Below are 144,179 nucleotides of genomic sequence, written 5' to 3'. Positions count from 1 at the left end.
GAGCAATATTTTTTAATGGTATTACCTTACTATAGATCGACCAGTATAAGTTGTCTGCTGAGTGAAGGCGCCACATGCTAACGTTTGACATATAATTATTCAATTATTTTTAGACTGTGATGAGTTTAATTATTCTAAATTCGAATACCTGCCGATATATGATGGTACCTATATCTATACGTTACTAAAAATAGACAGTTATTATTTCATATTTTGTCTCTTATAAAATTACAAATTGTTAGTTACACCCTTTAGACTAAGAAAATTTTGATAATATTTAAAGTTTAAAAATATTTATTTTTATAATAAGTCAGTGATATTTAAGCTAAGACAAAAAAATACCTTCACAAAGCATGATATTTAAAAGTCATTTTACTCGCATCAAAAAAAAAGAACACAAAAGGGTAATCTACGTTAAATGACAACCCTAAATGAAAAGTGACATAGCTTTTTAGCTTGAGTATCAAAAATGGTTTTGCTACAAAATCTACAATGCTTATGTATTGACTCTCGTAAAATTAAAGCAAACACCGAGGGCTAACTAACTGCATGTTTTCATACTATTTGTTCAAAAAGTAAGTTACACAGTTATATACTAACTTGCGTTAGGTACTGATGTATTTACCACTAGAAGTGAAATGACCACAGTTAAGTATTTTGTAAATTATAAATGAACTACGTAAGAGGAATAGGTCCGTTTGTACTTATGTTTAAGTTTAAGTTATACACAACATGACGTAGCATATTAAAATTATTACTGTTGACGGTTCACAAAAATCTATATTATCAGTATCAGGTAAAAGAATAATAATAACAAGATAAAAATTTGTTAATCTTGAAATCTTTTTTATTTATATTGAAACAATTTTAGATAGGTATTGTGACTAATTTAATTTGGTTATTATCCAGGTTTAATACGTAGGTAAGCACATACTTTACAAGTGTTTTGTAAAGGTCTTGTATCGGTGAGATTATCAGAAGTGTCGACTATTATTCTTGTTGCTAAAAAACTACGTTCTTACGTTTTCTACAAATTTTTTTCAGTCACTCTTCACGTGATATTAATTACGTATATTCTATTTTTATAATAATGTTCCAACACAACATCAACGAAACCGTGACAGCGAACTTCAGAAAGCTACTCATTATAATTTATTATTCAAAAGTTAAGGACGCTCTCCATTCAAAATCTCTTCAATATCCTTGTTAGAGAGAGGACGGTTCATTTAATTTTCTACTGGGTATTAATAAATAGTTTCCTCATCCATACGGCGTAAATATATTGTAAATTGTTTACGTGAAAATATCAATTAGATTCTTTTCCACCATAAACCCATGTTAACTTAAATAGCTGAACGAAATTGGTTTACAATAAATATTCTCTTCAGAAAAGCAATTTAGCTATCACAAGATAATTTGTTTATAAAATAAACTCTTTTCTATCACTCTCAGTGATTTATTTATGAATTAAAAAAAAACAACTATTCATAAAACTCACTTTATAATAAAACGATTAAAAAACAGACCATTTATAATATTTTGACGCTAATAGAGATTCAATAATACGAATAGAGATTCCTAAAGAACAGTTTCAAATCACTTTTCTCTTTAAATCGATTGGTGCATGTACTTTTTTTTAATATGTCCGATCCTAAATCATATGGGCCTGGGTAGTGAAGGTTTTGTATTTACAGATGTTTTGTTTTTACGAGAAATGGATGTTAGCCACTTTCTCAACTTATTGGGTACACTTTTAATACACTTTTATTTAAAAAATAATAATATGTATATTTTTCCAGACACAGGATTGAAACCTGGGACCCACGATATTATAAGCCGATGTGTAAGCTTCTGGGCCATCGTGGGCGTAAATGTTATTACGACATTTTAATAATTCAAATCAAAATGTAAATGCAAATTCGGTTATTAATATTTATATTCCAGAGTAAAAGTATTCACTGACAGTTGTACAGTCATTTTAACAAGACTCCTGATTGAAATCAATGGCAATCTTTATGGAGGTTCCCTTAGAGGTGGGGATCTACACTGACAAGATCGCATCATGGCCCTATGAAATGAAGAGAGCCCACTGAAATTGAATGACAAGAACTCTGCAATATTTTTGAGCAATATTATGATAAGTAAGTAAAGTAAATAAGTGACATAGAATTTTAATATAAATCAACCAGTCAATGATTTTTATTTCTAATTATGTAATAATATATGTTTTACATGTTTATTTAGTAACCTATTTATTAAAATAATTACAAGATAAGAACTTTTTATATACAACGTTTTTAAATTCTGTTGAACCATATAAACTTGACTTGACTAGCTTAAACGATCAAAAAAATTGTACTTGACATGTCATATTGATTTCCATAGTAACATACGTAATGTATATTATTAATAATTTAGTTACTAGGACCCCAGACCCAATAGCAACCAATAATGGTGTCGAAATAACTTTTCATACAAAACAGAATTAACTGAAAATGAATTCAATTCTACTTAAAGATGACTAAAAGTATTAAAAAAATGCATTGGCATCGTGTTCTGATATATTCTAAGAGCTAGTCGGGAAATTAGTTAAAAATCGATTGCAAGATTTGTACCAGACAAATAAGAATACGAGCTAAGAAAAATGTTGTAATATGACTGTACTAAAGTTTTGGTTCGATAGTATCAATATCAAAAGAGTTGGGTACTAACTTTTTCATTTCAGAAATTCCTTCTATAAGTACATTAGGTACCCATGCACCATTGTATTGTACCGCTGTATTAAGATTTCTGGATACACAATTAAGAGGTTGGTTTTTTTATTGTAGTATATTTGTACAAACTAGTTAATAATAGAGAACATTTCATCGCAGTCGCATGACAAGCTAACTCTTAAATAATGTTATGTAGTTCCAACTGAGATATAAACATCTGCGCAAGCTTTACATCATTTCTGCACCAAAAAATATGCCAAATTAAAATCGGGTGTGATACGGAGCCATTTTGTTGGTGGGTATTGTGTAATTGGTTTTTTAATGATAGTTTTAAGTTATCTATTACTAAGTCAAAAATTCTCACCACTCTTTTAAGTAAGTATTTTTTAAATACATTAAATACCTACCTACCAACAACAACATTACAGAATAATGTTGTTATATTTTCATTTGAAACTAAAATTATTATAACCTTGGGTAAGGAATAATCATGTTTTCCTAATTATATATTATATCCACTGAACGTTAATATTTTACAATATTATAATATAGACTAAAACATTCTTATTCTAACGGTTGCGGCAATTAATCCTGGACTGAGTTGGTTTGAAAATCAACGCAAAGAAAACCAACGTCTTGTGCAATAGCACCTGTCCTGATCCAGATTTCCCTCTGATTAGCGATGGACAGAGCATCGAGAGCGTCGACAGCTTCAAGTACCTGGGGGTACACATCACGGGAGATGGCATTTTGCAGAAAGAGCTCGCTATCCGAATGGGAATGGCTGGAGCAACATTCAACTCGATGCGAAATGTCTGGGACTCACGATTGTACTCGGTCAAAACCAAATGCCGCCTATTCGACGCTTGCATTCTGACAGTGCTGCTTTACGGTAGCGAATCATGGCACCTTACGAAGGCTCAGAGCAACCGTATACTGAGCTTCGAAAACAGATGTTTGCGACGAATACTGGGTGTGCGGTGGTATGACTTTAGGAGCAACGAGGAGATAAGAGAACGTACCAAGCAGCCTCTCATCACGCTGAAAGTGAAGAGGCGACGTTGGACCTGGCTCGGCCACGTGCTGCGGATGCCAGAAGAGAACTTTAACCTGGCTTGCCTGTTCTTCAAGCCGACCGGATTCCGGCGTCCTGGAAGGCCGCTAAATACAATCTACAGAGTGTATACGGCGGAGCTACGGGATGCTGGTTTGACCTGGAACGAAGCAAGAAGACTGGCGAGCGACAGGGATTCTTGGAGGCGCCGCGTGGTGTCCATATGCTCCAGTTAAGGGGCGGATATGGGCAAAGAAGAAGAAGAGTCAATTACACATAATATTTTTTTCAATTCTACATAATACTTTTGCACAAGTAGACTAAACATGGTACATCCAATATTTTATATTCTTCTATAATAACAAACTGAGCCTAACAGCACTATTATCTTTGTTTAAATTTTTTACCCGGTTGATACCTACATTCAGCCAGGGAAATATTTTTATTATTATCTGACAGCGATGTTATCTATGTAGCTTTATGTTTATTCAGCCACTGACTGTAGTAATTGCCACGCGCCATATGGCTGGCAGAGTGCGCAAAAATATACACACACTTTATCGCACCCAAATAAAAAATACGTTTAAGTACTCGTATATGTATGCATATTATTTTACAATTTACATATAAACCGACCTATGGTGACCGACATGAAATCAAGAGCGTACAAATCTAACATTCAATACAAAACATGTTGGGCTTTTTTATGTTATGTTAGACTTTGTACCCACCTGATTTCATACCGCTCACCACATTATCTTAATATTTTAAGGGAAAATATATTCAATAATAATTATTGTAGTATTTTTTTACGTGCATGGAGTCGTAGTTGATAGAGCGATCGCCTGTGTATCGGTGAGTCGCTGGTTCAACTGGGTGGCAAAACTACGATTTTAATGCGTGTTTCAGAGCAATTACCCAATAGGTTGTCCAAATGGCTAACAATTAACTGTTCATCATTTAATTTAAACCTCTATATGAAGCGTTGCAAGTAAAAATAGAAAATAATTCAAAACTACAGTGGTCAGCTTGCTCTGTACCTATTTTTTATTTTTTCTAACAATTACAAGATAACTTTAAGTAATCAAATTTGATAAAAACTCTTTATAGAGTTAATATTAAATAATTGTTAAATGCAGAATTTTTATAAATGTTATATTATTATACAAACAAAACAAGCAATACAAGGATGCAGCTCGTAGAAGAAGACAGGATCTTCCAAAAGTCAATAAGTGATATTCTTTTTTAATAAATTGATAAATTTGTTCGTAAACAGTTCACCGCAGGACACTTATTCGTGCGCCGCAGTACGTGAAACATGAGTTCGTGTAACATTTAATCAAATGACGAGTTCTTCGTTGAAAATTTCACCGTGGAGTATATTTTTTGTACGTATGCTACAACATGTGGCGAATTTTATGAGATGTCTTTACTAGGTTAGATTAGGGTTAATCAAATTGGAACAGTACTATTTGCAAACTATCCCAGCATTTTGTAAGATGTATTCCACGGTGAAATGTTCAACGAAGAACTCGTCATTTGATAAAATGTTATACAAACTTTCACGTACTGCGGCGCACGAATAAGTGTCCCACGATGAACTGCATACGCACAACTTACATGTAACCTTCTTTTCACGTACCTACCAAACATCACGTTTATTTTAAAGAAAATTAATAGTGACACAATAGTGAGGCTTTAAAAGTAAACTTTTTGGCAAACGATATATTGTATTGGTTGATATTTTGATACGGTGAATTTAACCCTTTCGTATACCGATAAAAAAGAAATGTGACAAGTTACATTATAATATAATTGTTTTATATGATTGATAGGGCACGTATTGCTCATTAAATATTATTTAGTATCCAGTTATTATGTAAATCAAAATAGCATACCAGCTAATGTTTTCTTCCGAGTGCAATAATTATAAAATGTTATTTTGTACAATAGCTAATAATTTTTTTTGTTGTTATATTTTCTTGTAAGTATATTATTTTATATGACTGAGGTTTGTTCAGTTCATATGAAAAAATAAAACAAACAAATTATTATGTAGTTTTGGTTGTAAAGATATTATGATGAGAAAATTATTATTTTTGATTCAATATGTACTGAATAGAAGAATGTTTTAAATATTTAGGAAAATATATCATTTAAAAATACTCTTTTTTTTTAATTACACATTATTTTTAAAAATTATCTATTTTCGTAAAGATATGTGTATCAGAAATGCCAAATAATTATCGAATATTATAAATCGATATTCACATACTTCATATAGTATAAAGCCAGTCGAGTACGGTGAGCAAAGAATTTCATAGTAAGTAAGTAGTAAGTTTCAGATAATTTAATGAATCTTTGCAACAATTTGTCGATGTGATAATAATTAAAATTACAAGGCACTTTATAACCGAGAGAAGTATTTGCGTGACTAAGTTTTCAAACACACGTTCAAAAGTTTTGTTTTGAACTTGCTGGAAAATTGTGTCGGCAGGGCGACGCGGATTTTAATAAGCTAATTAAAATGTACTTTAAAAAAATATTTTTAATACAAATTGAATGAATGTAAACATTTTTATATATTATTTTTCTTTAATTTATTTTTTACATGAAGTATAAGTAGATAATAAAAAAATATAGTTTGCGCAACATTTTTGTTTTCATATATGTGAGCTGTAACTTATAGGTTAATACAGTCGTCTGGAAAACTTACTTGTTTTTTCAATGTGTGTTTCAGTCCAGAGTATGGACCATTTATACACGTAGTTTGAGCAATTGACTAATATCATTAAAAACCAAAAAGCTCATTTTATATGCCCCACTTACGAACGAATAAATAAATCTGATCGATACTTTTTCTTGAAAACATAATGTATCAATAGTGAATATAATTAATAAAATGAAATAAAATAACAGAATCTTTAATTCTAATTATTTAATTCTTTTTATGTCCATCTTCTGTAGGAGATTAGTTAAATGTGTAAAGATCTTTATAATGGTCGAAGAAAAGATTCATACGGCAATTTATCTTTACTTGGTTAATGAGCTGTAGAATATTAATATATTTTCTACTCACATAATGTTGCTGATGTATTGTATTTTTCCAGTTGTGATGCTATGCAAAACTTCTAAGCCCTTTTATATTAATATTATATCTGATCTAAAATTTTCAATACAATAGTTTTTTTATTGACGGATCATTATTTAATATTTCCGTATTGCCAACAATAATTTTTAGTAGGAACGGATTAACTTGTCCATGCCTATGATATTTCAGGAAAAATACCGTTATTAAAGTATTTATAAGTTTATTTTTGTACACACAGCTGAACTTTTAATGTCGAGACCTATTCTTGAACACGTAATGGGTATTATTATTACTTACGCGGAATTATTGATTTTCAAAAGCCCTTAATTTAATGGTACGAAACTAATTTACGATAATTCCATAATAAGACAAAATTCTTGTTATTGTTGGCTACAAACCAATGACTATTAAAAAGTCTTAATTCTTAAATACCAGTGACGAAATCTTCCTGAAAATAAATACATGACCAAAACAAACTAAAAGGATAAAAATAAATACTTTCATCGTAATTAGTATATTATAATGTAAATACAATAAATTAGGTAACTCGTGAAATTTAGTTAAGTATATCATAATCGAAACATTATTCTTGAAAAGGAAACTTAACATAAAAATTATTTACAATTACAGATCAAATAATTTCGTAGTATTTAAATATTGCGCTAGTTTTTTACAGTGTAATTTCAGTATTTATGTGTGAATTAGTAAATAAATATAGGTTTTACATTTATAAAAATCCTTTATTAAAATTCATTTTATTTTATTTTAATGTATTTTTTTTTTAAATAAATGCTTATAATCTCGTATTGGGCACTGAACGAGTACGATATATCCACAAGTATAGTACTTTCAACACAATACTAACTAACACAATTATTGTTTGCCCACATATAATATTTCAATTACATTTTTTAAATTTGACAAAACGACAAAATTCACGAGGAATTTCGTAAACCTATGACATCTCTAAGTAGCATTTTCCAACTAATATGAGATGGTCATATCCACTGGATGGAGTTTTCTTAATCAGCCTGGAAAGTTTTTGGTGTGAAACCGTCTGGCCTGCGGAGTATTGAGAGACCCATATTTTCGTATGACACTTACCCAGAATGCACAGGCAATCGACATCTCAGATTGGTGAAAGGTACTAGAAGAAATACCGGAATGAGAACAACAACTAGAGAAACCATTGCCGACCCCAAGCTCACGAATCACGAATTATGATAATGATGATTCAAACTCATATTCGAGTTTGAATTAAATTTTGTAAAAAATATTTTAAATACTTAGGTCATCGAATCATTTTTTAATCTATTTATCGATATCGATTTATATCTAATTATAATTAATAAATTGCCTAACAATCTGTTAAATTATTATTTTGTTTATAGCCATTATTTTAGAAAAACATTGTCAGATGAGTGTCGTAACGAAATAATATTAAATTAGTTTACATTTGTATAAATACTATTGATAATGATAGTATAACCGAAATAGCTATCGACTAATAAATAAAATTTATGGAATTTATACTTATAAATATTAATTAAATTATTTTTTATTCGGATGAAAACAGACAATATTTAAAATGTAACATTTTTATTGAACATGATTTTTTTTGATATTTGCAGATAATTAATTTATCAAAAATGATTTTAATAACAGTATCGTTCCTTTATATTACATACCTCCTATGTAGTAATTTTGTCAAAGTAGATACCACTTGATGAACGTTTTTTTATACCATCTATATTATATTATTATTTTCTCTTGTAGAAAGACCAAATACAAAAATAAAATCACCAAATAAAATCAATATTAAATTAATAATATGTAAAAGCATTCAAAATTATGCATCGTAATTCATACTATGTAAGTGTTTGCCACAATTTAGGTATTGAAATATTCTTATGTGAACACGGCGTGTAGAATAAAATTAATTCTATGTGATAAAAACATGGGAAATTCGAAATAATAAATATATTATAAAAAATATGATTATCAAATTTTAATATAATATGATTAACGGCCCACGTGCTCGTCGTAGGTCAAAATTGAGTTTTTATCGTATTTTCAAACCATGATCCTGGACACTCTTTAAACGTTGTAGATAATCTATTTATATAATTTTAGGCCTTATTATCCTTTATAGTTATTTTAAACATTTGATGACTGCATAAAGTATTTTTGTTACATAAAATAGTATTCTTTTAAACCTCTCGCTCTAATGTTTTTGAATATAGTCATATTTCAGTACATAACTGTGCAGTGGTGTTAAGATTTTTTACATTTATTAATTTTTAAACGCACTTATAAAACCATTAGTATAATTTATTACGAGATATTTTTTGTAAAATATTCACGATAAAAAATTATATTGATAATCTCTGTGATCCCAAATTTGACAAGAATTAGGCATTTTATTATTAAAAAAATCGGCAAGATTAACACATTTGAAGATGATTTTAAAGATACTAATTATAAGCTATATCTTTGACTATTCAAGTGTGATAAACATTTTATGAATAATGATTGCTTTATAATAATTATTGACCTAAGAATAAGGTAGTGTTTTTTTGAAATACGTTACGAAACAGTTTTTTTCGATTATCTCAAAATATGACTCAAACCACACATGAGGTATTTAATATACTATGACAATATACTATTGTTAAACCCAAATGTCGCCTATTTGATTTTTACATTGCAATGTTACTGCTTTACGGTAGCGAGTCATGGCATCATGCAAAGACTCAATTGAGCAACTTTATACTTGCATTTGTGTGTACCTGCGAGTAGTATGAATATTAACTAAGAGATATTATAAGAAAGGACCAAACAGCCTACCGTCACATTGATCATTGGACCTGACTCAGTCACATTCTACGAATATCTTATATTCAAGCCAATTTCCAGGTACCGGCAACCTGGAACCTTGCTAAATACTATATACAGGGGATAAATGATGGAGCTACGAGATGCTGTAATGACGTGGAAAGATGCAAGAATACTGTCGATCGATAAGTACTTTTGAAGAAACCGTATGTTTTCCATATACTTCAACTAAGGAGTGTATATTTACTACGTAGAAGAATTTTTAAATAAAATCCAATCAAGGAAATGCTATCTCAATTAATTAATAAATAAGTCAAAGTCAAATATTTTTGTAAAAGTAAGAAATAAGAAAGAAACATAATCACATACACTAATAATATAATATATAAGTAATGTATATTATTAACTAAATAGATAGGTACAGCTCTGAACTCTTTTTTATATTTCCATCTGGGGAACGTGACAAGCTTGAGATACACTAATTCAATTAGTCATGGCTTTAGAACAAAGCTTTGTTTTTGTCTTTTATTTTTTCCATTTTAATTCGTTTTGTTTCAGATTATTTTCTTATTTTTTCACATTGAAGGCATGGTGATTCAAGTTCCGGACTGTTTCTACGGGATATGTGCTACAAGGGATTCTAATTAATTTTGATTCATGAAGCCTTACGAATACACTCTAATAATACCAGCACGTAATAATGTAGAAGTGAGTTGACAAATTATAATTATTGTGTTTTATATTATTAATTGTATTAACGTTTACGTAGTAGAACTATATTATAATGGGTTTTGAACAAATAAGTTTACGAAAATGCAGGGCAAGATTGGACAATAGTAAAATACATCTACGTTATTTATGGCACTAATACTGGATATGATGTAATTAAAATAAATATACAGTATAACTATTCGTGAAAACTACATTTACACTGTATGCTTCTCAAACAACTCCCGAACAACCTTTATTTATATAAACAATGCTTAATTATTATTAAATCAATCTCTTCATCATTCTTCCTACGTTTACCCATAAATATGGTTCAAAACGTGCTAGTGTAAAAAATGCACGTGACTTTTTTGGTGATTCATAATATTATACTTTGTATACAAATAATAAGATTACCATAGTTAACACCAGTGCCAAAGTATGTTGTATTTATTTAAAGAATCGTCCTTACGGAGATAATGGTAGGAATATTAATTTATTGTTTTGAATATCGAAACTTCACTGACAATGATATCTTTAAAATAATTACATAATTAAGTAAAATTCTTTCTTAAATAAGGCAAGATTAAATTAAATTTATAAGGGTCATATTTTGTTTGACTGGTGAGTCCTATATATTTGTACTTTTTATTATTATTATTATTATTATTAAGGTGTATAAGTACATTATTATTAATACCCTTGGCTTCTTTTTTCTCACGATTGTGGTGATATTAAATAGCAATTATATCCCGGAGGACCAGTGCTCGAAATGGAAAATTTGACAAACCGGAGTGCTCAATGATTTCCCATTCTTTCATTTATCTACCACCCGCTAGCATTGCATAGTCTGCGTAGCCAAGCGAGAATAATTTATAATCGTTTAATTATATTATTTAGCAACAACGTTCAATACAAGTACTCAATATGTAATATCTCAAGAAATCTAAAGTGAAATAATTTAATCATTTTCGTAATAATTCACAAACCGGAACGCAATTTTAACGAAATGGATCGGTAGTCCTTAAGATTTTATAAACCGGAACTGAGCTCTGGTCCGCTCCAGTTCACTTCTAGCCCTGAAGAGGACCGTTTTTTTTTTAATTTTCCCGTTGCTTCTTCCATGTACTTATGATTACTTTTTCCGGTAACAGAAGTTACCAGTCGTTTATGTTATACAATTCTTATAATTTAATATTATACATTACCATGTAATATGTGGAATTTTCCGTTATCTTTTAGTACACTCACGTACAGTTTTGATAAATATTCAATAGATGGTACCGAATATATTCTATAGTTTTTTTAATTTAATTACACTACCAACAATTTGATCAATAATCAACAGAAAACATACTTCAATTAGCAACACCTATACTAGTATTATTATTATATCGCTATTGATCGCTTCATATTAATAAAATTATACCTCATATTAATAAATGATTAATTTTATTTTATTTGTATTGTTGTAATCTCTTTTATTTTGTTAACTGTCAATAATTCATGGTGGAACTGCATTGTATTATTGTTTAATTTAATAAAATGCATTTTTTTGTAGTACTTATTCTACTTTTAATCAATAAATTAGGACCGGTTTCATCCGCCTCGGAGGGACATAATTGTATTGTTGTATTAAATACTATTTTTCAAGGAAACTGTAAATAATTATGATAATGATGAGACATCAATATTAGTTAAACCAGGCTAATAATATTCAAATCTTCGTTTGATCTTGCAATTTAATAAACAAAATCTTATAAAATGTTGCAATAATATTAAAATGCTATCTTTTCATTGTCATGTTGTTTTAAAATATGTCATTTTTCAATGCGTGGATGTAATAATTTGTATTTATTTGCATTCATATCATTAAAATTGCGTTTTTTTCGTTTGACACATTTCGTGATATTTTTGAAATGAAATTCACTTGTTTATTCAATAAACGTATTCATCTTAGCTCTCGGTCTTTTTCATCAATTCAATTATAACGCTCTCGTCCACTCGTTTTTTCATCACCACTTTAACAGATTTGCAATATTTAAATTTAAAATTTTAATAAATTATCCAATTTTTAACATTATTATTGCAACTAAAAATAGAATAGGTAACCGTTTATTCAAATTATATAATCTTTTGTGATTTATGATATAAATGAGAAAAATGGTCAATATTATTCTATTGACGCTTTAATTTAGAATAATATTATAATTTACCAAACATAAGTAGGTAAGTACGAAAATATATATTTTAATTCGAGAAAACTGTATTTATAATAGGTAAATAAATGAAAAATAAAAGAGATGAGTTATCAGAAAATCAAGAGGAAATTTTGATCAAATGTACGTAAGGGTGAATATAATATCTTTTCTGTCACAAGGATGAGTCGTCATAAGTACAATATGGATTAATAATTATTTTATGTCGTCAAGATTGAGACAGTTTTAAAAAAATGTACTTACTTACTTTGATACAATTTTATCACGTTTTTATTAACTCGTATTCTCGTTTGTCCGGTACAGATTTTTTCTTGATTGTGCAGTATAAATTTTTTCTTGTTTGTCCAAGATTTGTATTGGACGATTGAAGATTTTTAACTTACTTCCCGACTAGCTAGACATTTGAAACTTCTCAAAAATATCATAACACGACGACAATGAATTCTATTAATACTTTTAGCCATTTTTAAGCAGAATTGAATTCATTTTCAGTTAATTCTGTTTTGTATGGAAAGTTATTATTGTTGGTTGCTAAGGGGGTCCTAGCAACTAAATTAATAATATATACGTGCGTTACTATGGAAATCAATATGAAATGTCAAAATTACATTTCTGTATTCTGTATGTATTCAGTATTTCTGTCAAGTACAATAAAAAGTTTTTATTAATACATAGATTTGTCAAGTTTATATGATTCAACCGAAAGTTTAAAAACGTGGTAAAAACTTTCTTTTTATCTTGTAATTATTTGTTAATCAACTTATTGTTATTTAAAATCTTTGAACATTTCCGTCTATATTCAGTTACGGTTAATAAATAAGGTTTTTTGTTCCAAAAAAGTCATAAAGACAAATAAACTATCCTATATTACTTATAAAAATAGTAATTAACTATAATTTAAAAAGAATAATAGATTATGACATTGTTTCCATTTTTTTTTAATTTTTAGGGTAATAATAAATCGGTTTTAAAAGAAAAAGTAATAATTATAATAGGTATTTCCTTCTCTCGTTCTCTCTCTTTCTCTCTCTCTATCTCTCTCATTCATAATAAATTCTATATAACATGGAACACACAGGTTGCAAAAAAATGAGAAGTTACGTTTTACTACTATAAGGAAAGGATCGATGAATTTCAATTGCCATGAATATTATACCTTAGTATTTTCCATATATTGTACGGTACCGAGTCATGAACCCTGAGGGCAAGGAAGCGAAAGGCAATAATAACTGATGCTTTCAAAAATGTACTATAGGCGCACAGGAATAACTTGTCAATCATCCAGAGACAAGATAAAGGAACAGATCTCGACCATATGTCTGAAACGCATTCTGATTTTTTTTGTCATATTGTTCATCGCGGACTAGATAATATGAAAATACTGGTAGTTTTGAGTAGCATTCGGCAAAGGTGAAGCAGAGGAAAAGCGTCGGTGCGCTAGAGCGACCAAGCGAGAAACTTACTGGTGGCTGATAGTCACTTAGGTGGTTATGGTCCTCAGAAATGAGAAAACTAATATTTTTTTATAAATAATAAACGTTTAAATGTATATTATAATATCATATAATTTACGTGGATATTAATTATTAATTGTATTAAGTATGTAAGTGTGTCATCAAATAACACCTGGCAGAAATACAGGCGCTTCGCATGTCTAGCATGCCCTTGTACCACTGACTTAAGGATACCATCATCATAGATGACACTCACACATTCAGCATTGATACTACAAGAGTGATTTACGCATAGCAGTGGTGACGTGGCACTGAACCATGGCAAATGCCGCGACCTTATATTTGCTCAATGTACCGAAGCTAAAGCTTTGACAAAGTATGATAACTAAATATTTAAGTATGGAAATAAGCACTTTCGTGTGAGTTAATAATATAAAAGAATTATGATGGTTTGATGAAACAAGAAGAATTATTTTTTTATAGCGCATGCTCAGTTTCCACCGTATAAAACTAAATGTTAAACGCCATCTACCTATATTATTTTTAAACACTTTTTTGATTTATTAAAAAGGAAACCTTTTTTTTTCAAGAAAATAATTTTGCAAAATATTTAATAAAAATAAAGACAATTGTACTTCTACAAATATACTAGTACAAAAAATTGGATAACAAATATTTTTTTAAATGGATTTTCTGAACATTTTTCGGGTGATTGACGAACGCACGATTTTGTAATAAATACGATAGTATGTAATTACTTATTTATAAGATATCCGCTATTCTTACTAATATGGTATATAATAGACAAGGAAAATTTATTGATGTCATGTTTGTGTGTAAATAATATATAAAATACATTATAATTATATTAAATAACAACAAATATATTAAAAAATAATTGAGTAAGTTAAAATACATTTCCTACAAATATTATGTGAACAGGCCATAATATAATTAATATGCACATTATGATTGTATACTAAAGAATTAATGTAAAAAAAAGATTAAACAGGAATTCGTTTAATAATTTGAATTTTAATGTTGTTAAATTGACCAAAATAAAAAACACAAATTAATGACGGATTGTAAAATTTAATTACTAGCTGAAAAATAATGATTTAGTTTGTATTGATTAATTAAAATAGTTTTCAATCAAAAGTTTATGAATAATGTATGTTTAACTTACAAAATTGTTATAATGAAACTGTAGAAACAATACCTGGTGTCGCGCTTTAAAACACTTTAAACAAATCGTAAAACAGATGCTTAACAAATAAACTTTCCGCGGGAAACGTGCACGAGTGGTGATTAGGACCGGTTCATGCCGGCGAAAAAAGATAAAACACAGCGAGTGACTTGAAGTTGGCTGTATCTGGATGGAATGTGTGGTATGCCAACCGCACCGGCCGCCGCGACGCTACAGCCAGTACTGGGCGGCAGCGTCTCGGCGCCTGTTTTCACCGTCACTTTGGCCAGCTTCGAATGCATCGCGCGCACTCACGCACTTTTTACCTCCCTCGCACTACAACCTCATATAACTTACAATCTTTGGTTTTCTTCGGAGAAAATCTCCAAGCTTTTGTAACACTTTAGAACTTTAATATTCATGGAAAGCTCTTGGTCTACGCCGACATTTTCCAAACTATATTCAACAGAACACTGATATTCCATATGATGTGAATATATGTGAAAAAATATTACATTTTAAAATATCATAATTTTTCATATAAATATTGATATTTCTTATCAAATAATTCTATTCTCTATACCAGGGTTTCCTAAACTTTTTCTGCAATGGAATGGAATGGAATTCGCAAACCCGGAAATGTTAGCTGAATACTTAGTTTATTTTGTAGGTTATTTATTAGTGCAGCTAACCGTTCTGCCAATTTTGGCAACTGTCGCTTAACTGACAAGACTTTTCAGCCGGTCAGTTAAAAACAATATACCCCAATTTTTTCATGTGCACAGTGTGAAAAAAGATGGTCCTCCGTCTGTACCTAGATCATAGCCCCCACTTCCCGAAGCGGACCCCTAGGCTAGGATCTTTGGCGGACCCCCTACTTATCGCTAAGGGTAAAGGCAATGTAACGATCTACAGTTGCATATTCCAAATGGTGTTGAGGTAAAATCAAAGGCATTTTTAGTGATTTTTTGTATTTTTAATACACCCACTTTTATGTTGATATGCACAATAATTATGAACATGTCAAATATCAACAATAATTTTATTTTATTAATAAAATTGTAAGTATAGCAAAACCACATATTAGTAAATGTTAGCATGGTTGAAGTGAAGCAGCGCCGCAGGCGACATTTTTTTACTATTAGTGCATGTTTATGATGTGTGTTTATCTCACTTGGCTGGTCGATCTCTCACGCCGGCCCCCAGTAAGCCCAGGCCCCCAGGCTAGAGACCTGCCAGCACAACCTCTTGTGGGAGCCATGACCTATCTAGATACTTGACGTCATAAACAACAGCGGAGATTGATCATCACTCGCCTTTCAAAATGAAGTAGATTCTTTAATTATTTTAGTTTTACTTATTTTACTTCTACTTTAGTAGAATATCTTTAAATGTGTTGCAGTGTATAAAACCTTTCCAAATGGTCGCGGAACACCTATTCAGGTGTTCCGCGGAATATAGTTTGGGAAACCCTGCTCTATACTATCGATATGAAAAATCTATAGTTCCGATTTTAATGATTTTCAGTCACGAATAATTAATTATTTTTGGCAAAAAAAACTCTTATCCGAGTAATTAATAAATTCTTAATATTAATTCAAAGTTTTAATAATATATGACATTAAAAACTTAATTATATGTAACTAATAAAATCGTAGTAATAATAATAAGCTAGCGCATTTTAAAAACTTTAAAAAAATATATATTTTAATTGCGATTATATCAGCAGCAAATTTTTTTTACACCGGTGTCTATAATAAACGTATTAAATATTTATTACTTATTATCTTAAATTCGTCGGTGTTTTGTAAAAAGGGCGAATCAACCATTTTGGCGAAATCGAGATTTTAATGAAAATACAATATGTACTCCACTAGCTTTGTTGTGTAAAAACGGCGAATTTTTATCACCACAGGAAAGTACTTAAAAACGATAATCGACTATAATTAAATTAAATTAAATTACGAAATGCAAAGCAAATGTGACATATTAGGCCTTTTAAAATATTATATAATAACACCTATTATAATGACAGTATTCTTTCTAAGCTTTATTATAAACTTGTTCGATATTTATAATCATCTACAGGTAAAAAACAAATAAATGTCAAAAGTTAAAAATCCTCCTCCTGTAAAGTAGCATTTTGGTTAATTCGCCCTTTTTACAAAACACCGACGATATTATAAAAAAGATCTATATTAGTTTTATTCATATCAAATATCATGTACAAAAGAAAAAATATGCTGTATTTATGTTACCAAACAAAAGATTTTACTTTGCTTAGAACCTTGAGGAATATTGGGGTTTACAATAGAGTTGAAGTATACACTATTGTGTTGAGGCTTACTACTACCACTCAAATTTTAAAAGATTTATTGGAATTTAAGACGGTAAAAATATTTTGGTGACTATTGCAAAATTTATATATTTATCACCATAAATTAATAATAACTAAAAGGGAGACAATGAAGGCAGCTTGAATTTAAAATACAATTGAATTATAATTATTGCTATTCGTCCTGAAAATTTTTGTACAATAGAAGAGATGACAAATTTCTCGTTAATTGCAAAACTTAATTTCACTCTCTTATACTACAAAGTACCTTATAAGTATGTATTAAAAATTACCTTTTTCATTCCCTGCATTTTCGGCTAGTCGTAACTTATAACATTTTTATAAGATTCATCGTTTACTTGTTAGTAATTCAAATACCTCACGAAATTGATGAAATTTACCAGCTGTCTCTTTTCTCACATTATATAATTAATTTCCTCTCCTCTTCTTTCGTTGACAGTGATTATAATATTAATATGTAACTCTAACGTATAATGCTGGTACAGAATGAAATGATATGTGTTTTAATAAATAAAAAAAAACATCATATGTGATGAATACCAACGCATAAGGATATCCAACAAACATAATTTGAAAAAAATCCCACTAAATAAAATCTTTCGCCCGACGACACAAGAACCTGTAACCACTGGATTAGCGCCAATATGCTTTTCGAATTAAGCTACGGGCATTCTACGTAATTAAGATGAATTTGACTTGTAGTTCTTCCATGAAATGCTTTTCAAATTGCGTTAAATTATTCATTTTCAATAGTATGTAAATTTTTATATTCTGAATTGTAAATTATTCGTTCAATTTAAGAAACAGTTTATTAATATAGATATACTAAAATTCATGGGAAAATGTGAAAAAAATAATACCCTCATTGGTTTCGTCTTAAGAAATTTCACTTCTATCGAGTTTGCTCGCCAAATAAAATCTTTTAAAAAACAATATTTACAGTTTTATACACGTTAGCAGAATAGGACAACGTTTTTATAAATAGTTGGACCTAGATTTCAGAATAAATAATGATATCTATTGAAATGTAGATACAGACAATCTGAAAATACACAGATATCTGTAGGTAGGATCGTTCATTAGGGTAAGTTTATTTTTAACAAGCCTTAATATATCAGTAAGTCAGTGTGTATTATTAATCCATCCATTCTATGAGACAAATTCGTTCCTTCACCATGATAGCTTCTCGGTGTAGACCTGCTCGCACACAAACCAAACATTTTATACGGCATATTAGACCACATTGTATAGCTATGGATCCTCTCGTTTTATTCCTCTATTTCAAAGTTATGCCAAGCATAACGCCCTTTGTGACTTTTGGTTTATGAGAAGGATCTTTAGTAAGAGACATTGTTTTCATACCGTGTGTAGGGATAGTCCTTACAACAAGTAGACTCATTAAATTAAATAAAAAAACTCCCCCAAAACAGACATATTTAAAAAATTATATATTACCGAGGTGTAGTAACAAAATATTTTATTATATTATAGTGATAAAATAAATTATGTATAATTATTAATTTATGGCATCATCATCATCACCGGGACTACCTCCAAAAAAAGTCTCAACTCCATCCTACAAAATATTCTTCCACTGTGTCAGCATTAGTTATACGACGTCTTATCCTACATACTCCAACAATATCAGTCTAGGTTTCCAATAATTGTCCCTTTCTGGAGAAGCTTCTTCGGTGTATTTTATCATTGCGTAATAGCTTGTCCAATGTCGTTTCTTAATTTTCATATGTGAGACTATGGATTGTAATGGTACTGCTTTCTCTTCACGTGATATCTTCCTTATATAGGGCTCAAAATCTTTCTCAAATCGTCATTTTAAAGATATTCAGAATCACCTTATCTTTTTTACTCTGATCCGTGTTTCTTTTCATCACCGTTTGAAATCGTATATATTAAAAATCCATATATTCCATCATTACAATATAAATAAACATGTTGTTGATAATACAAACATTGTAAAGGCTCAAAGAAACCGTATATTGAAATTCAGGAATAGATGTTTGCGACGGATACCTACTGGGTCTGAAGACATCTTCAACCTGGCTTGCCTGTTTTTAAACTCCAATCTGATTTCGGTGTCTTGAAAGGCCGGTAAATACTATTTACAGAGTATATACGCGGATCTACGGAATGCTGACAAGATATAAAATGGCACAAGATATAGATTATTCAAGGCGTCGTATTGTATCCATATACTCCAGTTAAGGGGCGGACATGGCCGAAGAAGGAGAAAATCATATACAATATAATAAAATTATAGTTTTATACCATAATAATACTATTACAAGTAATATTATATTCAATGTATCCATTCTAAATTTGAGAATAAAGTCATTGTTTGCTTCATAAGATGTCTGTATAGATAACATTTTTTTAATTGTTATTTTTTGAACAACAATATTGTGCAATTTATTAATTTAATATTCGCTTTATATTATTATATATTTGTAGTAAAATATATTTGATAACACTTTCTTTTAGAGTTTGCATTATTTTTTGTCAGATAACTTTGGAGAAAATACTATATTTACAATCTCTATTTGCCATGATATAATATAATATATAGGAAAAAAATAACAATTCAAAATTATAAACTAAGATTTTTAGTAGCACGTGTTCTTGCTTACTTATTACTGAAATATTGCCGATGTAAGACTTTTTATTTGGGACAGCGAAATATTTATATTAACAATCCAAAAACTATAGAAAACCCCACAATGTATATCCCAATACTACATTTAATAAACCAAAAATACTTTATTTATATAAAAAAATCTACAGCTAAAATTTGATCACCTTTTAGTTTCCCTGAGTGATCAGTTTATAGCACTTGATAGCTATCGTTTCTCAAGATATTCTCGGGTAACTAAGTTTTCAATATTAATTTAATAATATTCCAATACCTCCGGCTACTTTCTTGTATCGTTCATAACATTCTGGTGGGTGACGTTTTATTTCTACGAGATTCTAAACATTTTGCTGTATATTATCATTATTTATCATATCATTATCATAATACTTCAAAAGTTATTCTAATCAAGTAAGTACGTATTTATATCCCTTTCAGGCTACATAATTATATTCATAACTGATGTTATTATTAAATCATAGCTTAGACAGTTGATACTCATACTACCTGCGTCATATTCGTCTTAATAATTCATAATATCAATATATAATAATAGTTATGAGAATTTATAAATTTGAAATTGAATTGATTGGTTTCCGGAAAAGTTTCTGTTATTAGCTGATACTCTTAATACGTATATAGATATACCTTACCCTTAATCCACAACTAATTTATATTATGTTAAACTAATATGTAAAAATAATACGGCTACTTGACAAAATTATATTAAAATGTATATAAAATCTTGTAATTAATATGAAAGTGAACAATTTGAAGAATATTAAAAATCTTCTCTAATATGCATTAATTATGTAAATAGTATGAAAAAGAAAAAGATTGTAAAATCAAAGTTTATATTAATACTTTGAAAATGTAATATCTGCCATCTTTCTTTTCTTATCAACCATCTTTCCAAACTTTGAATCAATATATATAATTAAATTGATTTCAGAGAAGCCATCTCATGGCCTCGAGAATCCTTCAAAGTTCACCATACTTTGTCTGATTCTCTTAACTTTATAATATAAACAATATTCAAGTAAAAAAGTGAAAAGACATCGAATTGAAGGAAAAACTTTTCAAATAAAAACGTTTATAATAATAATTATTATAATATCGTAAAAAAATTCAATCTTAAATAATATAATATAATATAATATAAAATGACTGCTATTACGATTGCGATTAACTACAAGCAGTATCTATATAACAAAATTATAACAACACAAAAGAATAATTACCAATACGTAATAATAATGTATTATAATATAAAAAAAATCTCCAATAGATGGTAACATCAGGTAATTCGCGGCCAATTTTTTTCAAATTATATATGTAAACTTCTATAATATAATTTTTATAATCTCTTATTAGTAGTATTTGGATACAAATATTAATTACGATTCCTGGCCAATAATTCCATTTTAAAATCGCATTATAATATTATTCTTACGCTGGTAATAATAAAACAACTCATACTATCCGTAATAATTGAACTATAGGTACCTACTATATTTTTAGAATTTTCGTTATTATTTTATACAAGTTAAGGTAAATATAAATATAAAAATACTAAATATTTTTTATGTGTCTAGTTTTCGCCATTTATTTATAATATACTAGTAAAGTAAGGCCCCGATCCCTTAGCCAACTTCGGCCCCCGTTCCCTGATCCACGACCTCAAACGCGACGACCAATTTAAATTGCATCACTAAAATCTTCAAAACAGAATTTAATTCAACCATATCAATACTCTATTACTTCAATAGAGAAACAACTCAAAAAACCTTGTTCCAAGATAATCGCGTTTGATATTTTTGCAGAAATTCTCATTTTAATTTTAAAGTTTTGATTTTCTGGAAAATTTTTGAAAGTTTTTTATATTTATTTAGTTTAGTGAAATTCACAATGGTATTTTACAATTTAATAAGGAATTAACCCAATAATTTCAGTATAATATAACTGAATTAATGATAAATCTCAGAAAGAGATTTTCGATTTTATGACATATTGAAGAATTTGTTTACTCTTTTTTTGCTGAATTGTAGAAGACCTTTCTACGTCGAATGGCATTACTCAAAACTTTGAAATTTTGAGTTGTTTCCTTATTGAAATGGGGTGTCGGTTTGTTGACAATGAAAAAAAATTAAGAATAATATATTTGACAAGAGTGGATTTTTACCAAACCGAAACAGTGAAATTTTTAAATTTTACTTTGATTTTATTAACCATGTTACCAATGTTATTTATTCATATTAAAACGAATATAAAAGTTTCGCACTCCCGGAAATAATTTGTATTGGTATCACCAATAAAATTTTCTCAGCTCTCACTAAAGCCAACATCATAATAATACTCATAAAGTAGTATTGCTTCTGAATACAATATTTATTATTATATGTATGTATGCAGTTTATAAATTTAATATAAAACAGAATATAATGAAATTGCTTTTTATAGTTGGTACATAATATGTTTATATCACTGGATTGATAGCATTTTTAATATAAATCTATTCTCACTACCTTTTACTCATTCTTATTTTTAATAAAAGATCGTATGTTCAGTGATATCATTATTTCATTTAACAATCATGCCATAATTAAAAATATACCTTCATATATTATTAAATTGGTTTGTAATTCCATTTATCGTACATTATATTATTATTAATTGTATGAATTTAGAAAACGGTTCAATAAAAAATGAATGGAAATGAAATAATTGAAAAAGGGTTACAAATATTGGGGTAAAGTGACATAAAAATAATGAAATATGTTTTGAAGTCTATAAATAAAAGCTATAAATACAAAAACGTTGATAGCCATTGTTTATGATTTAAAGTGTTCTATAAAATAAATTACCCAAACTCATTTATTCATCCAATTTATCATTAGAGAATTTGTTAATAATATATTATAATATGTAATTATGTAAGTTTGTATTTTCACCTTGATCAAAAGTAATATTTTTTCTCTCTTTTATATGGAGTGGTTTAGATGCAATCGGTGATTTACAGTGAAACTTTTTCTGCCGCAATAAAAGAAAGTTTTACAATGTAACACAAAAAGTCTGTCTCAATTGGATTGTATTTTTAATTTGTAGGTACATATTAATTGTGACCGTGAATAAATTGTTGTCCTATGGTGGTTTGCTTTATTAATAATAAAATTTCAAAACCATTACAAGAGTTAGAAAACTGGCGAGTTCAAATACATTATATTTTATGTTATATAGATATGTATTTAATTTTACAACAAAAAAAAGAAGCTGGATTTGATGGTTAATGAAATAGCATTATGGTTGAATAATACATAAATCACAACATTATTATAAAATAAAAATAAAAATAAATGTGCATAGTCAGTTTTGGATCTAATACTCTGATTTAACTTTGAGAATAAATTGTATCTAATACTTTTTATGTAATTATTTTTCCGATTAATTTCCAGTAGGTACATGTATATAATATATTTCGTTGTCTATTATTGTCTAGAAGTATGCGTAGATTTATTATATTATTATTTATGTCCAATAAGACGCAATGCCGTGATAATGAGATACTTTCCCGGCCTAACTTTTGGAAGATACTCTCGTACGTGCTTGCGTTCAGCAAATGGTCAATTTTGAAATATCACCACTCCAAGGATAGAAATATGTTTTTTTCTTTAAAGATGATATTTATGTTTTTATTAAAATCTCATCCGCAGTTTTGAACAAACTTTCATAAATAATACCATATATCACCCAAAACTATTACAAACTCTCCAGTAGGCAAGAATAATTTAAAAGTTATTCGTGAAAAATAACAATATAATTCTTTATCCCTACTTTAAAATAAAACAATAGAATATGAATGAGTTTTAAAAGGAAAATAAGAAAACGTAAGTACTCATGTATTAGTAGGAAATATACACTTACACATATGTTATTAAAAAGAATCCCTCTTAATTACTTCATCGGAATATTGAATTAGCTGAATAAAATGAGAAAATGTATACTAATAAGCAGGCAGTTTAGGATGAAAACGTAGTCACACCGGACAAAACCACGACATTTTTTTTACATGTTACTAAACTTGTGACATCATTACAATTTTTGACAGCAACCATCTCTTCTTGAAGCAATCTTGAGTTTTATAGTGGCCGTTTCTAAATTTTACCAATATCTCCGCTTTTAAAACGCAATAATCGCAATAATGTTGGTATGTAGATATTTGTTTTCAAAGCTAGTATATACAAATAGACGATTGTTAAATGCTGTACGTAATTAATGCCTTCTTAAAATTAGTCACATTAAAAAATCCATATAAGGTTGTTGGAAAATAAGTAAATTTGCCTTAAAATTTTAGATATAAAATATTCAAATATGCAAAAAATGCCTTGCAATTGTCGTGGGTTCCAGGTTTAAGCCCTGGGTCTGGAAAATACACATATTATTTTTCATTGTATGTTTGGAGTCTAGACTATAGACCTACTAGGTTAAACAAGTAGCTAACATCAATTTCTCATAAAAATAAATATCTGTTAATACAAACCTTCACTCTACGGAGGCTCATACAATAATTAAAATATGATCTTAATATTGCTTCTACTGATATGTATCTATACTACTATTTTCATATGATGATTATCAGAAGTGGTTTTATCTGCTAAATATGACATTGATAATCGCTATTCATACAAATACTATTTTATTAATACCATCGACCAAAGGTACTTGATAGAATTGTAATTTAAATTATAATGAACTCAAATGGAATCAAATCAAATACAAATCTTTAATCCATTAGAGTTTAAATACTATTTTATTTTCAATAAATTTATGCATTATATTTATTATTTTTATATTAAGAAGTATTGTAAATATATAGAACCCAAACAACTTGCCAATCGTAGTTCTTTTTTGAGACAAATGTGAATTAACGTTATTTATTATATGAAGACAGAATTATACATGGTGGTTAATTAATGGCACGAAAAGAACCCAGACGGCTTTTAACTCGCTGAAGTATTAGAGCGAAGGACCTCACCAGCTCACAATAATGGCCCTTAAACTAGTCTAGTGCAAACAGAAATGATAAGAGTGCAGTTTGATTCGATTGAGGTTAAAACCCTTAATAATGGAGAGAAACGAACAAATATTAAGTAAATTAGTATAATATCACTTATTATTAAGTAATTATAAAATTAATATTTAAACAAAGATTTCAAAGAAATAAGTGTTATATCATAAAAAAAAATATTATTATGATAACATATTAAATATATTCAATGGTTTCATATTTAACTCATAACAGTAAATTCTATCTATGTCTTATAATTTTTCATGATCTAGAAATACTGCACTGATGTTAAGTGATAGATTTAATATCAATGGAAGAGGTGGAATCCTTGGAATACGACGCCTGGTGACGGTTTATAGCACTCTTAATACTATGACATAATAAAGTACTAACATTGGAAAACTATAAAATTGTAACAAGAATAAAATATTTTTTAATTTATCATCTTCTATACTGTGATAAAAATTAATCTTCTTTGCTTGTGTGTGTTTTAATCCACTTAATATTATTAGTTTTTATGATGCAGTCTTTTGTGAGAACATTTTAAAGAATTTCCTTCGTATATTGTAGCAAAATGTGATTTTGATTTAAATTTAAGACCTTCTGAGAAGATTTCAGTGCAGATAGTAAGGTCAGACATCGTCAACCATTATTTTTGCCCAAAGCATCTAAAATCTTGCAAAACTTTCTAAGAAATTTAAAAATGCTTTGATTATACAGCTCTTGCTAAAACAAGTAAATGTCATGGAAAGTCTTACTAGCTGAAAATAAAATGAAATCATTCGTATTATTTCAGTGCGTTCAAAAATATATTCAAAATAGATTGTTTGCGAATAAATTAACATTTACTGTTTTTGTGTTAACCAGTTTTAATAAAAAAAAATGTTTTTACAGATATTTAACTTATAATTTTATATAAATAATAATATTACTATAATAATAAATATTTTTATATCATATAAACTAGATGCATGTATTTAATCCTAATTATTAATTAAAATCAGTTTACTACAGCAAAATATCTACAAAACTCGGAAAATCAAAAACAATGTGAGAATTTGTCGCGGCCAAATCTATTTATGTCGTGTATAAATCTGGAAATTATTGAGTGGAAAGTTCAACTTGAATCGTTATGTGGGTTTTAATAAATAATCGAAATATAATACAACGAATATTTTCCACATCATATTTTCATACATTATCAATGTTCAAATATTTCCATGACTACACTTGAATATTATGCATCTTTATTATTAATGCTCATAATTCATCTACTTCTCTGGTACTACATCCCTGAATAGACCTCGGCTACCTCAAGCATATTCCCCGACTATGCGCGATCTTCTATTATTGTTATAACTAATATAAATGCCTTTGTATTCAACATGCATATTCACCAGGTATTTAGTGAATACGCATGTTCTGCATGGAGCTCTTCACATCATGTGAGAAAGGTGGATACATCCCTGAAACGAGGTATTTGAAACCGACTTCTTTAAGAAACGTGAACATTCTGGCTAGATTCACAATAAAGGTTATTTGTTGTAGACAAGTAGCCACCAATTTACATCTAAAAACATCACATTTACCAGCAGAATCATGTCTAAAATCTATAAAAAGCTTCCTTATGGCATCGAAGGAGATTTCAGAGCCCGTTCAATGGTCCCTGATGAGAAGATGCTACCTGGGAGCAAGGGTTCGCTGTTTCTAGAACGAAGAATCGAATACGAACTGAAGTAACTAGTAACAACAATTATAGTAATGGCATATCAACTTGTTGCAACTAGCTGCACTATAGATGATATGTTTGAAACCAATGAGGTGGCTATCACGGTGCCCGAGACACGGCACAAGAGAGTCAAGGCGGGTCTCTCGCATAGACACTACAGAAGAAGAAGAAGAATTCAACTGATATGAGCAATGATTTTCAACCACTTTTATTATTCCATGATATTCATAAAGCATAGATGGTACCGTGAGTGAATAATTAAATAATTTTTCCTTCAGGATTATATTAGAAAACATTTTCAGATTTTCAGAGTAAACAGAGTTACCAATTAAATATCCAATCTTCAGAATCACATGTGACTTATTTTTCCTGAAAGATATCGATCAGTGATTTTCCATTTATAAATAAATTCAAATCCGTATATAATATCTGTGATAAAAGAAGAACAGTTAAAATACACAGACGTAAGTAGCCATAATATGAATCAATCATTGTGACCGTGCGTCAAATTATCGAATTAAGATTTCTGTATTTATTTTCGTTTTATCAAATACTCTGCAGTATCTTTGGAATACAGTTCAACAGCATTATAATACACTTAATTATTAAATAAGAAAATATTCGTTAACACTACATATTACTAATATGACGTATTATTTTTTATCAAAATTTTATTTTATTTATACTAGATAGTTTTCCATGTCTGCGGTAGCTTATCATTATGTCGACCACATTCTCTATGGAATCTATGGTGTTGGTGGTAGTATTTGCTGGAGCGTCGTTTGTAGTTCAGTGTCCCTCGAGCCAAATAATAATTGTATCGCACAATATTGCTTCAGTGGACGAGCCTTGTGAGTATCCTACTACCCAGCAGAGTTTATACTTTACCTACACATTTTTTTGTGTTTTTTTATTATTTTGTTTTCTGCAGGCACTCACTTATTGTACCAGAATATACAAAAGCCATCAGCGTACCTTGAAATGATAAAATATTTAAATATGTATTAACAAAATTATACATTATTTTGTTATGATTACATTTATTTTTATTTTTTTAAACCCATGTCCGACCATAATAGGATCATATGGGCGTCCACAGAGTAGAAGTTTGTATTAACAGATTTTGTTTTTACGAGAAATGGACGTCAGCCACTTGCTCAACCTATTAGGTCCATACCCTGACTTACACACAAGTTGAAAAACAATATGTATACTTGTCAGACCCAGGATTCGAACCTGAGACCCGCGGCGTGATAGTCCAACGCTTAAGCCACGCGGCCACCATGGGTGTCAAGGTACTTTTTAGTGTGACCAAATATGGCATTATCATATCGATTAAACCAAATATAATGTATAGAAAAGCAAAAAGTAGATATTCCATTCATCGAAGGGTTTTTTTAGCAATTGATTGAAAACTATTTAATTTTACTCAAAATAAACCACTGTGAGAATCAATAACACATGGTACTGTTCAGTGAGACCAAATATGGCATTATCATATCGACTAAACCGAATACAATGACGAAGTAGATTATTTAGAAAAAAGTATAGTTACAAATTAATGTAACTACTTATTTACATTTGAATACTGAATAAACTCACTAAAGAAAACCACAGTGACTCAATTAACAATGCAACAACCAAGTATGATTGCTTCAAATCAAAGAAAATATTGTTGGAAATGCCTGTTATTTCAGTGAAAATCGACTAACGAAACTTTTTTTTTTCTTCAAATTTTTTTACATAAATTTCTATTATATAATACAATGGCTGTAGTGGATATAAAATACTACAAAAGTGTGTAAACTGATTGATATTTGTATTACAAAATATTTGTTTTCACATTGAGTAGGTACCTACCTAATTATTTTAATAGATTATTTTATTAAAGAATATTCAAAATAATGTTTAAGAATAAGAAACGTAAAAATTATTACCAAGACCATCATTTTAATTAGCTACATTTCATTTAGAATTTTTAATCAAGTAAAATGCACACTTTTCATACGGAGATTTATTTTCTGGGACTGCAATGACATACAATGTTTTAAATCAACGATAATCATTTTTTGTATTCTGATACCCAATCGCAAAACCCTTTAACTAAAGCAAAATGTGAAAGCAGTTCGGCATTATAATTATTTCAAAAAAAAACTTAATTTTGATGACGTATTGAAACTATTTTTTTTTCAATAATAATTGATACTAATTCAGCCACATGTCATATAATCCCCATAAATCCTCACTCACTTTAAGTGACAGTCATTATAATATTATATTAGGCACATAAAATGTACGTATATCTTGATTTAGTTTATTAATCGTAAATTATTGATATATAATATAGAAAGGTTTCTTTAATAATAAAAACTGTTAAGGGCGGACGTGCTTAGCGTGGGTCAAAATGGAGCTTTTTCTATTTTCAAAGCATGATCCTGGACATAACTTAAACGTTGTAGATAATCTATTTTTATAATTTTGAAGCCTTATTATCCTTTATATTTATTTTAAACATTTGAAGATTGCATTAAGTATTTTTATTACATAAAATAGTATTCTTTTAAACCTCTCGCTCTAATGTTTTAGAATATAGTCATATTTCGGTACATAACTGTGCAGTGGTGTTAAGATTTTTAACATTTATTAATTTTTAAACGCATTTATAAAACCATTAGTATAATTTATGATGAGATAATTTTAGTAAAATATTTACGATAAAAAATTATATTGATAATATCTGTGATCCCAAATTTGACAAGAATTAGGCATTTTATTATTAAAAAAATGGGCAAGATTAACACATTTGAAGATAATTCTAAATATATTCATGATAAGCTATGTCTTTTACCATTTAAGTGTCATAAACATTTTACGAATAATGATTGCTTTATAATAATTATTGACCTAAGAATAAGGAAGTGATTTTTTGAAATACGCCATTTCTTTTGGCATTCCCCAGTGGTTAAGCTACAACATACGGCCGTAGCCATAAATTGACAAACTATAATTGAAGTAGGGAGTAAAATGGTGTTAACGCGCGTGTTTGAACATGTACCATTTAAAAAAAAAAGATTTTTTATTCATTGTTTATAATACTGGAAACAAATTTAATGTTCATATATACTAAAATAATAATATCATATTAAGCGTTATCATGGCATGTATTTTTTGATAGTAACCTATATTATCTATTGAAAGTAATTCATTTTTTCGAAAAATCCCACAAAGAAAATTTAACTACACGCGTATTACTCAATATTACGTAATAGTTATGTAAGGACCTCCCTATTTTAAATGAATGTGAGAAGGCGTGTTCAAATGAAAGTCATCAAAAATGTCGACCACACTCCACTTATTACCAAAGCTACTATATTATTATATTTAGAATCGAGCCAGAACGGTGCCTACTTTAATTAATGTTTCACACTGATAAGCCAACACGAAAATATTTCGTGTTCTAAAATATACGTCGCTTAAACAACACATCTCCAATAAAACTCGTCTCCAGGGAATACGTTTCAGCTCGATTCTCCACTATGGTACCTGAAGAATGGGTATATATATATTTAGACTTACCATATATTCTGTTTTTAACAGTTTCCCATTTTAAAAGACGTCACATCGATTTAACAAAATAGTAAATTATGTTTAGATTAATATTAACTTCAGTATTTTTTTATAAGTACATAATTATGAAGTAATTGTATATAATTAAATATTAAATAAACTTTTTAGAATCAGAAAAGCGTTCAATGTGTATGCCATATAAAAAAAACAATCATAATAAATTTTAATTTGCTTCAGATATTTTGTTAGAGAAATGATATAAGTCTGCAACATGATAGGAGAAAGATTTTTGAATTATTCCATATCTTAGAAAGTTTGCTAAAAGATGGTTTTAAATTTTAAATAATTTAAAATAAATTTTCTTTATTATGATACCTCTTCTCGATGGTGGGTGACTGTTATATTGAGTCGGTCAATTTTTTCGACACGTATCGGTTGAAGCTATCATCACTGTAGTGAAAAAAGTTTAAAATTGTAGGTAATAATTATTCTGTCTTAATAAGACTGTGTGACTACTATCCATGACTTTACCCCGACAGACGATTTAAATATCCTTATTATACTATAGTTTGAAAGATTGAAGAGAATTTTATTTTTCTGTGTTTTTATTTTTATTTTATGCGTATTCTAAAATATTCTATATTCTTTTATTTTAGCTAGTATTTATCTGCGTGTAGCTGATCACAAAAATTACTTTTGAGTGCACACCTGTCCCGCTTTTTCTATATGTACTTATATACATATATCCATAATTTTCAACTGTTATGAAAATCGTACCCATACTTCAGATTTGCTCTATTAATATGGCTGGTTTAAAATAATACACGTTCAATTTTTATTTTTATTGTAATTGTGATTTGTTGTTATACAGCTATAAAATTAGTGAATTTATTTATTACTAACATGAAACCAAATCGCTATTCAATATTATTGCGTATAAGATAAGCTGTGCTAGCAACTAGGGTTGAGAGATGGAATACACTTTCTAATTGCACTTACTGGATGTATATGGATAACATATATTCAGTATAATATTATATATACCGTATATCCAGAGTATGCTTAATCGTAAAGGTTTTCCTTTTCTACTCTCTTTTTCTACCTTCTAGTTTTATGTGAATAGATAATAAATACTCTTTTAAAAAAGTCTACGAAGTCAAACTTTAACTGTGGGTATTTATTTTAGTTACTTCTACAGAACTTGCGAGTCTAACAGTAGATGTCATAAAATGATTATAAATAAAGTGGTCATTTTACATAAACCACGTATTGTCATTAAAAATTATATTATCGGGAAACTATGTTAATATTGTATTGTACATATTAATATTATGAAACAAATAGGTATATTCATAAAAATTAAAATGGCATCAGCCGCTTGGCAGTAGTTAAAATAATAGGAACCTTTAAGCCAAATTATATTATCTGATATGTTAGATCAGATTAGGTTTTTTTAACATATCAAATTTAAATACGTAAGCAAAGGTTACTCATTGCTTTTGCATTACAACGGATTTTTTTAACTAAGATTTATCGTATTCCAATCGCCGATCTAATAAAAGATATTGATTAAAAAACGCGTATACTATACTCGGCCAGTATTATACAAACTCAAGACCCACCTAACAGAATCACAGCGCTCTAACCTTTATTGGATGGAATGAAATAAACTCATTTTATTACATTTATTATTATATAATATAGATATTATATTTCGACTTCCTCAGATAGGGTTTATTATTATGAATGCCTGCGATTCGGTCGATTAATTTTTATAATCTACCCTTAATAAGGGCTGGAACTATACCTTTATGTGTTTCATTAATATACACATGCTCCAGGAAGTAAAACCAAGTTAAATAAATGACCCAAAGGCATAAATCGAAGACGAATGGCGTTGGAGGACGTTCAGTTGATGCGGCAATCTGTAAGTGAATTCCTTTTTATTGATTAGCTATCTATTTTAGGGCATGCCCTATCATAAGGGAAGTATACGCAAGTATCGGAGTACGACTCCGAGGCATAAATCAAAATAGCCTTGGAGTTGACTGAAAATTTTACGCGTGTTGGGCGGAAAACATCTTGTCCTTAGATGTGCAGGTGGAAAGAAAACGTGATATTTTATTCAACTATTCAATTCGTCCTTTTTGACGAAACATAATCAATAAAATATGAGATGTGTCGCTACTGTACCTAACAACTCAAGAGTTTACCATTTAAACAACCTGTCACAAGAATTTTCAGATAACATTATTCCAACAGAGAAATATTTAGAGTTCTCTTACTCCTTACTTCAATGCTCCATACATAATGATTAACTAATTTCTTATTATATAATACTCGTACATAACATCAAATAAAATTAAATAAAAAATCGGATCATTGTCAGACTAATTATATAATAATATAACGAAATACTGTGTCCACCGTTGCCAACTTAGCGTCTTTCTTACAAATCTAGCATTTTTTTAACATGAATATAGATTGCAAAATACAGATTTAGCATATGGCATTAAATCCAGCGTTTATTGATGCAACAAACAGCTTCATTTTTTCCATAGACAAACCAGAATATTTTACCAATTTTTTTTTTGAAAACCAATGTGGTCGCCTTTTGTACATACAATGATGTTGATTAACTTAATGTAGATAACAAATTTCATATCCGTTATATATCCATTATATATTAGTTTTTAGTTGTATGATTTTTTGTTACTTAATCCTTAAATAATTTTTAATGTCTTCAACATTTTATTACAAACTACTTGATTTGCCTCATGTAGATAAAACTTTAAGGTACTATACTTTAATATTATATTTTGAAAACGTGTGGACTTCTTCTCGGTTATTGTATCATTACTAAAAATAATGGTCTTCATGAGTAGTTCCAATTCTGTATATAATTATTCTCTATTTGTTTTTTCACTTTTAGAAATTATAGCCAGTTCTTCTATCTGTCGCCTTTCGCAAATGTAAAAATATATAATATTTCTAATGGATTCAAGCTCTGTATTATTCCATTTAAGTCATTTTTCGTGACCCGGGTTTTACCTTTCGGCATGTTCAGGCGTCGTGTACACTCACCAAAGGTAAACAAACACTTTTACCTTTAATTACTTTACGTTACTTTACCTTTTTACCTATGGTGAGTGTACACGACGTCTGAAGATGTAAAAAAGCGAAACCAGGGTCGCAAAAAACGACTTAAATGGAATAGTATACAGCTTGAATCCATTAGAATTTAAATTCAAATTCCATCAAGTACCTTCGATCGATAGTATTAATATAATATAATATTTCACTTATAATTGCTTAAATTTCAATTATTTTTTTTCAAATTAGGTCGATACAATATTAATACAAGCTACTCTTGTATAAATAGAAAATTATTACGCGATTCATATGTCTGGTTCTTTTGTGTAAAAAAAATTGACTAGGCCAATGTCCACTTTATGTTAATAATGATTTACCCCAAATTATTTTTAATAAAGACAATAATTTCTATTGAAAGATTAACTACTGTATTTACATCTAAGTCATTCTTTATTATGTAAATATTATCGCATCTCGTATGAGGTATTGTATTGTATTCATAGATTTTGAAAAGCGGTCAATTAATGAACAAAGTTCGACGTCTGCTGCTAAATGAAAATGAAATTGGGAGACTAATTTATCATATTCAAATCAGTTCATTAGCAAATATACAACATACGAAGATCTTTCGCAGTTATACAATTTCTACGTCTTTGAGTATATGTATTATGATTTTCAATTCATTCTATTCATTAAAATTAATGTAATATGAATATTTATAGCATTAACAGGTAAGGGCCCAATTAGTCTTTTGTCAATGTTTGGGAATCAATTTGTATTTTTTGCTGGATACTTAAGCAGTAATCTCAAAATACAATTTTGATTTGATAAGATTTACAGCTATTTAATTGTTGTTTCATAGTTTAAATCAATGTTGGAAAACTCTTTTTTGAAAGAGATAAATCCTAAATTAAAGAAAATATTAAAAAAAAACGTTGAAAAACACGAAACTACAATTGGTATACTCTTTACTAAGATTCAATATCTATCTTATAAAGCCTGTATTCATATAGGTATTCACATAAAAGACATTTCTTTCAAACGTACGACAATAAAATTGACGAAAGAATTTATATACAAATTTCAAACAAGGTTGTTCGAATTATTTCACTATTGATTTACGGTATCGATATGGTCTGTAACTATTCGTCGTGATGATCACTGAACTTTATAGTTGATAAGTATCACCCTCCCTTTACCACCCGTCACGTCTTTACACCCATTATATGAATAGATACGGTGGCGTTAATATTAGGCACCCTTCAAAGTTTAGCTGAGATTATCTCAGTAGAAACCTCCAAAGACCTTGATTAGCGTACACTAGTATGTGGTTGATATCTTTTAATATCATCAAATTAAAACAATTTGATCAATGGAATTGTTTATTTTCATAATTTTTCGCAGTTATGTCTACTTCAGTAATATCAGTAGATATAATACAAACAATATTATTTATATATATCATATTTTACTTAAAGAATCTATCAAAAAAAATTATATGAAGGGAAACAATAATAATATAGACTTTTATTTTATAATTATCATTTTTCTTTTTATTATTTCTATGATTTATTATGGATTTTGGATACCACCCACAGAGGTTTCTTAACAACAACAATAAAAAATATGACATATAAATAATGTCGGCCAGTTGGTTAACCTGCCGTTATAATTCCTATATTTTTTATGTATACTACTAGTTGCCTGGAAGTAGATAAATGTGTTGTGGTATATGGGGTTGATATTTTCGGCAGTATAAAATTTTGATAAATGAGAAATATTATTATAATTCGTATAGTAGAATAGTATTATAATTAGTGATATAATATTATTATTATACCACTAATTATAAATAACGATTAAAAATGCGCTTGCCTATTCAACACACAAGTTTTTATTACTACATGTTTATTTATTTATTTATTAAGTAGAATGATAAATACAATTATGTATTAATTATTAAAACTATTAGTATTAAGTATTAATTAAACACAAACACGATATAGTTAATAAAAGTTGGACATGTTATTTTATTTTTATAATAAATAATAATACACTCCTCGGATATGAAAACAAAAACTCGCGTGTTGGATAAATCTAATGTTGTCGAGTTCAGATGTCCAAATATCTATAAAGATATTGAGTGTGATAGATCGAGACACGATTATGTTTTAAAAATGTCTCTTTCTGATATCAACACCAAATTTATTTATTTAATACATATATATACTTATAAAATTAGTAAGTATTGGAATATTGAAATATATAGTGCGACGGAAATTGTTACATTTATACCCCTTATGATTTTAATATTATTTTGAAAAACATATTTACACTTATACGAACATTTTGTATACTATCTACTACTACATCAAATAAAATTGGATCATTAATTGTTGGGATATTTTTTTAAATTATCTATAATACTATTACACAATATAACAATAATGGAAGTTACAAATATAATTGTGCGCAATTTATTGGTCATTATTTGATAATAAATCATTTATCCATACTCCATAAAGCTCTGAATTATTTATAAAACATAAATATGTTTTCGAGTACTTCATCTGTTCATGTAGTTTTTCTTGGAATATGATTTATTGATTTAGTCTGAGATACTGTAAATTAATCTTGATACCATCACCGAGTCATATATTTACATTACCATGCATTTATTTTTGGATAACCGCGGAGTGTTATTTAAAAGTGTTTTGACAGAATAAAATAAACAATGAGTCGACACATTTATTTTATTTACGCTAAGTCTAAATCTAAAATAGACCTATGCAAAAAGTATCTATCGCAAAATTATTGCTATAAAAAAGTGCATTCCTCAAATACTTCAACTATGTGCCAACTCGATTTTATAGTAGGTACCTATGTATTTTTAATATTAATATTAATGCACTAACAACCTTATAATATTATATCCATATTTGATAATAGCTTCCATATTTCTGATTTCGTTGGAAAACAATGAAAACCGTTTCCTTTATAAAATATTATTTTCCATAACATATTTTTAAAGATATTTAAAATAAAAATAAAAAAAATGTCACGTGAGAAATGAAATATTAATCATTTTTATAACACGCATTCGTTTATTTAGTACTGCTTATTAGAATATTATATAACATGAGCACATTACTAATTGTTTACTAAAAATGCACTCGATTGGTTTTCAATAAATTTAACGACTAATCAAATAATTCAAATAAGATAGATATTATTTTTGGTTTTTTTCCAGATTCATGAAAATTCATGAAAAAGTCTAGCTAATCATAGGTATCTTAATATTATTTTACAAAATATATTTTAGTTATCATTGTAACCATTGCCTCAAAATTTAAAAAAAAAATCACGTTTGTATGTTTCACAATATAGTCCATAATACATTTTCTGGGCTAGTTTCTTTTTAAATAAATGTGTCGAAATTCTTAATAAAATACCTACTCATATTTCAAATAAGCTTTTTCTTCAATATTCTCGAAATAGTTTATAAGACTAAACTTAAATAATCGTATTTCTCTTTCGAAATCTCTTAAAATAATAAATATTTTCCTTTGTTTATGATTTAAAAAAAAAATAGCTATTGATTTTAATAAAAGGCACCAATTTTTTTAAAAATAATACTATCCGTTTTTTTTATTTTAAAAGGTGAAAACAAATTTATTACGTGCTCGTAAAATACGTGTTTCAAAAAATCTTCCGTGACTTTTTGTTATTTTATTACTTGTTAGCATTTTCGTGAAATTTATATACTTTTCGGGATAATAATTATAATATTTCGAAACAATAATTATTATGTGTTTATTTAATGCAACGTATGGTAAATGTTTAATTAATTAATTTTGATATTCACATAGCTAAATTAAAACTAATTAGACAGTCAAAACTCTGTAGGTACATTGTACAATGTGCAAACATTTTTACCTCAAAATGTGATTTTATTTTATTTACAGTTTTTATATTAGTGGGTACTAATATAATTTATTTTATATAAAAATGTGAAATTTGAGATCTGGTGATTAGTTTAGTTTATGTATTTTTTTAAGTAATCGATTATAATAAGCTAACACTCATCATTAAAATGAATATCAATTCGTAATAAATTTTTGGGTTCCCACCGCGTATACTTCTTTCTTCTTTCCTCGATGTTTCGGGTTTGTTACAGAGGCCATTATCAAGAAATATGTGTTATGATGAAGTGTATGAATACAAACGTCGCTCTAAGAATAACAAAAGGAATCTGATTAGCTAAGAGCAAACGTTGCTCAGAGTAATGTGTCGAACGTTACGACCAGAGATACCCGATCGAATATTGGATTTTTCTGACAGTGCCGGAAGCGTGACGTTTTTAATCGTAACCCATCATCCATATTAATATTTTCAGGATTTCTATGAATTTCGATGGCCTCTTTCACCAATCGTGCGAAATATCCTTTAATCCGACCCAGTATCTTGGTTTCAAAGTCAAATTTGTATCCTGTATCCATCGAATGCTAGGAAATTGTTGACACCGTGAAGTGTTTAAGTCAGTATGTCCTTTTGTGTTCACTCAAACGTTTCTTTACCGTTAGAGAAGTTTGGCCTGTATACTTTTTGGGGTATCTGCAATAGCTTAACTCGTACATACTAACTTTATTTCGTGTATTAAATTTTGTAACTTGTTTTTTGAAGTTAAATTTTTTCACATTCGTTACGCTAAAATTTCTTAGTGAGAATCTGTGTGGAACGTCATGATTTTTATGACAAACGAAATAAAAATTTAAATTAGCATGCAAGATTTAATTTTCTGATTACGGTATTAATTCCTGTCATTTAGTGACTGATAATTGTATTACTATCAAAAATATATGCAATTTACTTCAAATGGTACTAATAAATGAAAAATTGGCTAAAGATAGAGAACAAAACAAATTTTTCTATCGTATGTGTTCACCATACAAATTCATTTTAATATACATTTTTATTTCGGCGTTCGCATTCATACTCCTACACTACTCTTAATTATAAGACATTATCTCTTAAGAATGGCCTCTGCAACGAGTCCTTAACATCAACGTAAGAAATAAGAATAAGTTAATATTTATATGTAAATGATATTCTATAGTTACATATTTAAAACTATACATTCAACTCATATTTGGGAAATATTAAAATGATTATTCTAATTTCTGAATAACTCAAAAATCTATAAATATGATAACAAACAACCGTGGTAGTCTCAAATATTACATTTTTGTACTGTATTTCTGACAGTTTTTCTCGTCTCTATCATTTTATTATATCTCAAATATGAGTTGAATAAATAGTTTTAAATAAATCGTCGTTGCAGAAAAAAAACCTCCAATGTGCCATTTTTACGAAAATTGGTTTTTGATGCAAAAATATTCTACGATTTTTTCTGCATCGTTGACAAGAACCTCCAATGTGATATCACTTTTTGGTTTAAAGTTATTTTCGAAAAACTAAACCTCTAATGTGATGGGTCTCATATTTAAAAGTGGATAAATCTCCGATGTGCTGACTTATCACATTGGAGGTATTGTTGTGCACGCACTCGGCACATCGGACCTAATGAGTTATACGCTAACATTGCGCCGGTAAACTACGAGTATCAGTTGCTAAATGTGTGTTATTCGTGATATAAATAAGCTGTTATTCTAGATATTATTGCAGAGATACTTTGAAGTAAGTTATTTTTATGATTTACATGTATTATTCATCAATTTAGTCGTCCTTCTTTTTGTTTTAATGCTTAATTTGGAAATTAAAAGTTAAAAAAAAAACCAAACGAAAAGACTTCTCGGAAAATCGTATATCGGACAAAAAGTTGTAGAAGGGAAAAAAACAGAAGATATAGCGTGAAGAAGGCTTGTGGACCGATGTGGTCGTATTATGACCACACCTAAAAGTAAATATTCTTTACTTTGCGGAAATATTTATGACGAACAGCGTAAAAAAATATTTAAATTCTTTTGGGCTATTAAATCATGGCCCGAGAAAAAGTCGTATGTCCAAGGTCTTGTATGCACTCGAAATATAAAAAAAAACGAAGGGTACGTCATCATCCTTGTGCAAAACAAACAGGATGGGCACGACAATTACCTTCCAAACGAAAAAGGAGAAAAATACAAAGTCTGTCGGAAAGACATATATAGAGAATGGTGTTTGGAGAATAATCTTGACGCCGTTCATCGAAATGTTTTTAGTAAAATACTACATGAAGAAAAAATTTCAATCCACAGGCCTAGAAAAGACCAGTGTAATTTATGTTTCGGATTCAAGCTTGGCAATGTAAACGAAGAAGATTATGAATTACACATAAAGAAAAAGGAAGAACGTCATATTGCCAAAGGTGAAGCCAAAGAATGTGCCAACAGCAAAAGAATGTTTATCACCATGGATTTGCAAAGTGTTTTTCTATGTCCGAAGATATTAGCGTCATCCGCATATTACAAATATTTCGCATATTTCAACCATCCATATTGCAATCCGCATATTTCAACTTCACAACTTTACCATCTATCAGGTAAATGATGCAGATGTAATTCTTTATGCGTGGCATGAAGCAGATGGTAATGTAACAAATTCACATCTTGCACTATTGACTATTTAAGGAAATTGTCCAACGAATAAGAAGGAATTCTAATGATGTCGGATGGTTGTAACTATCAAAATAGGAACAATGTTCTTGGGAGTGCATTGAGAGATTTCGCAAAATCCCACAATAAAGTGATAGAACTCAGGAGGCAGACGCTGTGCATTCAACTTTAGAACATTATTTTAAGACGCCAATTTTCTCACCTTCCGATTACATTGCGAGAATGCATTTAGCTCGGCCTAGTCAGCCATACAAAGTAAATTCTACACATTACGATTGTTTCAAAAAATATGACGATTTAAAAACAAATCAATCTTCACTTCGCCCAGCAATGAAAGTTGGTGATCCAGCAGTTGTTGACATTCGTGGCTTAAAATATCTACCGAGTGGAGATATTTTATTTAAACTCAATTACTCTGAAGAGTGGCAAACTTTATCTCAAAGACGCAAATTATGTCCAATTGTTGAGTCACCTGCATTGTATACTGAGCTTCTATCTATATCTGAATCAAAATATAAGCACCTTCATGAGTTGAAGGATATAATTGATAGAAACCATCACATCTTTTATGACAGTCTAAAATATAAGCCAGATAAGAAAAAATAGATAACTTCCAGTATTCCGTTAATATTAGATTTTTTTTTTTAATATTCAAATTCACATTTTCAATTTTTCTTTTAGTATCTATTCAATTTTAGCAACGAGAGTAATACTTTTGAATAGGTAACACATTCTTCGTTTTCGTATCCCTCATTGTTTAAGATCGTGACTCTTTGGAAATTTCCTAGTAATATCCCTTCAGCGATCCCTGCGCTTTGCATAGTTGAAGGTATTGAAAGCCGCGTAGTGTCCTACACTTGGTCGGACCATCTTGTTGGTGACTTTCCTCTCCTGTGTCGACCCTCGATATTTCCGCTAACAATGAGCCTTTTCAAATTATCGAATAAATAAGGATAATGTAATAATACAATTTAAAAAATAGTATGGCTTTTTTCAATTTTCTCATTGATTCTTCTTATAAAGTTATGGTATAAAGTGTTGTACAACGATGACAACGCATAATAAATATCTCCAATGTGCCAAAACTGTGCAGCACTTACCTCCTATGTGACAGTGTAAACATGTTATTTCTTTTATTGTAAAACTGATGAACATTATCGATCATTTTAACAACTGAAATAGTGTTATTAATATTACTCCGATAAACTGCAGTACTATTAAATTCAAAATGATTTTTTAAAACTGTTTTTTGTCTTTATCTCAAAACAACAATGACAACGCATAATAAATATCTCCAATGTGCCAAAATTGTGCAACACTTACCTCCTATGTGACAGTGTAAACATGTTATTTCTTTTATTGTAAAACTGATAAACATTATCGATCATTTTAACAATTGAAATAGTGTAATTAATATTACTCCAATAAACTGCAGTACTATTAAATTAAAAATCATTCTCTTGATTTTTTAAAACTGTTTTTTGTCTTTATCTCAAAACAAGATTTTTGCACATCGGAGGTTTTTTTTGTGCAACGACGAAATGTAACTATCGTATATAATTTACATATAAATATTTTAAATTGTCTATTTTTAATCCATATGCTTCGTTTGGATACTCATATGATGAGGAGAGCAAAAGTATAATAAATACTTTATACCGAATGTAGCAGGCATCTATACAAAGGGAAATAACATTTTCTGTATGTACGCTGCTTTGTAAAAAGAATACAAATTGCATGTGAAAATTTTATTCTCGACTTCATAAAAAGTATACTATATGGGCTATTTTGGTTTCATACACTTCCTCATAATAAAGGTGATTTGCTTCGCAATTTTTCCCCTAGATTTAAAATATTTACAACTCTGCGTGAAATAATCAGGTAAACAATATATGAAACCATATTTCTACCATGTATGACTATTTTCTTACTTCAAATAATCAAAATTATCAATTTGAATATCGTTACTCATTCTATCAGCATATAAGTTTATCAGGTCGATTCTTAGATAAGGCTTATTATTTTAGATGTATATTAATATAATGATATTCTTTTCCTTTTTTTGATTTCAAGTTACCTCTATATTATTCACTCATTACCATCAACCTTTAATCTTTACATTCTTTAAATGAAGGTCTTTCTAAGCTGAATCCATTTTTACCTGACACTACCTTACGTTTTTACGCAATATTAACTATTTTATATTGTATCCTATTACCTCTAGGTCCATAGTTAGAACGTTTTTTTTCATATTTCTGGTACCACAGGACAAACTATTAAATGTGTCCTGATTATTTTCATCGCATGCCCTTTTTGTTATTTTATTGATTTCATTCATTTTCCTTGTACGTTATGCATAGGTATTCCAACCCCGGGATCCCGAACTATTTTCGATACCTATGAATCTCGGGATTGGTAAACAGAATCCCGAAACTTCCAGGATTGATTTTTTTATCAATGTTTTACGAAAATATAACAGAAAAAATACTTTTAATAACAAATAACTATATTAATCATAAACTGAGTTTAAAAGAAGTTTGTTTTATTACCCATGTGTAAGTTGCCAAGTCATTTTATTTTATCACATAAATTAATAAAAATGAGAAAGTTTGGAAAAAAACAATGCTTCGCACTTTTAACAAAGTAATTTCACCATGATCTCATACGTTTTACGGCAGTTTCAAATTTGGTTGACTAATTAGATTTATGAAGCGGAAAGGCCATACACCATGATTTACTTTACTATTTAATAACCCATTCATTAAGCAATCTCATATTATAATATATGTAAACACTAAACACAATATTGATTTTACGAAATTTTATAAATGAAAATCGTTTAGATTTGTAAATAGTTTAACATAAATTAAAAATTCCACATAATGTGTACGATCCAGGTAACATCCGTAAAGTGAATTTGAGAAATAGAATAAATAAATCAAGAAACATTCAGTTAGACGTTTTAGCCATTTACCTACACCTAAGCTGTCTTCTTTTTGTAGAAAGTAAATCATTGCGCACTACCAGAAAATGCTATTCTGGAGGTTATTTCGGGCATATTATTCAGAATAATGTTTTAATTACATAAATCTTTAATTTTTTTCAACACAATATCTTATTTTTTTTTTAATCGAAATTTTATTTTCTTTGTTATCTTTTCATAAATAAATAAAACTGTTTTACTTTCACATTATTATGTATATTACAATATTATTTACTTCATTAAACCTATGTATTTCCAAGATTGAACCTACAAAATATTAATAATAAATTTCTTAAATGGTATACATTATACTAGATTTATTTTTGACCGATTTTATTAATGTTATTTGTATATATAAAAAAAATATTAACTATGGAAATAATGTCAAATTGTAATCCCGATATTCCGGGATCAAAAATTTGGCTCGGGATCGGATTCCCTAGTTATGCGCAACATACATGTTGCGTTACTATTAGTTTGTAGATTTTTTTTTCCATAGCGCGCATGGTAGTCGAGTTAGTAGAACGGCCTTCTATGAATTCAGGAGCCGTGGATTCTATTACACGTTTGGACAAAAAAATGTTTTTATGTTTACATTACGCAATGCACCACCCTCTAAATAAGATTGGCATATTAATAAAACAAGACAACGATTTTCGTTAGTTTCTGTTGCTTTCCAAGATGTAACTTCATGTTCAACTACGCGTGTATGAAGTAAGCACTCGTATAATGTCGTCCATCTCAGTACATACTGACAGAAGCTTTTGTTTTTGCCAATAATCAATGGCACGCGGTATAATTTGATTACTTATCCATCCAATGAGCTCATTAATTTTTTTGACTCACATGTTTATAGTTTATCCGTTTTTCTATCAATGTGAATATAATTATTAATTTACGTGGAGTCATGCAGCATGACATGTCTTCCTATGAAAAATTTCAGTCATACACTGAACCAAACCGGAGGCCGTTGCGTGGATTAATGTCTTGCTGATCCCACTGTGATTGTGACTTGTTAAGGCTCTATGATTTTGTTCTTATGATATTAGTTTTTGGTTTTGTTTTCGTATTTTTCTTTTTTAATCAATTGTTTTTTTCACTATCTTCATTTATGATTAAAATAATTACAAATATTATTTTTACGTTAATCTATTATTAATTTATAAAATTGACTAGATATAGATACCAAATATGTATTTTTTTGAAATCGTCAGTCATAAATATTAAAATATCATTGTAATAACCCTACTTTTATATTTATATGTAAAAAAAAAAGCTTTAAAACCCTACAAAGTTAACATTTATCCATAAATTTACACGATAGATGTTAAAACTGTTTATTTTTTAAGTTTTCCCTGTTGTATGCAAAAAAATACCCAGCTATCAATCAATCACCGATTGAGAGTTAAGGGACCAATATTCTTTTGGGAGAACCAAAACGCTCATTTCCCAAAAGTTTAGCTTGCAAATAGGTCGACTGCGGAATCTTTATGGATACTTCAAAATAAAAACACAGATTATCTATAACACTAAAGTATGTAAATTACATAAATTGACTAGGATTGTTTTTTTAACACGATTATAATAAAATATAATAGGTTGCGGTTATTCTGTATTTTATTTCGGTCAATGTAGTTTGATAAAGATCTGAAATGAAAATGTACTCTACACATTATTTGAATAAACAACAATCGCTTACAAGTCTAGTCACTCAAGAGGTAAAAAGCTTTCAAAATATAGATCTAGATGACGCTATATTGAGTTAGTTACATACTATAGAAGTACGTGATGATGCAATGCATGGGACTAAAAGTAATTTAATCAACTCGATGCTTCCATCGGAGATGATTTGAGTTACCTCATCTCCACCCGCCATGTATATGCAGACTAGTGCACGGCAATCTTCCATAGTGCTATAAACGTGTCAGAATGAAAATATTTTAGTGCCACACTTCCTTGTCCCGAAACGGAGCTGCACAGGACTGATGTACCAACTATGCAACTTAGTGCTTAAAGAAAGGGTTTTTGAAAATGAAAAAGAGTCTTGACTTACTATGCCGTCATTTATCTTTAATGGCATAAAGTATCCTCTGTACCTGTGAAACAAAGTCGGGAGTTGAAAGCGATATATCTAAGGTGGGATTTGAATTATTCCGTCATCCATATGACGCATAAAATTTTTCGAATGCCTCAAAGTTGGCCTTGGTTGTGATGCGAGCAGTTCCAGAGTCTTGATGGTCGTGCCTGCATGTGCATTCCGACCCATGTCTTATCAAAAATTCTTATTAAAACTGTGCACCTTGGCTGCGAAGTCAGATGGACGTCCTCGATGGTGGTGTCCCGAGACTTACGACTTCATAATCGAACACGCCATCACTAGCCCATTGTGTGGACTTAACAAATTGTACCTACATGCTTACAAATGTTTTTCAAAATTTGATTTTCTGAAAAAACCGTATCTTTTTATATGAAGGCGAGAATAGGTATATCTATAGAATTACGTAGTCAGAGCATCAGCACATTCATATGTCTTATTTCTAAATGACCTAGAAAATTCAGCAGACCGATATATGTTAAGATACAACCGAACAAAAAAGTTCGAAGATAAACCAAAATGGTTACTATGACGTAAGATTTATCATGCAGATATCGAAAGTCCGAAAATCTCAAATATTTACTTCGATAGATTTGTTTAGAATAAAAATATAAAAAATAGGTATATGGCGATCTAAACACAAAAAGGAGAAATAATAATAAATGTAGGTATTGGTGAATGAAAAACATTATGCATTATGCACATATTATTATTACTATAAAATCTACTCAATATTTGCGATTCTTATATTATCATATTAGGTGGCGATCCTGATGAAGACGATACCGTAAATATATTATAATACGAAAACAACTTTTCAAGAATGTTGTTATACCCAATATTTAAATAAAAAACTAGAAAAATACAAACTTGTAATATTCAAAATACACTAATAAAAATGTTATGATCTAGAACTTACTATCAAGATCTCTGTAGTGAAATTAAATGGAACGTAAATAAAGCTGCAGCATTTCAGGATATTTGTAAAGCTAAGTACTTATGCCAAAAAGTAGGTATATAAAACTTTCCTGCTGACTAATTCATCGTGCTGTGCTCTATTAAATTATTATAATGGTTCGATTATCCGGCATCTTTATCAGCTGGAAGATACAAATTATAAATTATTGTATCTTATCAATTTTTTTTTTAAACTAACTTGATATTGTGTTATTTATTTATTTAAGAAAACAAATTATTGTGGACACAAAAAATCTAAATTCAAGACGCGCTAGAAGAAGAAAAATTAATAAAAAAACATTTTTGTCTTTGCGTAGTGCATTGACTAGTCTTGCACCCTTCGCTAATGGTGCCTGATAAGCTTGACACGAGGAAATGGTTCCGACCCAGAATAGATCATGGCTTCTACTATTATCGTCATAAAAATGCTACTTAACGTATAGTACCTAGTAAATATATACAGATACCAAAACGTGCAAAATGTAAACGTGCAATATACAGTTTTAAAGCATAAAATTGGAAAAACATTTTCCAATACTTTCATGACAATTGTCTGTTAAGGGTCTGTAACTACTCTTAAAATTCGAAGAAGCTCAAATTTATTATATTATTAATCTTATTTTCACACCAGTCATCGCAAACCGAATCTTAAATTTTTGTATAACTATTTAAAAGGAATGTAAAAAATATTAAATGCTAAATGTATTTTACACACGTGTGACTTTATTGCCGTATTTATTTTGATAAAAGCTTTCGAATCTGACAGTTTAAATATAAAATAGGCAATCGATGTCTACGTTGCTACATACGTCTCGTGGGGTTGTATTAATAACGAGCGCCATTTTGAATATCATCGATATATCAACATAATAGGGTCCATTACAATTTGTCATCAATTTTTCAGGTTAATTGAAATATGTAACAGTTTATACCTGTCTACAGATTAATTGAACAAGCGTCCGTTCCCGCCTAAAATGCAAACCAATATTGGAAAAATGTCAATCAATTAAGGTTGCGAAATGAATCGTCTATTTCCATTAATCTTTTCCATGTTAATTATACATAATTAACAATGAAACTTCTTTGAAATAAAATTGCATCATGGATAATTAATATACTATATAAATGGCATTATATCAAAATATTTTATGAGAAATATAATGGAATAATGTATATATACCCACACCCACGGTGGCCGCGCGGCTTAAGCGTTGGACTATCACGCCGTGGATCCCAGGTTCGAATCCTGGGTGTGACAAGTACACATATTGTTTTTCAATTTGTGCGTGAGTCAGGGTATGGACCTAATAGGTTCGAAACGCTGAGCGAGTAGGACGTACATTGTGTTGTACCGCGCCTCGTCAGTGAACCATTATCATTACCAATAAAAACAAATAGTGCCAATATAACTGTTAAAAACTAATGACAATTGAATAAATTTAAAGCTAAAATATATATCACAGTGCAAACACCAAGCAAAACTACTTACGTGCTAGTGTAATTAAGTAATCAGTGTTAATCTGCAATTAAGTGCTAGTGCAATTAAAATATGTTGGTTCATTAAGTGTCAATAATTTAATACTTAATGAACAGTAGCAGTAGAACAACAGGGATTATCAACTTCACTGAGAAAGGTCTCTCACTCGAATACGCATAAAATTCGTGAAAGTTCGTGAAAAAAAAGAAAAAAAATGAGTGACACCGAACTGAAGAAGCGGCGTTCTCCACGACGCCGACTCATAAATAGCGACACCCGGGATGACTCTTCTTCATCGAGGGAAGACTCACCATTCACCCCCAGTACGCTTCTTAAGAGAACACCAACTTATTCAGAACCAAACAGTACCAAGATATGCTCAAAAATAAATTCCACTGAACTGCTGAATCAAGCAAATGGGCTGTTTATTTCCATCAAGGAAGCACTGGCTGCTCTGTCGGCTAAAAACCTAAAGGAACAAAAAACAATAATCCTAAATAAGATGGATACACTGATGCATTTGTTCGCCGCAACAGTTGCCGAATCAGCAGAAAATTCAGCAACTGCTAGAATTCTAGCACAACAAATTTCCACGAATGAAGGAACTGTTCGTCAAGCAATGGAACTCATAAAAATGAAAGCATTTAAAGGTTCCACTTCATCCTATGCAGGTGCTGTAAAACAAACAATTCCACCACCTATATCCCGTCTAGGCGCTGTAGTACGTCCGACCAAGCCTGCAGTACTGGTTTTCCCGACAAATGACAAAATAAAAGATTCCGCATCAACAAAGGCCATCATACAAGAAGCGATAAATCCCAAAGAGTTAGGAGTAAAAATTACCGGCGTACAATTGGTAAAGAATCGTGGGGTCGTAATAAATACTGCCACAGAGTCCGACTCAGAACGCCTAGCAGCCGCACCAGGTTTCAAATCAAACAAACTGGAAGCAAAAATCCCACCCAAAAGACTGCCACGTATAATCATTTATGATGTACCCCGGGAAGTTGAGGACGTAGACTTCCTACGAGGCATTCATCAATCAATCCGCGAAATACAAATACCTGCCGAAGTGTTCACAAAAACAACCATCCGCAGTCATCTTGCAGGACCTCGAGAAGGCCCTACATGTCACCGAGTATTTTATGTCCAACCAGCAGTGAGGCACCTAATAATATAACAAGGTCGGTGCTATTTTGAATGGTCGTCACACAGAGTGCGTGACTTTACTGGTATAACATTGTGCACACAATGTTGCATGTATGGACATCCGAGCAAATTTTTTAAAGAGCCTCAAGTCTGTTCCCACTGTGCATCACAGGGTCACATATCTACCGAGTGTCCACAGTCTAATAAAACACCAATATGTGCAACTTGTACATGCTACGGGAAGCCCGCTAGTCACAAAACAGGGGAAAAACTATACCCTGCACAAGAAGCATATTTAAAAAAGTCTCTCAACTCAATTGATTATGGCTGCTAAAATAAAATTAGTACACGCCAATATCGGTCATAGCCAGATAGCAACAGTCGACCAATGGACATCAGACCAAAGGAAAAATCAAGCTTCTAGGAATAAGGCAGTCAAAAAAAATATTTTTCTTCAACAAAATCTTCAGCGATGCCGCTCAGCAATGGACCACATAATAGCTCAGGCCAAATACTATGATATATTACTTCTTCAAGAGCCTTACGTCGGAAATACGGGCAGAGTAACATCTCCCCATAATTTAACAATATATCAGGCCGATGGAACATCGGAAAACCCCTGCAAAGCCGTAATAATCATCTCCAATCCTAACCTCCGCCTTCTTTGGAGAAGCGACATATCTGACCAGTGCAATGCATTTGCAACCTTGAAATTTGGAACTTTGCAGCTAACGATTGGATCAATTTATATACCACCACCATCCTCAACATTGGTAACACTCCAAAAAATTGAAAAATTAGGAAAAGATAAAGGCGAATATATAATAGGAGGAGATTTCAATGCAAAAAGCAGCTGGTGGGGGAGCCCGAAAAATGACAAAAGAGGCGATGAGGTCATCAGTTGCCTAGCTAGCATTGGGTGGCACGTATGTAATGAAGGATCAGTTCCAACTTACAGCACCTGGCGGAACGGGAAACATTTAAAATCTCATATCGATATCACTATCTCTTCACCAAACACAACACACAAAATTGCTAACTGGACAGTAGAAGACCAACACAACCCCATCTCAGACCACAACCCAATCACCTTTACTTGGAATAATACAATTAGCGTACTCTCACCCATGACCGACTCAACACGCATTTTTATAACAAACGAGAAAACCGACTGGAGAAAATAAATGAATTGACAAGGGAAAACATGGCCGAGCTTAACATAGATAAACAGTTCCTTGAAAACATACATACAACTCCTGAACTCGACACTGCAGTGGAAATGGTCACCTCGGCAATCTCTATCGCATGCCATAAAATACTCCCATAAAAAACGCAACATGATATCAGGAAAAATCCAATCTGGTGGAACGCTGAATTAACAAAAATGAAAAGAATAACTCTCAGATCAAAACGTAAATTACAGAACTCAAGTGACATCATGCGACCACAAAAGCTCACTGACTATATCGACAAAAGAGAAGCATACAAAACGGCCATTGAGGAAGCAAAAATTAAAAGCGGTAAATTATTTTATGAATCTCAGACGCCAATGACAACATGGTCTTCGCTATACAAAATAACAAAAAAAAACTAATGCCAGCAATATTCAATCGACACTTACTACAGAGGGAGTAAAGCACTCAACCGCAAAAGACTCTGCAAAAGCCCTAATGGAAAAATTCTTTCCATACGATGATCTAACAACAGACACACCGATACAACACTACATCAGACACACATCAGACAACCATATTCCGGGCGGAGAGGATGATATCCAATTCACACTTGCTGAGATCCTATCCGCCTTACAGAATATGACTCCAAAAAAGGCACCTGGACACGACAACCTCACATTAGATATCTGCCAAAATTTCGCAAAAAACTTCCCAGAAGAAATTCTACTACTATACAATAAATGTCTGACACTCGTTCACTTCCCGAAATCCTGGAAAATAGCGATCATTAAGGCCGTTCCTAAGCCTGGGAAAGATGCTATGGACACAAAATCGTACAGGCCTATCGGCCTCCTTCCCGTTTTCGGAAAAGTGCTAGAAAAACTAGCAATTCAGACAGTGCACTGGCATCTTACAAAAAACAACAAATTGAGCACTAAATCGTTTGGCTTTACCCCTCAAACATCAACAGAACACGCACTAAACAAAGCCGTACACATAATCTCAACACATCTCGAATTGAAAGAATCACTCATAGCAATTTCCCTAGACATTCAAGGTGCATTTGATAACGCATGGTGGCCACACATAAAAAACGCCCTTGCAATCAAATCAACACCGCCTAACTTGTACAAACTGTTTTGCAGTTATCTACAAGATAGGGAAGTAAAACTAAAGTATGCAGACGAAGAAATAAAACAAGACCAAACCCAAGGTTGCATCCAAGGCTCAACTTGTGGCCCAAAACTATGGAATATCGCCTTAGACAGTCTATTAACAATACTCTTACCCCACAATACACACATACAAGCCTTTGCTGACGATGTGTTAATATTGATAGCAGCAAAAGACACCGACGAACTGGAATTAAAAACAAATAGCGTGCTTCAAAAAGTAAACTCATGGGGTGAAGACGTAAAACTAACCTTCTCAGATATTAAGACAAATATAATGTTTATGAACAAAAGGAAAATACGAACACCAGAAATCCAGTGGAAAGGAAAACCGAAAGAGTTGGTCGATTCCTTTAAAATTCTTGGCATAATACTAGACAGGCACATCAATTGGACGAAACACGTCGACTACATATGTAAGAAAGCAGCTCAAATGGGAAAATTCTTTTTAAAAACAGCAAGAGCCACTTGGGAGGCGTCTCCTGAAGCTTTAAAAATTATATATCATGGAGCTGTGGAGCCAACCTTAACTTACGCGGCATCGGTCTGGAATAAAGCAACTCACAGAAAGTCGATTCAAAAAAGACTGAATTCCGCGCAAAGACCTTTCGCAATATCAATTTGCAAGGGATATCGCACAATATCGCTAACGTCAGCACAAGTCCTGGCAGGAATAGCGCCAATAGATAAAAAAATATAAGAACTTACAGGAATATACCAAGTTAAAACAAGCCACATACTTCCCCGACACTTACCTACAGACAGAACATACGAAAACAAAATACACTACACACAACTTCCACATCCTGGTAACAGACATCTAGAAAATATAGAACATATATGAACAGTTGACGAAGACACTAAAACAAAATACCACATCACAGGATTGGAGATCTACACAGATGGCAGTCTAATCGATAGCAAAGTAGGGGCAGCTTTTGTAGCCTACGAAAATGGAACATTAATAACCCCCCGAAAATTTAAGCTCGAAAGCTACTGCACTGTTTTCCAAGCAGAAATATTTGCTATCAGAGAATCTCTCGAGTGGACACTCAAAAGATTAAAGTTCCACAGACACGACTATGTAAACATATTCTCAGATAGCCAATCCAGTCTGGTAGCTCTCCAAAACCCATCATCGATACACCCACTTGTAAGAGACATTTTAACACTGTCAACACAGCTTCGAATGATAGGAACAAACCCCAGATTCTTCTGGATAAGAAGTCACACAGGGATAGCCGGAAACGAGGAAGCTGATAAATACGCTAAACAAGCCACAACAGACAAAAGGCCTTTAACCTATACACACTTCCCTCTGAGTTACGCAAAACAAAAACTAAACGAAGACACCATAGAGCTATGGAACCACAGATACACAACATCCGCCACAGGATCAATAACGCAGAAATTTATTCCAAACATAAACTGTGCCATCACTCTTGCTAGGAACTTAAAAATATCACACGAACTCACACAGATACTAACAGGCCACGGAGCGGTGCGAGCTTATCTAAAAAGATTTAAATTGAGGGATGACGACTGTTGTCCATGTGACGGCAACACATCTCAAACTGTGTGGCATGTCATCAACGACTGCCCTATACTAGAAAGGGAGCGATGGACTCTCAGGACTTGATGTAGACAACATAATCACGAAATTGACCTCCAAAAGCCTCACGAAGCACTAAGCAATAGAACAACACAAGAACACTACACAAAATATTTAATCCTGGCCATAAAGAAAATTAAAGATATAAATGGAGGCACCTAATTAGCCCCACATCAATGCAACTAACCCACCCAACCACTTTGTACGAAAAAGCAAGGGTATGGTTATTATTAAAAAAAAAAATAGGTTGAGCAAGGGGCTGACATCCATTTCTCGTAAAAAAACAAAATCTGTTAATACAAACCTCTACTCTGTGGAGGCCCATATGATCCTATTAGGATCGGACATGGTCGGAAGAAGAAGAATGTATATATAAGTAGGTATACCTGTTTCTCATAAGTGGTGTTTTGACATAACGTAAAGTGTTCAACAATGAATGCCTACTACAAGTTCACACACATACCACACTGCCATTGGTAAGGTCAATTGGGAGGACAACAATCACTTACGTAAGGATGAGTTTAGGGAAACGTATTTCATATTTTTTTTTTAAAAGGGTTTGCTTAGTTTAGTGTTATTACCATATATTTCATTTACATTATTATAAACACTTATTTTCTTAGTTTAATATGCTATGTTGCCAACGCCTTGAGTTTTAAAATTGTCATATTCGCTACCTATATTATGCAAAATAAATATATTTGAATGCGTGTGAACCATGATCCCAAATTTAAGCGAATATGGAAAAATGTCATCGAAAGGGTAAATAGCATAACACGCAAAAACCACAGAAAAAAAGGATAATGAAGCAAATAACAATTAAATTGGATAATAATAATATGTGATAAAGGTCGCTTAATTGATGACACGTTACTCTGCAACTAGACAAACGCTAGACAAATTTTGTCATATGGCTTTGACAAAGGGATACTAAACGTCCACAAAACCACATAAAATCCTACTAGATCAGTAAACAAAACAAAATTCCACATTTACGTCAACCAAGAACTGGGGACCGATATAGGTAAAAATAACTATAGGAAGGCCTCCGTTCACCTATGAATCAACCTCAGGTAAACACAAAAAGAGACAGTCACTGGATAAGTCTAGTCACCCAGTCATGTCAATGAGGTAGAAAACGTCTGAAAGATAAACATATATGTAACCTAACTACCGAAATAGTTCAATTATCAAATGCTTTTATCCAGCAGTTGGTTGATTCAAGCTGATGATAAATATATAATTATTTCAATTTTCATTCAACTGACATTAATTTAGCCCTATCCTACGTTCTCGCGTGATGACTTATGTCATTCAACTGTGAGTTAAATTAAACAGTCAATCAACAGGAATGTTTTTACCTGTCGATGTAAGTTAGAGAGAAATTCGTAATCAAGATGGCGTAAAATGAAAAAAATAAGTGTGACGTGCCGATGCAAGTTGGTTTTTCTATGCAACTTGCCCAGCAATAACTCGAATGATGATACACAGTTGAGTTAAAAAAAGTAAATAGGATCAAAGGATTTGAAAAATCGTAACATGAAAATGCAGCGTTTGACATTCCGCATTTGAAATTGCTTTAAAAATACCAATATAAAAAAAATAGTATTAGGCAAATACCATTCGGCTTAAATCCGAGGTATAAAATCTTGTTACCAATAATATTGCTAAGAGTAATAATTACTCTTTACAACACTGTTGAATTGCGTATGAAAGATAATTTGTTTTTTGGTTGTTTATATCTAAGAATATTTTCTACACATCGTTGAAAGCATTCTGATTATTGGGAAATTTTCTGACATAAATCTTTCATTTATTATTTTTTTGGCCAGTACTTTTGTATGTGTGTATGCAGTTTGAAACTACATCCGATAATACACAAATGACATGTGATAATGGACATATTACGTTAAGTCATTCATTTACATTGACTTTAAGTGGTAACAACTTCACCAGCTTCTTTGCTTAATACTCTGGTAACCATAATGTCACCTTATATCATCGGGTCCAGTATACTACAAATATTTTAGTTAATATTCACTTCGTCATCTTCATATTTCGGCTATTCTTAGAATCATCAATATTACAACTAATTAAAATTCTATTATTTTGAAAATCGAAAACACTATCCAATAAATAAATATAATTATATTATTACTTGTAGACTATAAGAATGTATAGAAATATTTATTTTAATTAGGTTTTGAACTTTTTTTGATCATTTTATTAAAAACGTGAGATTTTTAAAACAAATGCATAATAATGATGATGAAACTTATTTATATTGGCAAAATTGCTCTTTTACCAGCTGTAATATTGTCATTTTTTACGGTAACGCAAAGTGACATCATCGAAACGGACGGAATTTATTAGCATCGTAAAGATAAGTTAATAAAATAACTTTTTCTTATTTAAATATTGACTTAACTTTTTAAATATTAGATAGTATGGCAAACTATACTAAGAATTGTCATTTTTCATACCTGTGGCTGTGTTAAAATATATATTTCTCGCCTCTAAACTAGTTAAGGTTTTGAGATTTTTTTTTGTTTTTTTCGTATTCACTTTATTTGTATCTTTATATAATATCAACCTATCCTTTTCCAAATTTGGAGCAGAGAATGGCTTACAACAATTTATCGCTAAAAACTTTTTTCCATCACACAAAGGTCATGGATAGTTATAGTATACTTTTATTTCATTTAGTGTTTTACATTTAGTATGTAAAAGCTGATAATAAAACCTTCGATGTTATAATTTTGTTAAAATGATTCATTTTATATTACGTCACACTACATAATTTAGTAAAATATTCAATATTATATTATATTCCACTAATTTAAAATAGAATTACTTATAATATAACCGTTCGATTTAATAAGACGTCTCATTCATGAGACCGTAATACGTTAAATTTACATAGTACAACGGACCATAATTCATGAGTTTTTTGAAGTTGTATTTAAGTTATACTTCTTTAGGCACATTTGGAAAATCAGATCAGATTATATTTTTGGCGTGTGATATGTAGCACATCATTTATTTTTTCATACAAAAATAAACGCACTCGATTGGATTCGAACCACGGATTGTTCGGTTATCAGCCGAACGCACAATCTTTACGCCACAGTATGATACTCCAATCGTGACGATTATACATTATAATAAATTATAGTTTAGATTTATTCCGTTGTCTAGGCAGCGAATTTATTATTGTTGGCCATTTGAAATTCCTTACGTAAACAAACTATTAAACGTCATAGTAGCAGTTGTTGCTTTAAAAATAAAAACAACTATAAATAATTATATAATTTAGAAATATAAGTTAAAGTGTATAGAAATAAACCAACGGCGTTCCAATAAGCGGTTCTTTTTCTTGAGTGTGTAATTTAACAACATAGGTAGTCGAATAATCTAGGTAATCACAAGTTTTGTTTTTGTTTTGTTACGCCAAATAAGTATTACTTCTAACGCACGTACATAAGTACACACACCGATTTTTTATTTTTTAATTTGGCCGTTTGGGTACCTATTTAACAGTTGTTGGTCTCTTCTATAAAATTTAATTTTTCATCACATCGGAGGTGTCAGCTCAACGACGATATAAATGTACTTGTATGATATGAATATTAAGCCGTGATATAAAATAGCGTAATATCAATATTACTCTATAATAAAGCGACATATTTTTGATGCTGCTCTCTATAAAAATATTTTTCCACCAGACCGTAACGGAAATGAATAATTGCTTTCCGATCACGCATGGTACATAATGCACTATTATTTACTATATTTAATAATTAAATTGATGAAACATCCAAATAATTTCTATTTAATATTTACAAATATGTATTCATTTGAATTTTGCAGTATTTTTGATTATTTCTTTATTTCCATTGCAACGTAATAATAATATTATGGTCGATAATTACGTACGCAAATTCCGCTTTTTGTAAAATAAAATCCGGGTTTATATCACAGAATAATTTTCTCATTTTTTATGTGTTCAGTTTGAGTTAAGTCGTTGCGAAGTTAATCTTTAGAGCTTTTATAAAATTCTCTGTCAGTCGTAAAATAAACCACTCGTTCATCAGTGTAATTAATGTCAAAGTGTCACCCTCTGTCTGAGAAGACAAAGTCTTTTAATGACAAAAATATTACTAATAGTACTAAAATTGCTATACATTGCCTTTTTTATATTTATATTATTTTTTCGTGTTCTGTTTATTTCTTTTTTTACAATTAGTTGACCGTTACTAATATACAAATAATAAAACTAGTATGGTGTATTTTTTTTTAAATTTAAAACACTATTATTAACAGTATTTATTTATTTATTTATTTATAAAAAAGAGTATTACGGCATTACAGCTTTTGGCCAATGCGCCATAATACATAATACATACAAATATATAAAAATATCTTAATTACAAATAACAACTAATATGACAAGAAAGTGGAAAAGACAGCATGTGTAAATATTAAAGAAATATGATAATATATACAATTATAAATTTATCCTATTTAAAACGTCTACAAACATTATATAATTAATAAAAAACAAATCAACCTTTATGGTGCCATCAAATAAGCTAATTGCACGATACACAGCATCATGAAACATAACATCTGTCCTGCGACGAGGTATCTTGAAGACCGTGGAGCTGCGAGTGATATTGGTGGGAACATGAAAATTAATATTCGCCAGTATATGCGGATTGTAAATGAACCCGCGAAGAAGTAAAAAGAAATGCTTTAAAAGAACAATCACTCTTCGGGTAGACAGGGATTGCATTGATAGCATACCCAGAAGAAAACGAGTCGGGAAATTCATTTTATTGTCATTATCATAAGGAAAGAACCCGTATGTTCTTAAGTAGAGAAATCTAAGAAATCTATTGTGGACTCGATCCAGCTTAATTGTGTGAATGAACCTATTAGGACTCCAAATAATGCTGGCATATTCAAGAATACTCAACACAAACGATACGTATAATGTACGTAGCACTCGGACGTTTTCGAATGATTTTGAAACCCTCATAACAAAACCAAGCATTTTGCTAGATCTAGTACTGATGTTAAGAATATGCTGATTGAAAGTGAACTTTATATCATACAATACTCCCAAATCTTTTATCTCCGTTACCCTACTCAATATTATACCAGACAATGTGTATGGGAACAATAAGGTGTGCCTTGAACGATTGAATGAAATAATATTACATTTGGAGGTAGCGAATTCAAGTTTATTTAAGATAGACCATTGCGAGATAGCATCTAGGTCAGACTGCAACATCGCACAGCATAATGGGGTTTCAATAGTTCGAAAAAGTTTAAGATCATCTGCGAATAGCAAACAAGAAGAATTGGTTATAACTTTGACAATATCATCAAAAAATATTAAAAACAAAATTGGGCCAAGATTTGAACCTTGAGGAACACCAGAGTTTGTTCTAAAAATCCGCGATTCATTCCCATGGTAATCAACAAATTGACGGCGATTTTTCAAATAAGAAGCAAAAAAACATATTATACTATATGACGCGCCAAATGTACAAAGCTTTTGTAATAAAATATCGTGATCAACACGATCAAATGCCTTGGAAATATCTGTGTACACAGAATCAACTTGAATTGACTTATCCATAGAATTTGAAATAAAATTATTATACACTATAAGATTTGTTACTGTGGACCGCCTAAGTCGAAAACCATGCTGCGAATCGGAGAGGCGAGAGTCTATTTGACGGTTGATGTTTATATGTAATATCGATTCAAATAATTTACATGGAGCCGAAAGAACTGCTATTGGCCTATAGTTAGAGATCTCTGATCTAGATCCCTTTTTATGAAGCGGCCTTAGGCGGGTTATTTTCCATGCATCAGGAAAAGTGCTGGATGCTATGATTAAATTAAATATATGTTTAAGCGGAAAGGATATATGTTCGTAACAGCCCTTAACCACATAAGGTGGCAAGCCATCTGGACCAAATGAACTTTTGGGAGACAAATTTGAAAACCCATATTCCATATCTTTCTCGTCAAAAGCTGAGATTTGAATATCTTGCGTTGCAGACGAAGGACCAGCAGAATCGGGGTCAAGTAGCGGTTCTATTGAGCTATAAAGTGATTCAAAATGCTTAGCAAATGCATCAGATATAACATGGTTCTCTATAGGATCATTATTCAACGTCATCATGGCATTGTCTTATTATTATTACAACTATTTATTTTAACATGTCAACTCTAATCGCAAACTTGTTAAACTCGCAGTTCATGGTATCCGTTGAATACGCATTGAGTTTACGAGACAAATTTAAATACGCATTACAATTAACATAACTTATAATTATCTTTGACGTCTTTGAGTTTATGAAATATTTCCCTATACTCCAAAATCGTATTTTCTTACAACCACTCTTAAAAGGTAACGTACGTTCTAATTTTTATGTTCCCTGAAAGCAGTTATTTGTTATTATGAATTCATGTAGGACAATTAATGAAGTACTGGATTTAAAAATCACGCACGAAAAAGAGATTCAATTTTTTTTTCGTTGTGTTACAGAAAATGTAATAAATAAAATTTTATTGATATAATAAAAAAGAATAATTAATAAAAAGATGGAATCCTTTAATGAATTACCATTTTATAAGGTCTTTTATTGAGAGTTTATCTTTTACTTTATATTAAAAATTATATTTTATAATGCTTTTCAATTCGTATTGAGTAATTAAAACACGTTAAAATATCAATTTTTACAAATTTCAATCGTAATCGACATGTTCATACGCATAAAATGACAAATATCGACAATTGACATGCACATCAAATAAAATACCCCACTTATTATATTATACACAAATATGAACATTTGTAATAATTTTAAATTGTATAATACGAATATGTTCTATTGATGGTCAGTGTTTACAGTTTTGGCTCTTACTGGTAGAATTAAATACAATCATTACAGAATATAAAATATGTTTTGAATAATTTTTTATACTTCTCGATAATTTCATTAAGTAATAAATCGTATGTATGTACGTTATTAAATAATAAAATGACGCATGTTAGTATTTTCATATAACGTAACATAACATATTTTTATTTTCTTGATTTTTTAGAATTGTAACTCCCGTGTGACCATAGACTATCAAAATATTTATTTATTGTAAAAAAGTCTATATACTCTTCTTTCTTCGTCTTGACTAAAATATGTACCGCAATAATGCCAATAAATAGGTGCAAAATAAAAAATATTTCAAAATAAAATAAACCTATGGAATAATACACTCCCTTAAGTAATAAACGGGTGGTCATCGTTAGCTTTTAGGGACTGCCCAGGAGAAAAACTGAAACATTGTTACTAAACTCTTTGTCCTAAGTATTATTTCGTTTTTAATTCTTCATACTACAGAACGATGTCAATCAATGAATCGCATGTATGTATATATTTTATATTGAAGACATCATTCGGTTAAGTAAGTATCCCATGTTGTATTACTTACTTACTTACCTATGTTCGAAATCTTCCCGTACATTAACTTTAAATGTAATAATATCTCATACTCAAGAAAACATTGGAGCAGAAATCTGATTTATATTATATTTCGCGATTCATTCTAACTGCCTGTCCATCAGATACTTAAGAACGAACTTTCTTTCCGTTATTTTCTCATTTCTTCAAAGTCCTGTATCTACTACACAACCCATTATTTGTTATTTTTTATCATTCATTTGAACGTTAGATATGCGGTGAAATCAGGTTTTAATACGCTTACTAACGTTTTGAACTCATTGTTTTTTATAAGTTATATTAATTTTAATTAACTAGGTTTATAATAAATATAGATCACTATTAAATAATGAGTTAAAAACAATACATATGTACGTATATTACGTTTTTTTATATCGAAAAATCACTAACATAATATACGTTATGTATTTTTACTTAAATACTTATATTAAACGTGAGTGTTTTTATATGCAATCTAAAGACCAGACAACAAAGTAAATATTATTGCGAAAAATAAATTCAGTGGGGATTATCAAACAAGCAGAAAATCCGATTGAGAGTCAGGTTGGCGGGTAGTCATTTTTCACTACAAGAAATTTACAATATACTCGTATAAGAGAAGTGGAAATTTTTACTCGCACTTTAGACGCTGATTAGCTATAAGTAAATATCGAAAATATTATTTACTTGATGGGTAAAATACTCGCTTGCTTGTAGCATCGGCTCAGTTGACTTGATGTTATGTTGCATCACCGCCGTGTCGCGGAATTTCCCTCGCACAATATGTTAGCGAGAAAACAATTTGTCAGACTGAATGAGTTTACGAAATAGACCTGTCTACAAGTTGTGTTTACATTGCCGCCATAGAAATACACCAGCTGATACGTTCAAACTGAAACCACTGTTAATAGCTATTACCTGGTATAATTATTCAAGAAAATAGACTGTAATTGGGTAAGTACTAAGTATTTTTATTAAAATTGGCGTTTACACAAATTTGTTCGGTGATATAACTAAGCGTCAACAAAAAAATATTGACCAGTACATTGGTATTAGTACTGCCAAAAATGCATACATCCTCAGGCTTTACTACTCGTATAAGAGTCATGCATAGATTTACAAAGATATTTAAACTCAATCATATCTAGGTAGATATACGCTTATAATATTAACGTTTAGTGGATATAAGTTTTGAACTATTCTGTTTAAGTCATGGATTTACCATTGGTGAGTGCACATAGTGTCTGAAGATGCCGAAACCCGGGTGACAAAAACGACTTGAATGTAATACCTAACACAAAACGTAAATCCATTGGTATTTTATATTTAAATACTCATATATAAATAATTGAATAATAATAATTATACTGGAAGTAAAATAATATAATTTTTTTCAGTGATTAGGTATAAGTGTTTTTAATTATATATATTATCAGCAACGCATGTAAACACTAATTAATTAATCATTAATATTATTTTAATGTAATATTTAATTTAATGACAATGATCATTTGAAAATTATAACACCAATACGATTTGATGTGACTCAAACTACCTACCGAAAATGTTAATAATATAATTATTAGTGCTATTTGAGATCAAATCATTTTGAAGTGATGACATAGGTAATTGTTATTATGTCACCAAATTCAATAATTTTATTTATGAAAATATTGGCAAGTTGAAAGTTTACAATTATTTATAATATCATTTAATTTGCCAGATACATGTTTTTCTTATATTTTCCACCGCTAGTGTTTCATTAATAATTTTCAATTATTGTATCAAACAGTTTAAAAATGAGACGCATTAAAAGATTATAAATGCCTTCACATGATTTTTGACAAACGACTACATACAAAAAAGTATGGGGTTATATGGATAAGTCGATTTTTAAAACATGGTAGTGGCAAAGCCAAGTTTCTTTAAAAAAATCGGTGTGTGTACTTATGTACGCGCGTTAGAAGTTATACTTCTTTCTCTTCTTCTTCGACCATGTCCGATCCTAATAGGATCATATGGGCCTCCACAGAGTAGAGGTTTGTATTAACAGATTTTGTTTCTCCATTTCTCCATTTCTCCATTTCTCGTTATACTTCTTTAGCGTAACAAAACAAAATAACCCGTTACCTGAGTTTATTAATATTATAGTGATTTGGGTTTATGGAAACGCGATTCATCTGTGTCTCATATAGCACATGCTAATTGTAATTTAATATTGTATTGGACAAAAACTCATCTTCGCCCTACAGCAGTTATAATCGATTCAGAAGTGCCCATGATGAATTAATAAAAAATCGAATTTTAATATATTTTTTGATTTATTTACCAACTCAATATTCACAAAATTTATTTATTTATTGATATATAATTTTACTCATAAATATAGCCTCAAATCTTGATACACAATCTTTATAATGAAAAATAAATATACACTCCAATATAAATAAAGTTTTATGAATATAAATTAACAGTGTAGAATGTTAGTCTCCAGAAATTTGTTTATAAACATATATATTTATTATAACACAATATTGGTTATGTTTACAACATTTTCTGTTTACTTGGTTGTATTGTACGACTAACTAAATAACACTATGCGCATGCGCATGTACCCCTGAGGACGAAATGAATATAAACATAATAATAAATTCTGTGTTGCATAGGCGCGCGCAACTTCGTCGCACGCCAACAATACACTCTGATCTGTTTTCCCAAATGCGCCAAAAGAAGTATACCTTCAAAATATTTAACATACCCTTTTTCGAACAATTCAAAATTAAACGACCTGGTATTGTTGACAGCTTTCATTCTGTACTTGGGAATGACAACCTGCATGCTTTTGCTAACAAAGTCTCTATATCTGTTAATGTCCCCGAGTAGCCAAAAATGTAGAAACAGAACTCAATGACAACAAACAACTTCAAAGCGATATTAAACTAGATATTACGATTCTTCGCTTGTCGTGTTAGCAATTATGGTCATTATTGACTATGTTGTTTATATTTATTTTATTTCTATTCACTCGGTCAAAACCGTAAAATTTAATTATCTTCCATCCTATTATTAACGGCATTTTGACCAATTATTTGATTTAATCCGATAAACACACCGCAGTATTAGTGACAATATACTCCGTTGAAAATTAATTATTAACATCATAGGCCACGTAAACACTGTTCACGACTGTGTACAGTTATCAATCAAATAATAACTAATAGGTGTGCTTCTCTGTTAAACAGTATGTTACCTCATCATAATAAATAGGCAGTAATCGACATTATAACAGCCTTCAAAGATTACTACTACAATAAACAAGAATATATAATATAATATAACACGTTGAAAACTTTACAATTTAATTTTCAGTATACAACACAATATTTTAACCCTAGTTAAAAGCCATAGCAAACTTTCAATCTGATTTATATCTAATATTAATACTGGGAATAATATTCTACTTGTAGTAGTCGTGATAAAAAATACGTATGATTTATATACATGATAATATTATGGTAAACCATTTATAGATAATTGTCAACATGTCAAGAAAAAAGTGAAAATCTTCGCAAATTACAGAGTTTCCGCCGGTCTCTAAAGTAATTCGTACGTGAAATATTTATTTAGGTAGTACCTATGTTCCCGTACAATTTAGATCCAGATATACTTATCAAAAACTAGAGCCCAATATCAATTAACATTTACATTTTTTATTGGTATTTTAAATTACAAAACACGTTTCATGTATACCTACCTAAGTTTTTAAAGAAATACAGTTACATACTTAGTATTTTTTTTTTTAAATATAATAATAAATAAATAGTAAAATAATTTCTGTTCATTCAGTAGGATTTATTTATTTCAATTTATCGCTTAAGTACTAATTCAAACCTCTGTCGTGCTCAGTCTTGATTTCTTTCATTGTTCACCCGTCAAAACTTGAGGATTCAGATTAACGTAAAAACCGCCGAATTATGAAATCTTTTATTAGTAATCTGGGGTGGTTCAATTATCAGGAATTCGATTGAAACTTGAAATAATTATTGTTATTTCAAACATTAACTTTGCTTTATCCAACGAGAAACGGTTCAACTCTTTTTAAGTCCAATAAAACGGTTCGCCAACCAAGCGGTGTAGAGTGACGGCATCGTAATCATAGCTACTTAAATAATGTACCTATAGCTGAGTCAACTTGAAAATTCACAATTTTGGGAAGTTTATTTCCAAATACCGATAAGTCTATAATTCAATATTTGCAGTAGTCAATGTTTTTTTGTTTCAAACGTAAATGTTAGTTTTCTACGATAGTTTATTTTACCATCGTATTCAATTTTCAAATTTAAAAAATATGCCCATTACATAAAAATATGCCCACTCTTTATTTCAATATAAATAAACAAAATATAATAAAAAATTATTTTAATTAGTTTTTATCATTTTAATTAATCAGTTATTGTAAAGTTTTTATACATTTGTTTCGTAAGATTTTGAAAATTATTTATTTAATTAAATTATTTGTGTAAAATTATGAATAGAAAATGTACATATTATTTTTGTTCAATTTTGACTATATTATGTAGACCATGGTTTACAAAAATAGACTCTGTTATTATTGTATTTCTTAAACAATAATAAGTAATTATTTTTATTAATTAATATTAGTTATTTTGAAATAATTCCTGATTTTATGATACTTACTCTATAAAAAACGTAGATACTTTTTTATATGTTAGTACTTTTCAGTAGGTACCAAAAAATATAGCAAGCAATTATTGAACATGTATCTTGACTCGAAATAATTAATTAAATTATCAATTAATACAAGTATTAATAACAATAATATATTATTATTAGTGTCACAAATAACACAAATTAATTTATTTTTGCTTATTTAAATTAGGCACATAGATATATTATATATATAGCATCACTGTAAAACATTATTCATTTCATAATCATGTTGTTTTTATCTAAATAATGATTGTGAAACAAATGCAACCATGATTATAACCAGCGTTCAAGATGGAAAATTTTAAGAACCGAAGTGATCAATAATTTTTTGAAATATTCACATAGTTGTCTAATTTTATGAATATTTAATAAAAAAAATGCATTATATTTTTGTTATATTATGGCCTACCTAGCTCAAATGGTCAAATTATTTTTCTTTGAGATGGAGCTTTTTGGGGATTCCATGAACCGAAACGGCGCTCCGGTCTATTTTGAGCCCTGATTGTAACCCTGACGACTTCAATAAAATTATGACTAGGGACGAACAAAATAGTTGAATAATTTTAATATAACTATTTTATTTTCTCAGTCACTCGATATTTTTTACTATGTCATTACATTCAATTGCAAATGCCACTTTTAAGTTTCTAGTATCATGGTATAATATATGAATACACATTTTTACTTAGGTCACTATATTAGGTTCAATTTATTTATTAAAAAATGAAAATTTACAATTTAAAAATATATTAAAAAATATGCCGATAAATACACGCATACAAGCATATTTTTATTATCCGTATAGTGCTAATAACCAGGATACAAGTTTTATCAATTTTAATTACGTACATTATTGAGCCGTGTTTCCACACAATCCTAGAAGAATGCTTTTGATACATGCGAATATGTTTTCAATGTTGTGTCCCCGGAGCATGTTTTGCGCAAATTGTTTTCATAATTATTTATGAAAAATTAATCACTGAGGCCAAAAGCACTCTGTCCTACAGAATGACTCCAGTGTTTGAGGCTATTTCGCATGTTTTATAAATTCCAGAATTTTCCGGTAGAATCGCTGTGAAAATATTTTTTTTAAATATGTAGGTACCTTAAATTCATTTTATCTCAAAAAAGTTCAAATAATCTCACAAAATACATATTTTTAGTAGATATATTAACCTACATACTGAAAGTGAGATTTCATAAATTGACACGTTTATAGCATGTCGAAAAAAATATGCTATAAAATTATTAACAAAATAACATGTGAAATATTGCATAACTCAATTTTTTTGATTATTTTTTAAATGTCTTGGATATTACAGTTTAAAAGGTTCACAACATGTCATCCAAATTTAAAAAAAAGCTAGTTATGAAAGTGAATAGGTATTTTTCGTTCCTAAGCTTAAGTTATATTAAAAAACGTTTTTTTACATAAATAAATAATTGTTAATCATCTATCTAACCCATTGGGTCTTTATATACCTTTTAAAAAGCACACACTGAGTATTTGTTAAAAATTAAGATAAAATATTTTCTATTATTCAGGTACTAGGTATTTACTTCTGTACAGAGAATTGTTTAGAATTTTATTTAAATATCATTTACACCCTAAGAATAATTTTGCTTTTTAAAATGTTAGGTTAAATATCAGTAACATTGTAAATTCCTTACTATTTGAGAATGACCCTTATAAAGTGGCGGAAACCAATTTTGACTAATATTAAAATATGTCAAACTAGTACTACACATTTTGTTTTATTTTATTAATAATTGTTTTCATATAAACTAGTTTAATAATTACAAAATGCGCATTATGTATTTCTAAGAAAAACCGCGTGGTGTTTATTTTGATATAATATCTATAATATATACGGAGCTGGCTTGGACGGAAAAGAATAATGTATTTCTGTCAAGATATGTTTGCACCCTTACTACCGAAAAATCGAACATACAACAGTGATTTATGTATGCAACCAAGTTCTAAACAATAATAATGTTGGTAACATTTTTCTTTATAATTTTTATCGGTTTATTAGCGCAATACTACCAAATATTCTCAGCTAAGTAGGCAAGTAACGGTACCTCTAAAGTTTCAAGTAAAATAAAATGTTATAATATATTTGTTTTTTTAACATAACGAACATTTAAAACCAAAGGTACATAATAATTTAATTTTTCTATATCCAAAATATTATTGATCGATTTAATATACGAGGGTTGTCCAAGAATTAAAGACCTTTATTCATTTTTGGCGACGCGGATGATATTTCTCAAAAGATGGCAGCACTGGCGTATAGCGTAGATTTTCCTCTTCAAAACGAGTGGTAAACCGGCTCGGTAGCTGCTTCAGTATGACCTTTGGGTCCGTTTGAGATGGACGCTCCGCTGTCGAATCCCGCCGCCTGCGAGGTGCGTTCAATTATTCGGTTTGTCAAACAGGAGGGAAATCCACCCTGTTGAAATTCATCGTCGTTTCACGTCAAATTATGGTAATGTGATGAACCAGCAGAATGTCGGGAGGTTTTCGAGTGGTAGAACGAGTATTCATGATGAGGAGGGAAGAGGAAGGAGGTCCTCAATTGGTGACGTTTTTTTGAAGAAAATCAATGATAAAGTTCATGAAGATCGACGTCTGACAGTCCATGAGCTCGCAATTTTGATCCCAAGTTTACCATACAAATTATTTTTAGGGAAAAATTGGGTTATGCAAAGGTGTGCTCGTTGGGTGCCCAAAATACTGACGGAAGCTTACAAACAAAATCCTGTGAAAAGCAGGTCTTTTTGAAGCTTTTGGACTCATTCAAATGGGATATCCTTCGTCATCCTGCTCACCCCGGCCTGAGGCCGAGTTATTTAATTCTTTTTCTTCACCTGAAGCAACATTTGGCCAGAAAACAACCGACGAGGACGTGAAGGAAGAGATGAGAACATTTTTGAGGTCGACGGGGCCGGAGTTCTACTAGGGAATCGAGAACCTAGTGCCACGGCTCACCAAGTTCATCGATCGTAACGGGGACTACGTCAAAAAATAGTGGGAATATGTACCTAAAGTTTTATATGCTTTTTTGTAAAAATAAAATTTTCCTGATGCTTAAACTAATAAAGGTCTTTAATTTTTGGACAACACTCGTAAATAAAAATGATTTCAATTTATACATATTTATATTTTTTATGAAACATTTTATATAAATAAATTAAATAAATAGTTTTATAAATAACGTTTATCGATACATATTTATCATTATCAAATAAATGTCTCAAATTGCAAGCTTCGCATTGTTCCGCTAGGTGGAGTATTCACCATAGGTAATTTAAAATACAAAAGTCGACTACCAAAATGAATTGAAATAATTAATGAAGGGCTTCAGAAATGTAAAAAACTACTAGTTAATGTCGCCATAATTAGATAAGATGCACATGGCTCAATTGATAAAGCACAGTGGCGTGTGTCCTGTCAGGTGTCGTATGTTCTTAAAAAAGATTATTTCTGGCAAGTATTTTCAAATTATCTATGTTAAAAACTTACTATTTATTCTTCCAATGAAAACAAAAAATCAACAATATTATTTTACATATTTTTTTATTTACTTATTTTACAAGTAACTATTATTTTTCATCGACATAGATACATCATATTCATGATATTAATATTTATTTAGTTTAAAAATATCGGGATTGGATGCGTTTATTATACCTTTATTGAAGAACATATTTATATATACAATGAAATGCTCTCATAATAAGTAATTTTCATACCCCAAATCCAATTGGTGCTCAGGAAATGCATTGATAATACTCCTAAGTACCTCATTTGCATGAGATTGTTGAGTTGACACTTACCTGAAACGTGAAAATAATATCATGTTTATAATATTGTAATATACTCAAGTCATAATATAAGCGTTGTTGAAAAGATTCTGAATAGATTAAAAAAAATCTATCTTTGAAATCATAATTAAGATAGAGTTGCACTCTTACATAGTAAGTAGATTCAATGATTTTCGAGACAACGTTAATGTATGATTTTTTTTAAATAACCATAACCTTGCTTTTCGTACAAGTTAAAAATGTAAGATTTTATAAATATTTCAATAAAATAGATACCTGAATCAATAATTATGTAATATGCTTCATATCACTGTCTTATCCAAGCAACCTTAGAAAAGGTAAGTCTATATACGAGAATCGTGTCCAGTATATTGACCTTCCAGTGAGACAATTGATAGCAAGTAGGCAGCATCAATAGATATAATACACACATAAAAATATATTACTTTTCTCTCGGATTATTTCCAATCCAATAAATGACATGATGCCAATCGGCTTAAAGTGCAAAAAAGTATTAGACATTCAATGACACGAATCGTTTTAACTAGACATTTTACATGATTATGTTTTTTTAACTAAATAGTTGATAGTCAACTTTATAACAAAATTATCTTATAATCAATGTAAAATCTGAATAAATTATAATCAACTTACCTAAATATAATATATTATTATATAATAACTTTCTGCTAGGTAAACATATTTTTTTAGTTTTTTTCGTGATTTTGCAACCTTTTTAAGGTTTCAAATTTTCACAATTGATGAAAAAACTTGAGCCCCAATACCTAATTGGTAGAGCTTTTTTTCTTTTAACGTGCTAAATTATAAATAACTTTAATTAAGTAAAAAATCTTTATGAAGTATATAACCCACATTTGTGCGCATATGTACATTATAAAATATTGAGATTTAATCATTATATACAGTTCAAAATTAAAAATTAATTTATTTACATAATTAATAATTTAATATTTTTCTTTAGTTTCCAATAAAACTTCCTCGTTTAAAAAAAAAATTTAACTTGGTCTTCCAACAATAGTTTCATCGAACGCACTTATATTTGAAAAGCTATTAATAAGTAGTACCTCTTATAATTCTTCTGAAATGACTAAGCTTTCTTTTTCCACTTCCCAATGACCCTGAATGCAGATAATCGATGCCGCCCGAAAACACTTTTGAGTCGGCAACATGATCGCACTACAACTTCTGCCACGATCACTTTTTAAACACTAATGATTCTAATGACAGGATTATTAAAAATAGTTAATCATCTTGCTTTCTACATAAACAATGCGGCAATATTTATGGGTTGAGAACTCAGATATAGACCCCTCTAAACAGTCTAAACCAAACCAAACAAATATATTCACGTTATTTTTATTTATCATTGACGTTCTTAGTTTGATAAATCTTCTCTTTTTAAATATTTTTTTAATGAATTGATAGCTTTCTTATTAAATACCTAGATGTACTAGAGTTGGAGCAACATAAATAGCTCAACGCAAGAAGTCTAACTATGCTCGGTAACTAATTCAGCATTCTAGCGTTTGAGCTTAACTGTAGCAAAATTTAGCCACTTATGAATATTCAAAATAACTATGTACCTACTGAGCGATGAGTATCCAGAACAGATTTCTATAGTAGATACTGAGTTATTACTTTACCAAGAAAGCGAATAACATAGGTTATCACAAGCAAAGTAAAGATGCGACATAGACCTAGTTCAACCAATCACTTATATAGGCCTTAAGCTGAGATACTTTTGTTTAAGCTCAAGCCAATAAAATTCCGACAAATTGTAAAAATGGTAAATCCTTATAAACATAATATGTGCATCTATTCTATACATAAGACTGCTGTCGGCTCATACGGTATCTATCTAGGGTAAGTTTGTATCGAATTATTAGCACTTATTGTTAAAATTACAATAAGTTAGCCGTATAAACAGTCAAAACTGTCTATCTTGCTCTCCAACTTAGCATAGCCAAGAGAGGTACTGTTTAAACATTGCACTTATTCTAACAATTACAACTAACTTATTGTAATTGCTACAATTAGTGATAATACTTCGATACAAACCTACCCTAGATTTGTATCCTAGAAAGCACTATTGTGTATAAATAATAGATGCGCAGATGCATAATGCGACCCATAATTTGACGAGTTGGTATCTTATTAATTTATTTTTATTTACAATAATTACCTATCATCCATTATTAGTTTATTTCTTATAAAAACAATGCTTGTATCTGCCTATAAACTTGTTTATATACAAATAGTAATCTAAGCTACGATGGTATAGTTACCTATCTTTCGACGGTCTATCGGGAATACGAAAGGCAATTCTATAATTTTGATGAGATTCCCCAACACTTAGAAACATCTCCCCAAGTACTTTTGTAGGAGATTAAACGATTGCGTAATATACTTAGGTACTTACTTATTATTGTATGTGTTGCCACACTTATATTAATGTAGTGCACAATTCTTGAGTGAACTAATAACAAGAGTAGTTTTGTAAATATTTTTCATTGTGGCACACTATTTTTCATCAAATTCCTGACAGTACAATATAGAAAGAGCATGCATACTTATACCTATATATAAATAATAATTTTTATTTTTTAAATTATGGTTTTGATTTAAAAAATAGACATGGTTTACTCTTTAATTAAATAAACATTGATAAGAACTAAATTCATCACATTTTTAGTATGGCTATTTATGTATACTTCAGAGAAATATATAACTACTAGAAAAAATATTTAAAAAAAAAAATGCATTTACTGGATTTGCGCCAATTTATTCTATCATATAATTAATAATTTATACTAGATTTACCCAATATCGTGAATATTTGTGATTTAATCCTTTTGCAGGATCCATTGTATTTATATTGTAATAATGTATCTTAATGTAAAATTATTCCATGTGCAAAACTGAGTGTCCATAAACATCAGGACTGACTCAATCGTTCAATTCAAATTCCAATTACTACAAAATTGTTAAGTGTGAAAACTTGAGTGTTCAATTTCATTATTTTTAAAATAAAACAAATACAATTAAAACTATTTTAGCCTTTCGATTTTTTAACGACGTGTATCGATTTGTACTATTTCACAGGAATCAGTATTTTTCAGTTGTATACGTACGATGTGATTAAATTCAAGTATCTAATTTAAATGAACAATATAATTTTTCAAAGCAGTTTATATATTTTATTCTGATTTTCTTGAATTACAAAAATGGTTGCCGGTTTTAATTAATTTAAAAACAGTAGAAATTATCATCTTAGATAGTTGATAGATTGATTTACTGATAAGAGCTTTTCCAAACCAGATATGTATTTTTATATTTAGGTTTTTAAAACATTGTTGAAATATGTTTCTATGTTAATATAAAATTTAGTATTAACAACAATTTATACCTGCGTTTTTTAATAAAAAACTGGGCAAATAATTATTTTATTTTATTTTTTATATACCTAGGTATCGACTGATATTTTCAAATTGTAAACTGAATACAAAAAATTTATATTGTTTAAATCAAATAATAACCACTTTATCTCAATATTGATGATTTTGCTAAATATTTTTAAGAATTATTGTTTATTATTTATTTATTAAAAATTAATTATTATTTACTGATATATTGTCAAAGGTGAAATGAAACTACATTTAAAATTGTTATATAATTGGAAAAAACCCAGGATTAAAAAAAAAATATTCGACGATAAATTCGAGCAACGAGTATTCTTAATAATGTATTCGTTGTATATTATTATCAACGTACCTATCTATACAATAATAAATTTAATTTTCAACAGAGTCGAAATCATAAAAATAGCCCAATGCGCTCTCGTCTCCCAAATAAAAATGCAATTTGAAGAATTTTGCTTTTGGAAGAAAATTTTAAATAGATTTTCCATATTTTTTTAAATCTTCTGTGACATATTATGGCAAAGTTCAACGTGTGATTGTCATCTGTCATTATTTTTTTCATACCTCAAATTATACTTATATAATAATATATCATAATTTTCATTTAATAAGTCAACATGATGTAGTCAAATTATATCAATAGTTTTAGATTCTTTACTTTTATGGATAATTAACTAGATTGAATTGGTGTGGATTGATTTTATGAGAAGTAAATATATAAACTTGCACTAAACTCTTTATAATGGCAATAATTTATACCAGGTACAATAAGTAAATAATATTGAAAGAAAATAAATAAATAAATAAATAATTGTGAAAAAATCCACTTGCCAGTGTTTTAAAAAATCAATAAAGCTATCTTTAGTACTTATTATAATAGTTTATAAACGTAATGTATAGATAAATATAAACAAAAAACTGCTAGCAAGTATCATTTTTCAAACAACTTCTTTCAGAGCAAAGTATTATAAAATGACAAGATATAATATTAAGTTGTATAGTTTTTATAAAAATGATACAACATCAGTAGTCTGATGATGAGTACCTCCGCTACACGGAAATACATTAAAACATGTATATGTCGGAGAGCGATTAAAGACACATATTATCCACATTCAAATGTACCTACTTCCATGTAGTACTCAGCATTTACCCAGTGACTAAATATTTTTTTCAAAATTGATTTTTTTACTCAGTCTCTCAAAAGGTTAGATAGTGCTGGTTACTTTTTAAAATTAAATTCAACCCTAAATCCAAGTCCTATTAGATATTACTCAAAAAATATTCATTTATTTATTGAATATTTAAAATTCAATTTTAGATTATTACAAAATATTATCATATAACATCATCATTATCATAATTTTTATGCCAATTAACCTCTTTATTTGCTCAAAAATAAAAGCATGTTTTTATGTAGACTTCAAATGTATTTTTTATTAGTTAATATACATATTATTTGTCATCTTTCATTCACAATATCTATATCTTTACTGCTTTTAAGTTCTAAAAGTTTTTTAGCATTCAATTTTTTAGTGTTGCAGACTTGGCTTTTATATTGTCACATCAGGCGTTTTTTACTAGTCATATAGCTTGAAAGATTCGCATCTGGCATGTAACGTTAAAATCAGCATTAGGCAATATTGAAACTAGCTTTGAAGATTTCAAAATACTAAACAATTAAATAATGAAAAATGTATAACTAGAATTCTTCCAATCCATATTTCAAATTATGGGTATTCAATAAGTAAAAGTGTGAGTTGCTTCCAAAATAGAAATTTCAGACTTGTATCTCCATGTACTTCAAAATGTAATTAAATGTCAACTTTTTTAGACAATGCTAAAAAAATCTCTTATTTTTTTTCTTTTCTCATAAGAAAAACTTAGATTTCATCGACAATTTTTCATTTACAAAGCTTAAAATGTGTCATGCTCAATCTGGTTTAATTTGTAGAGTTTTTTTTTAAATTTTGGCTGCAAATTTTACATTTTTCAGGAAATTTAGCATATAGGGGCAAGTTGTGTTCCTCTGGACGATTGTTCCTCTAGACAGTGGTGTTTTATCGTAAACGGGTAATCATATTTTTTTTCTTTAAACACATTCAAACGCACATTTTTACACCAGGTAAAACTGTCCTGACTTTTAGTCTCATGTCTCAATGTGAAAGACAATCATAGTGTTTGTCTTTTTTTTAATGAAAAAGTAAGTATTTTTGTTTATTATCAAGTGAATTTTTTATTGTAGAGACGCCTTGTATATGGCACTATTTAATGTCACATAATAGTGTATTGTTTTAAAATGCTTTAGAGGTAATTTCCTCTTTGATAACTTAACCCCAAAAAGTATAACATTAAAAACCGTTAAAAATTACCATGTCATGTTCCTCTGGACATGTCCAGAGGAACAATGCATCATATTTGTATGAACAAAGTAACTTAATCTCCACCCAGATCACTTGGAAAAACAAGGGATCACCTCGTGGATTATAACTTACTTACAATCCGTCGTAAGCAATTTTAAATAACAGGTAACGCTCCTCTCAACGATGCTATTTTTACAGAAGATGATTTTTTATCAGCATACGTTAAAAATCGTCCGCAAAATTTTGAACCAATTATAATAAACCAACAGGAGGACGGCTCTATTTCAGTCATGGAAACAAAGAATTCTGAGTCAATCGAAGTTGCTCAGATGCCAACTGAGCAGGTGCACGAGACATTTTCTTCTTACCTCGAGTTGCAGGAAAATGGTGCATACAAGCAAAAAACTTGAAATAGTTAGTCCTTTCCTAAAAGCACCCCTAAAGTAAATCGTCCGTGGTAGTAAACCAGGAAAATCCCGGATATTGACTAACACACCAGAGAAAAATGCATTAATATCAGTGACATTGAAAAGAAACATAAAAAAGGAATCTAAAAACAAAATTATACGGGATATATGAAGCCAAAACTAAAACTGAAAAAAAGGATATAATTATTGATTCTGTCGATCTCGGTATCAGCCAAATGCCATAAAACATGCATCGAGAGATCTTAAGTAATGAGTTAATGGTTACTTGTGGCATTTGTAAAAGGTTGGGTACTGAAGCTAGCGTACCTAATAAAATGTGATTGATAAATGCCAGTAATATGTTCACAAGTCATGTGTTGCTAAGAATCATAGAGAAAACACACCCGGGAGTGACGTGAAAGTTTTTGTGTGTGTGAAAAGTGTTATATTTGAAATAATGAATCGGACAAATCTGTTAGTAGTGAGTAACTATTAATTGCAGATGTACTTACAAAGAGATCACATTTGACTATGTTTGTCTCATTAAATAGTACTTATGTTTAAAAAACATGTATTATTTTTATTGTAAATTTAAATAAAAACATTTTGAGTAATAAATATCGTTTTATAATAGGTTATTCCTAAGTTAAAAATGATTGATTATATGCTGTCCAGAGGAACAATACTGTCCAGAAGAACATGACCCTATGTCCAGAGGAACATACAGGGACATGTTTCTCTGGACAATTTTGGGGTTTTTATAAAAGTGTCTATATCTCGCTAACATTCACTGAAACAAAAAATAAAAAGTGATGCATCATTTATCTGAGCTCGACATAGTATAATCTTTTTTTCTAATTTATGTATAGTTTTTGAGAAAAAAAATCAGGAAAGCTTAAAAGTGGAGATTGTCCAGAGGAACACAACTTGCCCTTATTAATACTGATTAGGGTTTTTCACACTCTGTATATATATTTTTGTTCACCGGAGTTGGTTAATCTTACGGCTGTAAGTAGCTACTAAAAAAGATGCATGCGTATAGATAAAAATAATCACAAGAGTGAAGCGTTGATATGCTCATTAAAAATAAACTGACTAATCGATATCGGTATTTTTTAAGTTATGTTGTTGTTTCTCCATCTAATTGCTTTAAGTGTTGGATTAGCGTTTTAGGAAACAAGCTTTTTTCGTGTCACCCGTAGATACTTAGTATTTTGTCTGTGTAAATAAATATGTACACAAATCTTCAATTGCTTTTCGCTTGACCCCATACATAGTGTTCGCGTGTAAATAAACCCAAAGGAAGTCGGACTCTCCGCATAACCCAGTAATTGGATTTACCTTTCTCGATTCATATTTGATGCCGGTTTTCCCCCTCATCCGGTTTGTTGTTTGGAGAAATCTCGCATTGTTTTTTTTTCACAAAAATCGGACAACATATCTGTAATGATATTATTGGTTTTACAACCGCAAACCAATTCCGCAAAATAATCAAATGAAGCCAATAAAACATTTTACATTAGAACAAATATATTTTTCGGCATAAACAAACAAATAACTGAAGTTTACGCCGTCAATAAATATTTTAAATACAGATTCTGATCGCAAATGTTTGTTTGGAAATATTTGATTCATTTTATTTTGGTATTTATTATAAGTATTCCACTTACTCTAGAGTCTAGATTGACACACATACACCAGTAAACAAATTAATATTATTTCAAGACTGTTTATAAACTTATATAAAAACATATAAAATATTTTCTAGCAAATTGCCTATTTTTTATTATTAATATTTATTGTAATTATTTCATAAAATAAGGCATTTTTCGTATAATAAGGCTACCATACACTAATGGAGGTGCTGTAACATATGGCTGGTTCCGCTTTATCTGTTTATATTGATGTTAACTTTAAGTAGCACACCACAGTTACGTGAACTGATAAAGAGGTGAAGAGGGGTGGAACGTAAACATTACGTAACCTAACATTACTTTATCTTAAATAATCCGACTTAGACCGACGAACCTAATCCATCTGTGACCGATAGTGTCGGTGTTTTTATGTTTCATACTTTTATCGTTAACACATAAATTATCGTAACATTACATAATACCAATAACTTCATCACGTAAAAAAACTCATTGATGTAATTTTAAGACGCTGAAATGGTTGGTAACTAAACTATAGTACATCTCCCTATACTGCGCCAATGCTTTAGACACTGTGTCACATATTATGGATTTTATGTAGTGTTGTGGGGTGAACCAATTCGATATCAACAATTTGCGGCGGAAAGATATAAAAATGAAGATTATAGCGAAGTATATTTTATAATAATTATTCTGTAAATTAGAGGTTTGAAATAGAGCATTCACCTGACGAGCGGTCCACTTCGCGACTGCCGGGTATCGAAGCACATTCCCCGTTAGCGACATAATTATGAAAGCAGATATCGGGTTGAATTCTCATAGAAACAGAAAATTCCTACAAATAAATTTATGTATACATAATTTTGAAAGCACTTTCACACACACACAAGAAATTGAAAAAAGTAAGACACTATCTATATAGATGGTATGTTCAATTATTAGAATGTTACATTCTTAAATCTTGTCAATTATTCGTTGAATAAAAAAATAGTGAATTAAAAATTATTAGCAAGTTCAAGTAACTTACAACAAAAAATCTTGGAGTGATCCGTGACGTCGGTTAGTAGTTAAAATAATACCTACTTTGATTTAAAATACAAAAGCCGATCGCAAATCAAGCTCAATTTAGAAAGCGCTTCAGTGAGTATTAAAAGCCGTTAGTTAAAATTTGTCGTAATTATGTATGACTCCTTTAGCATTGTGGTCAATGTGCGTGGGCGCGATACCCGAGAAATGCAGGTTCGATTCCTCCGGGATGTCTTACTTATTTTAAAAAGATTTTTTCTATTAGTTATAATATATTTTCTCATTAGTGTTTTCAAAATTATGTATGTTCAATAATAGATTGTCACATTCTTAAATCTTGTGAATTATTCGTTAAAAAAAATGTTAATTATAAATTCGAATATTTTTACATGATAAATCTAAACTCGTAGCGTGAGCTGAACGTGACCTCACGTGCCATCATGGCAATATATTTCTACCATTAGAGGTAATGTGCGGAGGATCGTCGAGTCAAACAGACTACATCTGCCAGTAGAGGTTACGAGGTTAACGATTACAAAGATGTAGAAAAACTTAAGCCTGGATGAAAATGACACATAGGCAAACACAGAAGGACAGCTATAAAGACTCTTAACTAGTGTCACATCGCATTTTTCTATTATCATGATTGTTACCATTTTTTTTAAATTTCGATTTTCTGATAATTTATAATAATTATCTAAATATTTTAACATGTAACATGTTTTACTCATGATCTCCGACGCAAAAGCGTTACGAAAAATAGACGTATAATAACTATAGACGCGCAGCCCTCCGCGCAGTCCGCCCGCGGCCCGCACCTCGCATACTTATATGAGTATGCTTACCCGAATACTTACGCGCGCCGATTATTTTCATTTTACATTCAGTAGCCTACATTCTGTGCGACGTATTGTTAGTTTGTTATTATTACTTCTTTAGTGTTATTATTATAATTACATAATTTTCAGAAAAGTAAAATTGTTTAAACCCTTTGGATTCGGTTACTTTGACAAATAAATTGTCTCTGTTCTGGCAGAACACACTAACTGAAAAATTAAAAAATTAGTGTCTTCTGCCAGAACAGTGACGAAATTTTCTTTCGAATTTGGACAACCAGCATTCAGAGAATCAGTAGGCAAAGCATGTTCCACGTTTAATTATTTTAGACGTCAGGGCTTAAGTAACCATTGTCTGAGGGGCCCAGGGGGGCAGAGCCTCCGCGAGGCGCAAAGTGCCGAGTTTGTTTTCTGACAATCATATACACAACATAATATGTACTTACATTAAATAATTATACATGTAACGTTAAAAATATAAACTCTTTATTAGTACCTAGTTAACCGGATCAAACGAAGCACTTTGGATACAATATACCTAATTGAGTATACTGGATTCGTATATTGTTTTATTGACATGACAAGACATTCACATATCGTATGTTTACGAAACCTAATGTATACGTTATTGATAATACAATTACAATAGGTATTTAATCGCCACTATATTTTAAATGCCCGCAAAGTAACTATAGTTTAGTTTATCGGTTATTTCTGGATCTGTTAAACAGCCGATAAATAGTGAAATCGTACAGCGTACTTATAGTGAATCATTATACTCCATTCATCTTAGCCTAGGACCTAGGTAAATAGGTGCAACTTTTTAAACATAATATATTATAATGCGTTCCCTTTCGTAAAAAAATATATATTTCGATCACTGAAAAATATTATACTTGTTTTTGAATCAAATATAATAAATTTATTTAAGTCCTAGCTCCTACCATTGCTTTTAATACGAAATATTTTTATAATGTTATATCTAAATAAAATAATATATACCTTCTTACATAGCGCGCAAGGGCAAATATTCTTTAAAGGAAATAAGTGCTGAATTAACCAGCTTTTAACATAAAAGCTGCCGGAGTGAAAAATCGACTTATAAAGTTGTAAAAGTTAATTCAATACAGAGAATCACTTTATAAGTCGACAGAATATAATACCTGCTCAAAAGTATAATAAATAAAATTTTGAAATTCAAAAATTGATTCAAAAATATTCCGAATAATATTTGACAAAAAAACGTCAAATAATATTAATTCAATTTGAAAACCTTCGATTGGTATTAAATTGACTTGCTTTTAAGTGACTATTTTTTCTCAATTCCAAAGAGTGTCCGTTAAAAAATCATACAAAAAAATACAGAATTATAATTAAAATATAAACATCATATATAGTATATATATATATTATATTATATTATATTATATTATATTATATTATATTATATTATATTATATTATATTATATTATATTATATTATATTATATTATATTATATTATATTATATTATATTATATTATATTATATTATATTATATTATATTATATTATATTATATTATATTATATTATATTATATTATATTATATTATATTATATTATATTATATTATATTATATTATATTATATTATATTATATTATATTATATTATATTATATTATATTATATTATATTATATTATATTATATTATATTATATTATATTATATTATATTATATTATATTATATTATATTATATTATATTATATTATATTATATTATATTATATTATATTATATTATATTATATTATATTATATTATATTATATTATATTATATTATATTATATTATATTATATTATATTATATTATATTATATTATATTATATTAATAAACTATTTTTTTATTAAACTAATAAAAATTCGGAGACATCCTGACGCCGTTTAGTAATCAAAGTAATTGATGCCTTGATTTAAAATACAAAAGCCGATTGTCAAAAATTAACGCAATTTGTTAAGCACTCAAGGATGTAAAAACTACTAATAAATTTTGTCGTTATTAAATCGAACATGGCTCCATTAGTAAATCAAATTAACGCGATTCCAGTGAACATAGGTTCTCGTACTGTCGGGCGACGTTTTTTTCTAATATTACTGAAATCTAACATCTGGGGTGTTTTCAAATTATAAATATTCGATATATTATATTCTATTTAACGCAACAATATCCCACGAGGCCCTACAATATTAATGTAGTAGTATAAATTTTAACAATCATCGAAACACCTGGTCTTTTAGAAAATAACATATATATATTGTAATTTTTGCTATAAAATGGATTATAAATATGTGAATAAAATAGAGGAGAGAATGTGTGAATAAAAATATAAATTGTAGAAATTGCAAGTTAAAGGTAGAGCATGATTAGATTTAAGCGTGAATAGTAAAATCGGATAATTGAATTATTCAGGGCCATGAGATCGCGCTGACAATTGTATGTGATTAACAGAGAACTAGCATCTGTAAAATATGTAAAAAAAGGAATTTAAATGGACTAAGAGAACTACGTATAAAAGAGACTTGTAAGTGTATGATAAAATTGACTGATGAAAGGGGCGCCAAGTGCTTTCTAAGTGTGTACATAATGAAATACCATATAAATAAAGAAAACACTAGATTTAGAGATAACAATAATTGTTTATTATAGTCTAAAAAAAACATTAAATTTATTTTGACAAGTATAACAATTGAAATTAAGGAGACTCGGTGATCTTTTTTATGCGAGGACATGCTAATCTACAAAAAAACATTATAAATAAAAATAATAGGGTACTCATCTGCTCTGCATCCCTTCAAATTGTAGACACTGAATTTTAGAAATTAATGTTAATAAAAGTTCAATAAAGTGAAAGAAAAACTGATTTTTATGTGGCCGGCATCCGTCCGGCCATGTACAAAAAGTAGGTTAAGTTGAAAGATCCATCCAGTTGAGAAGTCAGGGTAAAAGTGAACGAGATCGATAAAGGTGCGACCCTCCTGTCCGCCAAAGTACAAGTAGGTATCAGCAACGGCCGCAGGGTGGGGGTTTGTGTGAAAGAGAATCGATCTTGCTTCTTCTTCTATCGGTGAGAATTTACCTACTCTCAAATTACGTATAGGTACGTATCCACAACGTGACAACACCCCTTTTCCACTCAAAGAAAAAATATTGAACTCCTCCCAGGGTTTCCATTGGCAGTCAGCTGTTCATGGTGTGACTTATCGTGGTTGAATTTGCTCACGGCTCGTCAGTATCTCGACCATTGAAGTTCAGTTGCCTCTGCCAGAGTAGCTAAGTAGTAGACCATCGTGTGATACACTGACCCAAGATCAGTAGTGGAGAGCAGTTCCTCATCTTGCAGAGTGGTTTGTTCCAAGGGCTTGTCTTTCCTCGAAAATCTTTGAACATCGTTTGAGAAAAACACTTCGCAACACAGGCGTTTTGTGCACGTTGGATTCTTTTCACTTAAGGAAATTTCGTTCCTTATTTTTTCACTAAAGGAAATTACATTCCTTGTTTTCACTTTCACTGAATGTTTCTTCAAAGGTAAAATATCCCGGAGAGAAAATTACATTTTCCATCAACAAAGAAAATTCTAGAAAATAATATTGCCAGCATGACGTCTATAAGTTTGAAGATAGATAATTATAGCATGATATTTATATTCTATTAATATTTATTTGATAATCTATAACTAATGTATTATTTTCAAGCATTCCCAATGTAGGTAGTTAATGTAGCGATTCTTGAGTTTTGGCAATTCGAGAGCTAAAAATAACGAGAGAAAAACGGATACTGTATAAATCGACGATTTCAGATTTCTCCCGGTGTTTGGTGATCTATGAAAATCAAATAACGATAACTATATACCCATTTAAATAATATATTGTTACGTTTCATCTCTTTGTATCGTCTTTATTTATTATGTAAGTAACATTAACGAGTAAAAAGTCTATGATCTTATAAAAAATCTTGCCATCTCTGTGTAAAATATCAAACTTTATTTCCATCTGATTTCGTTCCGGTAGCCATAGTTGTAATACGTAACAATTCCTTTTTCCAATGTTATGGAAGAATAAGCAAACTCGTTCAAACAAAACACTCGTCAAGCATGTGAATAAGTATAATAATTCATATCCTACTCAAAATGGACACGATCAAAGGGATTTCCGAATAATCGCTCGACCAATAAGATTAAATTAAGATACGGGCCAACAGCTCTCATAATATTAAAATAGATTTTAATACTATTTATAATATTTATATATTATATATATTATCTGTTAACATATTATTATATCAATCAATGTAAATAATAACTACCTAGTTTACATAATATAATGTCGTTATTGAACTGTTAAAACCTCCAATATGACAACAATTATGTTTTTTTTCTGTTTGTTTATATTATTCAACAATATGGTTTATTAAAATAGTCAATAAATACTCTATAATTATAATATCAAAACCTCTGAAGTAACTTAACTCATCATAAAAAATACGTTACAAAAATAGTTACCTATTACAAACACTCGATGATCCTCGAAGACCTATTATTTAGATATTATAAGCTATTCAAAGAGACACATTTTTATCTACCTTAATTTTTGTATTTTTTTTTTGTTCTTACTGTAAAAAGTCAATTTTGTCACATCATAGATTTTAACAAAAAATCAACAATAATATAAACTTAGTGTAATAATTAGCTGAAATATAATGTGTAGTATTACTCTTCCCAAGGTAAATAATGAAGTGCGATGCAATACTTTTTGGACCATGTTACTAAAAGGCATTATTCTTAAGATATTTTTTATAACTATGTGATACGTCAAACGATATTATTATTAATGGAGTGAGAATAAATCGCCTAAGGTTGGGATGGCAAACCTTATGACACGCAAGAAAAGTTGGGTTTTTTTAATTCAAAAATTGAGTAGAATTTGTTAATCAAAATTTAATTGTTTAGTTTTTAATATCGTGTTTTACATTATATTTTTATATATTATTAATAATCTTTAAGGCAGCAATCAATTAATCTTAATATTTCAAGATAAAATCAAAACATTTATAGGTAAACTCTACATTTTTCTTCAGGAAACCGCACGCTTGATGAATTAAAAATAATTACATTTTATAACTACATTTTTTATATAACAAAAAAATTATTCCTTCTTGTTATTTTTAAAAAATATTCCTATTGATAATATATTAATTATATTTCGGTGGGAATTAATCGTATATTGTGTAAGTCGAAATTCACACAAAAAATAGTTTTCGCAGAAATTAAATAATGCCTAGGTAACAAAAGTAACGATATTTAAAATTTAAGTAAACTTAGTTTTGATAACTAGTCACATAGAAAAAATACGAAATTCACAAAGCGAAACAATATTTTACCACATAACATAATTCTTACTCGTGGCTGAATATCACTATGGTTGGCGATGGACGATGGTCATGGCATAATATTTCAAATCTCAAAATAAAGTATGACATTAATGTATAAATTATAATTTTAATATTAGTATTAGAAATCTAATATCTAATATTAGAAAATATTATGAATTTATAATAATTATTGTATTTCATTTTAATATTTATTCTACAACGTTTTTATGTAAAAATTAGATATGAAATAATGAGCAATGCGATTCATCATATTTTGTATTGCTGAAAATCATTTCCAACAATGTTTCTGATAATATAGTAAAGTTGGTAAGTACCTACTTACATTGGGTTGATTGTGATATTAGAGAAAATGTTGATTTTTGCCTAGTTAACAATATAATATTTTTGAAGACATACCGCATACCATTATATCTGCTCTGTCTATATAATAATATTAAAACTATATACTCTCATCGGATTGGTAATTTCTTTTTTACTGAGTTTGTTCATATACATAATATATACTATGATAACTGAATATACTATAATAACCTTACTTTTGCTCTTCTGAAAAGTAACGATTTTGGACTTAACACCTTTTTTCTTTAGAACACATTATTATACTTGAATACGTGTATTAAATAAGGCTCTAAGTACCAAAAAGTAGTATTGCCTGTAGTTACAAAATACCGAGTCATTGCAGTAAAATTTCATGAAGCAGACATTTTGAAAAATGTAGTTTTACAGTGTGAAGCAATCACGGTAGCTTCTATAATTTTAGGTATTAAGAAATCGCAAGTGTCAACACACCATCGTCAGCTATTTTATATTGAATGCCGTTGACCACAGCAGCGCTACTTACACCATTATAAATAAAACACGCCAACGGACTAACAACGTCGACAGGTTTAATTATTTTGCTGTATTTTTTGACTACTTGAGGCACTTAAACTATAGTTGAAGTTATTGGCGTTGGTATGTAGAACATTTTTCTATAAAAATGTCAGTTTTTATTATTTTGGTACTTAGCTCCTTAATTAATACACGTATTCATTTTATATTCTTATAAATAATTTAACCGGATTGAAGAGCAAAATGTATTATCCGTCGATGTACGTCGACTTATTTTTGAGTGTTACAATGATCTATTGACAAGTGAGAACTATTTCTTTCCATATGTAGTGAAAATCTACCATTTGACAGTAAATCTCAGTAGAATTTTTGTGAAAACCATCCATTTCCCATGACGTGACTTTCATCTTTTTCAGTGTTGTATTGTGCGAATATATTGACTGTATTTCCCCCTATATTTTTTTGATTTTTGTATTCTACTATTGAATAGAAGATTAAAAAAATGCATTTGGAATACATCATCAAAACATTCTTACTTGGAAAAAATAATTTCTAAATAGAAACTATTTTTCGAAATTTTGAAGAATACGATAAAGTAATACTTATGTCTATATACTTGTCCTTTTAATTAAATGAATTTCCTACCCAATACATTTAAATTCAGTGTAAAAAGTATTACCCGATATTTTGACTGCAGATATTTATTTTTCATTTTATTTATGTGTAAGACACAGAATTTATGTTCGATAAGTGGGCAAATACTTTAACAAAATATGTTGAAAGGGTTCGCAATCCCTGTTCTGTTATATGCGGATGATACTGTGATATTCGCGATCGGCGTGGAACAACTACACTTGTGTAGACAATGTTACATGTTGCAAAACAACGCAAACATAAACGGGAGGAAAATGAAGTACTCGGTTGTAAGTCACAAAGGAAATATCATTAAAACTCCTCTCAGTATTTGCAGAGTCCCCTTTAACATAAAGACTAGTAAGTATGTATATAATATATAATGCAATTTAATGAAAACTGGGACCAAATACGGAAACAATATGCCAAATTGCACAAATAACAAATTCGTTTACGGAATTAAACAAAATCTTGTGCCACCGGAATTCATACCTTCATCAAAGGACACTGCCAAATTGCATGTATTCTGTTTTATTTATATTACACATGTTCTTCTCTCTTATTTAATTAAAGGCTTTCAAAATGTATGTATAAATTCTTAGACTACAATTAAAATATTGAATATATTTGAACAATGTGGTATTTACTTTTATCCACACCTGTTGTAAATGTCAGGCAATGCATCAGTAAAAGTATTCTTATAAACCTTAGTCTGGGCCATAAATGCTGAGCATTGGCCGCTAAAAAGAGTTTTTCTGATGGACACAATCTTACATCGATAGTATCTACCATGTGCTAGCGGTATATCCAGCAATATTCATGATGATTGCAGCGTGACCTATTCTAGAAGCTCTGAAATTAATACTTCAGTTATTTACTAGTCAAGAAACCTGACAGTCATATGCTTTTGCTTAAGCCACGTACCAACGTCCTCACGTCGTGCAGAAATGATTTATTATCGTCCAGTAAAATGCCTAGACAAATGACCTTATTTTTCACTTTTACTCTAGTATTATCAATGCGGATGATGAGCAGCAGTAAAGTGAGTTTAGATATAAACTTGAATAGTACAGTTTATGTATTTGATGCAGCAGTGAGATTCAAGGTCATTGTTCTTTCCAAAGCTTTATTTGCGGCTAGCGTAAGCCCGATGAGGCTGTTTGCACTTGCAAGCAGTATTGCACTATTTGCATAGTCAGTTGGAAATCGTATGAACAGAATGTCATCAAATAAGCTATTATTCCATAATATAAGAAGTCCAAAAAGTAAGCCTTACGACCATTCCATTTTAGTATTATACTATATTGTAGTACGGATATGTCACTGAAATAGTTTTGGGTTAGTGAATTTAATTATGTTTACTGTAGGGAGCTTTAGTTGAAGCTGTACTTGAAAATAGTAACAATGCCTGGAAATTTATTTATTGTGCAGAATCGAAAACCCGAAATAATATCGAATTTAATCAATCATATTATAGAAGCTAAAATAAGAACAGAAAAATAGCGGATTTCTTAGCTTAAGAATCTGTTGTGGAGAGGGTTCAGAAGAAATTCATGAGACTCCTTTATTTGAGGTTGTACGGATACTATCCGTGGCTTTATCCAACTGACTTTCTCCTAGGCATGCTTACATAATGCAGTTTGCAATTTAGAAAAAATATTTATTTAGCTACGTATTTTTTTCGACTTATACGAGATATAAATGAGAACTCTACCATTCTGGGCAGTGTTGACCTGTGTGTCCCTGATAACTATCTTAGAAATAGAGAACATCAGTTGTTTATTCTCCCAAGGTACAGAACCAACCTGCCACTGGTAATGCCAATTGGGAGGGCGATAACTATGTTCAATGAAATTGCTTCGGGTGTTGATATATTCCACCTACGTGAGGATGAGTATAGGTGGATGTTGTTTTATAAATTCTTAATATAGGGTCTGCTTAACTCATCCGGTGTACTTCCTTGTACCTATCTAATTAATATTTTTGTATGTACATATTTCTACTGTTCAATAACATATTATTATATATCTCTTTTTTTATATAATACTTACTGTTTTATATTTCTTTGTTTCTAAATATCATGTTGTGAACGTCTTAAACTTATAATTTGTAATGTCAACAATATGTTAAAAATAAATAAATTGAAATTGAAATTGAAAATTGAAAATTTACGCTCTGATCTGACCGAATCACATGGACACATTTTAGAGCCGCAATGAATAATATCAACAATAAAATAATGATCCCAAATCTATCACACAACGAAAATGATTATTGTAACAGTTCAACATTTTTGATTTAAATTGATTTAAATGTAAAATATTGCTAATACTACCATACTCTTAAACAAATAAAATACTTGACATAAATTATTATACTTGGAGCGGTTAAAGAAAATCAACTATTGTGCATCCGTACGAATGCGGAGTTCTGCGAACAACATTTATTAGTACAATATAGTTAATGTTTTGAGAGCACGAAGACAGATGAGTTATTGGGTGCGATGGATCTAGAGCTTTCCAAAAACTTTCTGAAGGAACCCCTATAACAGGGATGCAGAGAAGCTGAGTGTAACTGACTGAAGAAGGAGAACTCGGAATCGAGCTGTATGTAGACGGTTATGGACCTGAATGGTATATAACACCAGCTTAAGAAAGTAGATATATATATTGTTGTAAAAACCGAAATATAATCGATAGTAATGTTAAATAATATACAGATAAAATTATTATCACTCCCAGGAAATGTAAATAATATTGATACTAGACATTCGCAATCCGATACTTTGGTAATTTTAACTTTTCATCCTTTTGAGGCTTTGGGTATTAAGAAAGTTTATTAATGTTTTGATCTTGTTCGTGTGAAGTTTTAATTTTCTTCGTAAAGTAATCGTTAAAACTTATATAAAAAGTTATTTCAACTTGTAAATATTAACCTGACTCACCCCAGTGGCGTAGCTCATCGCAAAAGTATGCAAAGGGACCAGCCTGACAAAGGGGCCCTGAACCCTTAGTTCGGTATTTTGTTTTTAACAAACGAAATTATTTATACATTTTTCACAGCCTAGGTTGTATTATAGATTACTATTAATACTAATTAAAACCTAAGAAATCAAAAATTCTTTTGAATATTATTGAATCTTGTAAAAAATTTCATCATACGTAATTTTATTCTTGTAGTGCTATTGTATTATAGTCGTAAAATTATTCGAGCATGCATCAATAGACCATTAATTCTGTTTCAACCTGAACATTTTTTTTTTACAATACAAATCTCATGAAAACCACTTGTTTTCAATTTACAGCAGGATAACAAAAATACAATATTCGTTAATGAAGCATCAGTATTAAGTAAATTATTACTATAAAACATTTTAAATACATCAGCAACATGTACCTACTAGCAATTTTAAAACTCGGGCAAAAATATTTACAAAATTTCTAAGAAAAAATATTTGTTTATTCACATAACTTTAATAGGTGTTTAAAAAGAAATAATTACAAGATTTCGTACAAATAACCTTATGTCATGGACTAATAAATTAGAAATTACAATGTTAGAACATTATAATAATATGTTATATCAGATATAGAAGTAAAAGAGTGTTAAACACAAATGTCACAGACCCAGGCACGTACACAAGGGGGGGTTTTCAGGTCCGGGCCCCCACTCAGAAACAGAAAAAAATACAAAATATTTAGCTGAATGCAATATCACTTCTTCTTCCTCTTCACTAGAACCTTATAATTGAGGATAGAGACCCGGATGATGTATCTGTTGAATGACGTTCTCAACGGATTGTTCTCACACTTTTCGGTATTCTATGAACGCCAAGCGGTGTCAATGTAACTCATGAATTGATGCAACCACCTGAGGTATGCAATGTTTACTTTAATATTCTGATGCGGCATGTCTAATAGACAAGACAGTATGGACAACAGGCGCTAACCATCCTAATAATAATTATGACCGTTAGGCCACGTGCATTCGATAACCTCTCGTGAATACGATAGGTTGTAATAATTCATAGATACACGCCCGTAGTGCAGGCCAAGTGTTCTCCTGACATGAAAGTCCAGTGACTAGATTTTGTTAACTCCTCCCCTACGTCGTCTTAAAAATCATTAATAAATTTGGATGTTTTTTACGAAATGGACCCCCTAAACCAATTTCAATGTAAGCGCCTGCATCCATCGTCATAATAATATAGTTTGTGTAATAAAATTTCTTTTTCTTATACTTATTATAATTATGTGGCAGTATTCGATTCCGATTTTTTTAAATCTGTCAATTAAAATCTATTTTCTCTTATGGCGAATAAAATTAATAGCAATGAAATATTTTGTGCATATATTAATATCAAATACGGACAGAGGGGTATAAACATTTATAGGGGGGTACGAAATTTGTTCGTATTGGCGCCAATATTTATATTTACGCCAATGGATCAGCCACGTGCTGCGTGTGTCTCAAGAGAGTCTCAATTTCACTTGACTTTTATTCGACTCAACCGGATTCTGGATATCTGAAAGTTTGCCAGATAGTAAATAACATTCACAAAATGATGCTGGTATGATCTAGGAAGATATATAAAACTATTAGTAAGTATTCATATTTATTGAAATTTGCATGATCTGAAAATTACGAAGTTATATTTACTAACTTTTTGTGGTTTAACAGTACCTATGTAAAAATAAATTTACGAAAGATATCAACTCCATTATTTAAGTATAAAATTGTATTTAAAAATATGCAATATACAATGAATAAGTAGAATCATCAAATGAAGACATCATGGTATCGTCGAAATGCCTAGTGAAATCTTGTAATGTGTTTGTATGTATTTGCAGTAACTTAATGTTTAAAAAATTGCACGTGTTTATATCTGGTGACACGCTTTCTCTCTCCATAATATCGTTCTATCCTTTTCCTCCGGTAGATCTATGACTTTTATTAGTTTAATGTGGAAAAGTCATAATTTCTTTTAGTAGGTAGTCAGAGATATCTTGCCCTTTTATTTAGTACGTCTCCCCCAGCAATAAATAATTTTTCGCAAACTGTGTTGTTCAATATTCTTGTATCTTTTGTTAACTACATCAAACGAATCAATAAACTATGACGACGCTGCCAAATATCGTCTTACCATTCTATAATAACCTGTATTCTTTTGGGACGTAGTGAAATTGAGAAACCGTTATGGAAATGGAAATGACGTCGCCGCGTAGGGTTCACCTCGTCATAAATAGCTTCGTTCCGTTTTTTCTATTGAAAATAATACGAGTACCATATTTGAGTCTAGTCCGCCATTAAAATTTTCTTACTAAACGTCGTAAACGCCAGATGATGATTACAATTTTCAGAGATGCCATCATGGCAAATAGATTAGATATAATATTACATAATATATAGAACGATTAAAACTAATAATACCATTTTCAAATTATTTATAATAATTTTCTTAAACAATACACTAACAATAACTGTTTATAAATACATATCATTCTAATTTTAATATACTTTTTAATCAAAACTTCAATGATTATATTAAATATCTTTTATCGTATTTTCTACTTACGTGTTTTCGTTTTGTTATTTATGTTTTGTTACGCCAAAGAACTATATTTTCTAACGCGCGTACATAAGTGCACACACCGATTTTTGTATGGACTTTACGTCACGTGACCTCAGCCTGTCTATCGCATTATATGCAATATGGTAGGCTCTAATCACCAAGCCTAAAACCTTTGCGCATAATATTATTATCTATGACTGCACCTATGTCCAAAATAATTAATAATTAGATGATTTAAAAAATACGCGTATGGCATTTATTTAATCACATAAATAAATGTAGATTGTTTTAAAAAATATAATTTAATTTTGTGTAATGATTTTTGATGTGTATAAATATTTAGGAAAATACGTAATTTAAACTCATCACTCAATTTTATGTTGTCAGTGAGTTATCACAATTTCATCGAATTAGTGTGCCGTTGTTATGTTGTATTCATTAGTAGTAATATCGTATTTTCTTCTTATTTCCCGTAAGTATACCTGACAAATGTGCTCTTTTTCTCAGATCTCTACATTCTACCTCTTTCCAAAAACCACCCTTCGTCATTGCTATCTTCTTTATATTAGATTTTTTCAGCACTCGAAATGGAGAATTTTACGAACCGGAGCGCTCGGTAATTTTATGAAAATATTAACATAGTTATCTAATTTTATGTGTGTTATAAAAAATTTGTGTGATTTTTTGTTATATTATATATAGCCATTCTAGCTCAAATGGTAAAATTATTTTTTCCATGAGACGAAACGACAATGTTGCCGATTTTACGACCCGGAACGGCGCTCCGGTGCGTTCCGGTCCATTTCGAGCCCTGGATGTTTGGATCACTATATCGTTTTCTGACATTCTTCCTATTACTCAACATTATCTTACGAATGTAACTTCAACACTATCATTATTTTATATTTCTGTTTTTCTCTTCAAACATTTCCTTTGGATTCAATACAATTCAACATAGTATATTAATTAATACCCCTTTACTAGTATATAATGATGAGATGGTATACGATACGCAAATAGCGGTACTGCCTTTCGGTAATCTCTAGGTATGTCTTCATTTCCACAATAATAATACTATACCTTTCCGCAAACATACGTAGCTATTAATATCACATACCCTTATTGATTGTACTCTGAACTTACGTAACTCGTAACGCAATTTTGCAACCTTTTTTTTCTCCAGACTCTTTACAAAATATAAAATAAATTCGGTACATTATAATTAAATACATATAGTCATATTATGTTTATTACTCAATCCCAATTGATTTTTTCAAATTATCATATTACCAAATAAATGTTAAATCTCTTGAAAATACAATTATAATAATATTATAATATACCTACATTTTTGCGAAAAAATAGCTTAATTCAATCCATAATAATAAGATAAAGATTCCTTCTAGCTATTTTTTTTTCCTTTATGTGCTGTGAATTGCGCTGTCGTGTACTTCCGGACAATATATCATCTCGTTTAATCATTTAATGTAACATTTAATGAATTAAACAAATTTATTTATATAATGAACAACGCTTATTTTTTTCTCATTGCACCAACCAGTGTTGACCAAATACGAGTTCATAACTGATATACCTACTACCTACATATGTCCAGTTTTAAATTTTACACTTGTATAGCATCAGTAATAATTTTTAATTAGGTACTTACCTACTTAATAAGATACTAGCTACTTGAAACTACTCCATATGGGATCACTAAGGTGTGGTTTGATAATATTTGTTTCTTAGTAGTGAAAAATAAAATTTGTACTTATAGTCGAAAACTTTAATTTTGTATTTGATATTATTAGTACATAATTGTGGAAAATATTTTTATTTTTAAATAATAAAGTTTAGATCGCTCACTCCGTGCGCAATTTTGTAAGATGAGCAATAATTCTTATATTATATCTCTCTTATACTCGGAAAAAAACAAATTTATCATCAGTCGACACAACAATATTTAGCACTAATTGAGAGTGGAAAATAATATTGCTAAAGTGTAAATTTTTAATTTAAAAGTTGAATATTATGTTATAATAAGATATAAAATTGTCAAATAAAAATAGATTTTGTAATATTATTAGATGTACATAATGTTCTGTTATTGATTTTTTTTTTGGTAAAATGACAATAAGCTAGACGATAAGACGATAACAACTAGTGGATAACCATTGAACAAAATAAATATAGTCAAATAGTGGCACTCAATGAGTAATTACAATATGACTACAGAGGCACCTTAAAACCCGCTATATCAAAGAACTCACCAAGTTTTGCAGATATTATGTCGCGGCGAATATATAGGGGCTGGTAAGAAAGGGGGGAAATTGGAGAGATCTTCATCCAGCAGTGGACCAGCTAACGATGATAATGATATTCAATGTCAGGAGGACGTACTGATACATTAAGTTATACTTCTGCTCAAAAGATGCCTGAAAATTTCGTTAATTTTACACATTTAACATACTACCCAGCTATTTTTGGTGAAAGCATAATATGTATTTATATATATGTATTTATATAATATTATTGTAATGATATTTCATTTTAGAATGTTGTAGATTTAGATAGTCTTAGTCACTAGGTGTGAGATGTGTTTATCATAGATAAGGTAATTCAGCCCGGACGGAAGATGATGTCAGCGTAGCGTCTTCCCAACAACGCCCAGCCCCTTGACATAATTGCATTGTGAGCATCTTCGTCGCTTCGTTAGTTACAGTGAAGTTTCAACAAAAACGTATTTTTACAGGATGAAACTGCATATTGTGGCGAATATCGTCGAAGCAGTGACGTCCCGTGGGGGTAGGCAGATTGAGCGTCACTTAGGGGCGACAGTTACTCGAAGGGCGGCAAATTGAGGAAAATCATTTGGAAAATATAGAAATAGCTAACTAAACTTAGTAATAACGAAAATATCTTTCCATTGAAAAAATCAGCTCATTGGTTTTGTCGGGTTTGCGATATCTACATAGATTTTGTTAGTAATGTATCCATACAATAGATTTCTTAGATATTGGATGGATGGAAGGATGATAAAAATAATGTGTAAAAAAAATGAGGTGGCATTTCGGCGCTACTTAGGGGCGGCATTTTATCTAGGGACATCACCGCGTTGAAGTCTAAGTGCTCGGCCGTAGTGATTTGGTGGGCGCGGCGCGGCGGCGTCTTGCGAAACTCAAACGTATAACCGTGTGTATTATGCCCCAAAAAAGACACTGTCTACGAACATTTTACACACGGTTATACGTTTGAGTTTCGCAAGACGCCACCGCGCCGCTCCCGCGCGACCACTACGTTCTTGCCTTTCGTCTGCATAAAATAAATAGACAATATTATTATCTAAAAAAATCTCTTAATAATTTGTAAGTACTTTATAATGAAATAATGAAAAATTCCGTCCTCTGATGAAATGAAAAACCGGTCTTTATAATTACGCCTATGTAAAAAACATTGTTAGAATATAAATATATTAAAACGATTAACACGTTCTATTGATAATCTCTATATATATAAAAATCTCGTGTCACGATGTTTGTGGTCGAACTCCTCCGAAATGGCTCGACCAATTTTTATGAATTTTTTTATGTATCTTTGTTAGGTATGAGAATAGGTCAACAAGTATATTTCAGACCGCTAGGTGATTAGGGTATCTCTATCCAGAAAAATTTTCTTTTATTTTTTGACAATTTTTTTTTTGTATTTTTTTTATTATTTGGCATAAAAAAATACTTATAACTCCAAATTTTCACCCTCCTACCCTTACCTTCCCATTTTTTAATCGCGATTATATTATTTTTGTATGAACAAATTTAACCGTCGTTCGTATTTCAAACAGAACGAAATTATTTATGTTGTTGAATGACAGATGGCGCTACGTCCGAGAAGAATTCAAGAGAAGCGTCGCGTCATTTTGACATTTCATTCGGCATATCACAACGCAGTGCGTGCAAAATTTTGTACGATTTATTTTAATTTATCTATTTTTATGTGCGTGTATCAAAGTCACAATGCCAGCAAGACGCAAGGGGGGCTATTTGGGCCGTCGAACGAATAAAGCAAAACAAACATGCGAAATAGTAGAGCAGAAAGAACAGACGAACAAATCCAACAAGATAACAAAAACGTGCGTGTAAGCATATCGCAATTGCGTGCATCTCAATCACAAGAGGCACGAGCTGAAAGAAAACAACAACGACAATTGGAACGGAGCCAAGCGCGCCGGTTCGTAGTTAACACACGCAGAGCAAATGACCGACAACGCCAACAAGTACATCGCGCATTTACATCCGCTTCGTTCCTTCGTATCGCATTCGAGTACGAGCCAGATATTGAATATTTCGCTCATCCGTAAGAGCTGATTGGTGCTATGGATTAAGAATGACCCCATTGTCATGCGCTCAAATTCAAACGTGAGTCAGCCGGGATGTGTTGCGCATCAGGAAAAATGCAACTACCAGAAATTGAGACACCACCAGAACCATTGAACGGCTTGCTCATCGGCACGGTTCCAGATTCAAACCTGTTCCTGAAGTCCATTCGCACATTCAATTTATGCTTCCAAATGACTTCGTTCGGAGCAACAGAAATAGTTCACATTACTGCGGCAATGGTCAACAATTCCATTCAACGTTCAAAATCAAAGGCCAAGTGTACCACAAAGTAGGCTCATTGCTGCCAATGCCAAACGAACGACATAAATTTGTACAAATCTACTTCATGGGTGGTGAGGACATCAATCTTGTGGATGCACGTTGCGGCTACAATAAACTAAATTCGCCTAATGCCAGGCGCATCGTTGGCGAACTGGACGCCCTAATTAATGAGCACAATGAATTATTGAAATTCTTCAAAGCACACATGCAAGAATTGCAAAGTGACAATCACGCTATTGTCATCAATACTGATAAAACACCAGCTGGAGAGCACGTGCGTCGATTCAATGTGCCTGTTGTTGACGACATTGCTGTAATCATGGTTGGCGACCGCACATCGACGCGAGAAATCGTGATTCGAAGAAGAAACAATAATCTGGAGTTCATGGCTGACACACACTGTTCATACGACGCTCTCCAATATCCGCTAATTTTCTGGAAGGGACATGACGGATATTGCATAAACATTAAATAACGAGATCCTGTCACAGGTAATTCATTCATTATGAACATCATTACTCATTTTGAATTGAGAAAATGAATGGTTGATGTTTTTTTGTTTTTATCGGCGGTCATCGTCTACAGCGCTCTATTTCTTTTTCAGTCCCATCCCCACACACTTACGATACATTCGTTATTTTTTATTTAACAACCAAAATATTCACTAGAAATAATTTATATGGCAGAACAACGTTTGCCGGGTCAGCTAGTATAAATATAATAAGGTATTTTCCACCTACGTGACGATGAGTATTGAATAGGTGGGTTTTGTTTTATAAATTCCTAAAATAGGATCTTATTTACTGATTACGCATACTTCCATGTAATGTATAATTTTTGCATTGTTTATTCTTAATACCGTTTTTTCTAATAGTGCTTCTATATCGTTGTTTTTTAATATTATTTGAATACTATTTCTTTGTTGTTTCATGTCATGTTGTGAACATCCTGAATTTATATTTAGTAAAGTTCACTATAATATGTAAATAAATAAATTTGAATTTTAAAATATCTTCAAAGTATTGGTTTTGGATCATGATCAATGTTGAAATGTTTTTTTTTACACATTGTCGATATTATGTAAATATTTTTTAATTGTGCAATAGGTACCTACCAAAAAGGTTACATTATAACTATATTACTCATTTTATTTCTTGTCTTTAAATGTCGAGAACATTGTGACATTGTAATAAATTTGTTATGCACCCCTTTTTATTTTAACATTTTCGGATTCGATTCCTTATTCATCGTTATTTCCATACAAGAGGCATCATTCAATTTTAAACACCCAGATATCCAAAACCAAAATGTTTCTTTCCTTGATCTTTCTTTAAAATAATAAATTCAACACATGACATATTATTATCTCGCACCGTATTATTAAGACCTACATAGCTCCACGAACCAAATTGTTATCCAACAGGAAACAACAGCATGTGGACATGGATGGTGAGAGTTTGATAGGGGACTAGCCAGGGAACTCAGAAATAATGGAAACTGAAATACACAACGGGTAAGGCGATAGCAGGTAACCGACTCGAGTAAGGAAGAATCCGAGTTAAACTTACACACGTGTTAAGAATACGTTTTACGTCGAATACTAAAAACTGCTCTCGGTTTATGCATTTACGCTCATTTAATGTTGGTGTATTACACACACTATTGCACGTGCATAATGCGTGCTTCATTTTCGTAGGCCACTCACACATTCAAAAGCCTGCTTCACCATGCGGCGTATTGAATATTGCCTATTGGTATTCTATTTATTATCTGTTCTGTGGGTCTAGCCTATGGGTCCGGGTAAGGAGTGCCCGGCGTGGCTGGTAAATTTTCTCTAACAGTAAAAAAGTCGCCTGCAACGCTATTTCACTTAGATAATTTATTAACATTAAAAATATGTGGCTACGCCATGCAATTTGTTGTGATATGATTATTGATGTAATTAGATAATTATTATACACGTGTAGAATTTTATTTTATAATTGTTTTTATAAGGGCCGCATGTTACTTAGCTACCACAAAGTGGTGTTGCGATCAGTACTTCATAATAATTATTATGATGACGAGTGCCGACGTACGAGTGTATAACTTGAAATCCTTTTTGTTTTTATCAAGACCATATAATTATATCTAAATAAGATGTTATATAAAGAAAAAGGTTTTCATGTTATGTACATTTATATTTTTATACAAATCGATGTTTTTTTAAAATAAATATAAAAAATATTAAAACTATGAATTGGTCAAAAACCTGCACGAAAAAAAATATAAAATTTAATTAAGTAAATTTTAATAATAAATATGACCATAAAATATAATGTAATAATAACGTGACTGGGGAGATAAATATGTAAAAAATTCAGATTTTTTTTACAATTATTGTAAGCTTATTTAAAAAAGATGTGAAATTGAAATTTGAATATTTAAATTGAAAATAATCAAAAAAAGTGTCTCAAATTGCAAACTTCCTAGTTTTCCGCTAAGTGCCTCTGCTGGTATAAGGATCCCCCTTAATCGCTATTTTTTGTGCTGGTAGGTAAATTAGTGATCTAAACCAATAATGCTGAATTCTATCAACATTCTCAAAAAATATATTAATTTTGTTCCAAATAAAATAAGTATATACTTACTGTATTTTATTGCTTGAAAACAATAACTACACTAGAATTATTACTTACCGCCATCTGTTGGTGACTAGTAAAATTTAAATAAGTGAAGTTTACAACCTTGACCGGTATTGGAAAACAGGTATTATTGATGGACGTGTTGGTTGGTTTCTCGTCTAAACAATAAAATTAGAAAAATATTTCGTTGAAAATCAAAAGGGGAAGTTTGTGAAAAAGTATAAATATTCTTAATGTTTTTAGTGAAAAACATTATTAAAAAATATATAATATATTGCGTAGTTTGCATTAATAAATTTTAAAATAATAGTTTACAAGCATTTTTACTCTTTCAAAGATTATAATAGCAATACGACAACAATGGCGATGGAAAATATTTTATCGAATATACCTAGTTACTATTAATTTATATTTTATAATCATAATGGAAAATATTTTATCGAATATACCTAGTAACTATTAATTTATATTTTATAATCATAATAATGATTATTACCAATTTTTTCTACATTTAAAATTTTCAATGATTTGTTAATACCTAATTATTTACTTATTTTACGACATGTCAATACGTCCATCTGGTTCTAGTAGGTACCTATATAAACAGTAAGTATTATATTATTATAATCTACATTTTTTCATCACGTAAAACTTTCAATATATCGTTAATTATTTTCTTACGAGCAATGTATTTTCACTATTCTATATACAAATTTAGCCCTTAAAGTAACTATATTCTGTATCAGTTGTATATTTACGATAATAATATGTCGATGTACATTGTACATGGTGCCTGGAAAGGCCAAAAGACGAATCCCGGGTCGCTAAAAATAGTACAAAACTAAAATAAATTAGAATTTAATATTCTTTATGTAAATTATTATAATAAATTGGTACATATTATTTTTAATAAAATCCACAGGTTTCATTTTATAATTCGTATAGTAGTAATTGTTGATTTTAGTAAGGAGTAATTTAGACAGCTGGTTATAAATCTCATACATTAAATTTTAATAATGATAACAGCAGGCTCATACGGGAAAATGTAGAATTTTTGTTCTTAGTTACCTAATATTGAAAATGTCATCCATCATGTGGCGGTACAATACAGTCGCTTAGTTAGAATGAGTGATAATGCATCTCATAATAATTTCCACTCCAGACGGAGCATGTTACTATGGGAAGGATCGTGAACCACGTAAACCATTTTTGTGTGACAAGTGGGCAAAGTTTTATTTTTTTAATGTAAAGTTTTAGTAGTGTGGTTTCACAGAAATTAAATACTTATATATTTAGAATCTACCATGTCTTACCTACTGTCTAGATTTATCAGTATGCGATAAGTTCAGTAACATTTTTTATCGATATACTAACCTATAGTAAAAGATTTACTTATTTAAAAATAACTATTTTCGTTGATTAATATATCCAAACAGTCAAAAGACATTATTTTTATAATATTGAATTTATATTTCACTCCATTAATTTATTAGAAACCGCTAGTAAATAAATTGCTTTTAGACAATTATTATCCACAGTATGCTTTATCTATGTCTATTATGTAAATTTAGAAAATATAGACCACCAAAGATTTTTTGATAAATGCTCAACATACCAATGAGACAAATTTTTGTTTTTTTTTATTTATATGACACGTGATATACTTTTTAAATAAGTATTATGACAAGACATATTGAAACTGGTTTTGAATTGGTTCAAAAAACTATTATATAAATAACAATATAAGAAACATTTTTTTGCAATAAAAAGATGTTTTCCTATATTTCAAATATGATTGTAACTTGTCCTTATCATCATATTGTTAGGGACAATAACTAATTATTATAGATAGTTTTAAAAAACATGTTTAAAACTACTAATGAGGACTAAGAAATCATAAAGTTAAAAGTTTCTGTGCTATATAAGAGATATTTTTATATGATATAAAATTGTGGCATTGTGGCATTTACATTTTAAAATATGAAAAATATTAAATTTCCAAATAAAAATTTACTATGAAGAATTTATTTGTGAAGGTTTCAGATAAATATGATAATAATTAACAAAACACTTATTTTTTTAAGATCCCACGTTGGAATACAGGACCGATTCTAAATTACAAAACAATGTATTTTCATTGCATTAGTACCTGCGTACTAAATTTCAAGTCTGTTGATATACTAAATATTAGCCAAGAAAAATGAATGTAATACACGTGTATAATAAAATGATTATGATAATAATTGCATGATAATTATTAAATAATAAGCTGGCCGCTATGCGTTTGAAACTCTGGATTCATTTATTTATCTTACCCTGGACCCTTATCACAAACACACAAACACAAGCAACGAAGTAATATGCCGGATCAACTATGCCAACAAGTGTTATTTCAGTCTTCAAAGGCTTTTGAAAAACAAGGCACTCTTGAGGTAAATGAAAACAATCATATACGAAACCCTTCTACACCCAGTGTTAAAGAATGGATCAGAATACTGGGTACTCGACAAACAGGATGAGAAATATTTAATATATGTCATCTTTGAGAGGAGAGTATTTATAAGAATCTTTGGAGCTGTTCAAGAATATGGCATTTGGAGGTCAGGGTATAATGAGTAGATGTGGCTGTGAGCTGGATTAGCCACCTGCATAGATATGTAGAAGGCATTATATATACGCAACTGCGCGAGCAAGAGAAGGCCTGGACATCTGAAACTGAGATGACTGGACTACACTATATGAAAATTATTTTTTTAGATCAAAGTAAATGGAGAGTATCGGTGCTGGATCGTCCAGGATGGAGGAAATTTTATACAAGCCAAAGGTTGTAGTGCTGTAATGAAGATAATAAAAAGCCTTTTTGATACCGATATAACGGACTAATGCGGGTGAAGGGGTGACCGTTAAAGCCGATAGTTCGTTATATAAAGACACAAAAAAAATTCTGTATCGTCTTTGAATGATATATCCAGACACACGCGTTGTAGAGTGATGTCAATGTTCAATGTCAACGCGATTGCTTTCGGTAATTTAGTTTTGAAAAAAGAAACAAATTTTATTTGCACTTTTGAAGTCTGTTTTTTTATAATCAACTCTCTAAAATTACGAAAACCGATCATAATGTGATACACAGGGTCACCTTCATCTACTTCTAACCATTGTGAAGACATTGAATGGAGTAATAAATGCATCTACTCCCTTCGAGTAAACTAATTAAACTGCTGTCCAGCTATGTGAATTAGCAGCCAGCGTTGTAAACTGTGCTACGTCCAGTCTATGATCAGAGCGGCGTTATGACTTGAGAGCGAGAGGTATGACCATAGAGGTATTAAATAAAAATAGGGGCAAGGAATTGGCTTTGTCATACTTACGATAAATAAAAACGCGATAAAAAAAAATGCAAGGCATCACGGAGGATTTACTTTGGTCATTATATACCCATATAATTAATAATGTTAACGTTAATTTTACCGCAAATTGATTACATACTTTCATATAACCTGCCGCCCCTAGGATATGATACTTCAATTTAAACATAATAGGTACCAACAGGATATTTTTAACAATTTTCACATTTTACCGGATATTAGTCTGTTATATCGAGGTTCTACCGCAGCTGTACTCTATCTCGTCGGTCCCTATTAAAAAAGTTGGATCTTCAAAATGCTTTTTTTCAGTACGAGCAATCAAAGATGTTTCATCAACTATCCTTTGTGACCTATTGCTTGCCATAATGAATAAAAATACGGGTTATAGAAACTTTTCTAAACGTTTATAAAAACATCCGTCTGTCCGGTGAACATAGCAGCAACTGTCAGATCCGACGCATCTTGCTCACCCACGCCCAGCTAACAGTGTCGGTTGGTAAGAATCGACATTGTTATTTTTTCAAACAAACAAAAAAAACTGTGATTGTGGTATAAATGTTCAAAGTCTTTAAATAACTTTTACGTAATAATCCGAAAATGACAAATTTTCAGATCCGACTTTTTTAATAGGGACCGACGATCTTATACGTCTGATTTTGTTGGGATTGTGGGATAAGAAAATGTGTACATACTTAAATAACTACAATACAGATTTTTCTTCATCGGGCAATATCTAATTTCTTATGAGAATAGTATATTACTATTCTCACCAATAATTGTAACATATCATCTCTTGATAATGGCCTCTGCAACGGGCCCGAAACGTCGAGTAAAGAAGGAAGAAGGACACACGGTGGAAACCCAAAAATCTACTACGATAATAATTGTATCGATTGAAAATTCTGTCCGGGATTGCAATCCCTAGTGTATCCACTTACACATTGGGAAAGTCCCCTAACTTGCGTTTTACGACGATTGCTTGTTAGGAATTCTTTCAAACTTGAATTGGGGAGAGTTATTTAAAGAGAACATTACAAACAGCTATATTCTGCATTCAAATACACAATAAATTTTATTGCTTGGGAAGGCAATATTCATAATTGAATTTCACCCACTTGATGGAATTGAAACTGAAAGGTACCATATACGTTTGAAAACGTGTTACCTCGGTTCTCCTTTTGGCAAACTTTACAATTTTGGCATTGAGATTTAAAAGAATCCATAATAATTAAATCATGGCGTTAAATTAAATTATTTTTATACGACTTATGGTCGGGTTAGAATGTAAGGTTCAAAACTTTTACACAGTGTCAAATCACTCATAAAAAACTTTAAGATACCCTTAGAGAGCTTCAACCTGAGTTACTTACCTGTTCTTCAAGCCAACGGATTCCGACGCGCTGGAAGGCCGCTAAATACTATGGCGGATAACAAATTGTAAATATCATTTTTGCTCTTAAACGAAAGTTATATGACTCCACTATAGAGAATTAAATTAATGAATTTATTGCGAAAATGACTAACATACCTACTGTATTAAAATCAATAAGTCCTTTTTTGGTTCACTATCATATTATTAAGTAAGCTCTATCTATGTAAATGAAGATTTTTTTCGACATCTCTGATATTAATACGAGCAATTCGAACGTGCAATTCGCAAACTTTTTCATACCTGCGGACCGGTAAAAATAGGAAAAATATTTTGTAGACCTTTAACTTTATTTACATAATTTTCAGAAAAGTAAAATTGTTTGAATCCTTTGGATTGGTTTACTTTGACAAATAAATTTTCTTACGAATTTGGACAACCAGCATTCAGAAAGTCAATAGGCAAAGCATATTCCATGTTTAATAATTTTAGCCGTCAGGGTTTAAGTAACCATCATCTGGGGGGCCATTGGGGAGGAGTTTTATTTTTTAACACCCCGTACCCTAAGCCGGGTCCGCACATATATAATACTCGTCTCGACTATTTTTTTTTACTTTTATTTTTACTGACATAGCCAAAAAGTCTTCTTAATAATAAATATGTAGTCGAAAACGTAGACGACACTATTAAATGCTACCTAACTAAAAAAAATGTGTTGTATGTGTGGATAGCAAAGTGACATCAAAAGACAACTCGGTTAGTTTTCCTTATTCTTGACTATTAATAATTGCGTATCGATTGACGTTTTCCATAGAGATTACTTCATTTGAATGATGATTTGCTTGGAATTTTTGCCAGGTCGATGTATTTTGAAATAAGCAACAACTATTTGCAGGCCAGCCGAAAGATTTTGCAGACCGGCGATTGGGAAACACTGCTCCTGAACACACACTGAAAAGCGTCCTGTTATTTGTGTCGGACGTGCAATTTAAATCCATACCCATGGTTTTATAGACTATTCACTGCTGTGTATACTTACAATATACGTTACATTTATTAAGTTTCACACAACTATATTATTATATAGTGCAGATCAGGAAGCAGGTGCACCTAAAGAGGAAATAACAACGCTATTATAGATCTTACTATGAGCGAGGTTCATGAAGAATAAACTATTGATATAGATAGATATCTTTGACCATACTTGCCTGGTAATATGTCGGGGTAAAAAGATAGTGTTACTTCAAGCAACTTCCTTGATAAAGGCTAGAAGATAACAATAAATTATAATATGTAGGTTCCTGTATTTATTGTCTACAAAAAAAAATATTATGTGTCTTTACCTTAGGTATATCCTTGAATTTTCCTATGAAAATTGCTCATGTTGAATCAGATGAATAAAGACTTGTTTTGTGATTTAGAGACATTTTCAAGTTTTCCTTACCTAGAAACAAAAGAAAACATTTGTTATTTTATTATATAATATGAATTCGTGTTTTACATTAAAACGCATTAAGACTATCTATAATTTAATTCAGTATTTTAGTATTGAATTAATACAGCTTAATCGTAAGCCATTCTCATGACAGGATATAAGCCTGAAATAACTTCCATTACTCCAAGCGCAAAGTTTTATAATAAGTATACACATAAGTTCGTTTCACGTCATTAAATAATACTGTTATATATTATGTTACTTATATTGTTTATCTAACTATTTTTATTTAGTAGGTACTGAATATACAAAGAATTTAACAATATGGGATTTTTTTATTGTAAATACAAAATTTATGACAGTCTAAACATAATAATATATCCTAGAAAAATCTTGAACGTAGTGAAATGCGAATAAATAACATTCATTTTCTGGTTGAGAGTTTTAATTATTTATTAAACTATCAACTCGAGTATTCTTCTTGTAGATAATTTCTAATACCTAACTACATACCCAGTTTTAGAGGATTTTTTAAAATATCTTTATAATTTAACCTAAAGTATCATTACTGAATTTTATTCACAGATGACGTTAGTATTCTTTAAAGTTTTTGTCATGCTAACGATTTATTATACCTATTGTATTGCATTATTTTTTATTTAATACTGACAATAATACAAATAAATAACTAACAACAGCCTCAGAAATATACCAATCATAAAAATCCCATAAAAATCGTAGACCAAATGGGATACCTACCTACGATATTATGTAATATGGCATTTTTTCTCAAAAATTGGATAATACTGCATAAAAAAAAATATTTTTTACCAAAAAATCTGGTGAAGAACGACTTATTTGGATTCATCGCTGTTAAGCAGAAGGTATAAAATCATCCAAAAATACCTGCCGAATACTTCGATTGCCCTATGTTATTGCTTCGAAACGTGATTCAAATATAAAATACGACCTTTTTAAAGGCAATGCAACGCGCCTTCGTGTTGTCATGATCTATGTATATCCAATATCTCGTGAAATTTCAAAGTGAATGTGGAAGTTATTCTTAAATTTCACAATAGTACAAGTATACACATCGTATCTCTCACCGCATTCAATATCACGTGCGTGAAAGGGGCAAAATTTTCTATCCTAGTTTTTTTATATTATATGCTGTATAATACAATATGTACCTATCTATAAACGTATGTTTACATTCAGTTTAGTGTATCCACTATATATCAAAAGCCACATTAACTCTTAGTATTACAACACTTGCAACACTTTTCCGTTATTTTTATTGCTCCAAAATAACACGGATATCACTCAGAGCAATTCCATAAACAATGCGGTTATCTACAATAACTAACTGTTAACACACGGCACTGCGTTTTACCTAATTCCAAATACATCTGATCATAATCAAGTAAAACGTTTTTTTCTTTAATATAAAAATAACCATGCCCTTGCTTTTTCGTACAAGGACGTTTTAGCTATGTTACCATGTTATATATTTGACAGCTCGTGGTTAACGCGGTCATGGGCAGCCATTTTAATAAATATCACAGCATACCTACCTGAATACGACATATTATCATAATATTTAACACTTTTTTTTGATTTTGGAGTTAGGCGATATTAACATAAGAATGCCCTGCTGATGAAATTGTTGTACCTAATGTATTTACTGCGGTAGAATTTCCGCGGTGCTTTAGATTAGATTTTTCCGGTGAGCTACACGTCTGTATTACAATGACTTGGATGTTTTGATTTCGGTAGATATATGTCAAACGTAATGTTTATCTCGGTAATAACTGTGAATTTGATTAACTAAGTAATTGACTGCTGTAAGCTGTGAGTGAATTCAAAATTGTATTGAAATGCCGGCGTTTCGTTACTGTCATGGTCATGAAGTGGTGGCTAGTCACTTGCAGTTAATTTAAACGTTTACTTGTATAATTATATCTCCATCTTGTCGGACGAAAAAAGAAAAGGGGAAATTTTCTTCCTTTCTAATAATTCATAAGACATCGTTAATTTTTTATAGGTGATTAATGAAACAACCTACTTACAATAATCTTATTTTTGCATCCAAGTCCAGTAAAAGTAGGAATTAGGCGTACCTAATAACAATAATGACACTGTTGGGAATAATGGATTGTTTTGAGGATCGTAAATAAGCAACGTGGTTTTAATATACGATTAACTTTATTTATATTAAACTGCATGAATATTATTATACAGAAAGATTACATTTTATATGTGCGCGTTACAATTAACCGAAGAAAACTAACTAGTCATACGCCAACATACAGGTGCGGCGTAATAGTGGGAAGTAGAATCTGTCTCCCTCTTACAAACAATAGACGGTATCTAGCATCGGCGCAGCGAGTGCTAGGTCTCGACACGTACTTCGTTATTCTTATATTATTAATTATATTATTTAATTATATTGTTATATTATTCTATTAGACGGCTATCTCTCAACAGACACTTTAAAGTAGTTTTAACAGAATCTAAAAGTACCAAAAATATTTGTTTGTAAGACCTTTGATTTTAATTATCAATACTTAGAACTCATATCGCATTTATAATTCAAAGCGTCAATTATTCCTTGACTATACATCAGTTTAATAAAATAATAACATACACTGCATTATGTTGCTTTAACCTGGGCACCTACAGTTTGAACTTTCATACAACAACTTACTATCCAACAAGTAAATTATATTATATGTACCTAATAAACTTATACAAGTCGATAAGCAAATCCAAGTCTAAGGCGTGTGAGGCACCCGACGTGTCTTTGAACTTCACATTTAATGCTAATCCAATCCTGTAACTTGTATACGAACAGTAACATGTTCTTATTATCCTACTTGTCTTGATAAAATCCGTGTACTTTTTCGTGCCATTTTATGATAGAGATATAGTGGAAAATCCGGTACTTTAGGGCTGGTACCGGATACATTTATCGAACTGAAAACAACTACCAAGGAAATGGGAAAGATCGATTCTATAGAAGGTCTTCAAACCAGTCATACTAATATAACTACCAAAATTTCGCGTGTGTGTGTGTGTGTGTGTGTGTAATATATTATCTGTGTCACAAATCAGAGCAATATTTAGGATTATATGCGCTTGTTGTAACTTAATGCACAAACTAAAGGGTCTAGGATGATTTGGCGCCGGGACAACTGAACGCCACGCAATTCAAAAATAAATAGACGTTAGGTACTTATAACAATAAAAAAATATATAATATTATTATTTATATTTAAATTATTATATTATGATTTAATAGTTGGTGAGAATTTAAATATGCACACGTAAATAATGATTTAATCGTGCATATGTTTAAGTTCCAACGAAAAAAGAGTTTTTTTATTTTTATATAAAGCCTTAGGGATGGCAATTCTCAATCCGCAATAAAAAAGGCATTATGTTAATGGTAAAATGTAGATAGAAACTGATTAAAATTCCTCGTCTACGTTCTGTTTACGTGTCTACGACAGTGCGGCGTCCAATTGTCTTGGCGTCTAGTTGTCCCATTTCCCAAACTAAAAGGCTGTCAGTATAGTGAACAAGGTATTTCTCTGGTTAAGATATAACTTCCATGCACTTATATTCTGTGTAATAGCCGAAATAGCTATCGACTACTAAACCAATTTAATACAATATTGTAATGTTTTTTTTAACCGAATAAAGTAGATAATAAAATTATTGGATGAAACAAATTGAACTCAAAAACATAATAAAAAAATTAAATCGTTGGTAATTTTTAAGCTGAAAATTCTCTCATTACTCAATAAATTCACATTAGGCATACAATAGACTGATACAAACATGCTTTTTCTTTTTTATAACCTCTGAAATGTTATCTTGAACCCACTAAGGGTGTTAGCATTGGATTGTGAGCCCTTGATCTTAGGTATTGTGGGAATGAAATTAGTTTAAACACGAACAATTTTCCATATTTTAACGATCCCGACCATTTTGATGGTCTGCATGGTATAAAATGAAAAATCGCCTAATAATATTATGTGCGTACGCCGAATTGATATAAATTCACAACATATAATTAGGTAGGCCGGTATTGTGTTTCAAGATTTTTTCAAGATTTCAGCGCCTTGTAGCTAAGTGAATTTTTATTCCAAATGATTATCGCCGCAAAAACCATCTCTCGAGAGATAGCGATAAAAGAATGTTTAATGTGAGAAGTAAAAATTCAGAAAAGTCCCTAGAACCAGCTGATACCTAATAATTTTATGAAGTCCAAGAACCGTGAAAGCCTTCTGGATTTTCGAAATGGCAGTTTCTTGAGAGGCATCTTAAAAAAACTTTAACTGTAAGTCCATAAACATGTATAAACTTTCTTACAATATATACCTACTCGTATTACAGTGGCAAAAACTCCATATTAGGTAATTATTTAATGCCCAGTAATTGCCTAATAACGTATTTAAATAATAACTCAATTATTTTATATTCCACAAAAAATAATATAATTAAATTTGTCTACATATTATGTCGTATATGTAGGAATAGAATATTATAAATTTACTGCATGATAAGACGGACATACTTACTACTACTCCCACCGGGCCAATAGTATCAGTACTAATAAGTAGCAGAAACTAACACAATCATACAAAGGCATAAAGTTATTTGATATATTTCACGCACATAACGTCATAACAAAGAATTACACACATATTGTAAAAAAAACACATACAAACAATGTCGAAACCAGTGTCATCGTTAGGTACTATACGTGACCTGAAGCTTTTTGTATAATAAAGCCTAACTGGCCCTTATCATTGCATTTGTATACATTGGTGAGCTTTGTTGATGGTTTTCAAAATTTCATTTTATTTTTAATCTGTGAAAAAAATTATGATGCGGACTACGTGAAGTAATAATCTAAAGTACCTAACCACAGAACAGATTAATAAATAGAATTTCAATAGGCTATATCCTAATACACTACATTTTGACGCAGGGTTTTGAATATGTGTATGTGTGTCCTACGAAAATGGACCACACATCATAGACGTGCAATAGTGTGTTATATACCAATATTGAATTAGCGTCAGTACATAAAACGAGAGCAGTTATCAGAACGAATGCAAATGCATATTCTTGACACGTATTTAAGTTTATCCCATATTCTTCCATACTCGAGAACGGTTGCCTATTTCTCCACACCCGTTAGATATTATTTCAGTTCTTCTGAGTTCCCTGTACCTAATTGCCCTAGCAATGGCGCACCCAGGATTTAATATTGGGGGGGGGCAAGGAGGAGAATGTAAATTAGTCCCATAGGCTCTTTTTCTTCTTCACAGCCTAATTTCTCGTTTATCGGTCTTTTGTCTACTGCACTCAGTGTACCTATACTATGGTCCCCACATCCTGAAACGGGCCCTCAGGCTAGGATATTTAGCGGCCCCCCTACCTACCGCTAAGATTAAAGGCAGTGTGAAACACTAAATTAACGTTTTCCAAATTGTGTTTTAGTTCAAATTAAGGGTACTTATATAGTGAATTATTAGAGATTTTTAATACATCTATTTTAATAATGGAGCTATCAAGTATCGACACATAATAATCAAAAAATAAATTGCACAATTATATAAGTATTTGAAAATGTTCATAGCCATGAAGTATAATTGCAGGCGACTTTTTTTTACTATTAAAGCTAATTTATGATGTGTGTTTATCTCACTTTTCTGGTCAACCCGACACGCCGGGCCCCCATAATCCGGGCCCCCAGGCTAGAGCCCTGTCAGCCCTCCCAAGCTATGACCTACACCACTCCGGAATTCGGGTGGACACGGAGAATTTTTTGACAGTTCCATTAGGGATTGGGTTTCTAAAAAAAACCGACATTAGTATTTCGAAATTTTTGTGTTAGAAATTAAAATCTAAGAAATTTTTCTAAAAAAGTGCTGGAGAATAATAACAAATCATTTTTTTGCCGTGTTTTTATTTGTGTAAGCCCAAAGGTATAGTTTATTGGCTTTCAATTTCAATGTTTAAAATCATTCTGATAATTTTCATGTTTGGGGGCTGCCAGGGCCCTTTGACCCCCCCCCCCCCTCCCCTGGGTGCGCCACTGACTGTTGGTCACTAAAGAGACTAAAATTTTTGGGGAGGTGAGCCTTAAATTTTTATTTTCTGATTTCGGGGGCCCGTGGTATGAAAAAGTTTGAGAAGCACTGGTCTAGACTCAAGAGCTACAATATTTATGCCAAATTTCACCGAAAAAAATGTTCTTTTGATTTACACCACCGCCGACTGTGGTGGTTGTAGTCGTTCTTTTCGCCGAATTTTTATTGTCAATTTTTTAATATTAAGGTTCCAAAATATTAAATGACAATAGACAAAAAAAATATTATTGCATTTAACTTATACACAAACCTCTTCAACACAACACAGCCTAATTTCTCGTTTATCGGTCTTTTGTCTATTGCACTCGGTGTACACCACTCCGGAATTCGAGTGGACACCGAGAATTTTTTGACAGTTCCATTAGGGATTGGGTTTCTAAAAAAACCCGACATTTTCGAAATTTTTGTGTTAGAAATTAAAATCTAAAAAAATTTTCTATAAAGGTGCTGGTGAATTACATTCTGATAATTTTTATTTTGGAGGGTGCCAGGGCCCCCTGCCCCCCCCCCCCCCTGGGTGCGCCACTGTGCCCTAGGGCTCTTATTATATGCATTGCTTATTGTTAAATCTGGGCAGCTTGTTTTCTTTTGCAGAATGGTTTCTTGATATTCCCATACATTATATTGTTTTAGAAACTTCTATATAAAAAAATAAAGATCCTCGAATTTGTGTGTTTTCAGGTCAAAATGAAAGAAAACACTTTTCAGTGAAATATTACCATTCCTACTACAATACTGGATAGTAATAAATTCCCCATTATCTCTTCCATAATACCATTTGCCCAACTGAAACCATTAAATTTAGTATCCGTATCACAATCTGACTTAGCTAACTATCAAATACCTACCTGGCATCATGCCATTATCACTATCATTTGTGGAGTATTTAATTATTCATCAACTCATTATATAGCGACACTGCGTGCCTTTTAAACATTTTATTAAAAATAAATATAAGTACATAATTTTTATATATTATATAAAAATATTATGTATATTATATAAATGGTGGGGGGCGGGACTCGAACCGATATATTAAATTATTTACAAGTACCTACGTTAAGACTGAACTTTCGAGAGTTGTAGACGTCAGCTATGGATCAAGTTAGCACATATTATTGGTATCTTGATTCAAGCTACAAAATACGGTTGCATAATATATTAACGCAATTATTAAGAAGAATGGCTTCAGTTGAATGACTAAATTAATATAGCATATTTGCTGGAATCCGATTAATGCTACTTCGAGTCTCACCCGGCACTATATTATTTTCAAAATGTTATCTAACGTTATTATATATATTTTCGAAAATTATATGTATGTTAAAAAGGGAATCTTACATTCTCAATTCCAATAAATTCGTCTTTGAATAAGAAATAGTTTATTAAAAAAAGAAATACATTCACTATTAATATGAAATGTAACTACAAAAAAAAATATGCATGAATGCAGCACACTACATCATAATAATATATATGCAAATAACAAATAAAAAATACAAATCAAACAGAATGGCTATTAGATAAGTACATTGATAATGATAGAAACACATTTTATTGATTGAAATTTTCGACACCTCAATAAAAATTTATGAAAAAATATTACGATCGTAATGTGCATTCTTTCTGTGCTTTTGATCGCTATATTATTTATATTATGTTATAATGTTATATTTTTTCGTCTTGAAACTTTCTCATTTGTCATATTATTGTGATCAACTCAGGAAATTCTTTGAAATTAGTGTTGAGTTCATCTATAGTATACCCTATATTTAATTTAAATATATGACTTGTTAATAATATATACTGTAAATTGGGTAGCGAAGACTTAAATCAATGAATCAAATAATAGAAATCTACACTGAAGATAAACCAAAAACTTACAGTAGTTCAAATAAGTAATATTTTTTCACTTATATAATAATATTTAAGTTAAAAGCTGGGTACGTATGTAGTTTGATTAATATAGAATCATTATAATGTGCCTACCGCTCCTCAGTAAAATACAATAACACTTATCTAAAATATAATAGCATTTATGTATACATTCTGTGCCTACTACCTATCCTTTATAAGTATAATTATACCTACGGGTAATATAATGCTAGACCACTAACGAGGCGGTTTATATTATCCACGTTCTGAAAATAATATGAAACTAATTCTGTACTCATGTTACCAATGAACTTCGAATCCCCCATATAACCACCTTAAAGTTTCTGAGTGATAATAATCGTTTGCCAAATTGTCGATGGCCGAATCTATAACTATAATAATTATACAAATACATGCTGTATATTATCAATACTTCTCAACCTTGTTATATTTTTTTTCGAACTCACAAATGAATGAATTTAACCCATTTTACTGTCAAAGCTAACCTTTTAATTACATCATTAAAATAAGATGTTAATTATATCTAATGGCCAATTACTCTAGACGCGCCAGCCGTGGTGTTAGCACCAAATGAGTTAAAGAATAACGAAAATTAAGAGTTCGGGTGGTAATTAGGCGATATCATTAGGTGTAAATTTTATGTATAACACTTGATCGCGATCCGAAATCTCTGCTTAAATATATAATATCTTCAAAAAATATAACGTTATAGACAATGGTGGCTGGCCCTTTAGGTCAAATGGTCATTGATCCTCCAAAAATAATTATCTTACAATCCATACAATGTCAATTATAATTATTACTAGCAAGACAGACTGGCGAGGATCTAAGCAACAAAAAAAAAACACCTGTTATAAAATAAATAAAGATTATACAGTATACATAAATAACATTATATATTATTAATTTTAATAAAACGAAATTGTATAGTACAAATTTTACTTTTATTACATATTAAACTGGACTGGTTTAATAGTTAATAAAAATGGAATTAGTAAGTACTATGAAATTTTCGTTTTATTTAAATTACTATCCATTTCCACCATGAATTATTGTAACGTATTGTATGTATATATCATACACATATATTATTATATGATCGCATAAATATATTGTGATCTCGCCAGAATTGAACCCGACGACCCCAAATTAAATATCAACGCCTTAAACACTGGACTATAAATATAATATTGTTAATTTTACAAAATATATATTGAATTTGAATTGACAAATAAGTTTACTGACTGAGACAGTTATATAATTAAATATATTATGATATATGTATTACATTCGTATACAAAGTGTTATCAATATCTAGTTTTAATCACCAATTAGGTATTTAAAGTTATTAGTAAAGTTTACTAAATTAGCACAATATCGCCCACAGACCTAGACGTGAGTTGATAAGTTTGATTTTCGAGCTTCGTGCAAAAGTGATAATATACAGATATATGTAGATGTTAATCTTGCTTACGTTTTAACAAAAACCCCTCAGTTTGGTAGACAGAGTTCTGATATAATAATGATACTAACTTTACTACCAACCTACACCCACAATTATATCTAATTAGTTAGTAAATAATATTCCAGGCAATTTTCTCAAATCATTCGACCAATTATTTAATTTATCAGACAGAATAATTGATGATAATTTTACTAGAGGGCGATTTCAATCTTCAAAGAGGAATCATAACTTTGATCTGTATATAATGTTATCGAATCAAAGCGATCTTATTTTAAAAATAATATTTTTATAAAGTGTGTAGGTATGTGAAAGAGATTGAATTATGATAGAAGGGAGAAATATTTCGTACAGAATTTTAGGGGGAATTTTATAAAAAGTATTTTTATACGTTCAAAAATACTGCTTTATTTTTTTTTTGCTTGTAATTAATTATAATTTAAGTTTAGAATTACATTTTTTATAATATAATTATATATATTTTTATTTGATACTGACTATGTTATTTTCTTATATATCTTAATCTTGTATATGGATGGTATGTGAAACAGCAATGGGTAGATATACCGAGGGGAAAGTTTCGATTAAATTACCAGATTGTGAGACTAAAACAGTTTAATGTTATATTATGAAGACATAGTTTTCCATCGAATTTCCTTGATTAGTAAAAGCTTTCAGAAAGGTACCTACCAGTAGCGAGGGGTGGAGTTAGGCTCTTAAGATTCGACATAACTAATGAAAACTAAGCTTTGTCAGTCATACTAATTTGTTTTCATTGAACTAAGAATACAATTTTCAGGTGGTGCTGGTCAAATTTGAAAATTCAATTAAGCCCTGCCTAAACCAAATCATAATAGTTTAGGTATACTATGGGCGATTTGACAAAATACTGCACACTTTTTCAGTCACATTTATTTGTTCCCGTTGTAGTAAGAATATGTACATATTTCAGATGGTGTTAGTTAGTTTTTTTAAATTCATTAAGCACTGCTTATACCAAATTATTATCGATAAAATATTCTTCTATCTATAGAATATCTAAAATTATACATGGTTTAATGGCATAATTTATTCGTTTAAAATAGTATTTTATAGATAAACGAATATTTTTTGGTTATTATCTACTAAGGGTCGTATGCATGAGATTCCCAAATATTTTATAGGCTAAATACTGCTCATTTGTATGCATGCGTGAGATGTGACGTCATAACGTGTCATGGCGTCCATATAATGGTAAACTTATAAAATTTCATTCCCCGATCATTAATTTAAAATTTTGAAATTGTATAAAAATGTGTCTGAAAGTGTGCGATAATTATTATGAACTTTAAATAATTTATCATTTATTTTATAATTCTACTGTACGAAAGGATAAAATATTCCCGGTAAACATTTCCATTTGAAGGCAATACATAGTTATTTTATGACTAACTTCACTTCAATCACTTATATTATGAGATGTCAAAACGGAATAAGAAATGACAGAAATGAAAATGGATTTAGTTTAGAATATAGTGTAATGATCTCTGTATAATATTATACAGATACAGCAGTAGGTACCTATCTTTGCGGTCGTTTAGCGGAAGTATTTTATCGTAATCTTACGTAAATCCATCTTATCCTACTATCTATCTATCTATCTACCTACCATCCTACTATCTAGAATATAGACTATGTATCAAAATTATACGTATTTTGTAAACAGCACGACTAGGAACTGTTTTTAAAGTTTGCAAATGTTTTACAGAGTCTACAAAATGAACGAAGGCCTTAAGCAAACGTTTGTTGTTGTGAATAAACTATTAAAATGACATTTGAAAGTGACAGATGAAGCAGCCAATTTGAATGACGTGTGACGTCAGATTGCTTACGTCACAAACAGTGCTATACGCTATATGGTGGAAAATCGGTTAAATAGCTTATAAATAATTTGGGAATCTCATACATACGGTCCTACGGCTTAGAATAGGCAGGGTTTAATTGAATTTCAAAAATTAACTAGCTTTATCTACAGATTTTAATTTTAGTTATATGAAAACAAACATTTGACTGACAAAGTTTAGTATGCACTATGTCAGATCTTAACAGCTTACCTTCCACCCTCGCCACTGGTACCTACCAATAAAATCATTCCTACTCAACAATTCCTAGATAACTGAGATATTTAGAGAGCTGATAATAAATACTTAATTTTTTTTGTTTTCTCCTGTATTTTCTCTTATAATAAAATTAAATCAAATTCAATTCCTCCTATTCAATTAAGGAAGCAAAATAACTTCGAAGTGGAAACAAATGAAAGTATTATTAATTTTCAAGAAGAAGGCAATAGTGTTAAGGATGAATGCAGACGTATTATTTAGTATTTCATTTTAACACCTCTCTTTATTATCGTAGCATAACATCTTCCAGTCATTTCAAGCAGAGCGTTGGAGCGGACCTCTTTTTTGAGTTGCTCCGCTCCAGCTTCGTTCCGGAACTTAATACTTGCTCCAGATCTGCTCCGGGTAAAAAGTTTTAATAAGTTTTATACGTATACAAATGTTAAAAAAAAAGTAGTTTTAAAATAATCGTCATTTTCATTAATAATTCTACTAAACAAAATCTGGCAGCGAATCGTTTCTCATTATTTGCCTCTTCTGTCAAAAAAGCGATTATTTATCACTCGGCAGTGTTTCCATGTTTCAAATAATTCCAGTGTTGCAAAGTGTCAAAATAATACTAGTTTCATTGGATTTTAGGACGAAAATTTAATAATAAAAAAAATATCCTGAGCAGTGGAGCACTACAAATTTTCGGTGCTCCGGCTCCGCTCCTGCTCCGGGTAAAATTCCATTGCTCCAGTGCTCCGTACTCCTGCTCTGAGCTCCGCTCCAACGCTCTGATTTCAAGGTATTTTACATATTTTTCTGTCATTGCAAAACAAGCTGGAAGACCTCTACTTATTTCGTCAATTTGGACAGGGATCTAATTCAAGAAGTAAATTATAGTACTGCGACTATTTTATTCTTAAAATAATTGCACTAAAATTACTATAGACACATACAAAATATATGTCTGCATTGCTATACAATTAATAATGTTTTAGACTTTGAACATTCAACTTTGTAAAATTTGGTTTGCTTAATCACGTATTTGTGACCGCATGCAGGGGCTCTAACTTATATATTTATATATATTCCCAACTTTCCTGTAATTTAAAAATATATAAATAATCAAACTTTATTAGCAAATCAATGAAGCATTTTGACATTTTAACTTGGTTAAGTCCCCCGTTACTGTAATGTCACCTTAGGTTACCCAGCCCAATCAACTGCGATTATATCAGTTAATATGCATCTATTTAAATTGTTATTATTTCAAAATCGATAGCATTAACCAATAAATACATATAATTGATAGATATCCATTATCTTTTATTTACTTGTCATTTATAATTAATGCACATTGCAAACAGAGCATCGCGTGTCATAACAAATAAAATGCATATATTTAAAAGTATAGGTATACGACATATAGGAACATACTCGATTGTGAGAAATACATATATAAGTAAAGGGTGAGATTAACATAGATTATGATTTGTAAACTGTAATAATGTATGAAAATACTCGTATGGTATTAATTAAGTTTCAATGCCTTTTTGATAATTTTATAGATAGGTACAACAAATAGTAATAGTATGATGATGTATTAGACTTATTTATGTTACCAAATTAGGTATGTACCTTTTTTCTACTCTAATTTGTCAATCTCATAATCTTGTAACCTCAAGCGGTGTCCACATTGGCAAAAAGTTGCTGGCAACATCATTAAATTTCGATTAAACTAATTTATGGTCATATAAATTATGATAATTATCGTGAAATTTAATGAGGTTGCCAGCAACTTGTTGCCAATGTGGACACGGCATAAGATAACACCACCGGATCGGATGAAGTTCATTGGCTTCATAAAGAGAAGGTTAAATAATCGGGTAGTATTATTGTATTATATCCTACGGTTTTTAACTAGAACATCAGACGGAAAGTGATAATAGCATAATATTTTTTAACCCAAGTTATTGAATCTAATCCTATGCATTAGTGAGATGGGAAAATTCGGGAGATTTGTACAAAATATTTCATAGTTTCCCCGACCAATCACTATTCTAGAGCAAGGGTGTGTGGGGAAAACAAGCGTCTTTTTACAATACGCTTTGATTTGTATAGGTATTGAATGTTTATTATTCTTCCGGAATATGAACGGATGTTGACTCCTATTTTTCTTTGTACGTGTTTTCTGTTTGTTTTTGTCACGAAAAATGATCCAGATTTTGCTTCTTTTGTCTTTTCTGAAAATTCTTTCAAAATGAGTATTAAAGCGCTTGAAATATTACCGCACCTGCCATTTGTGATACTATAACTTCTAGGAAAATACGCCTTTGTTCCACAAAAAAGATCCGATACAAAGGTATACATATGCGAGTAACAAAAATCGACAGGCACATTTTCTTATACAGTGCTGTCTTCGGCAGCAAAAGTTTCAAATAAGGACGACCTTGATTTACCAAAGTAAATCAGAAAATCTATTACCTGGAGAAGTTCGTCGTTAATTCAAAACATCAATGAAATAAACATAATTTGAAAACACCCAAAAAAATTTTTTTGAATAAAATATGACGTCCGACGGGACTTGATCCTGTAACACCTGGATTCACGTTAATGGGCTTTAACCAATTAAACTAAGAGCATCTTACTTAATTATGATGAATTTAACTAATAGTTCTTACATGAAATGCTTATCAAATTATTGCATTAAAAGAAATGGTTTATTAAATCAATGAAATAATAGAAACTATGCAATAAATTATGATTAATACAGTCCCCTTCTAACCCAATTTAAATTTCAAGTATTAAAGGTTTATATTACGTATTACAATTATGCCGAAATTACATTAGACTATCATTAAAGATAATATAATAATAGGTACGTATCATTTTTTTTAGTTGAAATACAAAATTTAATTCACATTCACAAAAAGCACTTTTCATAATATAGTACTGCGAGTAGGTACTGTCAACTTTTGGTGAAAAAACATGTTGAGTATTTATTTATATGACACACATCACTATGTAGTTTTAATTGCATATAATTATTGAATAATCGTTGTGATGCAGTTCCATTATCTCTAATATATATTTTAATTTCGAAGTACGTGCAATTTTTTTATTAGCAGGGCAACATTTTAAGGTAGGTTAATTTAATTGACTTATTCTAAACAGTAAAGTTCTCAGAATATTTTTTTTTAATAATTATTATTATTGTTCACATCTCCAATAAAAATATATTTTTTTTAAATTTGTCAGTACCCATGTACATATTATATTTTTTATCAGTTGATAATATCATACTGAAGCGGACGAAACCAGTCTTGATCATAAGTAAATTATGTGAAATAAGTACCTACTTCATATTGTGTTGTACAGTAAAGTTAATATATTGCTAATGTAATCGTTGATATATATGTATGTAATATTGATTAAGATTTTTTTAAAAACTAACATCTCCAATCTTCCACACGGTTAATGCGACCCCGGTAAATCGAGAGTCGAATATATTATTTTTCAATTAAGTATAACCCAGCAGACTAAAGTTGAAAAGTATTAATTAGTTATTATAATATTTTATACTAGAAATAACAAAATTCTCTATTCCTTATTAAATTAATTTCCTCATCTTCAACTTAACATAATTTAATTAAATCATATTTATATTGAAACTTTTTTATTATTATTAGTAGGTATCTATTATACTAACAGCATACTAATAATGATTTCTTCATTTATGTTCCTAATATTAATTAATTTATGGTTTTCTGATTTAGGGAATTACAGATTTCTGATATAAATGGGCTCAAAATATGTATTGACTCTGAAGGTATGATAATTTAAATTTATATCCTGTATCTGACTATTTTTTGGCGACTAAATCATACTTAAGACACATTCAGACAGACATTGATTTACATAAATAAAAATTATAAACTAAATGGTATTTGAAAATATAATTTATAAAAAGTTGCTATACTTATCTATCAAATAAATAATAATAGTAATCATCAAATAATAATCAAACCTATGAAATAATGAATACAGAGTAACTTTTACCTGGATGTAATAACTTTGGCAGGAGTTGAGGTGTTGTTTTTATTATAAAGCCTTTTAATTAAACTGGGGGTCGCTTTCCCTCTCGTATAACGCATAATGACAAAAAAACAAAATAATTGGATATAACAGTGGCTCACAAGCTTGCAGCATACATGTACCTCGTTCAATACATTGATATTACAATATACATAATAATAATTTAAAGGGAAAAACTAATAATCCTTCTACGTACTGTTAAAAGAACACATACTACAGCTTGGTAAATACAGTACAAATTAATAAAGATATGTAATGAAATAGACTTCTTCAAGTGTTAAATTAAAATTTGTTGGTTGCATAACTCTAAAAAAGATAACCGCTGGATAAATTAAGACATCCAGTAGTAATAAGAGGTATAAAAGTCTGGAAGGTACACTTAGAGGTCACTGAATTGGCAAGATAGTGGATTTCTGTGGATTTCAATAAAATAACAACACATTACACGAGACTCAGATTAATAGAAGCAACTTGAAGAAGCTTTTATTCACCAGTAGATTAATCTAGATTCTAGGGTTATGAGGGATATGAAAAAAATATGTATTCTTGATATTTTTCTCTTAGTCTCGAATGTGGTGTATTGATTTTGGGTTTTTCCAGGGAAGACGAAGCAGAGGAAGATCATCAGCGCGCTAGAACGACGAAATAAAGAAGCTGACTCGGGACATCCTTAACTGTACTGAAAGAAACAGAAGATCGTGTGGGGCAGAAAGTCTTGTTCGCTCGAAAGATGACAGAATTTCAAGGTGGTCATAATCCTCACCCATGAGATAACGCCGAAGATGAGAAGGGGATATAAATATAATATGTAAATATGCATAGTAGTATGTAGGTAAGCCATTAAAATTATTTATGATTCAAAACTGGGTCATTTGTCTCAAACAACCCCTCAGAAAATATCCACTATGTTCACATAAGCTACAGCAGCCATTGTGAAATATATGAGATAATAAAAATAAGATTTATCACTTTAGAGTACCATGTTGACAGTTTTGCCACCGTGAAAATAATAAACTTGCCAGAACAGAGATAATCTCGTTTGACAACTGTTGAACCGGCTTCCAGAATTCCTGGTAATGTTATTTGCCAAATGGGAAGTGAAAAAACTGCCAAAAATATTACAGCCCTTGGAGCCATTTCATGCGCGTGTCAAAATTGGCATTTAAATTTTACTTGTACCCGCCGAGACTGTGTACCAGAGAGAATATGTCATTGTGAAATTATGCATTCACTCATATGGCAGTAGGGTTTAAATAATAATATACTTGGAAACAGACTTGGATTTCCCATAAACTATATCGACTAAAGCAAGGGTTCTCTAATTGGTAGGAATGCCGAGAATTGAAAATAAATTAAATTACAATCTTTTGCAGATTTCCATAAATTAAAAATCATTTACGCAACACCATTGGCCAACATTGATTAAATTAATATTCACTTCATCTAATCCTCGACCAAGTCTGAAATATTCGGCGTATTAAATTTATTTTATTATATTATGTATTTTGTGTTTAAAATATGTGTTTAAATTGTTTTTTTAATAATTTATTTTTTCAATAGTCTTGCATATGATGTGCGCCTTAGATATAAATAACTCACTAATACATACCAATACAAGATATATTTTTTTTTCAATACAGTTATAACTACTACAGAGCCAGTCGAAACGTTTCAAATACTCATAATCAGCCTGATGGATGGCAAGAACTTTTTCAGGAAATATTAATATTTCTTTGGCATTGAAGACAATACTATACTTGTATCAGATTTAAACAAAACAGGTATACGTCTTCTAATGATCATTGATCGTTATTATAGGTAAGTGTTAGTTGTACTTATATATTTCTATCTGACCCGGCAAACGATGTTCTGCCATATAAATTATTTCTAGTGAATATTTTGGTTGTTAAATAAAAAAATAACGAATGTTTTGTAAGTGTGTGGGGATGGGATCTATGACAGACAAAGGAATGGAGCGCTGTAGACGATGACCACCGATAAAAACAAGAAAACACCAACCATTCATTTTCTCAATTCAAAATGAGTAATGATGTTCATAATGAATGGATTACCTATGGCGGGATCTCATTGTTTAATGTTTATGTAATATCTGTCTTATCCTTTCCAAAAAATTAGCGGATATTGGAGAGCGTCGTATGAACGGTGTGTGTAAGGAAAGGAACTCCAGATTATTTTTTCTTCTTCGAATCACGATTTCTCGCGTCGATGTACGGTCGCCAACCATGATTCCAGCAACGTCGTCAACAACAGCCGCATCGAATCGACGCACGTCCTCTCCAGATGGTGTTTTATCAGGATTGATGACAATAGCGTGATTGTCACTTTGCAATTCGTGCATGTGTGATTTGAAGAATTTCAATAATTCATTGTGCTCATTCAATAGGGCATCCAGTTCGCCGACGATGCGCCTGGCATTATGCAAATTTAGTTTATTGTAGCCGCAATGTGCATCCACACGATTGATGTCCTCACCCCCAATGAAGTAGATTTATAAAAAATTATGTGGTTTGTTTGGCATTGGCAGCAATGAACCTACTTTGTGGTACACTTGGCCTTTGATTTTGAACGTTGAATGGAATTGTTGACCATTGCCGCAGTATTGTGAACTATTTCTGTTGCTCCGAACGAAGTCATTTGGAAGCATAAATTAAATGTGCGAATGGACTTCAGGAACAGGTTTGAATCTGGAACCGTGCCGATGAGCAAGCCGTTCAATGGTTCTGGTGGTGTCTCAATTTCTGGTAGTTGCACTTTTCCTGATGCGCAACACATTCCGGCTGACTCACGTTTGAATTTGAGCGCATGACAATGGGGTCATTCTTAATCCATAGCACCAATCAGCTCTTACGGATGAGCGAAATATTCAATATCTGGCTCGTACTCGAATGCGATACGAAGGAACGAAGCGGATGTAAATGCGCGATGTACTTGTTGGCGTTGTCGGTCATTTGCTCTGCGTGTGTTAACTACGAACCGGCGCGCTTGGCTCCGTTCCAATTGTCGTTGTTCATTTCGTTCAGCTCGTGCCTTTTGTGATTGAGATGCATGCAATTGCGACATGCTCACACGCACATTTTTGTTATCTCGTTGGATTTACTCGTCTGTTCTTTCTGCTCTACTATTTTGCATGTTTATTGCTTTATTCGTTCAACGGCCCAAATGGGCCCCCTTGCGTCTTGCTGGCATTGTTTACTGTAATACACGCACATAAATAGATACATTAAAATAAATCGTACAAAATTTTGCACGCACTGCGTTGTGATATGCCGAATGAAATGTCAAAATGACGCGACGCTTCTCTTGTATTCTTCTCGGATGTAGCGCTATCTGTCATTCAACAACATAAATAATTTCGTTATGTTTGAATTACGAACGACGGTTAAATTTGTTCATACAAAAATATAAAAATCGCGATTAAAAAATGGGAGGGTAGGGGTAGGAGTTTTTTGTGGAAATTGGGGTTGTAAGTATTTTTTAATACCAAATAAAAAAAAATACAAAAAAAAATTGTCAAAAAAATAAAAGAAAAAATTTTCTGGATAGAGATACCCTAATCACCTAGCGGTTTAAAATATACTTTATGACCTATTCTCATACCTAAAAAATATACATTAAAAAAATCATAAAAATCGGTCGAGCCGTTTCGGAGGAGTGCGACCACAAACACCGTGACACAAGATTTTTATATATATAGAGCTTATATACCTAATCATATGGAATAATCAATACCAAAAAATGGATAAAAATAATTCAGAAAATAAAATCACACAACTAGCCACATAAAATGTCAAATTGGGACCGGCAGAGTATTAATTCAAACAAAAGGCCCTGTTCGGGATGGTGATGGCTGAAAGTTCTCTGGGGAAGGCATCTGCACCTTATCTGTCTTATCACACTCGCAAAGTGACGACTCTTTTCAGCCCTTATTTATGCATCATACACATCTGGAATTATCATACCACAAATCAGTAATTTCATAGATTCTGCATAAATAGAGACGAACATCTTCAAATTTTCCAACTTCGATATTGAAGTGAGTGTTGTTAATATTAAGTATAATGGAAAAAATATGTCGTATCGAAATGCACTGTCAGTCACAATGTGTTAGTTCGTGATAAGTATATTTTCAATAGTCTTATAATGAATACATTATCACTAAATCTGATAAATTTTGTCGATTTTAAGACGGTTTTCATTTACACTTACAGTATTAAAAAAATACAGCGATATGTACATATGTACTTCCATAAAAACCACTCGATTAGGAAGCAAATACAAATATTATGTATCTTTGTGAAATGACAAATGATAATGCTATCAATATTGAGAATCGCTGGATCAATATAATATGCATACAAGAAGTTTGACACCTTAGGGTTTCTAGATGTAAAAATTGATCGACTATATGACAGCAAAGAGCTGAAGATTAAAAGCTGTGGAAAGAGCTGAGAAGACAAATAGTAAAAATATTAAGTTTATAATTATTAGTGACTACTTTAATTTTTTAACATGGAACATGTTTTACTTATGACCTCCAACGCTAAAACGTTACGAAAAATAGATCTAGAAAAACCTTAGTCCAGCGAAGGCGCGTTCGGCGGAGCGTTGAGGGCGCGCGCAACTAAAACGTATAACCGTATAAACGTATAACCAAAAAAAAACATTGTCTACATTGTCTACGTCGAAGGAATAAATTGAAAAAAGTGTTTGCTGTTCGGGATAAAATAAAATGTAAATACGAGCGACGACCACGCGATACTTCGGCGAAAGTAACGTTTGCGCAGTTTGTATCCAAGTATTACAAAACTAAACAAGGTCATTATGCACTGAAAGATGCCCCCCGAGTGATCAGATTGCGGCAGTATGAAATCGGGGATGTAACGGAATACAAACGAGAAATAGTTACTTTACACTATCCTTTCTTCAACGAGGAGATTGATATTCTAGATGGGCACATATTCTTGAATATTTACGAAGCCCTCGAAGATGCCATTTTAAATCGACGAAAAGAGTTTGAATCCGGTATAGATAAAACGAGGGGGTCAGAAGCATAAGCAGCTTTCTGACAAAAAATGACTTTTTAACCTATGAATGCAGAATCATAAAGCTAAAAATTCTGCACGTTGTGAGCTGATGTTTTACTAACAAGCTTGGCTTTCTACCATAGAAAATCGTTGTTAAAAATTAGCTTCAGAAGCAAACCCAGCTTTCTTCACTCTAAATGTTTCGTCCCATACAAAAAGTCACGTGACAAAATGGCGGCTCAGTACATTTTGGCGGTTGCCGCGCGAGTTTTCGCTACGGCTTATAATCGTGATTATTGTGCTAAAATTGTGAATCAAAGTGTTAAATTACAAATTTTCGAAAGATGGAGAGTCACCTTTTGGAAATAGCTTCAAATAAAGCTAGGAAACGTTCAAGATGTCCAGAAAACTGGAAGAGAAATATGACTAAAATTTCGAGGCATGTAACTGTCACTTGACCAATAAGACAAGCATCAAAACTTTTTTTGAACAATATAATTCTTACAATTTTTTTTTTAAGGTACAGTCCTAAGGAAATGCCGATTGCGCCGACATGCAACCACAACCAAAAGTCATTAAAATGTGCCAATTTAAAGATGAAGGATAATACGATGTGAAACTAATTTTAAATATTATTAATTGTTTTTAATTTAAGGCTATACTTCAGTTGAGGCATGGTCTAAAAAGATCCTGGCTAGACGATGCGTGGATTTTGCAAATGACGCGTGCCGAACGAAATATAATTTGACATAAAAATCCAACATGCGTCCATTAATATTATGTTTATTGTTATAAATTACTAATAATAATAGTATATTCATTGACATCTTTTCTTTTTTAAGTACTTAAAAACATTAGGAATATTTTCATCCGAAACCGTGACAAAACAAATCGACGTACAGACACCACGACTGTCGGTCAGTCTCCGAATGGCAACGCGGCCGAAATTATGTCCTACATAGTCTTGAAATTTATCAACCGTTTCACTTATGTACGCTCTTAATATCATTGTTTACCAAATGTATGTATTATGTTATAGGAATAATTATTACTGTAACATGTTTTTTCTTTAAGAATATTTTTATTTCATAGTTCATATGCTATACATTAATTAACATTCTGGCAATTTATTGTAATCATTATTACATAAACTGAAGTAAAACACTGTCTTGTGTCTACCACTGTCATGTATTTTAACACAAGTATATCGAATGCTTACGCATACAAACCGATGCTTATTTTCACGTGTAATGCAAACAAAAAATCCTTTCTATTGTAAGTAATATTATTAGGTATATCTTATAATTAGAAATAAATGACTTTAATAAATTTGTTTTTTTTTGTGCACGTAAAGATATTTTTCATTTATTCAAGTTACAAAACATGGCCGACAAGTTAAAATCTAAGAAGCAAACATGGCTTTCTTTCAAGTTGTCAAAAGCAAAGTCAGACTTCTTGATGGGTGAGAAGCAAATGCAGCCTTCTTGATATTTGTTATGCATATATCTTAAACATGTAATAAAATTAATGAGTTTTAAAAGTTAAATTGACTTTGAAACACAATATTCTACTATAATGTATAGCTCACATACATTAAATTAAATTGTAAGACTTGTTATCAGTTTTTGACGTTTTTCTCAAAACTACCCACGTGGTAGAAAGCTGCCTTTGCTTTTGGGCACCTCAAACAATGAAATATTGTAAACAATTGTGTACCAGAACTGACGAGTAAAACGAGGGTCAAGGGCAACAAAACAATTACGCGAAAGGCAAACAAGTTTCAAACAACTTCTTGCAGTCTCTTTAAGCCAACACGATGACATAAAATTACTGCGGATGTCAGACTTATCCTCCGTTATTCTAAAACGAGAGAATGTACTGTCGTCCGAAGAGTACTGCTGAGAGATGAGAATAACAAATAAAGAGCAACGAGAGTTAATATTGGAAGCGATTCATAGAATGCACAACAATGCCGATTCAGAACCCCTTCAGATATTTTTAACTGGATATTTTGAGACGTATAACAGATTCACTCAACACCATAATTATTCTGCTTACAATAATTCGTATGTTGCTTGTGCATCCACTGGTAAAGTGGCTACTGCTATCAATGAAACAACTGTACATTCGGCTTTTCAAATATCTTGCTCCAGAACGGATCACAGGTTGTCTATCGAATCTTTGAATTCATTTCGCAGTGGTTTCAAAAACATCGATATCGTTTTTTCTAGATGAGGCTAGTAGTTAGTAATAAATTTTCTTTCAAATTTGGAAAACCAGTATTCAGAAATTCAGTAGGCAGAAAATCAGATATTCGGTAGCCAACACGCCAAAGCATGTTCCATGTTTCATAATTTTATCCGTCAGGGTTTAAGTTACCATCATCTGAGGGGCCCAGGACGCGTTAATGTATTGTCTCTTTTTTCTCAATCTTTTTTTACGAAAATATATTTTGTTTACATAATAATTGAATATAATATATGACTATTTAACACACGAGACGCATTAGAAACAGTGTGTACAATTTTGCAGAAAATAAATTAGGTATGTAAGGACATACTATTACATTGTTGTTTGTACCATATATTATTTGAGCGTAAATTCACCTATTAAGTTTATTACTAACATAAACCTGTAAGGTTTAAAACCAAACACCGAAACTCCTTAGAAATCATGTGGATAAACAACCTTTAATTGCATTTTACTGAAAATTTTCTTTTTCGACATTATAATACGCTGGCTCTCATGTAGAGTTAGTATTTTTAAACGATTACCTACTTATGATTATTCAGTTATATTGTCTGTAGTCGTATTTTTCATATTCCCTTAAATATGATTTATGTTACTTACCAAAATAAAATGACATAAGTATATGTCTTCAATAAAATGCAAAACGAGCAAAGCCAAAAGACATGTCATAACTTGTTTACTTATTCATTCCAATACCGTTTCGCTGAATGCTCCCAAAATGGTTTGAAGTAAAAATATGTCGGTATATCTACTTATGATAAATTTATTATTGCGTCTTATTTACATATAGAAAAAGGGGTACAATGATTATTTTATACCATCTTCACAATAATTATAATTTAGCATCGTTAAGCTACGATTACATTATGATCACGTACTGTCGCATGCTGGTACGGCGACAAATTTAGTCTATGGTTTCGTCATTCAGTGATAGAGAATGCTAATTCTAATGTATTTGTATTTTGAATTATTATTCACGCTAATGTCGATTGATTTTAACAGTTTCTACGTGGGCGTACGTAAAAATTACTTGCGATGCGATATTGCATACATAGATAATATTTACAACAGAACCCAACCTGCAAACCTTAAATAGTAGATATATAACTCATATAGTGCTGACACCGCGACTGGCACGTTTGCGTTACATGGCCATTAGATATAATTAACATGATATTTAAATATGGTAATTAAAAATCTATTAACTGGTCAGCAGTGATTGTGTTAACAAAATGTCCTGGGGGATGGGAGCATCAGTCTGATATTATTTTATATACTAAGAAAATTTGCACATTGCAAATCAAAGTCAAAAAAGACATTGCACACTTCATTCCTGTAGCGGCACCACTATGATAGCACATAACGTGATGATAGTGTATTTGAACCATTAGAGTTGTATTTTCTAAGGCAGGGAAAGGTAAACTCTTTTGCTCCGTGTGAAAATTTTCACTCGCTCAATATATTGGTTACATGCCCGGAATCCTAACACAACATGTGGATTTGCCAAATGCTATATTTAAGCCAGGATCAAATAATCTACCGGCCGTCTGTTGTGGCCTGCATTAGTTCCTAAGTAAAACTTCCACAGGACAGAAAAATTAAGTGAGTAATCACAATATCGATTTGATGAAATAGCGAATAAATTAATATGATGTCATGAGTCACAAGAAAACATTGCAAGAGTCAGATCTGTCTCGCATACTAGGTCACATTTTTTTTTCAATCTTACTCACCAAAAATTTCTAATTTGAAACACCTCAGAAATATATTTACTATAAAACGATGTTTGTACCTATTTTCAAACAAGAATTTCTTATCCACGTGTTAAAACTGTAAACTAATAATCTCTTCCAGTTCAGCTAATCGCACTTCCGTTTTCAAATGAAGAACACTCCCAAAATTATCATTTCATTTTACGCTTATGTGGTGTACGGGTCTATCAATTTACATATTTTTTTTATAATAAAAATAAGTCTAAAACGATAAAGAGCGATATTAGAATTATTATTAGTAAACTTTAAGTTTATTATTAAATATGTTTACCAACGTTGCATCTTTAAATTGTGCGTTTTTTTCAGTTAATGAAAAATAGTTTAATTAAAGACGATACATTTATTTTTCATTAATTCATTCATTTTCTCCACAAATTTTATCTAATAACGATAGTTAAATGTATTGTTCTATTAACAATAGTATTTAATTCGATGTATCTGTCTCGCTCTGAATTCAGTAATGTTGTTGTGTTTCAATGTTTTTAGATACATGTGGGTAGCAAACCTTAAAATATTTTTACAGTTTCACTATTCGTAGAATTTTAACAATAATTTTTGTACATACGGAACGAATGAAATAATTAATTAGAGTATTTTCGATGTTTTATAGAAATTTAGTTTATTATATAATTCAAATTTAAGCACACTAGTTTTTGAACAGTTTCCGAGAATGTTAATATTATTTAGAAACAAAGCAAAATAAAAATTAAATTTATTCATTTTCCTATAAGAACCAATCAGTGAAACTAAGCTTTTGTTCGCCAAAACCAAACCGTTAGCTTTGATGCGGTAGAAAATATTGATTTTTAAAATTCTACAAAATAATATTTCCCAAACTATCGCGATATTTAACTTGCTTGGATAGATACCTATAAGAGCTTTAAAAAATGATTTTATAACAATGCACAATTACCCAAAATCCTTGAAACTTTACTAATACAAATATGATAGTAAGTAATTCAAAGCATTTAACCACACAATTACAATAATATATGTGTTACTCTCCTATCGGTTTCATGTAATCTTACTTAGGTACTTTGAAAATCAATTTAATACGCTTGTACATTTTCCGAATGCTGTAATAGAGAAATGCCAATGTCTTTATCTATTTGTGTATACAACTTAAGATTTATATAATATAAGCTTTTTGTATTATAACAGTTAATGATGTTTCCAAAATGTTTTTGATGGGTTTGAATAATTATTGGTAGTCACAGAAAAGGTTAACAAATTTGCATGTTATTATAATGTACATATTATGACATATTGTTGTTTCCAATGATGTGTGTTTGTTCGTCGAATTATTTTAAATTCATTATATGAACAACTTGTTGTATACAAATCCAAGTAATTATAACTGCCTATCCTGAAAATAAATGTCATGGCATAATATAACTATGATGTTTGCCTCATATCATGAATCTAAGTGTAAAATGATTTGAACATAATTTAATCACTATTCTCAATATTGTTTTAAACTTGAATAATACAATATTTAAGCTCTTTGTCTATAGACCAAGGTTATCGTCAGTGCTTCTTTATTTAATATTTATAAAAGCTCAGTAAAGGCAGCGGACAGACAAGAGGTACTCGAGTGACCGGATGAAAAACGTTACGAGCTTTCCTTTTCATATACCTAACACTTAGAACAGTACTGTAAACTAATGGCGGAAGGCCATCGTCAGTGCCGGAAATCTCTAGTTTGAAGTTGACACATTCAGCAGCAAAAACAAATTACTCAAAACGTATAAAAATAGTTTCGTATCATTGTGAATAATTCTGAGAATTCAGTATATGAATTGTGGAATATAAATGAATATTTTCTAGACGGCTTTATTTCTATTATAAAATTATCTATCTAAAAGGGCATATCAATTTGCAATTCATATTGTATAATATTCAAATCCCGCCATTCTTCATACTCTGTATTATTTATTAAAATATCAGATTATACAGGTTAACAGCTTATTGTGTTAGGGTAGGTAACTTAATAATTTTTAATGAGGTGAAGTTAATTGGAGCATTTAAATTTAATTGATAAACCTGCGTATTTCTGCCTTGGGTACTACCCACTTTATTCAAAGAATTGAGAATATAATATAAAATATACCTTTTTATATTAAATATTCTTTTCTTCGTCTGGTATTCTAATTAAATTAAATAAAATGAGTACTTAAATTTAATGAAAAAGTGTTCAAGGTTATCAAACTCTTGTAATAAAAATAACTTTATTGTATTTTAACGATGTTTTTGGATATATTATACTCATATCTACAATAATACCTTAAATCTTGATAACATACCCTGACAGTCAATTTGGTATACAAAATAAAGAAAATGTAAATTATTAAACTAACGGATGTTGTAAGAAATGAAGAATACTACTTTAAGTATTAATGGGTTAACTAGAAAGGATGGTGCCAACGGTGGCGAAGAAATGTTATAGAATGGATGTCTCGAATGGGACATCGAAGTATTGGAAGACCTAATACTCGACGGATGGACGACATCGAAAAACCCGCCAGAATGGGTTAGTATATGTGGAAGATGCCTGTCTTCAGAAGTAGAAGAAGAGGATTGCGCTAGTATAACTAAATTATATTATATAACATAAGGTAAGCCTAGTCTAGGACGTATATTCAGCAATTGTTTGAAACTGACGTACATCTACATTATTACCATATCTGCAAATATTTCTGACAAATTATAATATGTAGTTTTGACAGTTCAATGAAACCTATACTAAAAATATTTCACCTAACATAATATTATAACATCTTAAGGGGGGACATGCTCAGCGTAGTAAATGGAGCTTTTGTTATATTTTCAAAGCACGATCCTGGACATACCTTAAACGTTGTAGATAATCTATTTATATAATTTTGAAGCCTTATTATCTTCTATATTTATTTTAAATATTTGATGACTGCATAAAGTATTTTTGTTACATAAAATAGTATTCTTTTAAACCTTTCGCTCTAATGTTTTAGAATATAGTCATATTTCGGTACACAACTGTGCAGTGGTGTTACGATTTTTTACATTTATTAAATTTTAAACGCATTTATAAACTATTAGTATAATTTATGACGAGATAATTTTAGTAAAATATTTACGATAAAAAATTATATTGATAATCTCTGCGATCCCAAATTAGACAAGAATTAGGCAATTTATTATTCAAAAAATCGGCAAGATTAACACATTTAAAGATAATTCTAAAGATACTAATTAAAATTTATGTCTTTGACCATTCAAGTGTGATAAACATCTTACGAATAATGATTGCTTTATAATAATTATTTACCTAAGAATAAGGTAGTGTTTTTTTTTTAAATACGCCATTTCTTTTGGCATTCCCCAGTGGTTAGGCTACAACATACGGTCGTAGCCATAAATTGACAAACTATAATTTAAGTAGGGAGTAAAATGATGTTAACGCGCGTGTTTGAACATGTACCGTTTAAAAAAATATTGGAATAATATGAGTACATAATATTTAGAAACAAAATAAAAAATAAATGTTTCTGGACATTTACACGTATTAATTTTCGATTAAGCAAACCGCTTGTACTAATATTTATTATCAAGATTCAACAAAGTATTAATTATTTACTTCTATTTATGATTCAGGAAGCGTTTGAATAAACTTTATGCGAATAAATGCTATATATTCTTTGTTATTACTTTTCTTGTTAGTGAGTAAATAAACCAAAACATTTAGGCCATATAATGGAATCTCGAGACAAAGAAGTTTATTCCTATTCTGTATAGATTCTTTATCTCAGTCGAATAGAATTTTTTCTTTTGGTTTAATTGAGTTCCTAAGAAGCCCTTTCCCTATATTATGATCTTTTCACTTCTCTTGTATTTATCTTAATGAATTGTTAGAACTTCTAAATTGCATTTTGTAATAATAACACAGCTACCCAGAAGTGAGCTTTGACACCATTTTCAACAAGTCTTAGTGTAATCTCATCAATTAGGTTAATATATAATATTACGGTATACACACACTAAGTCGTGTATTTATATCGTATTATAAATTCCAATTACAAAGCATGTTCATACATGCATTACAGTAATATACAATAGAGTATTACTGTTTATATTATATCTCTATATATATAAAAATCTCGTGTCACGATGTTTGTGGTCGAACTCCTCCAAAATGGCTCGACCGATTTTTATGAATTTTTTTATGTATATTTGTTAGGTATGAGAATAGGTCAACAAGTATATTTCATACAGCTAGGTGATTATGGTATCTCTATCGAGAAAAATTTTCTTTTATTATTTGGCATAAAAAATACTTATAACCCCAAATTTTAACTCTCCTTCCCACCCTCCCATTTTTTAATCGCGATTTTATTATTTTTGTATGAACAAATTTAACCGTCGTTCGTATTTCAAACAGAATGAAATTATTTATGTTGTTGAATGACAGATGGCGCCACGTCCGAGAAGAATTCAAGAGAGGCGTCGCGTCATTTTGAAATTTCATTCGGCATATCACAACGCAGTGCGTGCAAAATTTGGTACGATTTATTTTATTTTATCTATTTTTTTGTGCGTGTATTACAGTGCACAATGCCAGCAAGACGCAAGCGGGGCCATTTAGGCTGTCGAACGAATAAAGCAACAAACATGCAAAATAGTAGAGCAGAAAGAACAGACGAACAAATCCAACAAGAGAACAAAAACGTGCATGTAAGCATGTCGCAATTGCGTGCATCTCAATCATAAGAGGCACGAGCTGAACGAAATCAAGAACGACAATTGGAACGGAGCCAAGCGCGCCGGTTCGTAGTTAACACACGCAGAGCAAATGACCGACAACGCCAACAAGTACATCGAACATTTACATCCGCTTCGTTCCTTCGTCTCGCATTCGAGTACGAGCCAGATATTGAATATTCCGCTCATCCGAAAGTGCTGATTGGTGCTATGGACAAAGAATGTCCCCATTGTCATGCGCTCAAATTCAAACATGAGTCAGCCGGGATGTGTTGCGCATCAGGAAAAGTGCAACTACCAGAAATTGAGATACCACCAGAACCATTGAACGGCTTGCTCATCGGCACGGTTCCAGATTCAAACCTGTTCCTGAAGTCCATTCGCACATTCAATTCATGCTTCCAAATGACTTCGTTCGGAGCAACAGAAATAGTTCACAATACTGTGGCAAATGGTCAACAATTCCATTCTACGTTCAAAATCAAAGGCCAAGTATACCACAAAGTAGGCTCATTGCTGCCAATGCCAAACGAACCACATAATTTTTTACAAATCTACTTCATGGGCGGTGAGGACATCAATCATGTGGATGAACGTTGCGGCTACAATGGCCTCAATTCGCCTATTTCCAGGCGCATCGTCGGCAAACTGGACGCCCTGTTGAATGAGCACAATGAATTATTGAAATTCTTCAAAACACACATGCACGAATTGCAAAGTGACAATCACGCTATTGTCATCAATCCTGATAAAACACCAGCTGGAGAGCACGTGCGTCGATTCAATGCACCTGTTGTTGACGACATTGCTGGAATCATGGTTGGCGACCGCACATCGACGCGAGAAATCGTGATTCAAAGAAGAAATAATAATCTGGAGTTCATCGCTGACACACACCGTTCATACGACGCTCTCCAATATCCGCTAATTTTCTGGAAGGGGCAAGACGGATATTGCATAAACATTAAACAACGAGATCCTGTCACAGGTAATTCATTCATTATGAACATCATTAGTCATTTTGAATTGAGAAAATGAATGGTTGATGTTTTTTTTGTTTTTATCGGCGGTCATCGTCTACAGCGCTCTATTCCTCTTTCTGTCATAGATCCCATCCCCACACACTTACGATACATTTGTTATTTTTTATTTAACAACCAAAATATTCACTAGAAATAATTTATATGGCAGAGCAACGTTTGCCGGGTCAGCTAGTTATATATAACATTATATTATTATGTATTGTTACCATTGTGAAATTCTGATGCATTATGACGGTCTACTTAATTAAATAATTGTTTGACCTAAACAGACCAACTTTAATTTTATTTATTTCAAAATTATTTCCGCATTTTCCGGGGAAAAAATTCAAAAATATTCAAATAGAGACGAGGCGTGTTTTGTCTCCCGCCTGCAAGATTACTCCCTACAAGGATTTTTTTAGAAAACAAATTCGAGATGAGTCGTAAAATATAATCTGTTTAAAAAAAACTCTTCGTGGGGCGGTCAACATATCGGATTGCAAAACCAATGAAAAAAAAATGTTGTATTACATATTGGGTTTAGGTATGATTGACTTACTAGGTTTTTTTAATAATATATTTCAATAAAGTGACTATTTGTGTTTATTTTTAACATTTTTTATTAACGAACATTACATTCGTTTTATTACATTACTCCTGAAAAGTATGTTTTATTTGATTCTATCACAGACTTTTAAGTAATATTGCCACCAATAAAAAACATTTAGTAAAATAATTTATAACAAAGAGTTCTAAAAATTTATTTTTTATGTTAATAAAATAACTCTTCTTTCATTTCAGTGGGTAGAAGTTTTTGAAGAATAATAGAGAAAATGTATGGGTGTGGATGTATAAATTCAGTGACTCACTAAAAGAGAGTTGTTTGTATAAAACTCGATTAAAATGCGTTTAGTAGGAAGGGTTGGCATAAAAAATTCCCTTTCTACGTTTCTATTACTGTTGACTTCACTCTCTATGTTAGTGTTTCTTAAACTTTTGACTGATAAATTTCTGTCAATTAAAAAAATTCTTAGATAATTTTGTGACCAAAAAGTCGTTATATAAATACAAAACTACATAGAATTACCATTCTTTTATTCAAGCGTAATACGGTATGCTTTAAATATATCTATGATATTACGTATTAACAATGTATTTATAACAGTGACATTTATTGTAAAATGGTGTGTTTTTAAACATAATATAGGTATTACTTGCTTGTTGGGACAATAACTAACATAGCTTTTTTGTAAAAAAAAAAAAATGCACTCGTCTTAAGGATATATAAATCTTTCATTCAAGCTATCAAACATTGAAATGTATTCAGTCGTTTTCATGTTATTCCATGTAATATTGAAATATAATTATATTATATTATATTATTAAGTAATATTCTTTTTTAAATATTATGATGATAAAATGTTATTATTTACCTAGTGCAGAGGAAACCATCAACATCTGAATCATTCATTATAATATTATAATAATATATACATATAATATATATATACATATATAATTGAATACTTTTTTGAGATACGAATTCTTAATTCCTTGTAAAGATTATTTAGACTAATTTATAAAGAATATGTTGTGTGTTTACTTATATTTACATTTAGTACGTATCATGACATATTTATCAAATTGATAATTATAGCCTACATTATTACTATAGGTCATAGGATATAAAACATAATTTTACACAATTGGTTTAGAAATAATTGTATTATTAAGTATCTAGGTACCAATCTTAGATAAGTAGTGGCATTGCTATGCCTCTGTCAAATAGCTAAAATGCGTTTGGTAATTAGTATTTCGACATAATATGTTTAGTTGTATTAGTTTAAGATGTGCCAGCAGATTACCAATCACTTTGAGAAGCGCTGCTACTATACTCCAAGTTGCGAATGAGCTTTTATCTTAGCGACTATCATTTACGAGTGGAAAAACTTGAACACTTTCATTATCACTGGTCATGTTAGGAAAACCCTATACTTATCTTACAAAACCGACAGTTTTTTTAGTGGTAGGCAACTCTTCACTGTCACTCGTTTATTTTAATTTAAGCAAAACGAAATACGTACCGAGTATTTTATTTTATTTAAAAATGCCTGATGAAAGAGGTGAGGACATTATTTTGTTATAAAATTCTTTCGACAATTTATAGAAATATGCCGTTATACCAATAACACGTTTCAATAAAATATCTACGGTCACTAAATACATATTATTCGATATTAGGGATTTTATTACTGGTATCTCAAAACCGGGAATCAGAATATATAATCCCGGGATTTCCAGGTTAGTTTTCATATATTTATTTGGTGGAAAATGTCATATTTTAATGAATTATATCTTTGATAGTTTCTAAATTTATAAAAAAAAAATTTTTTAATCCATATGGTTTAATATGTATGACAGAACAATATCAATTCGATAATATTTTAAGATTTAACCAGATGGTGATTCTGGTTAATGTTGATTTATTCTCACTACAAAAAAATATATAGATAAGTAGGTACCATTATTTTTATTATCATAATAAAAGAATACATAACTTGACAATGAATTGCAAATTTTTTCAAAACATTTTGAAACAAACTTAACACAAAAAATGAATTTTTATTTTTTTAGAATTGGCGTGTTTTTTTAGATAACTATAAAATATTTTTGTATTCAATCATTATAAAAAAATATATTTAAATGTATTAGGTACCTACTTTGAGGTGATTATTTTTTTTATAATTCCATACTTTCCTAATCGAAAACCGAGATCAAGTATTCATATTCCGAAATCCAGGGGTTGAAATATATGTCCGGTATTAAAACCTATAATATATAGTAGATATGTGCGGTATCTATCAGTTTGCACGCTTTTCAACGGTCAATGAGTGATCATAGGCTCAATAGCACAAGTGTAGAGAATTCGAAGAGCTTCAGAAGATACACCCCATGTGGGTTTGGCCATTCTTGCTAGTTTGAGCGAAGTCACCGCGGCTCTTTTGCAGATGCTGTCCGCATGCTTTGACCAATTTAGTTTGTCATCGATTACAACCCCTAAAAGTTTAAGATCCCTAGAAAAAGATAGAGGTTGCCCATTCATCACCAGCGAAGGCGGAGAGACGCGCCTCCTAGTAAAGAATAAGGCCTTCGTTTTCTCCGCGGAGAAAGACAGTTTGACCTTCCTTCCCCAGGCCTCGACGCTCTCCAGCACGCTGTTAGTCATGGATTCTAGAGAACCAAGTTCTTTGGATTCCATAATCAGCAATACATCATCAGCAAAGGCCTGTGCGTGTACACCTTCAGGAAACGGCATAGAGAGAAGATCGTCGAGAACTATGTTCCACAGTACAGGGCCGCAAGACGAACCTTGTATGCATCCCTTTGATGTCTCTTTGGTAGCAGATGCTCCAAGCTGCCAAACGGAAAAACATAGCAAAAAAACTCAATACGGTTCAGCGAGCACTAGCAATACGAATATGCAGAGCTTACCGAACGGCTTCGCTCAATTCAACGCAAGCTCTAGCAGGACTTATGCCTCTAGATTTACGTTTAAAACAAATCGCTCTCATTTACAGAGCTAAGAGGGCCTCGCAGGTTTTCTGCCTGACGACAGGCTTTACGAAAAACCGGTGGACTATAGAAGGCTGCAACACCCGGCTAGACTATTTTCTGAAGTGGTTTCTTATCCTGCAACGTTGGAAAGCAACGAATGCAATAACATGCCGATTTTCACGGATGGGAGCAAACTTGATGGCGGTACTGGTGCAGGGTTTGTGGCATACATTAATGGCGGTGAGATAGCGGCTCGTAAGTACCGCCTTGCCAGCTATTGTACGGTAATGCAGGCCGAACTCTATGCCATCCAATGCGCTCTGGAGTGGGCAGGCTCAGATCTAATTCAGCGAAAGCTCACCGAAAACCATAGTATTTGTATTTATTCGGACTCCAAAAGCTCAATCCAAGCAATTGGAAATCCGTTGTCTACTAATCCGATTGTCTTTTCTATTCACAGCAAGTCCGCTCTACTGAGACGGCGCCACCCCGAGGTGCACTTCAAGTGGATAAGGGGACACACCGGGATAGAAGGAAATGAAAGAGCTGACAAATTGGCTCGGCATGGTGCCTCTGAACCCAAGACCGCGGTAGCTTATGACAAATTTCCTCTGAGCTACGCGAAAATTACAATTTCAGACATGGTGAAAAACGAATGGAACTCACGATACATAAACTCATCGACAGGGGAGTTGACCCGAAAGTTTTTACCTTCAATTTTAGCAGCACGAGACGTCAGGGTGCATAAGGGACTGTGTTTTGAGATGACTCAGATTCTTACAGGTCACGGAGTCATGCGAGCATACCTGCACCGGTTTAAAATAACATCTGATGGAAAGTGTCCATGCGACGACGGAAGCGACCAGGACGTCTTACATTTACTCCTAGATTGTCAAATCTTTAGCAAGGAGCGGCACAACCTGAACTTTTTATTACAGATGGCAGATGCGGACATTCGAGACCTTCCGGGGACCATGGCAAACGAGGCCGGAAGAGATGCCCTTTTTAATTTCTGTATTGATGTAATAAAAAGAATAAAAATAATAAATGGTGACATGTAAAGATGATTCATGCCTTTCAGATCCAGTGACTGCAATCATATAAGATAGGATAAGTATATACTTAGAACATTAGTCCAATGCGACATTTCTTTTACCACGGGAAAAAAAACTCGACTACAAATCGCAGTCCTCAGTTCCCAATGAATACGACAAAATATTCATCAGAATCACCTCCGCCTTGCGCTACTAAGAATTTTCCAGGGTTTTTGCAAGGCGGTATCATAGCCCCTGGCCGAATTCAAATCAGCAATACCCGATGCGGGTAGAAGAACAGTTTTCAATAAGGCATATTCTCTCAGCCGGCACAATTTTCATTTAACTAGCACCAAGTAGAGTAGTTTGCGTGCCAAAGTCCTTAAGAAACCTCGATAGTAAATGCGAGGTATCCATAAAGGCATCTAGGAAAAAAAAAAAAAAAAAAAAAAAAAAACGGTCAATGAGTCTAATAAAAAAAAATTTAATTCAATGTAAAAACGTGAATATTCACGGAATCTATTGAATTAATAAATATTTAAAAAGTAAAACTTGTGTATCATCGATTATTATAAAGTATTAAAACAAATTTATTTAGCTATACCATTGTGGTATTTTTTCTTCTTCTATATCTATTTGTTTGGACATAGGTACTAAACATAATATTTTAATAAATACAAAAATAATTACTTGCCTATCTTCTTACATAATAGATTCTATCAAATATAACCCAGTAAATATACAATTTAAAAAAAAAACATTGCGTTTTATTTTTGAATGTGTCTGTTATTATCTAAAGTTCACTGGAAAGGGAGGTGGTTTTTTATTACCACGTTGTGTTAATGTTGTGACAATAGTTTATTTGTCGGATTGTTTTTTTTTATTTTTGTAAAATCGACACAAAACACTTATGATCATAAAAATACACATATCCGAGACTCATTTTATTTTTTTAAAGCAATTACGTATAGGGTAGTAGCACCAGTTCATTTTTGTCCTTACGCAAACATAGGAATATTTTTACTGTTTTTACGTGATAAATCTTAATATACTTACTCGTAAATTAACCTATCTTTTCTCTGACCTAGGTATACAATATGACGTATTTTCGTTTGGTATTTCGTCACTTTCTCGATTAATACAGTATGAAATTGTATTATGGAACGAGGCATGCGAGCGAAAATGCATATAAAAAAGCACAATAATATTTAACTAACATACGTCAAATAAAATGGTTTTCTATTAATGGAAAAAATATCATAACTTTTACCTTTTACACGCAATATTGTTGCCATACTAAATAGACACGCGAATATTTTTATGTATTTACATATTAGGTACATACATTTTGGCTATCTTAATCGTAATATCTGATAAAAGATCAACTTTCAAGCTATACATTAGAATGTTGAGAATCAATATCTGACAAGTCTTAGAGATATACCGGTGCAACCGCGAGAAAGTCATACGAGTGTGACATTTTGCGCTCTTGCAATTCACCTTCACGGATATCATCGTGGTCGACCGACTTTTTCCTTGAAGCGATTCTACAAAATTCATTTACGGTCTGACATGGCATTAGCGTGCGACATTCTACTTCACCGAAAACTTCTGCTGCAAAATGATATGATCTATTTAAATAAAAAGCAACAGTTTTTAAGTAATACTATAGTAAAAATTCAAACTAGAATTTAGCCTAAATATCGGAGCTGGTACTATCAAAATTTACCCTTCCACAAAAACTCAGACATTACACAGCAACCCTTAGAAAGTATGAAAAACTATTCCAAACATATTACAAACTCCATCTTCAAAATATCCTTTAAGACAACAGTAGAGAATTTGGTTCATATAAAAGATGAACCAGAAAAAAAAATTAAATCATCAATAGCAGAAAACTGCATTGAATAACTTCCGTTTACTATATTTCACCAGATTAATGGTATAGCACCTCGCAGTTAACTTAAGCCTATACATTACGGACATATCCAATGTGCATACAAGAGAAAATGAAATCCTGTATTTAGTGTAAGTGCGGAGAATTCCAAATCACTGAGTAGATTATTGAGATTTTACTGTCGAGAGAGATGGATGCCACTAGACAGAACTACATCTTTGCAATAAAATTAATAATACGAGGGTGGGTCAATAAGTCCTTAGAAAAGCCGACAGGTGGCGCGACTAGTACTGTAAGCGGTTTGTTTTCATGCAGCGGCACTATCGATTCAGTATGCTGCGAAGTTTCAATCAGATTGGTCGGGTTGTTGTGTGTTTCTCGTACATTTAAAAAAAAAATTTGCTTGTGGAAAATGGAAAAATGGAAAATGGAGAAAATTGAGCTTAGAGCTGTTATTAAACATTTTAATATAAAAGGGTTAACAGCAAAGGAAATAAAAAATGAGTTGGATTTAGTTCACGGCATATCTGCTCCTTCACTTGCAACTATTTATAACTGGTTAAATGAATTTAAACGTGGTCGTACATCAACAAAGGATGAACCACGCTCAGGACGTCCTGTAGAGGTGACTACACCAGAAATGATCAATAAAATCCACGATATGGTGTTAAGTGACCGAAGATTAAAGTTGAGTGAGATAATTGAGGTTACAGGGATCTCAAAAGGTAGCGTCATTTCTATTTTACATGACAAATTGGGCATGAAAAAAATTTCTGCAAGATGGGTGCCGCGTTTGCTCACAGTCGACAATAAACGCAATAGGGTGGTGGCCTCTAAAGCCCTGTTGTCGCTCATGCAACGCAATCCGGATGAATTTTTTCGTCGCTTTGTGACTGTAGATGAAACATGGATACACCACTATACTCCCGAGATGAAAGAACGGTCAAAGCAGTGGATTGCGAAAGGCGAACCATGTCCAAAGAAGGCGAAAACCGTAAAATCAGCTGGTAAGGTTATGGCTACTGTATTTTGGGATGCACGTGGAATTATTTTCGTTGACTATTTGGAAAAAGGAAAAACAATAACAGGGGATTATTATGCATCTTTATTGGACCAGCTAAAAAACAAAATTGAAGAAAAACGGCCTCATTTAAACAGGAAAAAAATCCTCTTTCATCAGGACAATGCCCGTGTTCACACATGTTTACGATCAATGGCTAAAATTGAAGAATTGAAGTTCGAATTGGTCGACCACCCACCGTATTCGCCAGATTTAGCCCCCAGTGACTTTTTCCTTTTCCCAAACTTAAAAAAATGGCTAAGTGGACAACGTTTTTTTTCAAATGAAGAAGTCATCGATCGGACAAATGCTTATTTTGAGGACCTTCCGAAAACTTATTTTTCTGACGGTTTAAAAAAAATTGAGAAACGTCTAACCAAGTGTATTGAGCTCCAAGAAGATTATGTTGAGAAATAAAAAAAAAAAACAAAAAAAAAAACTGTTTTAATGCTTTTTTCTAAGGAATTATTGACCCACCCTCGTAACTAGTTCTATTTCAACTTGGAGCAGATGGATATTTACACCTACATTGTATTGTATGAATATGAAAATTCAGCGAAAACATATTTTCAAAATACAAATTATGCTTGTATTTTTCTTAAAACGTGTAGGTACACCTGAAAACTTTTTCATTCAAATTATATTTACTCAAAGAGTTTTAGTTGTAAAACTCGCGCGCAGTGTTAGTAATGAGTTTTTAGTAAGTAGTCAAAACTGAAACCTAGCTCGTAGATTAGAAAAACTCGGGTTGTATAGAAATGCTCATAAAGATAAAAGTATGAATAAATGAGAACTTTCAAACACTACTACGTACAGTGAATATAATGAAAACTGCGGAACAGAGATTGTGAACCTTTTTATACACACAATCACTCATATCACATCGATAAAAAAAAACAAAATATGTTTTCATGTAGGTAATAATTTATTTTAAATATTCCAAAAAAAATAAGTATAAACCATTCAGTTTCTGATTAACGCAAAGCCTATTAAAGAATATCTATATATTTTTACATCATTAAGTAAAATTTTGCAATTTATAATAAAATACTTTTAAAACTACACATACCAAGGGCCAAAGCGATTGTTAACTATAGATGTTGTATAAATTTTCAACGAAAATAGTTATTAGATAATATTATGTTGACAAAAATATTATGAGAATATTTATAAATTGGCATAGAAAGGTGCATGTTGGACATAACGCGCAAAGATCACAAAATTAACCAATGGATAAGGAAGCAGACAAGATTACTCGATGTGACAAAGGTCGTTAAGCAGATGAAATTCCAATGGACTGGACATGTCGCTCGGCGAGTGGATAACCGCTGGACAAATACCGTCATACGGTGGTACTCAAGGGACGCCCTAAAGCCCGCTAGATAGATGAACTCATAAAGTTTAGTAGATATATGTGACAGAAAACAACTAGGG

At 30.8% G+C, this 144,179-nt stretch overlaps 1 long non-coding RNA gene across 1 annotated transcript; it reads left to right on the top strand.

The window, feature by feature from the left end:
• Nucleotides 1-61,192: 61,192 nt before the first annotated feature.
• Nucleotides 61,193-136,450, top strand: LOC147079714 (uncharacterized). Its single transcript, XR_015070194.1, has 4 exons — nt 61,193-61,420; nt 120,974-121,205; nt 122,014-122,191; nt 136,001-136,450. It is a non-coding gene; the product is annotated as an uncharacterized LOC147079714 (long non-coding RNA).
• Nucleotides 136,451-144,179: the final 7,729 nt, after the last annotated feature.

This window comes from Rhyacophila brunnea, unplaced genomic scaffold (assembly GCF_057557595.1).
Source record: "Rhyacophila brunnea isolate RB1 unplaced genomic scaffold, BYU_Rbru_1.0 scaffold_1, whole genome shotgun sequence".
NCBI classification, from domain to species: Eukaryota; Metazoa; Arthropoda; class Insecta; order Trichoptera; family Rhyacophilidae; genus Rhyacophila; species Rhyacophila brunnea.
This window is presented reverse-complemented; position numbering and strand designations above follow the sequence as displayed.